Below are 141,917 nucleotides of genomic sequence, written 5' to 3'. Positions count from 1 at the left end.
TAGAGATGGGGTTTCATCATGTCGGCCAGACTGACCTCAAACTCCTGACCTCAGGTAATCCGCCTGCCTCGGCCTCCCAAAGTACTGGGATTACAGGCATGAGTCACCTCTCCTGGCTGTAAACTTCTTTTTAATACGTATTTTTAATACTCCACACCCCTCAATGCTTGGTGTCTTTCTGTCTGTGCACTCCAGTGTTATCCTTTCTAGATAATGAGCCTCTAGATTTGGCTGAGGTGGAGTGCAGATTGTTCCTCATCTGTGTGATGAGGTGAACAGATCTGGGGTTTACCTACTTCTTAGATTTTTTAGACTTTTGGGGACATAATATATTAAGTTTATTCCAAGGGGGAATTTTCACCTTCCCTCGGTGTTTTAATATTCTACAAGAATGACATCTAATGACTTTTCAGTTTATTTGTGGACTTAAGTTTTAAAATTAGAAGTAGGGATACTATATACATATGTATCTTACTCTAATTTCCAATAATCTATTTTCAAAAAATATAATGGAATTATTTTTATGTCATCCTAAGATAAAATTTACTAAAATTTTTTCTTTCTGGTCATCTGTTCATCCAGAGATCTAGGTTTATTACCCTCAATCTGTACTTACAAGGAATAAATTTGAGCACAACACTCGTACCAGGAATTTTTTTTTTTTGAGATGGAGTCTTGCTCTGTTGCCCAGGCTGCAGTGGAGTGGCATGAACTTGGCTCACTGCAACCTCTGCCTCCTAGGTTCAAGTGATTCTCCTGTCTCAGCCTCCTGAGTAGCTGGGACTACAGGCAGCCACCACCATGCCCAGCTAATTTTTGCATTTTTAGTAAAGACGGGGTTTCACCATGTTGGCCAGGCTGGTCTTGAACTCCTGAACTTGTGCTCCACCTGCCTTGGCCTCCCAAAGTGCTGGGATTACAGGCATGAGCCACTGCCCCTGGCCCAGAAAACACTTCTATATATTTTAGTGAAGTAGATTGTTCAGGGCATTCTGGGTTTTAGCTAGCATTATTTAGTATTTGTTGTTTCTATTGATTTTTTGAAAATAAACTTTTTATTTAGTAGTCATGTCTCCTTAGCCTCCTCTTGGCTGTGACAGTTTCCCACACCTTCCTTGCTTTTGATGACTTTGACTATTTTAAGGAGTGTTGGTTAGGTATTTTGTAGAATGTCCTTCAATTGGGATTTGTCTGATGTATTTCTTGCGGTTAGACCAGGCTTGTGTGTTCTTGAGAGAAAGACCATAGAGATGCATTATATCAAGCTTACATACTATCAACATGACTTATCACTGATGTGCAACTTTGCTCACCTGGCTGAGATCGTGTTTGTCAGGTTTATCCTCTGTAAAGTCATTCTTTCTACCCCCCACTCCACCGCTTTCCACACTGTATTCATCACAAGGAAGTCACTATGCGCAGCTCACGTTTAAGGACTGGGGAGCTATGTTCTACATCCTTGAGGGAAGAGTATTTCCACAAATTATTTGAGATTTTTCTGAACAGGAGATTTGACTTTTCTCTGCTGTTTATTTATTAAATCATTATTTATATCAGTATGAGCTCACAGGTATTTATTTTGTACTTTGGGTTATAATCCAATACTACTTTATTTAGTTGCTCAAATTGTTCCAGCTTTGGCTATTAGGAGTTCTTTCAGTATGGCAGTTTGACACATACCCATTATTGTGGGTGCATTGTGTGTGTGTGTGTGTGTGTGTGTGTGTATGTATGTATGTTGTTGTTGTTGTTGTTTAACTGAGCACTTATTTACTTTCTGGTACTACAAAGTCACAGAAACATAAAAGTTTCTATATGTAACCATTGACATGGTATCTGTATTAAGCTAAGCATGAGTTCATATGGTTCACTCCCACTCTAAACCATTAATAAATGGATCATTCTAGCCTCTTCCCCTTGCCGATCTGTAACCTCCCACTCCAGCAGTGAGAAACCAGGCTCCAGCCACTTACCTAATTGTTCAGTTCTGGTATACATACAGAGCAGTATCAAAATTGTTAGCCTGTGCTCCATGGGAAATAACTAGATTATAACTACAGTACGGTAATTATGTTCAGTTTTTTTCCTTTAGTGTACAGATTCCACTCATTTCCAAAATTACTTGGGTCAGCACCTTTTCCCCTCATCACCTTCAGTCAGCTTGGTTCCTGCATTTGTAACACAGTTAAATTGTTTTGTCACATTCTTCATTCCACTGTGGGATCTGCTGACCTCCTAAATAATTTTTTTCAATTTTGCATAAATTGAGGTTCATTCTTTGTGCTGTAAAGTCTTATAGATTTTGACAACTGCACCATTACAGTATCATACAAAATAGTTTCACAGCCCTAAAAATACCCTGTGCTTTACTCAACCCTTCCCCACTCACTGACAATCACTGATCTTTTTACTTTCTCTATAGTTTCATCTTTTCTAGAATATCCTATATTTGGGATCAAATAGTGTACAGTCTTTTCAAAATTGGTTCTTTCACTTAGCAATATACATTTAAGATTCACTCATGCGTGTTCAAACTTGATAGCTCATTTATTTCTGACAATGAATAATATTTGATTGTATGAGTATGCCACAGTTTATCCATTTACCTATTCAAGGACATCTTGGATGCATCCAGTTTGGAGTGATTAGGAATAAAGCAGCTGTAAACATTTGCATGCAGGTTTTTGTGAGGGCATATGTTTGCAAATCAGTTGGGTAATAAAACAGACTTTTGACCAATGATTTTATTTTTTTTGGATCCACCATCTTCAGCCCACTTCCAGAGGAAAGGGATACTGCCTGTTCCCAAGCTTTTTGGAGGTTCTGCAATATAAATGAACTTGCTGCATGGCTTTTCACCTGCCCAATTATGATTCAGCTTTCTTTGGTCTACTGAGTCAGTTACACTCTTTTGTCATCATTCCAGGCTGAAAAATTATGTTGCATAACTCCCTTTTCTAGTCTCACTGTTGTGTGGGTTTATACTTTTCTTGTCCCTTTTTCTGTCATTTTAGTGGGATGGAGTAAAAAGCTAATGCCAGTGCTCAATCCACCAATTTCAACTGGAGGTATCCCCCTTTCCTTTCATAGAGGTTCAGACTTGAGCTCCCTCAGGTTGAGGTTGGTAGAGCCCGCATCAGTAAAGTCACGGGAACTGTGACTCCAAATCTCTCTCCCTGCACCTGTCCCAGTAAAGCTAGGTTCCAACCCTCTGCCCTTAGGGCTTTGAAGGCCCTAACCTATTGAGAAAGGAGAGGAATTGGCTCAACATTCTGAAATGGAGGCCCCAGAGTATGGTGGTGTCTGGATATGGCTCAGCCTGGAGAAAAGACACTGATGGAGGGACACGGAAAAGGGGCAAAGTTGGCAGGAACCCCAAGAATACACTTGAAACTAAATACTTCTCCAGTCCCTGCTTGTCACCTCCACCCTCATTTCCTAACAAATAGTGCCTCGCAGCAGACCTTCTGGAGGAAACAACAGAGGTGATAAAGATTAGGGTTAGATAGAGTCCATAAAGAAATGACTCATCATTAAATGGAATCCTCTCCCTCTGCCCACCCCTCACAGCCTCGGCCTTTAACTTTTCTGTCTGTTCACTCTCCTAGGCACCTTCTCCCTGGGTGGTTTCATCCACTCGGCGCCCTCGCTTACAGCCTGTATCCTAAGGACACTCTAGGTGCTACCTGCAGCCGAGTGCCCTGCCTGAACTTTAGCTGAGTGGAGATGGCTTGCCCTGGCTGTACCACCTGCCTCCTGTGACACTCCTTCCCTCTTCAGATCACACCCCTTCTGACTGGGGCTTCTGAAAAAGTCCTCAAAGTTTCTGGCTCGCTTATGGATCTTTTTATTTCTGAAAACTGCTATGTATTTATATGGTAGCTTTTCAATATCTGCTGTAGCTTCGAAGGCCATGCTATGAAGATTGAACCTCTATGTCTCATTGCTATGGTAACAGCAGTAAAAGTGATAGTGCTTTGTGATCTCTTTATTTGGTTGTTACAGCACATCAGGAGCTAGTGTCAAAATAAAATCATGATTATTATAAAGGAAACCTCAAAATTATATCTGCTTTTGAAAATGTGTTAAGAGGTTTAGTTTATGAGATGTATGAAGGAATTAAGTTCAGACTTGAAAATTCATACCTTTATGATACTACAGTATAATTTAAAATTGCCAAGAAAAGAGTTATTTATTTTTCATAAACTGAACTCTAATTAATTAATTAATTTACTTATTGTTTTTTAAAAATAGGATCTCACTCTGTTGCCCAGGCTGGAGTGCAGTGGTGTAATCATAGCTCACTACAGCCTCAACCTCCCTGGCTCAAGCAACCCACCTGCCTCAGCCTCCCAAGTAGCTGGGACTACAGGAATGCACCACCACAGACAGCTAATTTTTAAAGTTTTTTTAGAGACAAGTTCTCACTATGTTGCCCAGGCTCTTCTCAAACTCCTAACTCCCAGTGATCTTCCCACCTTGACCCCTTCACAGTGCTGGGATTACAGGGCTGAGCCACCACATCTGGCCCCAGAACTCTTGTTAATGTCTTCTTTTTTTCCCCTTTTAAATTTAGGATTTAATTAAATTTATTCATTTATGACTTCCTCTTAAAATAAGACATGCCCCAATACCTTCTACTAGCTGGATATTTTTTCTATTTAAAGTCCTTTAATTATTTTCTTCAAAATTATTTCTAACCCCTTAGTCTCTCTCTCTCTCTCTCTCTCTCTCTCTTTTTTTTTTAAAGAGTCTCACTCTGTTGCCCAGGCTGAAGTGCAGTGCTGCGATCTTGGCTCACTGCAACCTCTGCCTCCTGGGTTCAAGCAATTCTCATGCCTCAGTCTCCCAAGTAGCTGGGATTACAGGCACGTGCCACCACACCCTGCTATTTTTTTATTTTTTAGTAGAGTCAGGGTTTCACCATGTTGGCAAGGCTGGTCTTGAACTCCTGGCCTCAAGTGATCCACCTGCCTCGGCTTCCCAGAGTGCTAGGATGTCAGGCATGAGCCACCGCACCGGGCCTAACCGCTTAGTCTCTTAAAACTACTTCATGATCTGGACCTTGGAGCTGGCTTCTGCTGCATTCCCTGCCCCGGTCTGGTGGCACTGCTTGTAGTTCCCTAGTTGTTCCATGCTTTAGTCTGGAATGTCCTGCCTCTCTTCTTTGCTAGGTTCACCCCCACACATAGTTGAGTGTCTCTTTGCAAGGCTTTGCCTGACCCTGACGGCCCACTGAGACCTTGACATCCTTCCTGTGAGCTCTTGCAGCAGCAGGACCCAGTGGTGGTGTCTGTTGTAATACTTGCTTCCTTATATTGTAAAAGTCTGTCTCTGTATGTCTCCCCTATGAATAACTCAAGAGATTGGAAAAAATAAAAAAATAACTATCTTTGCTGCAATTTTTTTAGCTTTTGTGGGGTAGACAAGAAGGCTGTGTGACTTGAAATTGGAAGAGCTGTAATTTCTTCCCCTTTTCTGCAGTTCATTTTTGAAGGGCCTCATGGTATTTTGTTAGCCCCTAAACCACCTTCAGATGAGTGAAAATCCCTTCTTTGGGGAAGGATGATTCCCAGTGCCTCACCAGAGCACGGTTTAGGGTCTTACAGCCCCTCGGAAGTTTCTCTTAGTGTTTATTTCAAACTTCGATCTTCCTCCTACATTGTTGGCTCTTCTCTCCCAGGGGTCAACAGCAGCCTCGCAACTCTCTGGTTTCCTCTTTGAAAAATACATTGGAGGATTTGTTCCCATGGGAACAATGGGGTAAAAACCTGGTTCCAAGGATGACTCCATAGTTATGTAACCAACTACCCGGGGATTATGCAATGTTCTCACTGTCCCCAGACCTGCACCAGTAAACTTTTACCACCTACAGGACAGAATCCAAATGTCTTGTCCTATAATTCACGTCATCCAGCATCTGTGACATTAACCTTGTCTCGGGCTCCAAAGAGTCAGCAGCTGTCAGGAGTGTGGGATCTGCAGCTGGACCACCTGGGTTCTCATCTGACTCTGCCATATACTTTCTGTGAGATCTTGGGCAAGTTACTTAACCTCTCTGTGCCTCAGTTTCCTTCTGTGTAAAGGGATAAATGATTGGTAATAGTATGTGCATCAAAGAGTCTTTAGGAAGACTAAAAGAATTATAAGTGGAAAAGACTCATAACAGTGCCTGGTGCTTGAAAAGTGCTCAGTAGATGTTAGCCACTAACCCTACCTCCCTCACAGCCCAAGACAGACCCTCCTTCCAGTCAGACCCGACCACTCCCGTCCCCAACTCTAAACTTCTGTTAGCTAAATAGATTGTCAAGGGGCTGGGTACAGTGGCTCACGCCTATAATCCCAGAACTTTGAGAGGCCGAGGCGGGTGGATCACGAGGTCAGCAGTTGGAAACCATTCTGATCAACATGGTGAAATCCTGTCTGTACTAAAAATACAAAAATTAGCCTGGCATGGTGGTGCGCGCCTGTAATCCCAGTTACTCAGGAGGCTGAGGCAGGAGAATTGCTTGAACCCGGGAGGTGGAAGTTGCAGTGAGCCGAGATCCTGCCACTACACTCCAGCCTGGGCGACAGAGTGAGACTCTGTCTTAAAAAAAAAAAAAATCGTCAAGTGCACAGATGAAATCTTCCTGTTACTGCTCCTTTCCCTCTTTCCTCCTTCTTTTCCTTTTTCTATTATCAAGAAGAGCTACCATTTATTGAACACTTGCTACGTGCTAGCTACTTTTCAAAAGTGATTTTCAAAATCTTCACAATAACCCTGAAAGGCTGGAAACATTGCTTCTGTTTTATAAATAAGACAGAAGTAATGTGTCAAATCACTTAACTGCTAAGTGGCAGAAGTGAGAGTTGAACTGTGTCCCTCCTGCCTGACTGTGCCTTCTTCAGCCAGCTGTCACTCCTTCTCTCTTGTTTTTTTTTTTCTTTTCTTGAGATAGGGTCTCACTCTGTTGCCCAGGCTGGAGTGCAATGGTACAATCACAGCTCGTTGCAGCCTTGACCTCCCGGGCTCAATTGCTCCTCCCACCTCAGCCTCCCTAGTAGCTGGGACTACAGGCATGCACCACCATGCCCAGCAAATTTTTGCATGTTTTATAGACATGGGGTTTCGCCATGTTGCCCAGGCTGGTCTCAAACACTTGTACTCAAGCAATCCTCCCATCTCGGCCTCTCAAAGTGCTGGGATTACAGGTGTGAGCCACCATGCCTGGCCTCTCCTTGTCTTATCATCAGACATTTACTGTTCACTACACCAGGCTGCAAGGTTATGGTTAGGCCACTCCGTGTTATGAATTATATCACTTACAATGCTTTTGTTTCCAAGTAATAGAAAACTCAACGCAACACAAGCTGGCTTAACTAGAAAGGAAATTCATTGTTCACAATAATGAAACAGCTAGAGCACAGGCAGACTTCAAGGAAGGGTGGGCCCAAGGGTTTCTCGATGTCCCAAGGAGCCACTTTTCATGTTCTTTCAGCTCTGCCTTCTTCCGTGGTCCTGATCCCATCCTAAGGCTGGCTCCTACTACAGCTTAGGGCAGCCGTCAGCACCAGTTCATGTGTCTCACATTAGAGTCTCCCCAGATCCTGAGACAAGGATATGAGGATAAGGAGTTTATTTGGAAACTAATTCCAAATAAACACCAGTTATTCAGAAACACCAGTAGGAACATGAGAAACTGAAACAGGGAAGGAAAACAGCCCATAAACGGCTATCTGGAAAATTACCTCTGGAAAACTAGAGTACAATCTTACTGAGGAATTTCAGGGACCAACATAAAACCATGTGTCAGAGCTGTCCCACTAAGTATGCATGGCACTTTGGGCCTGCCTTGGAGCAGGCGGAGTGGGCTCCAGCAGCCAGTGGGAAAAAAAAGCAAAAGCCAGGCCAGGTGCCTTGGCTCATCCTTGTAGTCCCAGCACTTTGGGAAGCTGAGGTGGGAGGGTCACTTGAGCTTAGGAGTTCAAGATCAGCCTGGGCAACATGGCAAAATCCCGTCTCCACAAAAAAAATACAAAAATTAGCCAGGCGTGGTGGTGCACACCTGTAGTCAGCTACTCAAGAGGCTGAGGTGAGAGGATGACCTGAGCCTGGGAGGTCAAGGCTGCAGTGAGCCATCATCACACCACTGCACTCCAGCCTGGGTGATAGAGACCCTGTCTCAAAAAAGAAAAAAAAAAGGCCGGGCGCAGTGGCTCATGCCTGTAATCCCAGCACTTTGGGAGGCCAAGGCAGGCAGATCACGAGGTCAGGAGATCGAGACCATCCTGGCTAATACGGTGAAATCCCGTCTCTACTAAAAATATAAAAAATTAGCCGGGCGAGGTGGCGGGCGCCTGTAGTCCCAGATACTCGGGAGGCTGAGGCAGGAGAATGGCGTGAACCCGGGGAGCAGAGCCTGCAGTGAGCCGAGATCGCGCCACTGCACTCCAGCCTGGGCAACAGAGCGAGACTCCATCTCAAAATAAAATAAAATAAAAAGCAAAAGCTGGTAATACGAGATAGGAGAATATGAGCAAGGGCACGAGCGCATCTGTCGCACCAGGGCATGTGCTTCCTCTGTCAGGCCAAAGACAGGGGACACTCCCTCCTACCATCATCACACACAAGTCCTGGGCCTTGCTCTGCTTCACCCTGCTGAGCTCCATGCCTCCACCGGAGCCAAAACCTCTGTCCCAGCGAATACTCTCTCTGGACTGCCTTGGTCTTCAGGTACTGCCCACCCAGCAGCCACTGCGGCAAGAGATGTGGCTATGCTGATTGATTGAGGCAAACCAGGGCCTCCTCTGGTGCTGGGGGCGGGACCAGCCCCCCACCCCTCCCCACCTAGAACTGCATGGCGGCAGTTCCTGAACATTGGGAGGGTAGGAAGGACACTGAGAAGCCAGAAGCCATGTTCATCACATAATTTGTTTCCCTAAACCAAAAGGTGATAGTGGAGTGGAAATAAAGCTTGCAAGAGGAAGAGTATAGAAACCTGAAAAATCAGGGCTGGAAAAGGACTTCATTTTCTTTTTATTTTATATTTTGGAGATAGAGTCTTGCTCTGTTGCCCAGGCTGGTGTGCAGTGACATGATCATAGCTCACAGCAGCCTCAACTTCCCTCGCTCAAGAGATCCTCCTACCTCAGCCTCCTGAGTAGCTGGGACTACAGACACACACCACCACACCCGGCTAATTTTTAATTATTTTGTAGAACATTTTAAAACTTTCTATGCTGCCCAGCTGGTATCGAACTCCTGAGCTCAAGCGATCCTCTGGCCTTTGCCTCCCAAAGTGCTGGGATTATAGGTGTGAGCCACTGGGCCCTGCCTGGGAGAGGACTTTGAAAGTCTCTTAGTTTAATTCACTTGTGTTGCTGTGATTCCTTCCTCATCATTCCTCCACGGTGACATTCAGTTTCAGCTTGTATACCTCAGACCAAGGGGAGCTCACTCCTCCAGAGTAACCCACATTCGTTCTAGAGACGTCTATAACCCCTGGAAGTCTCTCTTCATATTGAGTTGGAACATTCCTTCCTGTGTCTTCTCCCATGGGCCCAGCCCTCCCCTCTGGGATATCCAGGACACATCTGCTTCATCTGTCCTAAATCTGAGTCCAACAGGAATGTGTAAACAGTGATTGCATTTCCCAAAGACTTCTCTGGAACAAACTGACCACTCACAGGCCTGTCACCTCAAAGATGGTGGTCACAGAAGGGCCCCAACATCTGGAGTGGGGAGCTGGGGAGGCCCTTGAGGAAGCCATCTTGAAGCTGGAGGGCATCCGATGAGCATCTTCCCTGGAAGCATTGGTCGGTCTCCAGGTCAGTCACAGTTTACTGCTTAGAAACAAATGGCCTCAGTCACAGGGAGGAGCCCCAGGCCCCTCACACATGTGTTTATTGGAAGGATATGATCTCCCACACATAGAAACGCTGCCTCCTCCCACCCCATCAGTTCCCACAGAGCTCTGCAGTGCCTAGGGAAGGCCACGTGCCCTGCAGCTTTAGTTCCTGAGGTCTAGGCTGCTCCCATCTGGCCACACACGTCCAGTCCCCCCCATTTATCCCAGGCCTGATCCCCCACCACCTAAGAGGTCTGCAAAGGGTGGGGCAGTACACCATGATAGAAGGGGTCTGGGCTGGAGTCTGAGCCCTCCAGGGATCCTGCTCTGCTCAGATAAGTATGCCTTTCAGAGCCTCAGTTTCCCTTATCTGAAAAACAGTGAAAGGAACTCATTTGAGGAGGTGCTCGGGGAATGGGAAGTACCGAGCACACGGTAGCTTCCTAACAGGTGTGTGTATTACGGTATCTTATTGATGAGGTCTTCCCTTCACCTTCCCTGATTTTCAGAATCCGTTGAGGGGGTTTCAAATCCCATGTTCTAGCAATCCTGCAATTTGATGGCAAATAGTAACGTTCCTACCATGGAAACACTCCGGAAATCCTGCCTTCCTCCAAGAAGGCCTCACATGTTGATCAGACAGGCTGGTGGTCCTATGCTCTCCTCACCCCCTCTCCCCAGCTTTTATAAACCTTGTAGTAGATGACTGTAGTTGTGCCTTCCCCTCCCCTTCTTGGGAACTGTTCCACCCCATGCACACGCCTATAGAGGGGGCCCTAGCAGTATTATCACCCTTCCCTTGGGGCTTCTTTGACCTCAGGACAAGCTGGATTAGGCAGAGTTCTTCCCTCGGATTCATTGGGTTGGAAGTGGAAGAATCCCAATCCTTCCTTCTCCAGGGTGTGCAGGTCTGGAGCTGCTGCCAGTGTGCAGTGTGGGGACAGAGCTGACAGGGAGGGAAACAGAGACAAGAGACGCAGCATATTTGAGTTCCTGGTTTCTGTGTTCTTCAGCCCTGTCTGTCTCCTGCTTAGTGACACAAACCATCCTTAGGATCCAAGAGGAGCAGACCATTTCCAGTCTCTTCTGAGGTCCAGCTGATCGGACTTTGAGTGGACGTTTGACCAGGGACAATTAATCCAGAAGCCAGGCAGGTCCACTGTCTCCTAGAGCTGGAACATAGAGTGCCAGGGTCGGGTGTTTCCAGGGCTCCACTAGTGAGCCAGCGATAAGCAGACAGAACCTTCAGACTGGTCATGAGGATTCTTACATAACAGAGAAAAACAGAAGTCCCTGGAGCCTGAGGAGGTTGGGGCAGAGAAAGGAAGGAGGCTGGGAGAGGGGCTGCCTGGGCTCCGGCCAGCTTCCTGCTTTGTGTCTTCACTGCCTTGAAAGTCCTGCCCTGGCTGCCCTCAGGTACCATCAGATATTTCTGCATCTATCTGGCAAACCTTCCCTTTTGCTCAAGCTACTTTGCCAGGGCTCTTGTTCCAGGTTCCTGGCTATCCTGTCCTTCAACATGGAAGCAACAGAGTCTGTGATCCCCCATAGGGGGCGTTGGAGAACAAGTTCTCACAATTGACCAGGGAGTTTACAGCCTTTTTTTTTTTGAAACAGAGTCTTGCTCTGTCGACTGGACTGGAGTGCAGTGGCTGCAACCTCCGCCTCCCGGTTCAAGCGATTCTCCTGCCTCAGCCTCCTGAGTAGCTGGGATTACAGGCGCTTGCCACCACGTCTGGCTATTTTTTGTATTTTTTAGTGGAAATGGGGTTTCACCATGTTGGCCAGGCTGGTCTCGAATTCCTAACCTCAAGCGATCTGCCTTCCTTGGCCTCCCAAGGTGCTGGGATTACAGGCGTGAGCCGCTGCTCCCAGCCCCAAACTGTTTTCTATAGTGGCTGCACCATTTTACATTTCTACCATCAATGTTTGAGGGTTCCAATTTCTCCACATCTTTGCCTATCCCAGTGGGTATGAAGTGGTATCTCACTGAGGTTTTGATTTGCGTTTCCCAAATGACTAATGATATTGAGCATTTTCTCATGCACCTATTGGCCATTTGTATGTCTTCTTTAAGGAAATATTTGTTTTCCCATTTTAAAAATTGGGTTATTTGATTTGTTTTCATTTGTTTTAATTTTTTAATTTAATTTTTATTTATTTATTTATTTATTTATTTATTTATTTATTTATTTTGAGACTGAGTATGAGATTGGCTAATTTTTGCATTTTTGGTAAAGATGGGGTTTCATCATGTTGCCCAGACTAGTCTCAAACTCCTGGGCTCAAGCCTTGGCCTCATAAAGTGGTGGGATTACAGGCATGAGCCACCGTGCCTGGCCTTCTTTGTTTTTGACAGAGGGTTTCCTCTGTCACCCAGGGTGAAATCCAATAGCCCGATCATGGCTCACTGCTGCCTTGACTTCCCAGGCTCAAGTGATCCTCCCAGCTCAGCCTCCCAAGTAGCTGAGACCACAGGTGCCCATCACCATGTCCAGATACTTAAAAAAAATTGTTTTTTGTAGAGAAAAGGTCTCCCTATGTTGTCCAGGCTCATCTAGAACCCCTGGGCTCAAGCAATCCTCTAGCCTTGGCCTCCCAAAAGTACTGGGATTACAGACATGAGCCACGACATCCAGCCTTTTTTTTTTTTTTTAATCAATGAGTTGTAATAGTTTTTTTTTTTAATGTATTGTGGCTACAGGTCCCTTATCAGATATATGATTTGCAAATATTTTCTCCCATTCTGTGGGTTGCCCTTTCACCTCTTTGATAGTATCCTTTGAAGCACAAATATTTTATTTTAATTATTCTATTTATCTACTTTGTTGTCGTTGCTTGAGTTTTTGGTGTCATATCTAAGATATATGTCTTTTTCCTTAGGTTCTTTCCATCTGTTGAGTTCTGGATTCTGCCTGATGTTTGCAAATGTCTTTTCTACCACTTGCATTTTGAACAAGCCTATCTGTCTCAGACTACAAATTTCCCCAGGGACAATGATCAACTCTGAAAAAAAAAAAACTAAGCCCACACTGTGCAATTAATCGGAACTTTTAATGATGAACACAATAATGACCCAGTGGTCACTAAGTCCTCCCTTGGGTGTAACCTCATATTGCAAAATAAATCCATTCTCTCTTCACAGGTTCTGAGGTGAACTTTGATGTGAAGGCCCCAGAGGATGGTAAGACCCTAGCACAATGGAGGGAGTCAAGAGTGGCTGCCCTGCTTGCAGCAAGACCACCAGTAGCAGGGCAGTCCACTAAGCCTGGCTTCCCACCAAGCAAGAGTGGCACTTTGTCCTAGGGCAATGGTGGTGGCTGGGAGCTGGCACTGCCTCTCTCACTCCCTGGGAGAAAATGTACAGTCCCTAGGCAGGATCAAGTCCCTGTCACTATCAGGTCAGGCTGAGATAGTAACACAGGCAGGGCAGGCAGAAAACAGAGAACTGGGGAAGGCGGCTGCTCTGCTGCTGGTCTCCAGGGACACTCTGTGGGCTGTAGTGCTTTCTGGTCAGCCGACTTGGAGCTGACCGCTGTGGGAAGCTTGTCTCTGGGGATCTTCCCAGGCCAAACCAGGGCAAGCCAACCCCGAACCAAGCACATCTTCTGCCAGGAGACAGGGACCACAGCTGACCAGCCTCAGATTCCAGGCTGCCCACACCCATGGGCTTTGGCTGAACCCACAGGCACATTCAGACGGGTCATAGCTGTGAGAGCTCCCGCTGTGAGCCTGTACCCTGCTCCACAATACCCTCTGCCCTGGACCTCAGCACCAGGCCTGGCACACTCTGGGTGTCTGGGTTGGTAACTCCACAGTCCAACGTCCCTGCTAACTTCCTAGGCCACGGAAAGACTGTGGGCTTTGCATGCTGGATTACCATTTCATCCAGGTGTGAATTGGGGCAAGTCACTTAACACCTGTGAATGTCTCTCTCACATCTGGCAAAATGAGGTGTCTGGTGTCATAGGGTGGCTGTGAGAACAAATGAGGTAAGGGATATGCATTAGTCAGAGAAATGGAGCCAATAGAATATACTGATGCAGATATGTAAGAGGGGATCTGTGATGAGAATTGGCTCACGTGATTATGAAAGCCAAGAAGCCCCATGCTGTGCCACTGCAAGCTGGAGAACCAGGGAAGCTGACAGTATAACTCTCAGTCTGAGGCTGGATGCCTGCAAATCTGCAGGAGGTACTGGTTTAAGTCCTGAGTCTGAAGGCCCCAGAACCTGGAGCTCCAATGTCTGAGGGAAGAGGAAGATAGGTGTCCCAGCTGCAGAAGAGAGAGTGAATTCCCCTTTACTCCACCTTTTTGTTCTATTGGGCTCTCAGTGGATTAGATGATGTTCACACGGGTGTGTACGATCTTCCTAACTCAGTCTACTGATTCCAATGCTAATCTCTTCCAGAAATACCCCCGAGGACACGCAGAAATAATGTTTTACCAGCTATCTGGGCATCCCTTAACCCAGCCAAGTTGATGCCTAAAATTAACCGTCACAGTGTATAAGGGTCTAATGTAATACAGAACTGACAAAATGGGCTGATAAATGGAAAATATTGTCATCCTTAACCACAGAACCAATTTTCAGTCCTGATCTTCCTTTACCTGATGTCTTTCTGAATCTCTTCTTTAATCTCCTAAATTGGCATCTGTCAGCCCAGATCTTTCTCCTGAAGATTTGACTACCCAAATGGTCCCATACACATGAACCAGAAGTCTCAAGACATCTCAAACTCAGCACACCCATACTGAACTCCTCATTTCCCCATGAAAACTTGCGTGTCTTCCCACGTTTGCAGTCTCAGTACAGCCCCATCATCCAGCCAATGACCCAAGCCAGAAAACTGGATGTCATCCTAGAGCTTTGCTCTCCTGAATTCCCCATATCCATTCAATCATCAGACCCTCTTAAACATCTCCTGATTCTGCCCTCCCCTCTCTGCTCCTGTGGCTCATCCACAGCACAGGCCCCCACCAGAGCTCCCTGTATCTCTTGTGCCAACTCCAGTCAGGGTTTTGCCTTCCTCACTCCCCCCAAACTGCTTTCTTCAAGGTCCCTTGTGATATCCATGATGCTGAATCCAAGAGTCTATTCCTGGTCCTCATCTTTCCTAACCCTTCAACAGCATTTGTCACAGTGGATGGCTCCCTCCTCCTGAGATACCTTCATCTCTTAGTCTCCAGGACACTTCCTTTGCCTGGTCTCTCTCGAAGTCCTCAAGCTGTTTCTTCTCAGGCTCTTTTGCTGGTTCACCCTTATCTCTCTAAGTCCTAAATACTGGCGTTCACTACTACTCAGTTCTTAACGTGTATTTTCTACCTATGCTCACTCCACGAGTAATCTCATCCTGTCCCAGGGATTTAAAGACCATCTATCTGTTAATGACTCCTAGCTCTAGTCCAGAACTCTCTCTTGAATTTTTGTATCTAATTGCCTACTTGATATCTCAGTTAGGATGTCTAACAGTATCTCAAAGGAGCCATATCCAAGACTGAGCGCCTAATCTTCCCTACAGACTTGCTCTCTGGCAGTCCATCTTCCCCACTTCAGTTAATGACAAGTCTATTCTTCCAGATGCTTAGCTTTAAAAAACATTGGTGTTATCTCTCATGCTCTATGAGAAATCTGTCAGGAAATCCTGTCAGCTCTACTTCTAGAACATATCCCGAATCTAACCATTTCTCACCACCTCATCAGCTACCTAGCTGTTTTCAGGCACTATCATCTCTTGCCTGGACTACCACAGTAGCTTCCAAAAGTATCCATACTTTCACACTCGCTTGCTTCTAGTGTAAGTCAGATCCTGTCACTCTACTCTGAATCCTCCAATGCCTCCCCCTCTCCCTCTCCCTCTCAATAAAAGCCATGATCTTTACAGTGACCCACAAGGCTCTACATGTGCCCCCATTTCCTCTCTAAATCTTGTCACCTTCTACTCTCCCACAGATCACACTTAACAGCATATATTTTGAACTCGGAAGCTGTTAATTATAGAAATGTGCATTATCGGTCTCAACATCATTCTTCCTTTCCTATTAGAATAAGAACCCTGGTTGTTAGACGGATATATTTGACCTGGAACAAAAGTCTACATCTCCCATATTCCCTTGCAATTAGGTATGGCCATGTGACTATGTTCTGGCCTCCAAGTTATCCTAGACATAATGGCTGGAGCTCCAGCGCCATCTTGGACCATGAAGTGACATTAAGGACAAAACTAGTGCATAGGATATGGAGCAGAAAGCTTGGAACTTAGGGCCGGGCATGGTGGCTCACACCTGTAATCCCCCAGCACTTTACATGGCTGAGGCAGGTGGATTTCTTGAGCCAGGAGTTTCAGACCAGCCTCAGCAACATGGCAAAACCCATCTCTATCAATAATACAAAAAATTAGTCAGACATAGCTGTCAGACACGTTAGTCAGACAAATGCCTATTGTCCCAGCTACTCAGGAGGCTGAGGTGGGAGAATCACCTGAGCCCAGGAAGTCCAGGCTGCAGTGAGCCATGATTATGCTACTGCAATCCAGCCTGGGTCACAGAGTGAGAAAGAGAGAGAGAGAGAAAGAAAGAGAGAGGAAGAAAGAAAGAGAGAGAAAAAGAAATAAGAGAAAGAAAGAAGAGAAAGAAGAGAAGCTTAGAAATAGGGCCCCTGATGACACATGGAACTTTCACACTGGCACTAGAAGCCTATTTCCAGGTTGTTTTTATATTAGAAAAAAACTTCTGTATTGTTTAAGATATAATTAGTTTGAGGTTTTCTCCTATATGCAAATGGACCTATTTATAATTGATAGGGGAGTTGTAGTAGGCCCCTTCAAAAGATATCCACATCAAATTCCTGGAACCTCTCTGTCTGTCCTCAAATCCCTGGAAAGCTTCTTTGCACATATAATTAAGTTAAGGCTCTTAAGGTGAGATCATCCTGGATTATCTGGGTGGGCCCTAAACCCAATGACAAATGTCCTTTTAAAAGATACACAGAAGAGAACAGACATACAGAGGAAGAGGTGACGTGGCCACAGAGGCAGACTGATGAGGTCACAAGCTTGCATGTCAAGGAATGTCAACAGCCACCAAGAAGCTAGAAGGGACAAGGAATGGATTCTCCTGTGGAGCTTCTGCTGGGCAGCCCTGCCGACACCTTGGTTTCCATTAGTTATAGCAGCTACAGAACACCAATACAGGATTCACCAACGCAAAGGTCATTGGAACAATGAAACTGGATAAGGTACCTCTGAGAGATTTCAGTATCCTGAAGAACCAACATTTAAGGCTTGGAAGAACAAGGCCTGCAAAGGATATTGCCAGGCAGTGGTCAGAGAGGAGGAACTGTGTTAGTCTGTTTGCTATAAAGTAACACTAGGGACTGGGTAATTTGTAAAGAAAAGAGGTTTATTTGACTTACAGTTCTGCAGGCTGTACGTGAAGCATAGGGCCAGCATCTGCTTCTGGTGGAGACTCAGGAAGCTCATAATTGTGGCAGAAGGCAAATGGGAGCCAGTGTGTCACACGGCTAGAGAGAGAACAAGAGGGAGCAAGAGATGGGGGAAGGTGCTAGGCTCTTTTAAAACATGAGATCTCACGTAGTGAGAACTCACTCATTACCACAAGGATGGGACACAGCCATTTATGAGGGATTCACTCCCATGATCCAAACACCTTCCACCAGGCCCTGCCTCCAACATTGGGGATTATATTTCAACATGCAATTTGGAGGGGACAAACATTCAAACTGTATCAGAGGCCAAGGCAGTTCCAGGCTGAGTGAACAGCAGTGTCAAATACTGCTCAGGTCAGAGCTGGTGTGGCCAGTGAACTGGGAAATTTAACATCAGAGGGGGCAATCTTGACTTTCCTCAAAGCATTCTCAGTGGAGTGGTAGGAGTAGGAGTGAGGTCCAGAAGATTTGGGGATGAGTGAGTGGCTGAGATGGGAAAACAGCAAGTGTAGAAAACTCATACAAGTTTGGCTGTGAAGTGACAGAAAGAGTAGCTAGAGAAGTGGAAGGATTTTCCTTAGCTGGTAGAGATCCAGGGATGCTCCATTGCTTATGAGGGGACAGGAAAGAGGGGAGGGTTGAAGATATGGGATGAATGACAGGGAAGAAAGCATTCCCAAACACAAAGGAGGTCCCCCAAAATGGATCCTGATACAGGTAAGTGGAAAGGTTTGTGGCAGAATGTTGAGAAACCATCCATTCAATGGCTTCTGTTTAGTCTCTGATATGAAAGACAAAGTCACCTGCCCAGATGGATGAAAAGATAGTGGGATAGAAAATTGTAAAAAAAACAAAAAAGGGAAAAAGTTTTGAAATAGCCTTTGAGAAGCATGAAGAGAGAGCTGGAGGCTTGCTGAACTCTGCTGAGAGCCAGTGGAAGCTGGAGACCGATAATGTAATGGCCCCAGCCTGTGTGATTGTGCAAGGTTCTCCAGCAGCCCTTGACAGCCGAGGCCAGTATGGAGAAGGCAGAGAACGGATGAATCTACACTGGACATTTTCCAGGCAATTGGGGTGGCTCCTCTAGGCCAGGCCAATGGGACTAATGGGATGCTGACAAAAGAAACTGACAAAATGTACCAAGATATGTAGGGTAAATAAGAAAAAAATTATTTTTAAATAGAAGTAAGAGGAGTTGGAAGGACTGGAGTTACGATCAAAGAGAGATGTTTGCATTTTTCAGTGTCAGAGGTGGGGCGGTTCTGCATGTGGCCAGGAGTACTTTGAGGACTGGAGTACAGTGGAAGTAACAGTCCCTAGAGATGATGTAGTTAAGGAACTAAGAGGGCAAAATGGTGATAAGTCATCATATAATTTATTGTCCACTTTTGAAAGTGAAAGGAAGCGTTATTAATTGATCATTCACCCCAGAATAACAGGCATGAGTCTGGACTGTCCTGAGGAAACCAAGACATATGGTAATCCTAATGCTTAGCCATTCGGGCTGATTGCAAGCCTCAAGGTGGAGAAAATGACAGCGCCCTTGTGTAAAACTATAAGGGACTGACGGGGCTTGCAGGCAGTTGAGCGCAGAGTGTGGGAAGTGGCGTGGCCAATGGCAAGAGGCTGGCCAAGCAGGGATTCTACAAGAGGGTGGGGGAGCTTTGGTGGGAAGCTTTGCTGGGGCAGGTGGAGGACATAGGTCCCATCTCCACATCTCCTGGAGGTTGTTAATCTGCAGAATGAGAGTTGCTCAACCTCATGCATGCGTCACACTTTTTCCTACTTTCCCAAGCACTTTTATTTTTCCTAGCCTCCTAACTTTCTTGAGCGTTATCTACTGTGCTTCCCATTTTCAGAAACTGAAACCAAGGCGGAGGATGGTTTAGGTGATGACCCAAGGCAAACTGAGGAAACTCCAGAAGTAGAGCTGCCAGACAAAATACAGGACACCCAGTTAAAATGTAATTTCAGATAAACAACAAATAACATTTTTTTGTATAAGAATCTCCCAAATATTGCATGGGACACATTTCTACCAAAAATAGTTATCCGTTGTTTATCTGAAATTCAAATTTAGCTGGGCATCCTTGTTTTTGATTTGTTGTTGTTGTTTTGCTAAATCTGCCAATCCAAAAAGAAAGGGGGCAGGCCAGAGTGGCTGAATAAATCAGAGAGCCTTCTTAGTAGACTCGGAGGCTGGGAGGGCAGGGACAGGCTCAGGTGCTCTCAGCTATGCTCAGGCGTAGCTGAGAGAAGACTTGAATGGCTTTCTTTATTTTTTTTTAATGTTTTATTTTTATGAGTTCGTAATTGGTGTTTACATTTGTCAGGTACATGAGATATTTTGATACAGGCATATAATGCATAATTATCACATCAGGGTAAAAAGGGTATTTATCTCCTCAAGTGTTTATCATTTCTTCGTGTTACAAACCTTCCAATTATGTTCTTTTAGTTATTTTTAAATGTACAATAAATGATTGTTGACTGTCATCACTCTGTTGTTCTGTCAAATACTAGATTTTATTCATTCTAACTATATTTTTATACCAATTAACCATCTCCATTCCCCGTAGAATGGCTTTCTGCTCATGGCCATGTCACTTGCAGGTGAACAGATAGAGCTTCAGAGCCAATAATGAAAGTCCACATCCTCTATTTTAATTAGATCCTCATCCAGCTCTGGGAAGTAGGCACAGCATAGACTCCTATACTCAAAGGTTCCAGGAGAGATTTGCTGAGCTTCTAGAGTCAAAGCCCACCAAGGAAGGGGCCTTAGGGAAGGACGCCTGTTCATGCATGGTGGGTGAAGGTGCAAACCCTGGAGCCCACCCAGCAGGCCCCATGGAGCATGATGCCAAGACTGTGCCCTGGCACGGGATCAGCAAGATTGGCCTTCTCACTAATAAAGCGGTAGGCAGGGTGCAAGGAGAGGGGAGTCATCACTGTGGAAGAAGGGAGAGGCAGGGAGAAGAGAAATAACCAAAGCTTAGGTCAGCTAGTAAATCATTAGCCTTCACCAGAACGCAGAAGCTTGGTAGATCATTGCTATAGGATAATTAAATGAAATAAAAAACAGCAGAAACAGACCAGGCGTGGTGGCTCACGCCTGTAATCCCAGCACTTTGGGGGGCCGAGGTGGGCAGATCACTTGAGGTCAGGAGTTCAAGACCAGCCTGGCCAATATGGTAAAATCCCGTCTCTACTAAAAACACAGAAATTAGCCAGGTGTGGTGGCATGCACCTGTAGTCCCAGCTACTCAGGAGGCTGAGGCAGGAGAATCGCTTGAACTCGGGAGATGGAGGTTGCAGTGAGCTGAGATCACACCACTGCACTTCAGCCTGGGCTACAGAACAAGACTCCATCTAGGAAAAAAAAAAATTAAAAAAAAAACAGCAAAAATAAAATACAACAAAGTAAAATAAAATAACAAAACAAAAGCAGCCCCCAACCTTTTTGGCACCAAGGACCGATTTCATGGAAGACAGTTTTTCCAGGGACAGCACAGGTGATGGGTTTTGGATGGTTTGGGGATGATTCAAGCACATTATTACATTTATTGTATACTTTATTTCTATTACTATTACATTGTAAAATATAATGAAATAATTATAGAACTCACCATAATGATGTAGAATCAGCGGGAGTCCTGAGCTTGTTTTTTTTTTTTTTTTTTGCTATTAGACGGTCCCATCTGGGTGTGGGATATGATGAGGTTTTTCTTCAAATAATCTGATCAATCTTTTATTTTTTAATTCATATATTCCTAACATGGGGGTGATAGGAGACAGTGACAGATCATCAGGCATTAGATTCTCGTAAGAAGACTGCAACCTAGATCCCTTGCATGTGCAGTTCACAAGACGGTTTGTGCTACTATGAGAATCTAATGCTGCCACTGATATGACAGGAGGCAGAGCTCAGCAGTAATGAGAGTGATGGGGAGCCGCTGTAAATACAGATGAAGCTTTGCTTGCTCTCCTGCCACTCACTTCTTGCTGTGCAGCCCGGTTGCTAACAAGCTATGGATCAGTACTGGTCTGTGGCCTAGGGGCTGGGGCCTCTGGCTTAAGAAATATATCGTATATCATGATCAGACATACTAAATATGTATACAGTGAATGTCTTTTTTTAAATGACACAAAAGTATCACAAACAATACTTGTGTGATGTATTCTGATAGACTCAATTCTTCCATTTAATTCAAATAAAAATCTGATCATGACCCATTAAGTTGATTTCACAACCCACTAATCAGTCAAACCTACAGATTGCACTGCTTTAAAGATACTATTCTCGCTGTTGGGTATAAAATACATTGTGGGGGTCGTGGGGGTAGGCAAGAGAAGAGGCAAGAAGCTCAATGAGGAGGATATTGCACAAACTCAGGCACAAGCAGATAGCAGATTGGAGCAGGATGTTGGTGGTGTGGGCAAAGGCCGGTGGGCACTCTGTGTTTTAGAAGCAGAATGTACAGGACTTATTAATGAATTAGATGAACAAGAAGGAGGAATTAGTGATGACTTCGTTTTTGGTTTGGGTCGCTGGGGGAACAGCGGTGTTGATTACTGACATGGATTAGCCCGGGGAAAGGAGCGGATTTGCAGGTAATTGAGAGTTCTGTTTGGGCTGTGTCCATTTCAGTGCAATCTCACCCATTTTAATTGTTCCTGCTCTAGTCTTAGAGTCAGCTGGAGATAAGTACATAGCAGGTAGAGAAAAAACCCATAGTGAAATGTTAAGGAAAATAGAAAACTTAGTTAACATCTACTCAGGGCTTACTCTGTACCAGGCAGTGTTAAAAGCATTACACGTATTCATTTAATTCTCAGGATAATGCTATGAAATAGGTGCTATCGTTGTCTATGTTTTACAGAAGAAGCACAGAAAGGTTACTTTCCTTGTCTTCAGTCGCATAGCAAATACATGAGCTGAGATGTGAACCAAGTCTGCCTGATGACGAAATGATATCGGTCTGTCAGGGAAAGAGGTACTCAATCTCTTGGAGTAGAATGAATCTTTTTTTATGAATTTTGACTTGGAAAGATGTTCACATTATATTGCAGAGTTGAAACACAAAAGTAGGATTCAAATCAGAAAAAGCAGCTTCTGATCCATTTTTACAGTAAAAGTTAAAAACATGTCTATGCATAGATAAAAGACAAGAATTATGTATATTACAAAATTAACACAGGTTCTCACTCACTGATGGGACTAGATAGCTTAAATGTTTGACAGTGATCATATACAGCCATTGTAAAATAATATATTTTAAAATAGAGAAAGAAATGGAAACAGTGTTCGGCATATCTAGCCTGTCTGTGACACAGACTCATGGCAGCAAAGTGCCTCAGAGGACAAGTGCGCATTGTGGTGGAGGCCACTGAAGATGTGGGCAGTCATCCTGGTACTCCCTATCTGCGGATCACCGTGTGGCCTTGGGACCACAGGGTCCTCAGAGTGGTATCTCAGGGAAAGTACCTGCAGCAGTGGTGTCTTGGTAAATCTTTAACCACCAACTCTCTAAAAAATAAAACATCCTTGATTTGCAGTGTTCGCTGATTTCTATGGCATAAAAACTACCAGTTTCAAGTGCAAATTGAGAAAAGATGAACAATAGTACACAAGTATATGGTATTTCCACCATGTAAATACAATATGTAAATTACCTCCAGAGGATAGTTAACAGTAAAATGCAATAAAGTAAATAGGACATGATGAGTTAGGAGTGTTTATTACTTTTGAAAAAGTATAAATTATTTAGTTGCAATCTCATATCATCTAATTTTTAATAATGACTGTGCTTAACAATTGGCTTACAAGATTCCCCGAAATTTAGCAATTGGCTCTAATGAGTCAGTATGAGCCTGCCCCAGCACACCACTGCCTCAGAGCCTTTTGGGCTTTGTCCAAGATTAGAAGGAGCTATGTGCCTGCTGAAGCAACTGAAGGAGGGAACCTCACCGCCGGCTCCTTTGCCCCACAAGGCATCTTGGCTTGAATCTCAGTCCGGAAGGAGAGAGAGGAAGGAGCATAGGAGAGGACTCCAACCAGGAAAGCCAGTGGCAGGAAGGGCTGGCAGCATCAATGTTATCATGGGAGCTGTTTTTCTCTGTCTTATCAATGGCAGAGACAAGGGAAAACAATACCTCTGACTTGATATCACTTTGCGAGCCAACAGGAAAACCCCAGAACCATGGGTCTGCAATGGCTTTGCCAATCTGGGTGGGCCAGGATTCCTTTCCCAGCTCTGAGTTCTTGCCTTCTGCCTGTCTCTGCTCTCTATGCTCCAGTATGCTGATTACATAGCTCCGAGTCTCAGTTTCTCCTCTCTGAAATGGCCCAACTTGGCAGGTCCTGGAGAATTCTGGGGCATAGCTGCCTGTCTCTCACTGTGAAGACCATGGCAGAAGCAGGGCAAGCATTTCTGCTCCTTGGCTCTGTGTGACCGTCCTCGACACCACCCAGTTTCCATATCATCTTCACTTTGGGAGCTGTGTAGGCACTGAAAACATCATCCTCCATCAGCAGATTTGGAAACTGAGGTCCAGGGAGGTCAGGGAGCCTGTTAAAATGGCAAAAGAACCAACTGAACACACATTTCATAAAATAAAAAAGTGGGAGATCAAGTGTTGCAGAGGGTGTGAACCTATAGGAGTTCTTATGCATTACTAGAGAACATTAGTAGTATCTTGGAAAGGTGAACATGCATATATTCTACAATGTAGCACATACACTGAACAGATACTGTTGCAAATGTAGGTCAGGAAGACTCATAGCAGCAGTGTTCACAGTTGCAAGAACCATCAACAGGAGAACAGTTGAATAAACTGTGGTTGAGTCACACAACGGATGGAATACAGGAATCTAAATCTAAATGAACCAATGAATGAATTACAGCGGCATGCCTCAATATGACTAAAATTTAGTAGTATGGCCAGGTATGGAGGTACATACCTATAGTCCAGCTACTCAGGAAACAGGTGGGATTGCTTGAGGCCAGGAGTCCAAGACGGTAGTGCACTATGATTGCACTTGTGAATAGCCACTGCACTTCAGCCTGGGCAAGATCCAGTCTCTAATTAAAAAAAAAATAGCAGTACAAAATTAAGTGAAATAAGTAAGTCATAAAGATTCTATACAGCATGATACTCTTTTAAGAAAGTTAAAGAACAAATTAAAGATATCTATTTTTAGAATGCATACAGATTAGATACAATTAAATAAATATGAAAGCAAGGGAGTGATTCCAGATGGTGATTATGTCAGGTTGGGGGAACCTAGGAGATGGGCTAGGGATAGATCTCATATGTAGATATAAGTTATTGTCAGGGTTCTCATTTTTATGGTGGCTGATTTGTACAGGGACTATAAGCAAACAATTAAATAAAACATAATATTATGAAGAAGGATTATGGTTAACTCCTTTCTGTGCCCCTGGGCTGGGGGGAAGAAGAAGGCTGGCATTGAGAATCAGACTTGGCTGGTGCCACTATCTGGTTTTCAGGGGGACAATTGAAAATCACAGAACCAGAAGTCATGTGCTTCCTCCTTTCAGGCCTCAGTTTTCACATCAGTAAAATTAGGTTTTGGGATCAGGTCATCTTTGAACTCCTTTATTAGCTGAGATAGAGCAGGCCCTGCTGCAGTAACAGATAAGCCTCCCCATCTCAGGGGCTGTACACATCACAGTCTGGGAGACCACCCTGGTCAGCTCACCTACAACACTGATTTAGAGATCCGGCCTCTTCTGTCTTAGAGTCTTTCACCTCATGGATGGGAGAGAGAAAGCGTGGAGAACCCACACCCACTCTTGCCAACTCCCAAGAGTCACGCTGCTCCTACTCACCTTCTTGCTGAGAATGCACAGCCCCCACCCCACTGCAAGGGAAGCTGAGTGAGAAGGGAAGAGGACTTGCCTGCTCAGGGAACACCAACCCTCCCTGCCCGAGCTCCCTGCATGTCTGTAATCCTCACAGTCTCCGGGATGTTCCAGCCCAGATTCGACAATCTCCTGTTTCTGAGTCTACAAACCACAAAGGCTTTCTGAGTTTATTCATTCATTCCTTAAGTAAACAGAGGGCCTGCTCTGATCCAGCACTGGGTTAGGCCAAGGAGCTTATCACTCCTTAAAAAGCTCATAGTCCGGGGGTGAGTGCTGGTGGGAATGGAGGAGAAGGGAGGACTGACCATTTTACAAATGTCATCATATCGTGTGAACGCCCCACAGTCAAAGATAAAAGAGAGAATATCTAATGGGTGTGTGTGATGGGGGAGGAGGTTGTGATCACAAAAGGCTTCTTTCAGAAAGTCAGTTTTTCAGCTGGGTCTCTAAGTGTGAGAGGAGACTGCCAGGAAGACTAAAAGAGGGGGCTCTTCCCAGTAGGGGAACAGCAAGTGCAAAGGCATGGAGGCAAGGAAGGCCTTGCACCCGTGGGAAAGGCCAGTTATTTCATTTTGCCAAAGGTGGGGTACACATGGTGTAAGGGTTATGGGGGTAGGTTGTACCTGCCATTAGGGTAGAAGGGTGATCAGGAGTCAGATGCTGAAAGGCCATGAATGTTTTGCCTAGTAGGTGTTCGGATTTCATCCAGTGGGCCACCATGGAAAGGTTCCAAGTAGGCAAGGAAGGCTAAGGGATGACTGGAGTGGCAGTTTCAGCCCCTACCAAAGTCTCCATTAGCCAACTTTCCTTCTATTCTTTGATGTAAGCAAGGCTTTTCTCAGAATAATGTAGAGAACTTTGCCCATTCAACTTACAGCGAGTATCTTAATCCCATCTCCCAAACAGATATCCCACTAACCTAAATACATAGAAATTCCAGAGCCATTCTCCTCATCACCCACAAGAGGACAAGCTCACATTTTGATCACTGGCTGTGACCCACTAGGCATCATGTGGAGTGACCAGTTACCCCTGGAGGCCTGGGGTCTCTCCGCAGGTTGAGGTTTGCTAAGAGGCTACTGATAAAATGTACAGTAGTTCCCCCTTATCTGTAGTTTTGCTTTCCATGGTTTCAGTTCTCTGCAGTCAACTGCAGTCCAAAAATATTAAATGGAAAATTCCAGAAATATACAATTCAGGAATTTGAAACTGCGCGCCATTCTGAGTAGCGTGATGAAATTTTGTACCGTTCCACCTGGGACGTGAATCATCCCTTTGTCCAGTGATCCACGCTGTGGACGCTGCCTGCTTATAAACATTGTCCACTCCTGACATCCAGTCATTGACCTCGATAGGGCTCGATGGTCTAGTATCACCAGAAGCAGATGAGCCTCCTTCTGACATGTTGTCAGAAGGTCAAGAGCGGCCTAATGCAACATCATAATGCCCATATCACTCACCTCACTTCACCTCATCAAGCAGGCACTTTAACATCTCACATCATCATCATAAGAAGGGTGATACAGTACAAAAAAACCTTTAGAGAGAGAGAACACGTTCACATAACTTTTATTACAGTATATTATTATAATTGTTCTATTTTATTATTGTTAATCTCTGCCACTACTTTTTTTTAGATGGAGTCTCGTTGTGTCACCCAGGCTGGAGCACAGTGGGGCAATCTCAACTCACTGCAACCTCCTCCTCCTAGGCTCAAGCGATCCTCCCACCTCAGCCTTCTGAGTAGCTGAGACTATAGATGCACAATACCATGCCTGGCTACTTTTTTGTACTTTTTGTAGAGAGGGTGGTTTCACCATGTTGCCAGGCTGGTCTTGAACTGCTGGCCTCAAGTGATCTTCCTGCCTCAGCCTCCCAAAGTGCTGGGATTACAGGCATGAGCCACCACACCCAACCTATTAATCTCTCAATGTACCTAATTTATAATTTCAATTTTATCGTGGGTATGTATGTATGTATAGGACAAAACATTGTGCACGTGTGTGTGCACACGTGTGTGTGTGTGTGTGTGTGTATGTGTTTCAGAACTACCTGCGATTTCAGGCATCCACTGGGAGTCTTGGAATGTATTCCCCATGGATAAGAGGGGGCTACTATGTGATTGCTGCCCGTAGCTCCTATATGACATTAGACACCACTTTTCTGAGGATGGTTCCTCAGGGAGCAGGAAGCCCACTAGGCCTGCTCCAGTGACTTCTAGGTCCAGGGTGTTCTGCCAATTTTCCCAGACCACACACAAACCCTAGGCTCCTCACACCCAGGCTGGGACCCCTCATGCCCATGTCATACTGTCCAGCCATGAAACCAAGCAAGCATTCTCTTAGGGCTTCCAGAGGCCAGGGCCCTCAAGGTGTCTCCTGCCTCCCCGTGTCATCTGGGATTCCAACAGCAGTGGGAAGATTTTATACACTAGGAAATGGTCCAGGGGAGGAGACTCAACTTGTCAGTGTCACACAGCCCAGGAAGTGACAGTCTCCAAAGCTCCAGGCACTTTCCACACCTCGGAACCTGCAAGGAGCGGTAGGCTGAGTTTAAGGTTCAAGGACCTACCCACCCTTTGCTGCTCAAGATAAACTTAAAGGCTACTCAAGAGCCTGTGAGTGGGGCCTGGAGTGGTCAGACTGCCCTCATGGTTTTGCCATCCGTGCACTGCACAAAGAAGTTGGGGGCTAGTTGGGGCTGAAATCTGGTTAGTGTAAACAGCGGGGCTGCATCCATGGAAGGAGGAGGTACTCTGTGTGTGTGTGTGTGTGTGTGTGTGTGTATGTAAAGGTGCCTTGAGAGAGAGAGTGTGTGTGTGTGTGTGTGTGTATGTGTGTGTGTAAAGGTGCCTTGAAACCTGGATTTCAGCCCACTGGGTTGGTTCTATGGCAAAAAGAGCAATTACTTTTGCACCAACCTAATAATTCTGCACAGTCACCATAGGGTTTAGAGAGCAGCCTGGGAAGGTGGATATAAAGTCAACATGGCAAATAATTTGCGTCTTCAGGGCCAATTCCAGCATCTCATTAGTGGTGACGTGGGGTGCTGTATTGAGCAGGAACCTGAAGTCTTGCCTGGGAAGGGGATCCGCACTCAGAGAGGTCTGTCCTGGGTGGGGGATGGGGCAGTGGTGCCTGTAAGGAGAGTATTTGCCTTTTTGCCATCTCTGCTGTAAACTGACACCTTCTGTGTCAACACACAGTCCAAAGGAACCCAATGCCCAGCCCTGGCCTAAAGGAGAGGCAAATCTTAGCTTTGTCAGTGTGTGCTTTGCTATTTATTCCTGACACATGGAGTGTGGGTGGTTTGAAGAGGGTTAGGGGTTCCTTCACATGATAAATCACCATGGGGCGTTTTTTACAGAAATGAGAAGCATCAATTTGCACAGGATTGTGAAGCCCTATCTTCTGCCCCTGCTCATCTCTGCTTGCCTCCTGGGCTGAATTTGAAGGCTGACTCCCTCATAAAGACCAACTGCTTCCTCTTCTTGCCCAGGTTTCTCCTGCTTCTCTGAGCTCAAAGCTCTTGGTTTGACACTCCACCAAACACTTATCAGACCTGTTACCTGGGCAACTTTAGGAGCAGACTTTTTCCTACTTGTCCCCTCCTGCCCACATTTCTCCAGATAAATCGAATATTACTGTTACTGAAAGTATCAATATCACCCTCCCGTCACGCATGACTGCCTACTCACTCAGGGAACAGCAAAGCTCCTTCCTCTTTGCATCCTCCTTGGATCCTGTCAGTCACTGTAGAAGTTGGTAAGGATGGGATCAACATTCCCATTTGATACCTGGAAAAACTGACGTTTACAGAGAGGGCAGGCCTACCCAAGGTCACTGGGCCAGGTTTCTTTCCTCCAAATCTTGTGTTCATTCCACTGACCCATTCTGGAGACTGTGGGATGGCTGGAGCCACTGGACAGGGAAGGGGACAGGGACGTGAGCCTCACCTGGGTGCTCCCTCCTGCCTTCCAGTCTGAGGACAGTATATGGGGCCAGAGCTGCCACACCTGAATGCTGCCACACTGGGATCAATGAAGAGAGAGCTGGGAGGTAGTAGTGGGTTAGGAGCAGGTGGCTTAGTTATCAGGTTTACTGAGAGACCCTGGGATGGTTCTTTTCCTTCTCTGGGCCATGGTACCTCCTCCTCTGTAAAGTGAGGGCTTGGAACCTCTGACATTTTAAACGCAGAGTTCCTTAGTGTGCACATGATAGGGCAAGAAGGTGCAGAGTTTGGGCGCAGCCCGGTCTTCTGGCCTGGTACCTAGGCCTCTGATATCTATCTGGTCACTCTCACCTATTACCCTCTCCCACCGTACACGTTGTTTCAGGGGATCCTGGAGCATGCATTCGCAGAAGCTGGCTGAGGGCTGACCTTAGGTCAATCAGTTGCCATCCAGGCAAACTGCCTATAGGATGCTCATATTTATTAGTCACCTACTGGGTACAGAGCCCACATGTTGAGCAGCTCTCCTGTGGGCAAGGAGAGGGAGAAAAGTACAAAACCAAAGAAGCCACTCAGGCTTCGAAGAGGAGCAAAATCTGGGCATCCATCCATCTCTCCACCTATTCATTCAATCATCAACCCAGCAACTATTTCCTGATTATTTACTATCTATGCTCCAGGCTCTGGGTAGAAACTATGCTGGGGAGAAAGAGGCAGAGGCCATCAGTGTGGTCACCAGGTATGATAAACACCTTCTTGGCATCAAATCACTCCGAAGGACACAGGGAAGGATCAGAGGTTTCTCTAAGCAGGTGTCAGATTCCTAGTTATGTCCCCTCCCTGAACAGCAGTTTTCTCTATAAAATCTAGGGAAGGTCTTTATCAGTGGTTCCAAATCCTACCTCCATCCTTGGAAGCTCAAAGACAGCAGCAGAGTTCCAGAGATAATCCCAACTATTTCTTTTGGTATGGGGGCGGGGGGTACAAAGTTTCACTCTGTTGCCCAGGCTGGAGTGCAGTGGCATGATCTCGACTCACTGCAGCTTCCACCTCCTGGGCTCAAGTGATCCTCCCACCTCAGCCTCCTGAGTAACTGGGACCACAGGCATGCGCCACTACGCCTGGCTAATTTTTGCATTTTTTTTGTAGAGATGAGGTTTTGCCATGTTTCCAGGGCTTGTCTGGAACTCCTGGGCTCAAGCAGTCTGTCTGCCTTGGCCTCCCAAAGTGCTGGGATTACAGGTGAGCCATTTGCAACAACCGTGTACCTACTCTTTAAACAAATAGGTTTAATACTGTTTAAAAATATAAAGGGTACTGTATAGATGTGTTCTTGATGAATGAAAATATTAAGACATGATTGATACATATGCTGTCGTTTGTATTAATAACTGCAAATTGATAGACAAGATGGAGATCTGAGATCCAAGGGCCTCTTGGTTGGTGAAAAAGGGTGGCATTTGGTCATCACTGAAGGCCTTCGTGGTGCGAGCGACCACAGATGTGGTTAGGTGCCCTGCAGGTGATGTGAGTAACTCATGGAGTGGGTGGCGGGGAAGAGCTGTCCTTTACGGAATATCTTCCGCTTGCCAAGCCCAAGCTGGGAAGCACACAAACGTCCCCGGCGGCGGGAGGATGACTGCTCCCATTTTACAGAGGAGAAAACAGGCTTGCTCGCAGAGGTTAGGCGTCATGCAGAGGTTATTCCGCTGGACGGTGGCCAAGCTGGCACTCCAACGCTGGGCGGAATGGCTCCAGAGCCAGACTGAAAGTGGAAGAGGTGACTCGGTCCCAGCCAGGCGGTGAGTTCCTCTGGGCTAGGTCCCCGGTGCTGGCGCAGCAAAGACCACCCGGAGAAAGAGACGGTGAAGGCCCCGGGGCTTCCTGGGGCGTCAGGCGGAGGCGGAGGCGGGGCTCCCTCCAGGCAGTCTTGGACTAGCTGAGTTGTCCCAGCGAGATGGGTGACAGCCGCTTTCCCGAGCTCCCCCGGCCCAGGCTGGTGTCCTGGCGACTCGCCAAGGCACCGGGGCGGGCTAGGGCTGGAGCCGGGGTGGACGAGAGGGGCGAGAAGCGAGGCGGGCCCAGAGCAGAAATAGGAGAAGGGAGGGGGGGAGGGGGCGGGGAGTCTTTCCTGGGGCAGGAACCCGGGCCCCCCTTGGCGCAGCCGGCCCGCAAAGTGATTCTGCAGATGGAAGGAATTAAGTAGGAGGGGGAGGGTCCGATGGTGATAGCGAGAGGAGGGAGTTAGAAGTGTGTGCGTCTGTGTACGCGCGTCTGAGAGAGGAGCGGCAGAGACAGGGAGAAACATCAGACTAGACAGAAATAGAAGAAAGGAGACAAGAAAGAGTGAGAGAAAGAGAAGGACATACACACACACACACACACACACACACACACGGAGCGCGCCACATAGAAGGACGACGGACACAGAAGACTAGTACTAGTCTAAGAGAGAGAGAAAGAAGGAGTATAAGAAAGGAGGGAAAATAGGAAAGGAAAAGTGAGTGAAAAACAATTGCAGAGGATTTGGAAAGAACGAGACAAGAGCGCTGACGACAGAGGGAGACGAGATTGATTAGGCCGGGGCTGCACTGAGCTCCCGGCAGCTCGGGACGAGGTGGGGCTTGGGCGGGGCCTCGCATGGGCGGGCCCGCGCCGTGCTGCATATGCAGATGAGCCTCACTCCCCTCTCTCCCCACCCCTGACGGTTCATATTCAACGAGACAGCCAATGCAGGGCGAGGACAGTGCCAGGCGGGGCAGGGAGTGGGCGGCGGGGCATCGTGGACCCCACCCCCGGAGCCGCCGCTGGAGGGGTCAGCCGCGAGGCAGATAGCGGATCGCCGGGCGGGGCGGGACGCAGTGGGCGGGGAGGAGGGGCGGGGCCAAAAGTTTCCTGCCCAACTTTCGCTGCCTCCTTCCACCGCCCGCGCGCGCCGGGGCCGCAGTCGGGGGGAGGCGGCGGCAGCGGCAGCGGCTGCGGGCAACGCGCGGGGCGCAGGGCGCGGGGCGATCACCGTCGGGGCTCGGGAGGCGGGCAGTGGGCACAGGCTCCCCGGTGCCCGCCCCTCCGCTGCGGAGGGGGGCCGCGAGCGGGCGGCCGGGGAGGGGCCGGCACCGCCGCCGCAAAATGAGCCTGCTGTCGGCCATCGACACGAGCGCCGCCTCGGTGTACCAGCCCGCCCAGCTGCTCAACTGGGTCTACCTGTCGCTGCAGGACACGCACCAGGCTAGCGCCTTCGATGCCTTCCGGCCCGAGCCGACCGCCGGCGCCGCACCCCCGGAGCTGGCCTTCGGCAAGGGCCGCCCCGAGCAGCTGGGCTCGCCCCTGCACTCCAGCTATCTCAACAGCTTCTTCCAGCTGCAGCGCGGAGAGGTGGGTGCCCCCGCGCGCCCCCGCCCACCGCCCCACCGCCCCACCGTGGCGGGCCGTTCCCTGTCTGACCCGCTCTTCCTGGCCTGGCGCGGCCCGGCTCCGCATTGCCCGGCCCGGCTTGGCTTGGCTTCGTTCAACTCTGCCAAACTCGCCGCCCGAAGTCCCCGGGGTGCCGGGTGCGCGTCACCTCCCGGCTGAGCCCGGGCTGGAGAAATGCAGGCCGGGGCGGAGCTCTCCCGCCCCCTCTCCCTACCAGGGCAGCCCTGCTCCAAAGGGGTTGGGGGAGGGAGTTGAGGAGGGGTTGTCTCCGGATTTTCTTCAGACAGCTGGGGTGCGGCCTGGGCGGGGAGCCCCTTCGAAGTGTCCTTCTCACGCCCAACCCTATCCTCGTCCTGGCCACCGCGGGCTGGGACCGAGAGTGCAGATTCTGCTCGGAGCTCCTCTGGAAGGGCCTAAAATCTTTTCTCCGACCTCTGCGGTTCCCGACCCGAAAGGCACCCTGGAGAGCAGTGACTGCCCAGAGGGCTTCTCCTGCTGTTCTCACTCGGGGACCCCAGATACGTCCTCCAGCTGCTCGCCCTCCCCCAGCCACATAGGAAGTGGTTTCTGAGGGCTTGACCCCACAGACTGCGCTGTCCCCAGCCCTCCCAGCCTGGAAGGAAATGAAAGGGAAATCCTCTTGAGCTCTTGGGAGGGGGGCTAGAAAGGGGGAGAGGTTCCAGCTGCCCAGCGCCTTCTGCAGAAACCTGGGCCGGCTGTGTTGCAGTCTGCCTGTTTGGTAGATTCAGTTACAAAGTTGACTGGGCAGCGCCTCTTTGCCAGCAAGATAAATACACAGATCGCCACCACCTCCCAGCCCTTTTTGAAGAGTCTCCAGGGCCTGCCCAGATACCACTCCTTTCCGTGGGCTGGACTCCTCCCCTCCCTCCATTTACTCCTGCCTCATTTGGGAATTTCAGACACCCATCTGTGGCCTTCACTTCCTCCCCTTGTGGGGGCTTTCTCTGCAAAGATGCAAGAGGTGTGTTCGGGGGAGGACACACATGGGGGTCACTTTCCTTCCAGACCTGGGCACACCGGTGAGTTTTAGGAGAGTCAGAGTCCTGAATGGGTTGGGGAGGAAAGCCTGTGTATGCAAGGGTGTGCTGGGGATAAGAGAGGGAGGCAGAGGGTCGCCCTTGAGTTCAACTCTGCCATTATTTACTAGGGAAGGCATGGACATATAAAATGCTGGCCCAAGGCCAACACTACCCAGGCTGACCTGTTGACCTGGGTGGGTAGAACAGGCGTGGGAGGGGGCTGGGTGCAGAGGAGGAAGATGAGTCTGAAAGTGCACCCTTTGGTGTCAGGCAAAAGCATTTCTATGCCAAAGCTCTTTGTAAACTGTAAAGCATTCTCTCCATGTGAGGAATGGTTCTTGGCTGGGGATCTTTCTTTCTTGTAAGAGACTTTTCTGCCTCTTCGGGGAACTGGCTTCAGGTGACCAGTGACTTTGGAGGACCGTTTGTGGGGTGTTTCTTTGGTGCATGCGTCTTTTCAGTTGTTTGTTCTCTTACCAAACATTTGTTGAGCTCTGGGCAGGCCCCGGGGATTCACAGCCCCAGGCTAGTGGGGGCCACGGATGAGTAAACAGACAAGGTGATATAGGGTATGAATGGTGGGTGATTTGATGGGGGTGCTTGTGGGAGCCCCACGGGAGTTTCTCACCCTGGGAGAAGGGTGAACATGACCCACGGGTCAAGTGTGGACCCCTAATCAACCTCTTCTAGCCTCCCTCTGCTCCCCCTACCATGGTGGCATTGTTCCCCACCTGTGGGTCTCCCCTGAGAGGACCTGGGAGTTTGGAACCATCAAGAGTACCCTATAAGAATAGGATGTTGTGCTGCTTTTTGAAAATTTCTGGCATCCAGGATCCCAACCGGAGCTGAGTGAGAACTGCCCTCTGTCACTTCATTTCTGCGTACCTCAGTTTCCCCATAAAGTCACACAGTGTGAAAGGAGCAGGAAAAGGTTATACTGTATAGTGCAGTGGTGGGGAAATGTCTTTCACAACCTGACTTCAGGGAACCCCGTCTCTCTCTGGGCCTTCGCTTACCTGTCTGTTAAATTTAGTCTCTGCTACACCCCAGGATGGTATATCTATAGTATTTGAGACCTGTTCAAACAAGAGAGGGCTGGGGGAGGCAAGAGGGGCTTCTCTGATGCTCACAGGCCAGTGGCTTCCTTGGAGGTGATGGAGGGCTGTGCCTGCTGACTTCCGTAAGGCTCTCTTGGCTTCAGGCTCACTCATCCTCACCCCCCACCCACTTTGCCTCCTAAACCCTCTCAAAGCCTCAGCTGTGTTCCTGCGGACAGGCCTTTCCTGTGCCCAGGGCTGAGCTGGTGACCTAATATGGCTCCAAAATAGCAACTGGCTGAGAAGGCAAGAAAAAATACCCCCCACCTCAATGCCACCAAGGGGCTGGTCGGAGAGGAAGCAAGTCGTGTGTGGGCCGGAGGGGACTCTACGGAGGGACCCAGGGGGCCCAGGAGCATCACCATTCTGTGCGAGGCCTGGCAGGCCCAGTGGCAGTGCCTGCGGATGTGACTTGCATGCTGACCACTGACCACGGCCTGTCTGCGCCAACCCCTGTGCCAAGAGCCCACCCCCTCCCGCACCACCCCCAGGCTGCTCCCACCACAATAGCAAAACACCATGAATGCAGCTGGGATTTGAGGGGGGGTGAGGACATGGGGGCACAGAAGCCCATTGTGCCCCTGGAACCTCAGCTCTGGAAGCTGATGATAAGCCAACGGTTCTGAGTGGCACACTGGCCCTGAGAGCAGAGAGAGAGATGGCAGAGTTCACACCAGAGTTCCTGGTGCAGGAGCAAGCACCAGGAGGTGACTTGGATTCTTGTGGGGACTTCCCAGCTTGTGGTGAGGGTGCCAGGCCAAAGCGGACACAAGCACCTTGCACAGTTTCTTAAAAGGCTTCTGGGTCTACAAACTAGGCCCCGTGAAACCCAGTTTCAAAAACCTGATCTACGGCAACAACGATACATTTTTGGAAAGGGATTCCTAAGGCCCTTGGCTGAGCCCCTTCTCTCTCTCCAGGTACCCAAGGAAGGCAGTTCTTAGATGGAGTGGGGGCTGGGCTGCATGGGGTCTTCCCTGCCAAGTCTTGTTTGGAACTTAAATTCACAACCGTAAAGGGGCTATGGGAGTCATTTCTGGAAAAGCTGAGTTACCTCCTTGTGAAGATGGCCTCTTGGGCCCCTTGAAGGGCTGCCCAGAGCCCCTGCCAGGTAGTCCCTGTACCCTCCAGCCTCCAGGGAGATGTGGCTGTCTCACTCCATTCAGGTAGAATTCTTAGGGCAGCTGTTCTCTTTCCCTCTTTCTCCAGGGACAGAGGTAGCTGGAAGGTGTGGCCCTACTGTCAAGAGACCCCCACTTTGTGAATGTTGGGGGAAGGACTTTGTGGTCAAATACATTTGGAAGACACAGTGTCCTTCCTTTCCCTTGGAAACACACAGTGCCCACTAGCACAGTAAAGGCCCTGAGAACTCCTGCAGTGCAAAACCTGTTAACCTTTCTTCAGCTTGACAGTTCCCACACCTATCTGAGCAGAGAACATTTTTGGCTCAGGACACCTGTCAGTGTCCTTCCTGGAAGACCTCTCCATTGTTGGATAGTTCCAACCTTTAGGAAGCTCTTCCTAGAGCATCAGCCTCTGCAGCAATGAACCTCCTCTTTGCTGCTCAGGTCTACCCATTGGAGGTTTGAGAACAGTAGCAAGGGTGTCACAAGGCTTAACAAATGGCCTTTCCCTGGGCCCAGCCCTTCTGTATGGACATGGCCATTAAAACTCTTAGAGGAGTACGTACAGTGTCCTGCTTTAAAAGGCCCCAGTCTTGACAGTTTTCCGAGGGTTTGGATGTGCCCTCAACAGACGGAGATAAGCCCACGGGCTGCCTGACCAGTGTGGATGTGTGGAACAAAGCCACATTTCTGCCCAAGGATATGAGGTGCCTGTGTTCGAGAGTGGGCTTAAGGAGCTCAGGTGGGTTCCCAGCAGCCTTTGTGGTGTGTGTGTGTGTGTGTGTGTGTTTAGGGGGCAGCCCCAGGGCCTGAGAGCAATGGCCATTCTATCCCAGCCCAGAGTTCGGGAGGATGCTCCCAGCTCTCTTGGCCACCCTTGGGAAGCTGAAGTGTGACTCAGGCAAGGAGGACCGTCATTTGAGAAGCTGTTGGCTGAGGCAACCTGACCCTCCCTCTGTCAGATTACGTTGACTGGACAGACATGGGCTCAGAGGGAAGACCACACCTCGTGGACCTTCTGAGTCAGGTGGGAGGGAGGAAAGCAGACGGCATTAGTAATCAGTAAGTAGCAGCGGCAGGGAGCCAGATGCCGTCAGTACCCAGAGGAGGGCTCCAGGAGGAGATGGCCCTAGTGGAACAGTCCTCTGCTCTTGGGTGGTGCTCTATTCATGGCCTCTCTTTCCTCATAGCTCCCATTTTTTGCAGAAGAGGACACAGAGGCCTGGCAAGTCACCTAGCCAGTCAGTGGGAGAGCTAGATCTAGAATTCTTCTGTGTTCCAGCTACGGGTTGCATCTGCGACCTGTCCTGCAATTGGTCCCCAGATTTGCTCTCCCCTGGATCAGCCTCCGGGTCCCAGTGAGGGCAGGCAGCAATCCGTCTGGACGGGGGCACCCTATCAAGCCTCAGTGCCTCCGACATTTTGTCCCTGATCCCCAAACTTTCTGGAATTGCTGAGTACTGGTCATGAGTACTGGGTTTCCTACCATGTCCCTGTTCCAGCCACTCCCCATCAACCCAGCATGGGGGCATGAGTCCAGGGCTGGCCTGCTTTAGGAGAAGGAGAGAAGATGGGCACTGAGCACTTCCTACTGCTTCTGCACCCATATCCTAGCCTGTGTGCAGCATCCACATTGTCTGGATGGGGAAACTAAGGCTCTTCTAAAGAAAGACAATGCATTCAGGGAATCAGAGGCAGAACCAGGACTCCAGCCTAGGTCTCAGGTCCTAGATCTGGTGTGTGTGTGTGTGTGTGTGTGTGTGTGTGTGTGTCGTGGTGGTGGTGGTGGCATGTGATTCTTTATTCAGCCCTCCTCTGGCCATACTGGTCTACTTGGGATTTTTGAAAACATCAAGCACTCCCCCTCCTCTAAGCCCCTGCACTTGCTATTGCAGCTACCTAAAATGCCATTCCCTGCCCTTGTACATGGACACATTCCAACTGGCTTCTTTATGACACAAATGGATGTCCTTTCTCTGAGGGGTTTTACTTGGCTGCCACTGGGAGCAGACCTCCTTCCAGCTGCTGTGAGCCTGTGAAAGATGAGTTGTAGGTGCTCTGGTAAAGCATGTCTTGTTTTTTTTTTTGATGGAGTCTGGCTCTGTCACCTAGGCTGGAGTGCAGTGGCACAATCTCTGCTCACTGCAACCTCCACCTCCCCCCAGGTTCAAGAGATTCTCCTGCCTCAGCCTCCCTAGTAGCTGGGATTACAGGCGCCTGCCACCACACCTGGCTAATTTTTTGTAAAGCATGTCTGAATGATTGGTCTTGTCCTGTAATAGCAATACGTGTGTCTGTCTCAGTAGTTAGATTGTCAGCACCCTGAGAGTAGGAATCTTGTCTTTTCTACTTAGTAGTCCTGGCATCTGGTTCTTAGCGTGCAGGACATGCTAGCTGCTTAGTTAATGTTTTCTACGTGGGTGGGTGTCTTGAATTGTAACCTCCCCTCCTCCCTTCCACCTCCTGACTTGTGAGCACGTAAGTACTCTCCTGAGCCTCTTCACCTTTTGTTTTGTCTCACAGAAAAAAATATTTATGATTTCTTGATTCATTGGAATGAGCTGACTTGGGAGATAGTGAAACCTTGTCCCCTACAAGTGTTTCAGCAGAGGCTTGGGTATGCTGATGAATGGTCCTTGACCTTCTTTGGTTAGGGACCTCTTTGAGAATCTGAAGACAACTAGAGTTTCTGCTGCCAGCACAAGGCACAGAACATAAGCATGCGTGCACATGCATATACATATGTTTGCATGTGATTTCAGTGGGATCATGCACACCTTCATGCCCACAGTGGATCACAGATCAAGGATCCCTGCGATGGAGGCTGGAAGCCTCAGTGGTACTCCAGACAGAGTAGTCTAGCTAAATATGCGGGTCCTTTCCAGTCCTGGGATTCTTATATTCTTGCTCTGTGCTTTCATTCAACAAATATGCTCTAGCAGTAAGAGGCAGCCCGGTCCCCAGTGCTTACACACTAGCTGGGCAGAGGGCTTATAGCTGTGAAACGTGAGCACCTGTCAGGTGAGTGGTGACGCTGGGCTGGAGCTGTTGGAACCAAGGAGGAAAGGGATCTCCCCAGGTCTCCTCTGCTTTGTCCTGCTGCCACTGTCTGCTCCCCCTTTCCTGGGTCCTTTCCCTATTTCTCTTTGCCCACTCCCCCACCAAAAATAACCTAGACTTGTGATTTAAATAAGAATCTTTTGCTAAGCACTGACTGTGTCCAGGGAACTGTGTTTTACATTTGCTGGGTGAATGGGCCTCCAGGAGGCAGTGGTGCCCTCTGGAGTCCTGGGTGAAGGGTTGCTGTGCCTGTCGTGGCCAGCCCAGCACTGTCCTGGCCCATGGGCCAGCTTTAGACCTGGGAAACAAACAGAGCCAGGGGCTGAGCACAGCTGAAAACTCTCAGTCAAGGTGTGGCCATGTTTTCCCATTGGCTCGCTTCCCGCCTTGCCCACGGGCTATCTCCTTGTCTCCCTGAGACCGGCTGGTGTCCACCTCTGTATATATCGGACACGTATGTGTTTGACCAGCCGCAGATAGATGCCTGGGGTGGAGGAAGTACAGATCCCCTTGGGAGCAGGGTGGATTCATTTGCAAGATGAATGGTCTCTTGTCCCTAACAGAGGAGTGTGGGTGCGTGTGTGTGTGCGCGTGTCTGTGGGGTGGAGTAGGGGTGGCTTTGGGATAAGAAAGCGGTTGTTCAGCTGATGAAAGGAACCCCTACAGAGCTAGGGACTCGAATCAGAGTTCCTCCTCTGGGGCCTTCTCAGGCCTGGGGAGCAGGACTCAGCCCTTGCTTCTGCCGTGCCTGGTAGCCTGGCCCAGACGCTGCCTTTTCCATGGTCTCACTGTGGCCATGTCCTTCCCAGCACATGCTGCTCCCCATCCTGCCTGCTGTCACTGCCTCTACTATCTGTCTCTTGTCCTGTTTCTGTGCCCTCTCTTCTCCCTCTGGGCCGCCCTCTGCAGCTTCTACCCTCCTGCCCTAACTCCTGCTACCCCTCACCTACTGTGCCTACCTACTGTCCTGCAGGGAAGGAAGAAAAGAGAAGAAGTCCCTCTTGTCAGGCTTGCTCCGGGGAGAACTGGAGTCAGCCTTGGAAATCTCTGCCTCTGCACCCCGTATTCTGCAGCAGAACCACCATGCCCAGGGCCTGCACCCCTCATGCAGCCCAGAGACACCGGTCCTTCATCTTGCCAGGGCCGAGGGGCCTAGCATATGATGTCACAGGGCCTCTGTGCCAAGTAGAGTGGTCCGCACCTGGCATTTTCCTCTGACTCCCCTTCCTATAGGGGAGGTCAAGCCTTGGAGGCCATGTAGAGGCTGAAATATAACAGGGCAACACGTGCTGGCTGAGTTACCTTGGGCAAATCGCTCAGCCTCTCTGAGCCTCAGTTTCTAGCTCTATAAAATGGGGCCAATAATGCCCATTTGAATAGTATTCTTGCCAGGTACGAGGGGACTAAGAAAGGTAAAGGATTTAGTCAAATATGTGACACACCGCATGATCAGAGTAAACCACAGGCCGAGCACGGTGACTCATGCCTGTAATCCCAGCATTTTGGGAGGCCGAGGCAGGCAGATCCCTTGAGCCCAGGAGTTTGAGGCCTGCCTGGGCAACATGGTGAAACCTCATCTCTACAAATAATAAATACAAAAAATCAGCCAGCCGTGGTGCCACGCACCTGTTGTCTTAGCTACTTGAGAGGCTGAGGTGGGAGAATCACCTGAGCCCAGGAAGTCTAGGCTGCAGTGAGCTGTGATTGTGCCACTGCACTCCAGCCTGGGTGACAGAGTAAGAACAGTGAGACCCTGTCTCAAAAAAAAAGTAAACTATAATGTCTTCCCAACTTCCTTTCCCCAACAGCCAAGCAAAAGCCTTGGAGAAGTTCCAGCACTGGGCAGGAGTGTGATGCATGGTCCCTCAGATGTGGTGTGAGGGTCACATGCTTCCTGCTACCTGCTGGGGTCACTGACCTAGGGAGGAAAGAGAGGTGGCCCCTTCCCTAAGCCTGGTGATCTGGGCCTAGATGGCCCAGGGGCTTCCACTTACCCCATAAGTGGCTTTGCCCTGCACCAGTGCCCAGAGCAGCCTAATCTAAGGTGGGAGTGCCCCTCCACTTGGCCCATGGAAATGAGGAGACCGCTAGGGCATCTGTTACCCTATCTGTCAATTGGGCAGGCCTTCCCTGCTGGTGACCATCGCACCCAGGGCAGGCTGTGGGGCAATGGAGGGTTGCAGAACCTTTGTCTTCAGGGATGTCCAGCCTTGTGGGAGAGGTGAGGAGGCCTCACACACGGGGAGAGATTAGAGAGCGACTTCAGAGCTCCATTGGTCACTCAGGCGGAGCTGCGCCATGATACCTGCGCCCCCTCCTGCCAACCGCAGTGCTGACTGGGCTACGCTGGGGTGGGAGGGGTCAGCAAGGCCTCTGGTGGGAGTCAGGGCCTCTATGGCCGGGGGTGCTTCAGGAACACCTGGATCTGTGCTTTTCATGCTTTTCCTTGGAGCCTGAGGCCTGAGTAAGGGGAAGGGATGGGGTCAAGGCCACAACCCTGGAGTTAGAGCCCGATCTGGAGCCAGGCCCTGGAGGGGTTCTGGATGGACATAGAGAAGGGCATTCCCAGGCTGAGGCAGCAAGTGTGGGCTGGAGGGAGAAAGGCAGAGCTGCGCGGTGGGCATGGTGAGAGGAGCAGGGTTAGGGCTGACAGATGAAGGCTTTTAGGGCCACCTTGCACTCCAGCCACAGAAGGAAGGCCACAGAACAGATGGTGCCTGTGTCGGCCTCTGCATGCCAGGCTCCAGGGGCGTCTCTCAGGACCCGGGTGTCTGGACCCTAGGAAAGCAGGACCACAGGGATCAGCAAGGTCACCCTTCTTCCCCCTTCCCCGCTCCATTTTACGCTGTAGAGATGGGAAACCCAAGAGGCCGAGCCCCAGCTCCGAGCAGGAGGGGATAGAGCTCTGTGTCCTGGCCTCTGTTCCATCCAGTCCCCACAGGCTGTGGAAACAACCAGGAGACTGATTTGCCTTTCACCTCCCTGGCCTGAGCTCAAACGGGGCCTCAGAGAGGAAGCAGCTCACTGCCTCACCCACCCTTCACACTGGCCAGCCAAGCAGGACTTCTGGCCCTGGGGCCTGGCTGGGTGCCCTGGTCTGCGTCCCTGTGCCCCTGTGGGCCTCAGTTTCCCCATCTTTCATGTGGGAATGAGGTGGGGTCAGCTGACGGTCTCTACCCTTTCGGCTCTAAGGTAGCGTTCGTCTGGAATTAGGGCTGGGGGAAGGGCCCTAATTCCCTGGAGACAGGCTGGAGGGCACTAGAGGTGGGAAGGCCATGAGGAGGGGAAGCTCTGGCCTCACTTCTCTCACTGTGGAGCTGCCTGGGGCAGGGGCAAGGCTGCGGCCCCCCAGAGGGTGGGGTGTCGAGCTGCCAAGGAGAGGGCACCCGCTTAGAGGCCTCTGGCTGCCCAGGGATGCCTGTGGAGCCGTCCGTGGGCAGGGGACTGTGGCCGCAAGATGGGGGAGAGGTTTTTCAGGGTGTAATTAGTGCACTTTCTGGCACCCACCAAACTTCCCCTTCCTCTTGACAATTTGCTGCCAAACAGCCTGATTCCTGTGGACTTGCTTAAATCTTATCCAGGGGAAAAAAAAATAAAAATAAAAATAAAAAAAACGAAAGAAAGGAAGAAAAAGAAAAAATATTAAGAGGGTTGTTATTTGTGAAATTGTGTTTCCTAGCCATGAGGGTGAGTCACACCATTTGGGGCTTCAAGTTTCTTGTTTGGATGAACTTTTCTCTGGGAGGCTGGGGCGGATTTGGAGGGGGAGGGGGCCTTCTGGTGTGGGGAAAGTCTTCGAGTCAAGATAAGGGGAGACCCTGATGGTTGGGAAGTCCAGGTGCTCCAAGGCTGGGTGGGGCCGGGCTGGTCGTACCTGAATTGCCTGGGGGAGCTTGAAAAATACAGATTGGGCTGCAGTAGGCGGGGGCGTTGTTGTTTCATGGGGATGGAGTTTCAGTTTGAGAAGATGAAAAAGTTCTGGAGCTGGACGGTGGCGATGGCTGCACAACAGCATGAATGCTCTTAATGCCACTCAACTGTACACTTAAAAATCATTGAAATGGTCAATTTTGTTGTGTATATTTTGCCGCACACCTAAAAATACAGATTTTGGGCCCTCGATTCCAGGTGGCTGCTTTGGTAGGTCTGAGGTGGGGCCCAGAAAACTATTTGTTACAAGCTTCCCAGGTCATTCAGTACAGGTTGGGGCACACTCTTGTAATCTGTAAAATGGGATAGTGACTCATAGAGTTGTGGGCAGAATCAGCTATCTGAATACGTGTAAAATTTCCAGTGCTGGGGTCACAGTAAGAGCTTGGTCTGTGTCACTGTTATCCTGTGATCTGGTTTTTATCGGAACTCTCCCCCATGCCGTGGAAGGTTGGCCCCCATTGGCTCCCACAGCTTCAGGGACGGGGGACCCTCTGCTTCTCAAGGTGGACTGCTCCATCTTGGATTCATCTGAGAGCTGGAGTCCCCATCAGGCTGAACGCAGGTCAATGTGGAATCTTCCACCGGTCCTGGATTTGGTGGTCGGGCCGGGCAGTGATAAAGAAGATAGTCAGTAGGACCCATTGAAATCCTTCCCAGTCACTATAGGTGACTGTGTGCTGGGCTGGCCTGCCCCGAATGTGGTGTCTGTGTCTTTCCTTCCACATCCCAGGCTCTGATCCAGATGCACACGAGAGGGAACAGAGTCCCAGAAGGAAAGGGCTGTGGTCACACAGCCGTGTGTCCTGAGGCACCAAGAACATCAGTGGCACCCAGATGATGAGGACCATGTTGCTAGGAGGGGAGTGGCAGATGCCTGCAGATGGATACAGTTGGGTGGCTGGGACACATACTTGTGCGAAGTAGGATCTGCTTCAGTTGGAGGAGGCAAGGCTGTGCCCTGTGCCCTGGGGCCAGCTTGCAGCTCACCTCCCTCCCCTGCCTATGCTAAGGAAACACAGAAAGGACTGTCCCCAACCTGGGCTTCTGTCTGCCCCATCTTTGTAAGGGAGCCTGAGGCCCTTCCTTTCAGAGGCCCTGCTTCCCCTTCAGCCTGGAACTCCCCAAAACAAATCCTTGTCTCCCCATCAGACACAAGGCCCCCCAAGGTCCGTAGCTTATTCCTGCAGTTCTTGGGCACCTGTGCTGGGGCCAGGAGATACTCAAGCCCCAAGCCCAGATTTGTTGTTGACCCTCCTGGGGAGGCCGCCTCTTTCAGCCTTGGCCTTGCTCCAGGAAAGGGGGACCCCTGGCTGCTCCCTGCCAGCCCCACCTTCGCTAAATTCCAGTATGCAAGGCAGCCCGGAGCCCGTGACTCCTATAAATAGAGGCTGTATATACCAGGAGGGGGCCTGGGCCACGTCTACTTTGAAGCTAAGCAAAATGTCTGGTTCCTGTCATCTAGAGGTGAGAGAAATGGACCACTTCCCTCCTTGGGCTTCCAGAGAGGTGGTTTGGGGCCAGGCTGAGGGCTCCCCACACACAGACTACACAAGCCTCGGGCTGCAGGAAACCTGGCAAAGGGCTGGGCTTCAGTCTTGTCTAGTGTGAAGCGGGAGCAATGCCGCAAGCTGACATTCCCTTTCCTTACAAGGTGGGGAAACTGAGTCAGCAGTGACTTTCCTAAAGTCACCCCACCAGTTAGTGGCAGAGCCCCAAATCTGACAGGTTGCTTTCTACTATATGTTCTTACCTCATGGCAGTATGTTAAGAACTAATGGTAATAATAATAATAGCCATCATCAACATCATTGCCATTTACTGAGTGGTTCTGAAGTGCCAGGCATGAGATAAACTACTTTCCATTCATGACCTCATTTTAGCCTCATAGAAACCCTAGGAGGAGCTGTTACTAGGACCATTTTGCAGATAGGGCCACTGAGGCCCAGAGTAGTTAACTGGCTTGTCCATGGAGACACACTAGTTAGGATTTGAACTCAGGCTTCTGGAGCCCAGAGCCCTCGGGTAGCTGAAGACTCAGTGTGAATCCATGCGTGTGTTTGGGCGGGGGGTTATGGAACTTCTCCCAGGGCAGAGGCTGTAGTATGTGTGCCTCTGTCTCCCACAGGCGCTGAGCAACAGTGTGTACAAGGGCGCCTCACCCTATGGCTCCCTCAACAACATCGCCGATGGCCTCAGCTCCCTCACCGAGCACTTCTCAGACCTGACCCTCACCTCCGAGGCTCGCAAGCCCAGCAAGCGGCCCCCACCCAACTACCTGTGCCACCTGTGCTTCAACAAAGGACACTACATCAAGGACTGCCCCCAGGTAAGGCAGCCCTGGCGCAGGGGGTGCCCTTGGGCTCCCCTACTGACCTGCGGACAGGCTCCTGTGGGTAGGGCAGGTGAAGCGGTGTCCCCAGGGCCCCTTCCACCAATGAGTGGCCCCATGGTCCTCTGGCCTCTACCCTTTTGTCCCTGCTGGGATTTCTGAGGCAAGGCTGGCTGGTGTGGTCAGGACAGAGGCCCATCTTGGGCCCACGCTGGTTGGTCAGCAATCTGGGTGGGGGATTTTTGGACCCGAACTGGGCCCCCAAAGGAGGTTCTGTGCCTTTGGGTCTCCACCAGTCTTTTTTGCTAGGTGGGGCCTGTTCTGAGGGGGCAGTCTCCTCACAGCTCCCTGGAGGCCCCATCTCATCACATTCACGGGGAAGGAATGCAGGCTCTGGGCCAGGAATCCAGATGTGCACCCCCTCCCCTGAACCCCACCTCTGCCTCCTCAGCCTGTGAGGGAAGAGGGCAGGGGCCCTGCCCCACACTCTGTGCTCCCAGGATAGGGCTGGGGGAAGGCTTCAGGCACTGCAGGGCAGAGCATCTCTTTCTTGGAGTGAGAAGGGAGGGGCGGGCAGATCCAGGCCCCCACCTGATCCAATGCTTCAGTATGACAGAGTGGGCCTACCGTGCCAGCCCACCTACAGGATGGTCCCTGACCCACTGATAGACATGGTTTTGGGATCCTGGGAAAAGAGGGTAGTAGTCATTTTAAGTACAGCATGAGATTATCAGTGATTTTTTTTCCTATTAGTTTTTCCTATTTTCCAACTTTTTTATAATGTGGCATTTCTTTTATTTTACGTTTGTAATGGAAATGGAATCCTGGAAACTCTGGAAATGCATGTAGTGTTCCCCTCCAGATGCTGGAAACTGACGTGTGGTTGGGTGGGGCTGGGTCCCTGCAGGACCAGTGGGAGGCCAAAATGTGCTGTCATTCATTACATTCCCAAACTCTGCTCAGAAACGGCCACACCACGCTTCAGGTTCTTGCCGCTTAGAGTACGGCCCTGGCAGAGATGCATCAGTGCCTCCAGGGAGCTATTACAATTGCAGGCTCTCAGAGCAGCATCTTAGCAAGGTCCCCAGGTGATCTGTGTGCCCCCATCCCAGACTCTGCATACATAGTGGGAGCTGACCCACTGACGACTTTCCTGCAGACCCCACATCTCCAGTGGGTCCTGTCCTCCCCCTCAATATACACAGTAAGCAGGAGGCTATTGGCTCCCAGCAGAGAGTGAGTACCCTCAGCCCCCCTGGGGTTCTCTGGATAGAATGAGGGGCAAACAGGCAACTGAGGATCTAGTTGGTCCTTAAGGGCATGCTCATGGCCTGTGCAGTCCATAGCCTGTTGCACTTTGTCCAGCTGAGCCCCAGCACAGGGGACCCCAGCTCATGTGCACACAGCCATCCATAGCAGCCCTCCCTCATCCCCTGCCTACAGCCTGGGAAGTGGGCAGAGCCAGACTGAGCTCCGTTAAGGAGACAGGCATTGTGCTGAGTGCTCTCCAAGCAGTATTTCATTTAATGAAACTACTCTATGTGTTAAGTGCTCTATTTGCCTCATTTTCCATGGGGAAACAGATGCTTCGAGGGAGGAAGGGACTCACACAGGATTATTGAGCTATCAGTGGAAGAGCTGGGATTTTAATCCAGGCAGGCAGGTGACACTCAGACATCAACAGGGGCTCTGGGGCCCCGAGGAGGTATGCTGACTCTGGGCTGGCAGCCTGGGAATGCCACCAGGAGAAGGGCTTTGGAGAAGGGTGGCAGGGCCTCCCCCAGGGTGACCAATATCCAAAGGCAATGGATGTGAGCCAGAGGCCCGGGGTAGCAGAGGGTGTGTGTGTGTGTGTGTGTGTGCGTGTGTGTGGTGTGTGTGTGTGAGTGTATGTGCACGTGCATGCACCATCCTCTCTCCTGACAGGGCCAGCGCTCTTCTAAATGCTGGGCAGAAGGTCCCTGGCACCTTCCAGCACAGTGCTAACGTGGGATCTTCCTTCATAGAGATCATCATCTCATATTGGACTCTTAACTCTATGGCAGAAGGAGGAGCAGAGGCCTCATTTTACAGTCTTGGGGAGGTGGAGAGGGCAGAATGTATACGAGATCCCCAGTCTCAGGATTTCTGTATTCTTTGCCTCCTTGAGCTCCATGTCACTCCAAGCTAAGACCTGCATGGTCTGTGGGGCCTCAGTTTCTCACTCGAGCTTATTGAGGCCTTCTCCTGGCTCCATCCCAAACTTGATTCTGTCCTGGACTCCTGAAGGCCCAAGCACCTTCCTCCTCCCTTCATGAGTGGTGGGAGGACAGACAGAGGCTCGCAGCATCAGTTTCGTCGCCTGTCCCATGAGGCTAAGGAGAGCACTGACACCCAGGGTGTTGTGAGGACATAGTGAAACTATGCATGGAAGGTGCTTAGCACAGTGCCTGGCACACAGGAAGTGCTTAGTAAATGTTGGCTAGCATTTTTTTCTCCTTTGGGTCACTATGAAGAGTGCACCCATCTGGCAAGGCACTAGGTATTTGGGCAGGCTAGAACCTGATCGGATGCTGTCTACCCCTCACCTGGCCATAGCTCCAGGGGCAGGTGCTGGGCTGGATTCATCTCTGTGCTCCTCACCATCTGACCACGCCAGCTCAAGGGACCTCACACGCAGCGGTGCTCAGTGCAAGGCTCCCTGAAGGGAGGAACGGGTTGACAGGGCTTTTATAAACCACAGAAGGAAACCTGTGTCGCAAATGAAATAGTGTGTTAGAACCCAACTTCTATAATATTTAAAAGTAGAAGGATTTTCTTGGGAACAGCTTTATGAGATACAATTCACTTCCCATATAATTCCCGTTTGAAGTGTACAATTCAGTGATTTTCGTATATGCCTGGAGTTGTGCAGCTGTCACCTCAATCAGAGAACATTGTCATCACCTTGAAAAGGAATTTCATACTCCTTAGGTATCACCTCTTTTTTTTTTTTATTTTTTGAGACAGAGTCTAGCTCTGTTGCCCAGGCTGGAGTGCAATGGCATCATCTTGGCTCACTGCAACCTCCACCTCCTGTGCTCAAGTGATTCTCATGCCTCAGCCTCCCGAGTAGCTGAGAATCCAGGTGCTGCCATCATGCCTGGCTAATTTTTCTGTTTTTAATACAGATGGGGTTTCACCATGTTGGCCAGGCTGGTCTCAAACTCCTGGTCTCAAGTGATCCACCTGCCTCAGCCTCCCAAAGTGCTGGGATTATAGGCGTGAGCCACCTCGCCTGGCCCAGATGTCACCTCTTGATCATCCATCCCCTCGCATCCATAACCACTCATCTATTTCTCTCTCTGTAGATCTGTCTATTCTGGACATTTCATATAACTAGAATCATGTAACATGTGGTCTTTTATGACTGGCTTCTTTCACTTAGCATAATATTTTCATGGTTCATCCATGTTATAGTGTGTTAGGAAGTGTTCCTTCCTGTTGTATTTTCTGGAAGAGTTTGTAAAGTATCAGCAGTAATTATTTTCCAGATGTTTGATAGAATTCACCTGTGATGCCGTCTGCGCCCGGGCTTTCTTTTGTGGGTAGATTTTTGATGACTGCTCTGAACTCTTTACTCATTATAGACCTATTCTGATTTTTTTAAATTTCTTTTTGACTCAGTTGCTACAGTTTGCATCTTCCTAGGCATTTTTCCATTTTATCTAATTTGTCTAATTTGTTGGCATACAGTTATCCATAGTATTCTTTTATAATCCTTTTTATTTCTGTAAGGTCGTTAATAATGTTACTTCTTTCATTTCCGATTCTTGCAATTTGAGTCCTCTCTTTCTTCTTGTTTAATCTACCTAAAGTTTTGTCAATTATTTTGGACTTTTCAAAGAACAAACTTTTGGTTTAGCTGATTTTCTCTATTTTTTTCTATTATTTATCTCATTAATTTCCACTTTCATCTTTACTTTTAAATTATATTTAAAATACATATGGCATAAAATTTACCATCTTAACCACTTTTAGCTTACGGTTCAGTGGCATTAAATACATTCACATCGTTGTATGACCATCACCACCTTCCAGCCACAGAACTCTTTTTATCTTGCAAAACTGAAATTTATCTTGCAAAACTGAAATACTGTATCCATTACATAATAATTCTCCCTCCCTGCCCCCAGCAACCACCATTCTACTTTCTGTCTCTATGAATTTGACTACTCTAAATACCTCATATAAGTGGAATCACATGGCGTTTGTCTTTTGGTGACTGGCTTAGTTCACTTAGCATAATTTCCTCAAGTTTCATCCACATTGTAGCATGTATCCGTTTCATTCCTTTTTAAGGCTGAGTAATATTCCATTGTATGTATATACCACATTTTTTAATCAGTTCACCCATCAATGGACAACTGGATTGCTTCCACCTTTTGGTTATTGTGAATACTGCTGCTGTGATCGAGGGTTTATAAGTATCTTTGCTCGCTTTCAATTCTCCACTTCAATATTTATTATTTCCTTCCATCAGCTTGCTTTAGATTTAGTTTGCTCTTCTTTTTCTAGTTTCTTAAGGTGGAAGGTTAAGTTACTGATTTTATATCCTTCTTTTCTTTTCCTTCCTTCCTTCTATCCTTTCATCCTTCCTCTTTTTATGGAGACAGGATTCCACTCTGTCACCGAGGCTGGAGTGCGGTGGTGTGATCATAACTCATTGCAGACTCAAACTCCTGGGCTCAAGCAATCCTCCCATCTCAGCCTCCAAAAGTGCTGGGATTACAGGCATGATCCATTGTGTCTGGCCCCTTCTTTTCTTAATGTAGATAATTACAGCTATGAATTTTCCTCTGAGCCCCATCCCATAAGTTTTGGTATATTTTATCTTATTTTCATTTATCACAGGGCATTTTTTTTAATTTCCCTTGTGATTTCCTCTTTGACTCACTGGTTATTTAGGAGTGTGTTGTTTAATATCCACATATTTGCGTGTTTCCCAAACATCTTTTAGTGATTTCTAACCTTATTCCATTGTGGTCATAGAAGATATTTTATATTATATTAACACTTCTAAATTTATTGTGGTTTGTTTCAGAACCTAACATTATGAGTTATTCTGGAGAATGTTTTGTGTGCACTTGAGAGAAATGTATTCTGCTGTTGTTTGGTGGAGTGTTTTATAGATGTCTGTTAGGTCTGGTTGGTTCATAGTGATGTCTGTGTCTTCTCCTGCTTTGTTGATATTCTGCCTAGTTCTTTTATTATTATTTTAAGTGGGGATATTTAAGCCTCCAGAAATTATTGTTTGTCTATTTCTTTCTTCAATTCTGTCAGTTTTTGCTTCATGCATTTGAGTGTTCTATTATTAGGTGCACCTATGTTTATAGTTGTTGTATCTTCTTGATGGATTAATCATTTTATCCTTATAAAATGTCCTTCTTTATCTCTAATAACTGTTTTTTTTTGTTTTAAAGTATATTTTGTCTGATATTAGTATACCTAGCTTTCTAATAGTTGCAGATTACATGACAGATATTTTCCCATCCTTTTATTTTCAACCTATTCATATATTTGAATTTAAAGTGCATCTCCTGTAGATAGCACATAGTTGATCTTGTTTTTTGTTGTCTAATCTGAAAATCCTTGCCTTTTGATTGGATTGTTTAATCCACTCACATTTAATGCTCTTTTTGACGTAGATTTAGGTCTGCCATTTTACTGCCATTTGCTTTCTAAATTACTCATGTCTTTTTTATTTCTCTATTGCTTCTAAAGAATAACACAATAAATTGCTTTCTTTTGCATTGATTTTCTAACTAACATTTTAATTTCTTTAATGATTTTTTTTCACTATGTTTTGTGAGTTATTTTTTTAGGGTTGCTCTAGGGCTTATCTTATACATTGTGTCTTACCAGAATGCCTCAGATTTATAACTTGATTCCAGTGAGATAGAGAAATGTTACTCCTATGTAGCTCTATTCGCTCCTTGTTTTGGCTTTCAGCAGTTTTACTATACTGTGTCTGTTTGTGGATCTCTTTATGTTTATCCTGCTTAAAGTCTGTTGAAGTGCTTGGACGTATTGTTTAAATTTTTTCATCAGATTTGGAAAGTTTTCAGCCATGATTTCTTCAAATATTCTTTCTGCTCCTTTATCTCCTCTCCTTCTGTGAGATGATTTTTAAATGATCTAAATGCTTTAAAAACCTTTAATGGTCTAACTGGGAGTAAAATGTGCAGAACACTAGGCCCACCCTGCCTAGGTCCTGAAGCTGCCCATGGAGCCCCCGGGGTCTGAGGAGGGCAACAGTGAAAGCAAGCTTAAAGCATTCACTGCCACGGGAGCCAGGGGTTGGTCACTTATTACTTGGTCCTTTCTCACCTTAAGAGTAGGATAGAGGTGTCCAGAGCTCAGCTCATCAGACTGATGGGGCCTCTCACATATCCCCAGGGCAGTGGGAGGGGGATTGGACACTGGCAGGAAGACTGGGAGTCTCCCTCCCAAAACAGAGGGAGAAGGTGCTAGAAGCCAATTCTGAATGTCACCAAAGGGCAGTCCATCCTTGTGGGGTGAGGCTGTGCCTAGGCCACGGTCTAGCCATGGTCTAGCCATGGTCCAGCCAATGTCAGCACTGAACCAAGAAGGATTAGGACTCAAGAGTGTCTATCATTTGCTTCTTGAAAAAACAGCTGCTATTGTCCTCATGCAGTGCACCAGCCATCCGGCCCCAAGGTAATAATAATATCATACACTATACAATAGTAATAGCCTCTAAGCACTGAGTTTACCACTGGGTTTAGCATGTTCTATGTATTAGCTCATTTAATGCTGTCAAAAATTGTCTCGGTAGGTACTATAGTGGTCTTCAGTTGCCAGTTGATAAAACTGAGACCCAGAGAAGTGGAGTGACTTGCCCAAGGCCACACAGCTAGTGAATATCAAAGCTGGAATTGGAACTCAGGTGCTCCTGATTCCAGAGCGCATGCTTTTTCAATATCATCCTGCATCACCCTTGGCGTCCAGACTTTGATCTCCACTATCATTCTCAGAAAGTCAGGGTTCTTTTAAAAGATAGACGACTGGAAGTAGAGAGGGTCAAGGACAATGTGGGCAGAGGCCATCCCAAGCCTGGTCTGGCCAAGTTGGTGTGCCTGGTAGTTTCACCACCCAGCCTCAAGGTGTCTGCTGCCCCAGTTTAGTCAGGCAGGTCAGGAGTGGGTTGGGATTGCCAGCTCTGGTGGCAACAGAAAACCCACTGACTGCAGGGCGGCATGGTTGATATCTGCTGGGCCTGCCTGCAGGGTCGCCTGGTATCTCGTTTTGGCCTCTGCACACTGATGGGTCAGGACTCTGAAGGCATGAGCAGCAATGTGTTGCTCTGAGCCAGCTGCACTTGCCTGTAGGGGTCTGTGGTGGGGGCCTGGCGCAGTGCCACATCTGTGCCCAGGACACACAGTCTGTCCAGAACAGAGCAGGGCTCCAGACGTGTTCCCATCACCCAACCATTCCTGAGAGTTTCTTGTGCACCAGGCCTGTGCTGGATAAGGCCCTTCCCCTGTCCTTGGTGGGACAGATAGAAAGAGTATTGGCCACTCTGGGGGACCAGGGCTGTGGTGAGGTTTACTGTGCAGGCCCAGCTCAGCCTGGAGCTTCGTGGGAGGCCTCAGAGAGGAGGAGCTTGGATTTGGAGTGGGGAAGGCTTCCAAGCAAGCGTGTAAATAACAGGAATATGCTTTCCGGGCACTGTGAGCCCTGGGCCACAGCAGGCGCTCCTGGGGGAGGAGTGGGGGTGTGGCTGGAACAGGTGATGAAGGGCTTGTGTGACAGGCTGTGCAAACTTGGACTTTATCTGGAGGCCAGGGAGAAGGGTTTTAGGTGACATGCTCAGATTGGCATTTTGAAAGATCCTGCTAGTGGCAGGTTGGAGGCTGGGCTGAAGGAGGCAAGAATGCTAAGGAAGCCAGCCCCTGAACATGGATAGGGACTGATAAGACTGGACACAAGACAGCGGTGAGCAGAGGCTGAAGGGGAGGGAATGGATTCTGGCATGGAAAAGTACCATCTATGGGCCGTGGTGCCCAGTGAGAGGGAAGAGGGAGCAGGCAGCAAGGAGGGCTACCAGATCTTTACGGTGGCTGCCTGGGCAAATCAGCTGCCAACTGGGATACAAATACACGTGCATAAACAGGTAGGCTCGCCTTCCACTCTGCAGTTACTTATTGAACATCTACTGTGTGTCAGACACATAGCAAGCATTAGAGGACACCACAATGAGCAAAACAGGAAAGGCTCCCTCTGTCTAGGAGCTTGTGTTGCAGTTGGTGAAGTCAGGCAGTAAGTACAAATCAGTGGGAACATAGGGAACTATCAGATCAGATGAAGAACACAGAAGAGTGCTTTCATAGTGTGCACTGGGCTGCCTTCTCCTGGAGCAGCAGGAGTTAGTAGTTAGTAGCATGCATGCTTAGGCCCATGATACTTTTAGGGTCCACAGATATGTTTCTTTTTTTTTTTTTTTTCAGACGGAGTCTCGTTCTGTTGCCCAGGCTGGAGTGCAGTGGCGCGATCTCAGCTCACTGCAACCTCCACTTTTCGGGTTCAAGCGATTCTCCTGCCTCAGCCTCCCGAGTAGCTGGGATTACAGGTGCCTGCCACCACGCCTGACTGATTTTTGTATTTTTAGTAGAGACGGAGTTTTACCATGTTGGCCAGGCTGGTTTCAAACTCTTGACCTCAAGTGATCCGCCTGCCTTGGCCTCCCAAAATGCTGGAATTACAGGCGGGAGCAACTGCACCCGGCCACAGATATGTTTCTATTTGCCTATTTGTATTTATTTTATAACCAGACGAGAAAATGGGTATAATAGTGAATATATAATTATGAACTCAGCCTGGAGATTTGTGTTTACACCAATGCAGTCAGAAAATATATATATATATAATATATATATTTTGTTTGTTTTTGTTTTTTTGAGATGGAGTCTCACTCTGTCACCCAGGCTGGAGTCCAGTGGCGCCATTTCATCTCACTGCAAGCTCTATCTCCCAGGTTCAAGCTATTCTCCTCCCTCAGCCTCCCGAGTAGCTGGGATTACAGGCGCCCGCCACTACGCCTGGCTAATTTTTGAATTTTTAGTAGAGACAGGGTTTCACCATGTTGGCTAGGCTGGTCTCAAACTCCTGACCTCAAGAGATCTGCCTGCCTCGGCCTCCCAAAGTGCTGGGATTACAGGCGTGAGCCTCCATGCCCAGCCAGAAAATAAAATTTTTAATAAGGTTTTATGCAAAAAGGGCCCACAAAGGCAAAAGTGCTTAGGGTCCACAGAAGTCATAATGAAGCCCTGAAGGGTGTCTGGGGCAGCTTTCGATTGGGTGGCCACTGTGGGTCTCTCCTATGATAGGACATGAAAACTTCACATACTACCACTCCACTAAAGCTCAGGCAGGGGGAGGGTCCACATGCCCACAGTAAGGATCCTGATGTTGACATGGATGATATCTTGTTGAGGTCAAAGGATACAGCCTTGAATTTTTAACCCAAAGGCAACTTTTCCTAAGCTCTCTCTTTGCCCTTCACGGCTGTCAGGCCCAGCCATGCCCAGCCTGACAGCCACCCTTCAGGCGCTGACCTGGGAGCAGAAGCTCTCTAGAACCCGTTTCCATCACTTCTGAGACATTGTTAGTGGTACTCGTTACTCCTTTGAGGGAGGTCTGAGGGGTGTTGTCACCTGTGCCTCTTGTGTCCAGCTAAGAACCGGGCGCCGCAAGAGGTCTGGGAGGGCCTGAGCCCAGGGGAACTGCCATTCCTGAGTCAGCATGCCCAGGGCTGCTAATGAAATCCAGATGTTAGACAGAAAACAATCATCGCCCCCACCCATCTGGCAGCTCGGGTTTCTGGGAGATTGCAAAAGAAGAAAAATAGAGCCAAGAGAGAATGGAATCCTAGAACAGCTGAGATCTTAGAGGCAGGATGTAAATAGTCTCAGTGTCTTGCTGGGGAAAGGGCAGGAGACAAGGGAAAGAGGGGGCTGGCCCAGTCCCCCTTCTTCCTCACCCAGGTCTCTGCAGCCCTCGGACCCCAGCCCCTGCACCCCTCCCCAGGCCAGAGCAGGCTGGTCCTTGAAGGGAGTAGGCTGTTGGAGGCAGCAGGCAGGGCCGAGGCCCCCAGCCCATGTCTGACCCTTGCCTACAGTTTCCAACCCCTCATTCCAACCCTGACCTCACTGCAGGTCTGGGTGTCCTCTGGGACCAGAGTGGCTAGAGCCCAGGGAGGGGACAGGCCAAAAAGGACTGAGGCTAGGCAGAATTGTGGGCTGACTAGAAGCTTCTCCTCAGAACCCCAGAGCTGAGTGGCATAGGGATAGAGGATGAGGGGTATGGTGGGCCAGCTGGGGGACCTAGCTAGCCTCTTCTTCCCACCAGGGTAGCCTCACACATATCCACCTCACATGTTAGGGAGCATGCGAAGGGAAGGCTCTCAGGCTTATAAAGTTTAACACCATTGATTAGTTCAGACCCATCAACATACTGGTGGGGAAACTGAGGTTTTCTCACAACACTGGGGCTAAGGACTGCCTGTCATAAAAAAATGCATAGAAGGCTGGGTGCGGTGGCTCATGCCTGTAATCCCAGCACTTTGGGAGGCCGAGGTGAGCAGATCGCCTGAGGTCAGGAGTTTGAGACCAGCCCGGCCAACATGATGAAACCTCATCTCTGCTAAAAATACAAAAAAATTAGCCAGGTGTGGTGGCGCACACCTATAATCCCAGTTACTTGGGAGGCTGAGGCAGGAGAATTGCTTGAACTCAGGATGTGGAGGTTGCAGTGAGCCGAGATCGCACCACTGCACTCCAGCCTGGGCAACAAGAGCGAAACTCCATTTCTGAAATAAATGAATAAATAAATATAAAAAATGCATACAGGGAGGGGCAGAAAGATAACACCACAGACAAAAAGCCCTTTGAATGTTAGACAGTGGAATTAGCAAAGAAAGTGTTATACTGCCACCCATTACTCATTAGCAAACATCCAGAAGGAAGGAAGGAAGGAAGAAAGGAAAGAAGGGAGGGAGGGAGGAAGGGAGGGAGGGGGAAGGGAGAGGGAGAAGAGGGAGGACAGACAGCATCATTCTGTGTTCCCACTGAGGAAGGACTGGGCCTAGGGCAGATGGCATAGCAGGGGAAGGGTGCTGAAGGTAGCATTGCAGGGGGTTCTTCTGGAGCCTGGGCTGGCTGGCCAAGGGGCCTCAGCTGAGGTTCTTCCAGCACTTGGCACAGAACCTGGAATGTCGTGAGCACTCAGAGAATGTCAGCTGGGATGGGTGTTGCTGGGGGTGTCGTGCCTGCCGTTTGGCAGGTGGTGGCTTTGGCATAGATGCTGACGTTAGGGTAGTGCCCCAAACCCAGTGTCCGGGCCTCGAGGCTCTCCTCCTTGCCCTGCCGAAGCCCTCTCCTTTCAGTGAGGTGCCTTCGAGCACAGCCCTGAAGCCAGCCTGCCTGCGTTCCACCCCTGGCGCCGCCTTGTAGCAGCAGTGCTATGTGCCTTTGGGAAAAATTCATTCAGTCTTTCTAGGCCTCAGTTTCCTCCTCTGTAAAATGAAGATATTAAAACATCCTACTTCATGGGATGTTGTGAGCTTAACCGAGTTATTTTATCTGAAGTGTTTATAAGAGTGCCTGGCACCTTGCTTGCACTGCAAGTAGTAACTCTTAGGACCGTTAATTACTGTCATTATTATTATTATTACTATTATTATTATTTTGAGATAGAGTCTTGCTCTGTTGCCCAGGCTGCAGTGCAGTGGCATGATCTCAGCTCACTGCAGCCTCCGCTTCCCGAGTTCAAGCGACTCTCCTGCCTCCTGAGTAGCTGGAACTATAGACATGAACCACCACACTAGGCTAATTTTTGTATTTTTAGTAGAGACAGGGTTTCTCCATGTTGGCCAGGCTGGTCTCAAACTCCTGGCCTCATGAGATCTGCCCGCCTCGGCCTCCCAAAGTGCTGGGATTACAGGCGTGAGCCACCATGCCCAGCCTACTGTCGTTATTATTATGCCTCAACTCCGCTGTTTCAAACTGGCTTGAGAAGTCCCAGGGTTCTAAGAGACTGCTTCAGCACTGTGGGGATCCACAGAGGTGGCTGGAGCCCTCCCTTCCCACCCTCATTCCCTAAGGGAGGGGCTGCCTCTGGGAGGGGCTGCAGAGAGGCCAGGTGACAAGGCTGTGCTTTCTCAGGGGTCTTGGGGAGGGGACAGGGGAAGGCCCAGATGACTTTGAGTCCCCCAGATTGTGCTGGGGGGACTCTGCTGTGCCCAGGATGGGTGCTGTGGGAGGAGGGGCGATGCACAGCTGGAAGGTGCCCAGTGCCGCCTGTGGGCTGTCAGTTCCCCTATGGCCCAGGGAAGAGGAATCTCTCTCCAAGTGCTCGCCTAGGAGCAGCTGCGAGGGGTGGAGCAGGGGTGGGGGATTGGAGGGGTGGGGCATGGAGTGTGAGGGCTCATGGGAAGCCACTTTTATATCCTTCCTTCTGCCTCTTGCCTGGCAGGAAAGAGCCTAGGAGGGCCACTTTCACATCCTCAGCTGCCAGTTCTGCTTTTAGAAGAATTGCAGATGATAATTAGGAGTCCCCAGGAATCTCGATGGGTCAATGGCCTCACCTTCCCAGCCCTCTGCTTCTGAGCCTTAGGGACGGAGATGTTGGCAGAGCCTAGGAGCCAGGACCAGTCCTGGTCTTGAACTACCTGCAAGGCCTAGTGAATGGAACTCTGGAGCACAGCAAGTGCATCCTTAAGCTGAATAGCTCCAAGTGTCACCTCCTTTGGGAAGCCCTCTCTGATTTCTCCTTTCCTCCAAGCTCAGAGGGACTGGCCTCCTCTGAATGCCAGAAAGACTCACTCACTCACTCATTTATTCCTCACCTGCCAAGGGCCTCCAGTGTGCCAGGCCCTTGGCCTGCCCCTCTCACATGGCTTTCCTTTGTCTTGGAGTAACTCAAGTGCCCTTTGCTGTGAAGACTCCGGGGAAGGTTCTGGCTGGGACATCCCTTGGTCCCTCAACCTCAGTAAGAACAGGAGAGCCCCAGGCAGCGGAGTCTCACTGAGCTGGACTCAGAGTTCACTTTTGCTCTTTCCCAGCTGTGTGTCCTTCGCCGTGTTGCCCACCTTCTCCCAGGCATCTGTAAAATGGGTTCACCATCCTTGCAGAGTGTGTGTGGGGAAAGCGTCTAATGCAGGGCTTGGCATCCCACAAACACTCAGTAAGTAAGTGGCAGCCCTCACTGTTGGTATCACTTGTTAGGCCGTGGGGCTTCCTGAGCCAGATCTGTCCTCATTTGTAAAGTGAGGCTCATGTACCTGATGGGAGGGTTGGTGTGAGGGAGATGAGAAGCAGCCCGGATACCTGGGAAGCAACACACACCGGAGCCCCTCTCCTTCTCCCTGACCCACCCCTGCAGCTGCTTAATTTCATGCATGCACGCACAGACACATATGTGCACACATGCAAACGTGCGTGCATGCACACACCCCTTGGGCTCTTCAGCCTCAAGGCCTTGCTCACACTGTCCCCGAGTCTGCAGTGCCTTTCCCGAATCTCTTCTCTCCTATCCCCCTTTCAGAGCCCAGCTTGAGCCCATCTCTCTCAGGGGGTCTTCCCCAACCATCCAGGGCCTCAGAGCTCTCCTCTCTGAACCCTAACTTGTCAGGACAGCACCCCTACCCCAGAACCTGGTTTTAAGGCCCTCAAGAGGTAAGAAATCTCAACCAGGTTTCTCATCTTTCCCCCATCCCCATCTGGCCCCTAGGGGACAGAGAACGCCCCTCTTTGGGTGGGCTTCACTCTGCCCTGCCCCAGTCCTGGAAGGTAGCCCAGCCTGGGCCATTTGACCTCTGCTCAGCCTTCTCATCCCCACTCCACCTGTGCTATGGCCTCAGCCAGTGACTCTCTCATCTCCCCCAGGTTCAGCCCAAACACGTCCTCTTCCATGGTGCAGCCCCTATGCCCTTCTGTGCCCCATGTGCTCCTGCCTTGGTGAGCCGTGCCTAGCCCAGGGCCAGTCCTAGCACAAGCCTGTCTCCTACTTCCTGAGGTCACTTCCCAGGTGAGGTCTGTGTCTGCCTGGCAGGCAGAGGGAGCATGGCCTTGGGGTCAGAAGGCCCGAGCTCTCATCCCAGGGCTGTCTCTCTAGCTGTTCAACATTGGCCAAGTTGACCTTACCCTTGGGCCCCCACACCCCAATGCATGAAGTGGCATCAGCAATGAAGCCTGTCTCTCAGGGCTTCTGTGAGATCCAGAGGCGATCAGACAGGTGAACGCGCTTTGAGAACTGTGAAGTTATACCATTTGCTCCACTGCCCAGCGAGCAGTCACATTTGCTGAGATGATCAGAGGTGTGCGAGCGAGGGTGTTTAGGCCTTGGTGGCTGCTGTGAGCCACCCCTGCCTCAACTGCCATGGGGTCTTGGAGGCATATTTGTGAGGGCAGCATTTTCCATTTCCACCATGTCTGGGGTAGCTGCCCAGGGTGGAGCCTGTGTTGGGTGCCTCCTGCTCCCAGTGGCTTTGTGTGGAGTGGGAGGTGGCCCGGCTGGGGCAAGGTGGCCAGATCCCAGCCTGTGGGTTAGAGGACTTGGCACCACTGACCTGGCCTGACTTGGAGACATGGCTCCTCAACACACCGCCCCCACTCCCTCCCATTCCAAGGCTCAGGGCTCAGAGAAACGGGGCAGCAGGTGCAGGGAAGAAATGTGCATGGAATGGGGGTGAGGAGCCCGAGGACATCAGGCCTCCCTCATGCCTGGCTCATGGAGCACCTTCGTCTCATTTGCTGGCTGGGTTCTTACACTCACCTGGATGTCATCTGTGGCCCATGTGCCCACTCTTCTTCTTTCTTCATCTCTGTCTCTCATCCTTTCTTCCTCTTTTCTTTTGTAACAGATTACATAACTTGCCCCTGGTCCCACAGCTGGTTAGGATCAGGCCAAGTCTGTCTGACCTTAAGCTGTGCCTTTCCCACTGCTCCCTCTGCCCACAACAACGGATGGGGGTCCGTCCTCTAGGACATGCTGTAGACCTGCTGATCTCCGGCTCTGGCAGAAATCAGGCTGCAGGAGGCACTGTGAACCCAGGCCTTCCTCCCTGCCTGGCTTCCTCCAAGTTCCCTGGCTGTGTGGGAGCCACGGGTCTCTCCCCGACAGGTTGGGGTGATGGTGAGGTGGAGGGGTGCCCCCAAAGCAGTAGGCATGATGACAAGGGGTAAAACCCAACAGGGGCCCATGCTCCTCCGCTCCTTCCTGGGGACTGTGAAGCTCAAACAGAGCCTTGTGTCCCTCCCTTCCGCAGGCCCTCTGAGCCTTCCCCATGCATCAGTCCTCCCTCTGTGTTGCCAAAACACCCTGCACAAACGGCTTAGTATTTTGTATTCTCTTTTGATTGTGATCCCGGGGAGGGGGAAGGCTGGCAGAAAATCACTTAGCGCAGCACCTGGCGCATAGTGAGTGCTCAGCAAGTGTGAGCCATTGCGTTGCTGTGGCTTCAGTGCGCCATCCACAGTGTCTGCCGTGGTGCCCACTCTGAGCAGGGCCCCGTCATAAGGAAAACATATTAACAGCACAGCAGCTACACGCACAGGGAGCGCTGACTGTGTTCCGGGCACTGCTCTGAGCACTTTTCACCCATTGACTCCTCTAATCTTCTCATGGCCCTTGTGCTGGACACTCTTCTTATCCCCATTGCACAGAGGAGGAAATTGAGGCACAGAGAGGCTAAGTGACTTGCCCAGGGTCACACAGCTTGGACATGTTCCCCAGCAGTCTTGCTTCAGAGGCTGTGCTGTCATAAATATGTGCAAAAGAAAGGAAGAAATGAACAAGACTCAGGATATGGAGGAGGAAAGAAAGGCAGGGAGCTAATGTTGACTGAGCATCCTCCACGTACCAGCACATCACTGATGTCTTCAGAGACGTCAAGGGATTCACCCAGGGTCACACAGGAGCCAAGGGCATGGCTGGGATTTGAGCCCTGGGTGATTTCTAATCCCCTCCTCCCCACCTTATCCCACCAGCTCAGGCCTCAGAGAGCCAGCACAGTTCATCAAGGGCCCCCTGGACACCCCCAGCAGCCTTGGACCACATAGTCGAGTTGGAGGCAAGACAAGGAGTTACTCAGTGAGGCCACTCATTACCAACGCGTTTGGTTCTAACCAGCCATAGGTGAGGAGTTTAGAGGAAGGAGCAGAGCCAAGTGGGCGACCTTGAATAAGCCCATTGCCCTTGCCACACCTCAATTTCCCCTTCTGTGCAGTGGACCCAGCAATATGCATCCTGTCCCTCTAGGCTGCCGTGTAGGTCTCATGAGCTAACAAAGCTGGAAATGACGAAAGCCAAGCTGAACAAAAGTTAAGAGCTTTGTAGGAATAAAAATACTTTTATTTATGAACATCTAAAGGCTTTGCCTAAAAGTGTGGTCAGTGGACCGGCAGCAGTGGCAGTACCTGGAGCTTATCAAAAATGCACAGCCCGGGGCCTCAGGCTCCACCCCAGTCCTGCTGGGTCAGAGTCTGCATTTTCACAAGCTTCCCCCATCACCCATGGGAAACACTGGTCTAGGAATTTCTTGCTTCTCAGTTCCCCATTCCCGGAGGCTGCCTCTTGGGCCTTCTTTCCATAGCCTACAAGGGGTTCTTGGCAGGAAATTCCCATCTCGTTGGAGAAAATGCTGTGGCCCAGCCAGACCCCTGCCCTGCTCAACTGCCTAGGAGATATGAGTGCATCAGAATTAAGCTGAAGTTGGGCAGAGGCTCTAACAGCCTCTGTCACTCCAACAACCTCTGATGAGACCATTTGTTGGGAGTGCAGCTGCCACCAGAATCAACAAGGCCTTTCAGACCTGGGACAGGGTGCAGGGAGGAGTGAGGGGGTACCCTCAGCCTGGGCTCAGGAGGGCTAGGGGTTTCTTCTGAACAAAGGGCATTTGTACCAGATATTCTCCACCTTCACCCAGGAAGGCAAAAGGTTGAAACCGCAGTTGGAATGTTCCAGGTTAGAAATAAGAAGCAACGTCCCAACTGATCAGGAGCAAGCCAGCCAAGGACACTGAAGACTCCATCCCCTTAAATGTGTGGCCAGTGTGTGTGAGGTCAAGAGGCAGAGCTGGAACGGATTCCCAGAGGCCCTCTGCCCACCATCCTGCCCTGAGACCATTTTGACCTCAAGGGCCAAGGGACTCACCTAAGGTCACATAGCAAGGAGCCCTGGGTTCTGATTCCCTGTGCCTGGGGCCCCTTTTCATTGCAGGCCTTCCTGGAGGCTGGGGAGTGACCTTGATGACCTTAGCAACCTCCCTTGAAGCAGCCTGGAGGTTTTGAGCATGTCAATGGGAGGACGGGAGGGGCTGGCTTTGTGAGCCTAGCAACTCTGTGTGTCTCACTCTGTCTTAGCCTTCGTGGTACCCAAGATCATTAGGAATACCCCAGGGGCAGAAGTCCTCTGAGACAGATGCAGTGAGTCAGGGACAGGAACCCTGGACCCAAGGGGTCCAGGTAGAGGAAGCAAGTAGAGGCTTGGGAGGCCTGACATTGATGAAAAGCCTGGGGACCAGTGCTGTGTATCCTTAGGCCAGTTACTTGCAGTCTCTGTTTCCCTATGTGTAATATGGAGGAGAGGTTAGACAAGATCAGTGATTCCACCTCGGGCTTCACATTAGAACCACCTGGGCTTTTTTTTGTTTTTGGTTTGGTTTTTGGTGCTAGAAATTTGAATTCAGTAGATCCAGGGTGGGCCTGGCCAAGGGCATATCCCTAGCTCCCCAGGTGATTCTGACGTGCAGCTGGGCAAAAGCACCATTGCCAGGTCTGAGATGGTGGGGTGCTCTGGCAGCTGTGGTGGCTGCAGGTGATCATAACCACAATTATCCTTCTGAGGTCCTGGGAATGCAAGATTACAAGGTTCCGGGAGACTCCCAAATGAACATTCCAGAGGTTCTAGATATCCAGAGGTTCCAGATGTTCAACCTCAGATTCCCTAGGTCATGTGACTGCAGCTTTATTATTCTGGGAAGTGAAGCTTCCCACAATGGAGGATTCTGACACTTGAGTGTTCTGGTTTTGTGACTTTAAGAGTGTGAGGCTCTATAATCATTCTGTATACCTGAGGTACGTGCTTCTGAAACCTTCCATGTGTTTCTGTGTTCCAACTGCAGTTATTATTCTTCTCTAAAATGAAGATCCTCCATGTCTGTAATTCCAACACATTCATTATCCCAAATTCTAGAGACTCCAAGAACTTAAGCTATTGTGGCACTAATATTTTTTAAAATTCTAAATTCAGCAACTCTGTGACCTGTCATTCCATCTGGGCAGTTGGCCGCCAAGGCTTGGGCCCAGACTTTGTCTCCTTGAGACAAGGTGGTGATTGTATAAGCTGGGACGCGTGCCCCCTCACCTCCTTGGCCTGGAGAGCCTGTCTTGGTGGAAGGGGCGAGGGTGGGGAGAACAGAGACCCCACGGAGCTCTTACTTCTTTGGCTCTTCCTCCAACACTGGCTGTAGAGGACTGGAAGGTGGAGCAAGTGTGAGGGGCACATGTGACCATGTGGCAAGGAGGGCAGCAGGTGGACATACAGCCACATCCCCGAATTGCTGCTTGTATCCACCCATCTCACAGCAAAGCTGTGAATTCTCTGTGCCAGACTGGCTTAGACATTAGAGGCTATCACATCCGAAGCACCTCCCTAAACTAACTCTCTCTCTCTCTCTCTCACACACACACACACACACACACACATGCGCACGCACATATACCCTTTTTCCAGATAGGAAAACTAAGGCCCAGAAGGAGGAGGTGACATGCCTGATAGAGCTGGCATCCAAACCCAGGGCCCTGAACTCCCGGTTGTCATTGCATGGTCCTTTCCAGCTAGTCGGGCCCAGGTCTGGCTTTCTGCACAGAACCATCAGCTTTCTATAGCTGACTTTCGGGTCCCTCCAAGGGGACAGGGACCAGCCCGGTGACTCAGGATTACACATTTAAAGCCTGTAGCCTGGCGGATTTCACTAGGCCCAGGAGAGCCTCCCCCTGCCCCCGCATGACCTCCTGGCCGTTTCCTGCCTGCCTGACCACAGTCTTCCGTTCCACTCCCCCAGGATGGGTGCCCGCCTTGTGCCAGTGCACATCAGGCTCAGAGGCCAGGAGGCAGAGGCTGGGCTGGAGTCAGGCATGGGGAGGGGTCCCACCACTCACTCACTGTGTGACCTTGAAGAAGTCTCTCCACCTCTCTGGGCCTCTCCATGCTGTGGGCCGGTGGATGGTAATTGACAGAGTTACTGTGAGGATTAAATGAGACCCCAGGGGAAAACCCAGCATGCTGGGAGGGGAGCGGCAGAGGCTGGTCACATCCACCGCCCACTGGTCCCCTCAGCACTGAACCCATTTTGGACGAGTGGCTTGTGCTTGTTGAAGGTGTCTGGGTAGACTTCCTTATAATCCTTCAGAGATAAAATGATGGATTGCAGACTCTCCTGGGCTTTCAGAAGGTTGGCTGGTAGAGGAGATAGAGTCCAAAGGCTTGGACACCTGAGATTTAGGCAGGTGTCCATAAAATGGTGATGATGATGGTGATGGTGGCTATTGTTTACTGAATTCCAGCCATGTGCTTGGTACTCATGAGCTCCTTAAAGCTTCTCGACTGCCTGCCTGATCGATCTTATTATCCCTGCTTACATGGGGAAAACCAAGGCTCAGAGCATTTCAGAAACTTGTCGAAGCTCTTGCTGCCAGTAATGGCTAAGTTGGGATTCAAACCCAGGTCTCCAGGACCGCACAGCCAGAGCTCTGTTTCACTTCGTAGAAGAGGGGACGCAGGGCCACATGATGGATGGTGGCCATCTCTCTACGTGGCTGCAGGCAGTCCACGGCCAGGGAAATAGAAAGACATTTTCTAGAAGAGATGCTAGTGGTTGCCTGTTTTCCTCCCTCGGTGGGATTCTCCCAATTTTTCATGTGGCTATTTTTATCACTTTTAGAAATCTGGAGCTGCCTGTGGCTGCCCAGCCCCTGGAGATGGGTGGAACACACAGGGCTCTGCACGGCCACCCACACCATGTACGTACGCGGGGCTGCCAAGGGGCGAGGGTGTACACGGGCATGTCCGCCCCTCACCAATGCGCCTGTGCACACTTGCACAGAGGCTCATGCCGCTGCAGGCTGCTGCCAAGTCCAGGGGACCCAAGAGCTTAGGAGGAAGCTCCTGAGCTACCTCCCTTGGGGTTCTGGAGCCGTGGGTCTGCCTTGGCCACTCACTTCCTTGTCAGTTGACTTAAAACGGAGTTGGCAGGTCATGCCACGGTGCGTTCCGCTCACTCCCTGTGTGCATGCATGTGTGTGTGCATGTGCAGCTGCAGACCTGTGCGCACCCAGGCCCAGTTCAGGGCACAGGCTCAATGCCCCCTGTGGAGGCGTAGCAGGAAGTCCTTGCTCCAGGGCTTCTAAAAGCCAAGACTCCCCACGTGGTTCCTCCCACTCGTGAGATTCTGGCCTTCTGGGCTTCTGGGAGCCAGGGAAGGGCAGGAGAGACAGCCAGGGCTCTGTAAGGGGCACATGTGGGGTGCCCCAGGGACTGGGGACGGTGGACTTGCTGGGGGTCCTGCCCTGGCAGAGCAGGCCTCTGGGGCTGAGAAACCTTCTCAGAGTGGGATGGCAGGGTCCTGGGGCTGAGCATGGCAGCTCCAGGAGGGGCCGAGGCCTCCTGGAGGTCTCCTGACCCTTCTTCTGTCCTCACAGTTGCTTCAGACTCTCCCTAGCACTGGCCTGGGATCCCAGGAGGCCTGAGCTTGGCCCTGCCTCTCACAGGCTGTGTGGGCTGGAGTCCCCTGGCCTTGGCCTCCTCCTCTGGAAAGTGGGGCGCCCGTGGGCAGTGGAATGAGACCTTGGCAGTCCTGCTCTGTGCATATACTGGGCACACTGAGCCCTGGGAGGCTGGGGCCGCTTTTCCCTCTAGAATCTGGTTCCATCCTCTCCCTCCTGGGTTTTCTTCCGCTGTAGACTCAACACCCCTTCCGTTGAGTCCTCCTTCATGGCTCTGAAGAATTGTTTTGGGGCCCAGCAGGCAACTTGGAACAGTGGGGAAAGCCCTGGCCTGCCACCGTGGCCTGTGTTCACGTGGTTCCTGCTCTGAGCCTATTTGCTCACCTGCAGGGGAGTGTGTGTGTTTAATTATAGCACCATGCCAGGATGCCTGGCCACATTAGACTGTAAATCTAAAGACAGAGGTCAAGGCCTCTTTTTACCAGCCCCGAGGTGATTTTCAAATCAGCTTTAGGGTGGATCATACCCCCAAGGGCACCTTGAGCAGGCTCACATGACAGGTTTATAGGCGATTCCTGAGGACAGGAGCCAGGGCAAACAGTTATCATGAGGCTGCCATCCATCACTGTTGCCTGCTGTCCAGTGACGGCCAGTCCTCCTTCCATCCATCACTGCCGGCACAAGACACCGTCATCACCTTCCCTTGCTCCACCCTGGCCTTGTCCCCCAGTCAGAGCCAGGGCAACCATGGGCCAAGAGGGGAGCTCCTGCCTCAGCCCCCACAGCCCCACAGCTGATTGAGGCCACACACCTGGGAGTTGCTCTTGAGCCCTTGCTCTCCTCCCCCAAGGCTAGCCCAAGTGCTGCTGACTCAACCTCCTGCCATCTCAGGGGTCTCTCACTCTTCTCCCCTCTGCCACCCATCCCCAGACCACACCCCCACCACCTCTCCCCAGCAATGTGGCAGCACCCCCCTAACTGGTCCCCCCATGTCCAACCCCTCTGTCCACTCAGCAGCCAAAGAGATCTCACAATGCCAGGCAGACTTTCGCATTTTCAGCGCTTCCCTGGCTTCCCATACTCCTGGGCTGACATTCAACTCTAAGATATGGTCCAGGACCTGGACTGGCCTGGCCTCCAAGCCTCAAGCCCTCCATGCTTCCCGTGGTCCAGCCCTTTGCACAGGCTGCTCCAGCCCCACAGGGCCCTTTCCACTGTGACGTCACTCCTCCCCAGCCACGCTGGCCAGATGCTCCCAGAACATGGGGCTCTGCTCATCCTGAGCACATCCCAGAAGGCCAGATCAGTGTTCAAGCATGCCACTTTTGTCTGACTGGTCATCGTGTATTTATTGAGTACCTACTGTGTGCCAGGTGCTGCTCCAGGCATGGGACATTCCATAGTGAACAAGAAAGATGAGGAAAGAATGTAGTTCCCAATCTTGCAGGATGACAAATAGTAAAGAAATTGACACCAATGGATATGCTATGGTGGCAGGTCATATTCAAAGACAGTTGTCAGGGATGGTGTCTCTGAGGACATGACAACTTGAGTAGAGACAAATGAAGCAGGAGCAAATGGTATGGGCATCTGGGGAAGGGTATTCCTGGCAGAGGGAACAGCAAGTGCAGAGGCTCTGAGTGAGGCACAGATGTGCTTGGCTTGTTTGAGGAAGAGCAAGAGGGCCAGAATGGGCCTCCTGACAGCTCCAGCTCAGAGGAAGAGTTGGCTGGGAGGGGAGGGGCGGAGGCACAGGGTTGAACGCATCCCCTGCCTTGCTCTCCCTTCTCCCGCCTCCTCCCCCAGCTGGGCAGCTCTTCTCTGGGGGACACAGATGGGTGCTTGTCTTGAGAGCCCCCGTCCTCCCCCTGCTCCTCCAAACACTCGCAGTGGGGACAGGAAGTGTCGGCCCTCGCCTTCCAGCTGCCCGGGTGGGACACCACTGAGCTCGGCTGGCCTGCTCAGGGAGGGACAGAGGCCCTATTGAGCCTGTTCCCTGGACCATCAGGGACAATAGCCACACTGAGGACCAGGAACAGCGACCAGCATGCTTGCCCAGGAAGTTGCCAGGCCGCTGCCTGCCCCATCCCCACACCTCCCCTACCCCTCTGGCTTTCTCCTCCAGATACTTCTCTCAGGCTGATAGTCATGTCCAAATGGTCACTTGTCCTTCACCTGCTCCCCAGAGCCCCCTGTCCTGTGCCAGACCCACGCTGGGCCCAGGGAATCAGAGGGGACCCCTACAGGGTCTCTGTCCCTGAGGAGAGGGCAGGGAAGGAGGTGACAGACACACGAGCTGAGAGGGGTGTATCCTAAGTGCTTCCTACAGAGATCCACAAGGTACAGGGGGTCCCTGGAGGGCAGGGGAGATGTCTGCTAGGAGTGCTGGTAGGGAAGGCTCCCTGGAGGAAGAGTCACAGTTCTAAAGAGCTTCCGCAGCCAGAGTTCTGCTTTGAAAGCCCAGCACCCAAGTGGCCCAAGCCTGGCAAAAACTAGCCTCTGTTACAGGCCCAGAGGTGCGCAGAAGCAGTGGCCAGGACTTGGACTCTGTCCACTTCTCAAGCCTGTGTGCTGTCTACTCATGGAACTATTTGCATTGGAAGGATCTTTAGGGATCATCTAGGTCAGGAATGCCAACACAAGTCATGTGTGCCTGCTGCCCCCGGCCATGGCAGGGCAGGCACCACGAAAATCACACCATTCTTGCCTGTCGAGCTTGGATATAGCTGCAGAATCCTTCACACCACAGTACTTTTGTGGCAAGTTACGAGTGGACACACAGGGAGAAGTATTTGCCTTTCCTGATTTTACTTTATCCCCCCATCATGGACAGATGGGGAAACTGAGACCCAGGCAGGGAAGGGGCTTATCCCAGGTCACAGAGCTTGCTGGTGGCAGTGTGTAGGGGCTGGGTCAGGGACAGGAAGGAGGTCAGAAACACCCACCTTTTGCAGTTTAGGCTGTGAACCGTCAGAGACCGGGAATGGGAATGGTTGACTGCCCTGAACAGACCTTCTGTATGGCTTCTCACTCTGAAGAGGGGATCGCCATTCTTCTCTGCCACGGCACCCCATTCCTTCATATCTCTCATCACAGCTTTAATGATCTGAATGGGATACTTACTTTTCTTCTGCACCTGGCTGTAAGTTCATGGGGGCCGGGGTTGCATCTGTCTTGTTAACCACCCTCCTCCAGTGCCTCGTGGGTGCCTAATTCATAGTTGTCGAGGGCACATGTGGAAAGGAAGTAAATGCACGTGGTGATTGGTGCTCCAAAGCCTTCCCTGCTCCCTGGCTGGTTGTTTGGCCTGCAGACAACAAGCGGGATCCCTGGGGGCACCTGGGATCCAGGCATCAAGCTGGTCAGACACATGCCAGTATATAGTAAGCAGCTGGCCTAACCTGGGTAGTCCCTGAGCTCCCTGCTGGGAAACTGAGGCCCAGAGTGCTATAATCATAAGCCAGGAGTCGTGCAGGCAGAGCAGGGAGCTAAGCTGGGGTCAGCTGGCTTCCGTCCAGGCTTCTGGGCACCCAATCTTGCCACCAGCCTCCACATCTGTAGCTCAGGGGCTGACTTTTCCCGACAGCTGGGCCCACTGGGAGCTGTGTGTGTTGGTGCCAAGGCAAACATCGGTGGTGGAGGTGGGGGCAGGAGGTGCCTGCAGGCTCTGTGTTCATTTGCCTTCCTGAACAGACAGGGCTGGAGCCCCTGAGCAGCCCGGCCTCCTGCTCCATGATCATTGTTCCCGGTGATGGTTTCCAGATGCTGAGGAATCACAGGTTTGGGGCTGGGCCAGGAGAGCCAGGCCAGCCCTCCCCAGTACCCCGCCGCCACTGACACCACCGCCGGTCTTGCTTTTAAAGAAATGGGCCTTTCTCCCCCAATCCAGGCTTTCCCCTCTCAAGCCCAGCAGCCTCACTGTCCTGCAACCAGCCCAGCTCCTGGGGTGAGGAGCCCTGCGCTCCACTCCCAGCTCTGACCCTAACTTCCTGTACGGCTTGAGCAAGTCACTTGCCTTCTCTGTGCCTCAGTTTCCTGGGCTGTAGAATGGGCAGATGGGGACAGCGTGGAGGTGACAGTATCTGACTGGACTTTAACAGACTGTGACCAGGATCGCTGGGGCGGTGGCTCCCCAGGTGGGTCCCCAGAGCAGCAGCAGCTGCACCGCCCAGGCATTGAGACTCCGGTTCTCAGGCCCTCCCCAGACCTATTGATTCTGAGACTCTGGGGCCAGGGCAGCAGCGTGCAGTGTACCAATGCCCCGATGGTCCTGTGCGTGCTCTCATGAGCGAAGAAGAGCGTGTGCTCTAGAAGCAGGGGCTTAGGAATCTGGAATCAGAAAGACGAGCACAGCCGTGTGGCTTCAGAATGAGCCTTCACTTCCTGCTGGGGAATGTGGACTGGCGCTCCCAGCCCTGTGTGTGGTATGGTTACTGTGCAACAGTCAGCCTGGCTCCCACACCACCGAGTGCTCCTCTGGGACAGGCGCTCCCTGGGGGCAGGTCTGCACCTGGCTGGCGCTCCACCCCATCAGCACTTTAAAGGCACTGTCTCAGACCCTAGCAAAGAGGCCATATGTGCACACAGGTTGCAGGGCGTGTGTCCAGCTTGCCTTCAGCAGGTGTAGAGGGGGCCCTAGGGTGGCGCTGTGGCACAGAGAGTGACAAGATGAGCCCTGGGGCAAGGGGACAGAGACCAGAAGGGTCAAGGAGGCTTCCAGGAGGAAGTGCAGCTTCCACTGGATTTGGTTGGGAGGCAGGGTGTGCCAGGTAGTGAGACTGGGGTGTGTAAAGGTGGGTATGAAAACAAGTACCACCAGCCAGCCCCTTCTCCTTCTCCCTTTTCAGGGCACCAGCGGGATTATTGTCCTGTGGGGCTGTCCACAGACAAGGGCAAGGAGGTCAGAGCTCAAGGCCATGTAGGAGGCATGTGGCGTTGCAGCAGTCAGTCAGGCCTGGGTTCAGATCCCAGCTCTGCTGTTTCCTGCCTGTGTGACCTCAGGCAAATCTCTTAACCTCTCTGTGACTTGGATTCCTCATCTGTAGGGGTTACAGGGAGGATGAAATGGCTGGTGGAGGTAAACCCCACACATAGCAGGAGCTGTGAGGGTTTTAGAGCCAGGGAACCTGGGGCCCAGGCAGGGGAAGTGACCATTTGGGGACACTCCATCATCCTGCTTCCTGCAGAGCTTCCTGCACAGAACACCCTCGCCTTTGGGGACAGTGGAGAAAGGTCAGTTTGGGAATGTCTTTCCAGCCCCTTGGTGAAGAAGCAGGGTCAGCAGGGGTGAGAAATGTGAGGCTTCCTTCCTCCCTGCGACCCCCCTGTAAAAGTCACATAAGAGCAGCTCTTCCTCTGCAGAGCTCCCCTCCACCCAATTGAAGAACAGGTGCCACAGGTGTCCTTTGTACCTGTCCATGGCCTTCTGGACCTCCGATATCTCACTCAGCAATGAGGGAATTGGGCAACAGTGAGAAAGGCCATGGTTCGAAGCCTTCTGCTTATTTGCTCTGTGACCTTGGACAGGTGACTTAACCTCTGTGAGCCTCTATTTCCTCACCTGGAAATGGGATCACAATGAAGCTACCTACAGGTTGTGTGTGTGGCCAGCCCCAGCACGCAGGGGAGACTCAGCACTCTCCACCCCGGTCTGTGGTTGTCACAGTCTCCTAAGTGCTGTGAGCTCCAGCGCTCACCCAGAGATGGAAAGTTTGCTTCTCTTTCTACCCAGATGAGGAGATCGAACCCCAGAGAGAGGAGGTGATTTATGTGAGGGTTTTGCGAGGCTGGAAGTCAGGCCCACAGCCTCTTGCCAGGCAGCAGTGGGGGCCTCAGCCCCCAGGCCTCTGCCAGAGTGGCCCCAAACTGCTGACTTCAGCATTTCACTGGCCAGGGCAGATCAGATTTCTTTTCTGGCACTTGGCCACCCTGCACACCCTTCCCCCATCACTATTTTGAGCTGAGCTCCCCTGTCCCCTCCTCCCAGGGCTGTGGCCCTCACACCCAAAGCCTCACTCTAGGCTGAGGCCTTTCAACTTCTTGACCCACCACCTTCCCTCCAGCCAGGGAAGGCTGGGCTGGTCACGGCCATGTCTAGCCAGGCCTTGCCAGGGACGCCTTCATACACAGAGCCAGGGGCCAGCTGCCCTGTGCAAATGGCGCTGCTAGCTCAAGACAGCCGTCCAGGGTGCTCAGCGCTGCCCAAGGAGGCGTCCTGGGACTGGACAGAGCCCATGCCACGATCAGCCCTGGCATTGCCACCTCCTACCTGTGCGACCTCCACCCTGCCCTAACTTCTGCTGTCCACCTCACACCTCACCCTTTGCAGGCACTGCCACTCCTGGTGTCCCTTCCAGCTGCCAAAGGATTCTGAGCCCCAGCCTGAGCCTAGTGCTACCATAGAAGTGAGAGGTGTGGAGGGCGCACCTGACCGCAGCACACAGAGAGGCTTGTGGGAAACAAGATGGCAGTAGGGGAATTTCTTTTAAATTTCGGATGAAATCTCTGAGTTTGGCAAGCTGGAGGTTGGGTCAGGGCAGGACATGACCTAGGGCAGATCATGTCTCTCGCCTTTCCTGGAGCTAAGCGTGTGGTGCAAACCACAGAGTCCCCTGGAAGTTCAGGGAGAGGGTCTTCTCCAGGGCAAGGCGGCGGGTGGGTTCTTGTCTCCACACCAGCCAGCCTGGGACTCAGCAGTGGAGTGAGCTCCTGAGCAGGGCATTAGCCCTCTCTGGGCCAGGGAGACCAGGGTGCCCTTGGAGCTTGCTCTTGAAGGGTACATGGCTGTTCACTGGTGAAGTGTTGGGTACAGGGAACAGCAAGAAAAAGGCACAGATGGGCAGCATGTCACTTGCAGGGAGTGACTTTTCTTTATTTGAGTGTAAGTGCTGTGGGTGGAAGGTCAGCTGGGGCCAGAAGGGGAAGGGGCCCGAATGCCTTGCATGTTTCATCTCAGCTCTGCAGTGAGGCCCAAACCTGAAGTGGGCCTTCATTTAAGTATTTGGGGAGACTGCCTGGCCCAACTCAGGCGGTGACTGCAGCAGGAGAGAGACGTGCAGTCAGAAGAAAGGTCTTGCTGAGCAAACGGGACCCAAAGAGGGATGTGCAAGATCTGGAAACAACAAATGGTTTTCAAACTCAATAGTCCCCTCCAGCAATCAGCAAACAGCCGGGTGGCTGCAGATCTTCCATCCACCCACTAAGGCAGCCAGCAATCCCTGTCTCTGCAGTGGCGGAGGAAACCTCTGTCTTTTGCAATCCCTGTGATTCGGAAGCTTTCCACCCCTCTGGACCGGCCCCTCTTCCCCTCCCACCCCTCCGCTCTGATCCGTGTGGTTTGCTAAGGGAGGAAAGCCAGAGCAGGAAACAGATAACTTAGGGAGTGGCTGTTCATGTGATTAAAATGTCTTTGCTTTCCAAAAAGTTTTGCCTGAGATTACTTCAAATCGCCTGACTGGGGTGGGATTTGGAGAGGGGGCTTCTTGCTGCCTTCTGGGCAGCAGCGCCTCAGGGCTGGGCACAGGGCTGGAGGCATGGGGTGTTGGGGGGCTTGGCACTTCTCTGGGTCCTGGAGGGGCTCCTTGGCCTCTGTGGGCCCCGTTCCCCCGAATGTCTCTGTCTCCCAGCCCTTTTGGTTTGTTTCTGCATCATGTCTCGCCTCTCCTGGGCACCCTGTCCCCCCTTCTCCTCTTATCTGCTCTGACAGGCACTCTCTCACCCCCTGCCCCTCATTCCCAACATCGTGTCCTCACTCCCTGTCTCTCCAGGATCTCTCCCTCATCTCTCTGTCCCCTGCTTGTTTTCTCCTCTCTATCTCCCTTCCCTCCTCTCCACACCCCCACTCCATGTCCCCCTCCCCAGGGTTTTCCTGAGGCCTTTTCCTGTCCCTGTGAAAGCTCCCATTGTTCCTTGCACTTTGACAAACCCTAGTGTTGTGGAATCAGGATGGCATTTTTGTGGTGGCTTTGGGCTGGGAACGGGGGTGGGAGGGGTGACAAGAGGCCAGGCCTTCTGGGCCCATGCTGGGCTGCAGCAGGAACCCAGAAGAGGGGAGGGGGCCCTGGGCAAGGAGGCGAGGACGGCTGTGCGCAGACAAGGAGGCCCTTGAGGCTCCAGAGGAAGCCCCGGGTGGCCTCTTGCCGCGTCCTTCCTCCCTCCCAGCATCCTGCAGGCCGCGGCCCAGCCCACCTGTCCCTCTGACCGCCTGCTTCCTCCGGGGCCTCCATGGAGCCTGCAGCTGCCCAGACCAGGCTGCAGGGATGCAGCCCTTCCACCTGCCTCCCCCGGCCGTGCATGTGGACATGTGAGTGTGGAGGTCTTTGGTTGGTCCCTAAAGCAGTACCACAGAGCGCAGAGGGGAAGGAAAAGCCAGGGGCTCGGCACTTAGCAGACTTGCTGCCCCTGTCTCGAGCCTCAGTTTCCTCATCCGTCATTAGGGTTAAGAGTGCTGATTCAATGAGGCCGTGGCAGTGATCAGAGCTAATTTCATGTGGTATGCATAGGTCCCATGCCTGTCACTTGGGAGGTCTGTCTGGCCTCTGCCTGAGGGTGTGAATCCAAGTGTGTTTTCACAGGTGTGAGTCCGACTTGGGCTTGAGCCCAGGAGTGTGTGGCTAGGGGAGTTCGCGACTGGTGTGGGTCACGGTTGGGGAAAGGGTCACAGGGCTGACTTCTTTGGAAGGCCTTGGACTGAGAGCTCCATGAAGACAGGGCTTTCTTCATCTGTCTTGTTTCCATATTTCTGGAATTTTCCACACAGCCTGGTGCAGAGTGGGTGCTCAGTGTAAATTAGGTGAACAAATGAATACTGAGGTGGTGGCCAGGGACGGAGGTAAGAGGTGCGGCTGTGTTCCTAGGAGCAGGCTTTTTCTTTAATTTTCTCTCAACCGTCTCACGGAGAGGCCGCACATTCAGTGGAAAGTGTCGTTTTGGAGTCAGCAAATTGGGTTTAAGTTCTGGCTCCATGGCTGTGTGGCCTTGAGCAGGTTGCTTGGCCTCTCTGTACCTCAGTTTGCTCTCCTGTTAAATGAAAGAGCTCTGGAGAGCCAGGTCAGAAAGCGTGTGGCACATTGTAGATGCTCATTGAATGCTAGTGTCTCCAGCTCCACCAGAGCAGCCCCCTCACATGGAAGATAGAAAAACCAAGGCTTTGGCCGGGCACAGTGGCTCACGCCTATAATCCCCGCACTTTGGGAGGCCGAGGCGGGCGTATCACGAGGTCAGGAGATTGAAACCATCCTGGCTAACACAGTGAAACCCCGTCTCTACTAAAAATACAAAAAATTAGCCAGGCGTGGTGGCGGGCACCTATAGTCCCAGCTACTTGGGAGGCCAAGGCAGGAGAATGGCATGGAACTGGGAGGTGGAGCTTGCAGTGAGCGGAGATCACGCCACTGCACTCCAGCCTGGGTGACAGAGCGAGACTCTGTCTCAAAAAAAAGAAAAAAGAAAAAAAAAGAAAAACCGAGTATCTAAGACAGGCGTGGGAGAGCCAGGGCTCAACCTGGACCTCTGACCTCTATCCCCTGTTTACTCCGCACTGCCCCAGGCTCAAGGAGAGACACTAGGGAGAATGACCAGGGACCTTCTGCCTCCTCTGGTAAAGGCCTCCAGAAAGGGCCAGCAAGGCCACACAGAGGATCCTGGGCTGGGGTCGTGAGTCCATGGTCAGCCCTGCGTCCCCTCTGTGGACTAGTTGCCCCACCCCTGTGGCCTCTGTTTCTACATCAGTGGAAAGTCTTTCTCGAACTCCTGAGACCGGGGCTCTTCCTCTCTGGGAAGGTAGACTGGAGCCCAGGGCCACCTCAGCGGCCGGGCTGCAGGAAAGCACGCAGACTGGGCAGACCGGGCAGGACAGGGGCCAGCAGGCAGCCCATCTGTTCTTTATTTCCTCCCCCTGCTCCTCTTGGCTCCAGCCAGAGCCTCTCAGCTGGACGCACGGTGGGGTCGGCCTTGTGCTCCATGGGAGGGCGGAGCATGAGTGGGCTGCCAGGCACATGCTGAGTTATGGGCCTCCTGGGAGGCCAGTGACCCTGCCCAGCGGTCAGTCCAACCTCTCATTCTGGAGATGGGAAAACTGAGGCCCAGAGATGGGGAGGGATGCCCCCAGCATGCCAGGACCCATGAGAACAGCGGCCCCTTCCCGTTTCTCACCATCCCGGCTTGGTGGGTCTCTTCTTTGTGCAATCCTGGCATGTTGTGTAGCAATTTAGAAAGTGAGCCCACGTTAGGTGGCTTGGGCTCGAATCTGGACTGCCCCATTTCCTGGCAGCGTAGCTTGGGCAAGCCATGTAACCTCTACATGCGTCAGCGTTCCCATCTGAAGCCTGGGACTAACCGTACTTAGCTCATGGATGGTTGTCAGGACACAAAGAGTGGCTGGCCCTGACCAAAAATACCCAATGTTGGAGCAACAGTGATTTCTCCATCCCAGGGTTTGGCAGGGCACAGGCCTGCGCCCCTGTGCAGATGGGAGTGGCAAGGCCAGGTCTGGGGGTGAGGCACATACCTCAGGCTGGGAGGTATCGAGGCCTATAGCTGGAACCCATATCCAGAGAGCAGAGGCCGTGCATCCTGGGGCACAGTGCAGCCTGGAGTCATGGCGTGCAGGGCACAGCCTCCGGCTCTCAGTGCCCACCCTGCTCCCCTCCTGGTCCCTATGATTCTCTGCCTCAACAACCAAAGGCCACAATGTCACCTCTGTGCAAAAGGGACTCATTGTCTAAAAGGGATGGGGAGATCAAGCTTCACCCTAAAGGATCACTCACTCGTGGTGGGACTTCAAGCACCTGGAGGGGAGTGACCAGTCAGGCTGTGGTGTCATGTGACAGTGTGTGGACATGTCTGGCTTCCCTTAAAATGGAAGGAGCAGAAGGGACCCAGGGGTGGGGAGTGCATTCCACGGTTGGGGGGCTAGCTCTATGGACATAAGTATGATCCAACAGAACCAGCAGCCTGAAGCCAGCCAGTGCCCAGGACCCAGGGTCTACACCTGCAGGGGCAGGAGTGTGGCCACAGCCACCATCTCTGTGGGGTTTCTGTCACCTTGGGAAAGCACAGTGCGCCCCCTAGGGGGCAGGAGGGGCCTGCAGGCCAGGGAGTGGGCTGGCTACCATCTTCTTCCAAGCCATACCCACTCATTAAAGGCAATTCATTCATTAAGACAGAGCATAAGCTGCAGAAGTAAGAGCATCAACAGTCCTGTCTCTCAGCCCTTGTGGCTGCTTTCCTGCCAGTCCTGTTCTTGTGCAGCGGTTATCTTCGGTTGCTTATCCTGCTCTCTTTATAAGTATTTTCCCAAACCCTGAACAAAAATCACCATAACTATTTTAATGGCTTTATTGTCATTCATCCAAAGGGTATAACGTAATTTAGGGAACCCGGGCATTGTCGGTGAATGTTTCGCTCATTCCAGATTTACATTGTCCTAACTCATGCTGTAATGGACATTTTTGAACACCCCTTTTGTCCGCATGTCTGATAATTTCCTTGGGATAGTCGCCCAGAGATGGATTTGCTTAGGATAAGGAATGCACATTTTTTTAAAGTTTGGAGGCTTACAGAAGTTTGAAGTTGTCCTATAGAAATATAGTAGGAAAATATACCTGTTCAGCCCCCACCCCAGCAGCATCTCAGAGTGCCTGTCTCCACACCTGCCTGGTTGGCCTTTACCAGCTGCAGGGGTTGGGAGGACTGTAGAGTTGGAAGTGCCTCCAGAGTCACCAGATCCACCTGCCTGACCAGGGCAAAGGCCCCCTCAGCAGCCTCCCTGATACTTGTTCTCTCAGCCTCTGCTTGCATACCCCCAGTAAAAGGCAGCTCACCACCTCCCAGCCAACCTCAAGAGATTTCACGTGGGGATGGGAAGAAAACACTGAACCGTTCTGAAGAAGTGCCCAGAGAGTGTGAGCCTCCTCCACAGCTCTTCCGCAGCCGCTGGCTTGCCTGGGGGGCCCCTCCCACTTCCCCGCCCTGCAGCGCTGCCTTCTCTGCTCCTTGGCTTGGCTCCTCCTTCCCACCCCCACGCTGGCCACAGCTTCCCACTTCCCAGGCTGCCCTCGTGTGACGATCCCAGCCTCAGTCTGGAAGTCAGAGGATCCTTCCCTCCCCCGAGCTCAGTCAGATTTACTGAGTGTGTCCTTGAGTGAGTCCCCTTGCCTCTCTGGTCCCCAAAGGGCCTGTCTGTGCTACAAGGAGTGGTTTCTGAGCTCCAGTGAGCTTTGCCCAGGCTCCTGGCAGATGTGATCCCCCAGAGGGGTACGTGGCAGGGGCCTGGGTCAGGAGAGCCTGGTCAGGCCTGGCATCCTTCCCAGCTGGGCGGGTGGTGGCCCCTGCAGTGCTGTCAGCAGTTACCGTCTGTTTCATGCTGAAGTTTATGAGAAGAGGCCGTGCCTTTCTGGGAGGAGGCAGGGGGGGTGTGTGGTGAGTAGAGAAGCCTTTGTTCTGTTAGAAATTCCTTCTCCCCTTGGCCCTGCCCTCATTTGTAAGCATAAACAACATCGGGACTGAACCCTTCCAGGAAATGGCTCCTTGCTGCTAAGAGCTGCCCACAGTCCTTCTTCTCCTCCATCCACTGCCTTTACCCCTGCCCTGTAGGCCACCTCTACCGAGGTCACCGCCAAGGCCTGACACTGGACTGGGCTGAGGGGAGGCCCTAGGAATTTTCTTATAAAATTCCTGCTAGGGGGTCTCTCCCCACCAACACAAGCCTCCATCATGGTGGGGACAATTTTGGGGGTGGCAGACAGAAGAGGTGAGTCAAGTGTGGCCTTGTGGAAGAGCCTGCTGAGCCTAGCCTGCTGCCCTTCACGCACTGGAAGCACTTTGGCAAGTCCTACCCCCTCCCTGTGCCTCAGTTTCACCATCTGTTAATAGGTTGATAATGTCCCCTGCCCCACAGGATTCTAGGAGAGTTGGCTGGGGGCCTGACGGGCTGTGGAGTCCTAAGCATAAAGCCCAGCACACAGGTGGTGCCACACAAATGCCAGTTCTCTTTCCTCTTTCCTCAACCTCTGCCAGCAGTGTCCCCAGAGCTTCTGCAGCGTGGTCCTTCCACGAGAATTCTAGAAAGCGAAGACACCTAATGCTGTTTCTTCTTTTGCTTGCCAGTCCATTCCTACTCAGGGATAGAGAGCTACCCAGATATCCCTCCCAGGTTTCCCTCCCATCTCTGGAACCATCCTCCTGGGACTAATGCCTGTGGACCTCAGCCCTAGCCTCTGCAATACCTCAGACACCTCTGCTCTCTCTCCTAGTGTAGGCAAGGAAGAAGAGAATCACCCTGAAATAGCTAATGGTGACCGAGCACTTGCAGTTTGCCAACCACTGAGCTGAGACCTTTACACGCATGAATGTGTCAAATCCCAACAGCCCCGGGAGGCAGGTCCTTTATCATCATCCTGGTTTCCAGATGAGGAAACCAAGGCACAGAGAGTTTGAATAACTTGGCGAGGAACTCCCTGGATAGTCACAGGCAGAGCCAGATGTCATTGCAGGCATCTGGCCCTGGAGACCACAATTGGAGCCACATCCCATGCAATGGCGTGTTGGAGCCGGGCCCTCCCAGTGCCTGGCCTGACAGCAGCCGTGGGAATGGTGCGCTGAGGACGTCTGGTCCTGCAGGAGGCTGGGGCCCCATCCCTTGCCTGCCAAGCAGCCCACACGCCCTGACGGACGGCTCCAGACGGCTGCTTTTCTAATTACATGGTGCGTCCGTGCTTCCTGGCTCACCCCTCGCTCTTCTCTTTCATCTTCCTGTTCCCTTCGGTTCTCACTCAGTGTCTTCTTTATCTGTGTGGGTTTTCTTCCCATTCATTTCTGAAGCAGGGGCTCTGGGAACAAATTCCCAGAGTCCACCTCCAGTCTGGCCCCAGTCCCCACGCTTCACTCTGCCCAGTGTCCTGGAATGACTTGACCCCTCCTTCTGGTACCTTGACCCCTGTCCTTTGCCCCAACTGTGTGAGGCCAGGCACCAGGTCCTGTGAGCTCTCTGAGCTCAGAGGCCTGCAGAACCAGATCCAGAGTGGGCCTGGCTGGTGAGAGTCCCCAAGTTCCCACCTTCAATTAAGGAGTCTCAGACCTCAGCATCAGGGAGGCACCCATGCCTGCCCCCTCATCCCTTCTGAAGACGTAGATGCTTCTGGGGAGACATGGGGGAGTGAGTTCATCCAGTGCTTTATTTCAGATAATGGAAGATGAGGGGTTGTGATAGAGGGGGTGGCTTAGAAGTCACAGGTTCCAGACCCCAGGTGAAGGAGAAGGTAGCACCAGAAACAGTCAGAGGGACATGCACTAACTTGAGATCAACAGAGCTCAGTGTGCCTTCAGAGGCACACGTTGACCCCTCTATTACAAACTGACTGGCCCCAGGCCCTAGCTGCCCACTGAGCACTCCCCTGGGTGTGACTGACCCCTTTCTCAGATCTGACCAGTGCTGAGGGCAGCCCTGCCCTGGAGCTCAGGCTGAACCTTCTCCCAAGAATGTTACAGCTGCCAGGAAGGCCACTGAGGATCCAAAGACGTTAGGCAGTGGGCCCAGGAGATCAGGGTGGTGTTGGTGTCACTTTCTAACTTTAGATTTGCGCACTCAGCACGTACGTCCCCTCTTAGTGTTTTGCCTGAAATTCTAGCAGGCTATCACCAAGTGGTAGTAATGGCGCCTGGGACAAAGAGGCATGATTACTAAAGGAAGAAACTATGTACCAATTTTATATACCACTTTTTGTTCTACATTAATAAATAACAATGGCACTAACATTCCTGTTTTGTCTTCTGTGTGCCAGGCACTGTTCTAAATGTTTTGCATTTACTCCTCAGCTCATTTAATCCTCAGAACAGTCTTATATGGTAGTTACTATCCTTATCCTTGTGAAGTAACTCGCCCAAGATCACAGAGCTGGGATCTGGATCCAGAGCGTGTGCCCTTAACCATTACGCAACACTTCATAAATGGGCAGCTCCCCAAGGAAAGTTACTATGGCAACATCATCTCATAGCCCAGCACTTCTTTAACGTAATGGCATATGAATTCCCTGGGGCTCTTGTTAAAATGCAGTTCTGATTCTGCAGATCCAAGGTGGGGCTCCAGACTCTACATTTCTAACAAGCTGGTGGTGCTGCCGCTGTTGGTCCAGGGACCACACTTTGAATAGCCACTGTGGAGAGCCTGCATTGAAGCCTCTCCAACTCAAAGCCTGCGAGGGCCTAGTAGAGAACGTAAATTCAGCTCTAGCTGGTGGGAGCAGAGGTGATGTGGAGGAAGCACGTGCATGCAAGCTGATGGGGCAGCCACTCTTTAACCTCAACCGGCAAGGATTCTAGACCAGTGTGGTCGCATTTCTGTGTGAAATCTCCCATTTGCAAACATTAGGGTAACTCATTCAACTTTTAAAAACACTTGCAGCTTGCACGTGAATGTTCATAATAGCATTATTCATAATAGTCAAACATTAGAAACAGCCCCAGTGTCTATCATCTAATAAATGGGGTAGTAAAACATGGCATATCCATACAGTGGAATATTATTTGGCAACAGAAAGGACTGAAGTGCTGACGTATGCTGTAGCATGAACAAACCTTGAAAACATGACAGTAAGTGAAGCCAGACACAAAAGGACAAATGTTGTATGTTTCTACTTATATTAAATACCTAGAATGGGGAAATCCAGACAGACAGAAAGTACATTAGTGGCTGCCTAGGGCTGTGTGGGATAAGGAAGTGGGAGTAGGATGGGGAAGGACTATTACTGGGTATAGGGCTACTTTTGGGGGGGCAATAAAAATATTCTAAAATTAGATTGTGGTGATGACTGTATACTCTGTGAATATACTTAAAACCAATTGATTTGTCCACTTTAAATGGGTAAACTGTAAGATACATGAATTATATCAGCAAAGCTGTTAAAATAACACTGTGTGGGAGACAGCTAGTTTCTTTCATATATAAAATGCAGTTACAAATCAATAAGAAAAATTAGGCTATTCCTGCATGAAAAAAGAATCATAAAAAGTACGAACAATTAGTTCACAAAGGAAACACAAGTGATTCTTAAATGCACGGCAAATTCACTCTTGCTCATAATAAAAGACATACAAGTCAAAGCTCCTCTGAGAAGATTTTCTACCTTTTAGATTGGTGATAATGAAAACTCTGTTGATGCTGATATGGAATGTTAAGTTGGGATACCTGCAGTATGTGGGAAGGGGCAGTGGCAATTTGCTCTTTAAAAATTAGTGGTGCTCATACCCATTGACCCAACAATTTCACTTCTATATTCACAAATACACTCACACATGTGCAAAATGATACATATATGAAGTTATTCATTATAGCATTGTTTGTAATAATGGAAGAACAGAAACAAGCTAGATGTTCTAAAATAGTAACTGGTCAATGCACTGCGGAGCTTGCATGGACTTATACTGTGTGCACCTGTTAAACAGAATGCAGTAGCTCTATTTGTAGTCATGTAGGGAAAACTCTAAGATGTATTATTCAGTAAAAAAACAGTAGCCAGGCACAGCTGTATGCACCTACGTAGCCCCAGCTACTCAAGTGGCTGAGGCAGGAGGATCCCTTGAGCCCAGGAGTTTGAGTCCAGCCTGGCCAATATATCGAGACCCTGTCTCGAAAAAATAAAATAAGATAAATTTTTAGAATGGAAGATGCAGAACCAGGAAGATGCAGAACCAGATGGATAATCTGTTTCCATTTTCATGAGGGAAAAGAATGTATGTACAAATGTGCATGTCATATGCATCTGTAAATGCAGGGCCCGCCTTTGGAGTGGTGTGAGGGAATTTAGATTGCCTCCTAGTAGGGGAGCTGACTGGGTGCAGGGAGGAGGAAGACTCATTGGCACTGCCACCAGTTTCCGTGCTTGTATTGCCTCTTCAATGACCCTTTAAAGCACACTGCTGGGTAGGCCAAAGAGTGCCTGTGTGCAGGCCCATGAGACCAGCTGCCCTTGATGACGTGTGAGTTAAGGAAGTAATTTCCAGCCACCATGGAGTACTTTACTCCTTAAATCTAGAAGAGACGTGTGCCATCTCCTCTGTTTTTTCACCATCTCCTCTGTTTTCTGTTCCCTATGTGCCTCCCAGCCTTCGGATTCCCGTCTGTGCTCTGGGGATGACCCTGGTATTATCTAGACTGGGGACAAAAGGTGCCTGCACACATGGACACAGGACATGAAGACTGAGGTGGAGGCCAGGGGAACCCTGTGGGGCATCATCTTGGCCTTTGGACTCCAATCCCCTGTGTTTGCTTCCTGCCCTGTAGGCACGCCCCAAAGGCGAGGGCCTGACTCCATACCAGGGCAAAAAGCGCTGCTTCGGCGAGTACAAGTGTCCCAAGTGCAAGAGAAAATGGATGAGCGGGAACTCCTGGGCCAACATGGGGCAGGAGTGCATCAAGTGCCACATCAACGTGTACCCACACAAGCAGGTGAGCCGGGCAGGCTGGGGCCTCCCACACAAGCAGGTGAGCCGGGCGGGCTGGGGCCTTCTCAGAAGGACCGCGGGAGGGCAACTTTTCCCTTACCGGACCTCAGTTTACTCCCTCCTATGAGGGAGATCTCTCTAAGTTGACCCTTTCTTTCCTTGTCTCATCTGAAATGGGAGGGAGGGGAAGGGAAGGGAAGGAGGATGATGGGGCAACTGCACCAAGATCTTGAGACCAGAGAACCCCGGGGAATTGTAAAACTAGTGAACAGGGTGTGCTGTTGTGAGACAGAGATGTGCGGACAGCAGGAAGCAGCAGAAAACTCAGATTTCCTTCCTTGATCCATCCAGTCGGCCAGTGTCAACAGGGTGGCTGTGTGCACCAAGCCCGGGCATGTGGGAGGGGTAGGGCCAGCTCCTCCTAGGAAGGTCTTACCTCAGGCAGCTGCACAGGGAAAGCCACTCAGAGGAGCTGATGCTGACTTGGGGAACTGGAGGATGGGGGGAAGCTAGGCCTATCACAAGTGGGGGGCTGGCCATCCTAGGAAGGGGGCACAGCAGGTGCAAATGCCCTGAGGCTGTAAGGACTTGGGGTGCTTCAGGCCCACGGTTCAGTGAAAGCGCAGGAGAGGGCAGCAAGAGGCTTGGGGTAGAGGGCTAGATGGGGCAGTCACAGAGCCCTGGGGGAACTCGAGGGACCCAAGAGCAGCAGGGCTTTCAGATTCATTTTAAGTCAGTTACTCTGGTTGTGTGCAGAGATTGAGTGTGGAAACCAGCGGGAAAGCCAATAGCATAGCCTCATGCGAGCTGGGAGGGGACTGAACTCTGGAGGTGGCTCTGGAGCTGGATGTGACACCAAGCATCACCAGATTGGTGGTGGAATGTGGGGGAAAAACAGGAGCCCAGGAGAACAGTCCCACCCCAGGCAGGCTGGAGCACCTGAATGGATAGAGGAGGTCGTTCCTGAACTGGGCAGCCTGGGCAGGACACAGGTGTTGGAAATGAAACCAGGGGTCCTCTGATACAGGTTACATTTGAGATGTTTGCAAAAATCCAGTTAGAGATGTCAAGAAGGCAGTTAGATCAGTAATTCTGAAGCTCATGTGAGAAGTCAAGATGGCCCAAACGTAAGTGGGTGTCATCAACCTAAACGTAGTAGGGAATGGATTTGAGTTCCTGCAGAAAGAATGTAGACAGAGTAGAGAAGGGATTCCCTAGACCAAGTGATGCTGAATCCCAGTGTTTGATGGTCAGATAGAGGAGGAAGACCCAGTAAGGAGAAGGAGAACCAGGGGGTGTGGAGTCCTAGAAGCCTGGCGTGGGGTCGGGAGAGTGCTGTTGGAGGCTTGGCTGGTGGTTGGTGCTCAAATGTCAGGTATGGAGACCACAGAGGAGTGCCTTGGAAATTTGGCAATAAGGCGATGGTCCTCAAATTTTACAAAGCAAAACAAAAGCATTACTTTTACATGGGGAACTTGAACTACAACCAAGGTTTGAGAAGCACAGAAGCCCGGCCAGTCAGGCATGAGGGTGAGAGTGGAGGTGCTGATTTGTAGCTGGCCTGAAAGTCAAGGCAGTGTCCATGGAGCAGTGTTAGGGGAGGCTGGTGTGGATCTGGCTGCAGAGGGAATGCCTCATTGTCCACTCTCTTGAGGAGAGTTTGATTGTTGAGAGAATCACAGCAGTGGCCGCAACTGGGAAGGAGCCCTTGGGCTGGGTGTTGTGGAGATAGTAGAGCTTTGAGCCCAGTGCAGTCTGGTGAGAATGATCTAGAAGATAGCAAAAGGCTGATGGTGCAGGGGCAAAACGGGGGATGCTTCACCCATCGGCACAGGAGGGAGGGAGAAGAGGGGGTAATTAGGAAGGTTCATGGGTTGGATGGTGCAAAGAAGAACCTCACATCCAAGGCTTCTGTTTCCTCAGTAAATGGGAGACAAGCGGGCTGGGGCGGGCTTGAGGAAGGATGAGCAAGGAAGCAGCCTGCTAGGGAAAGCTGGCTGGACCACCCAGCCGCATCCCAGGCCCAGGGAGGTGTGCAATCCTAATGCAGTGGCAGGCATCAGCCTAGTTCCGTGACTTGCTCCAGCACAGCTCGCCTAGCAGGTGCAGGCCAGGCCTGGTGTACAGAGGGTCAACGGGGCAAAGGTTGGCTGGGCAAGCACTCCAGAGGGCAGATGGTTGGGGGGTGGGCCTATTTGTAAAAGTATGATGACCGTGCTTCATTGTGGGGCATCAGCAGGGAAGGGAAGCTAGATGGGACCGGTGGAGAGGGAGGCCGGGTGGGCCTGTGGACTGGGTGGAGTCTGGGAGCCAGTGGAATGGAAGGAGAGAATGAGGGGGCAGAGACGGGTGGTTTCTGAAGAAGCCCAAGTCTAGGGTGTGGCTGAGGGGTGGTAGGAGGGAAAGGTCACTGTCGATGAGGTAGTGGGGGATGGAGGAGCCAGGGGTGGGGTGGGCCTTCCATGTGTGCTGAGTCACCGCAAAGGACAAGCAGACAGAGGAGGCAGGAGGGGAGAGGGCTCCGGGAGCTACTGCGGGAAGGCTCCCCTGAGGGAGAGATGTAAGACAGAGCTCTGATGGGGTAGAAAGTCAGTAGACCGGGGGCCCGGAGGATAGCTTGGAGCCTGGAAGGGCAGATAAGTGGCCTGGGAGGGAGCAGGGGAGGAGGGAAGGCAGATAATGGTGGCTGGCTGGGGGCAGGAGTCAGGAACAGCCCAGTTTCTGCAGGGCCTCAGATGTATGGGGGCTGCTGGGATCTGTGCTGACAGTCCTGGGGGCTGGGTCCTTACGACCCCCACTGTGACTTAAGCAGAGAGACAGGGCCCAGCCTGTGCACCAAAGCCCCACAGGAACCCAGTCTCCGCAGTGGCTCCAGCCCTCAGCCCCTGCCCCGATACTGCCCCAGCATCTGGCTGGGCAGGGCTCCTCACCATGCCCCTTCCACAATGCCAGGCCCATTCCTGGCTTGTGTCACCATCCCCAAGCTGGCAACGGCCCCACCTGCCTTGCCATCTCCATCCTGCCAAGCTCAGTCCCAGCACAGCTCCCGACCACCTGTCCCCCATCTCCACATTCAGGATCAGCTCTCCCCGGACCCAATCTAAAGGATCCCCCAAGAGTGTGTGGCTGGGCCCTTCCCCTCTTCCAGTCATTAGGCCACTGTTGAGCACCTACTGTGTGCACTGGGGACACTGAGGCCCCAAAAGGAGACAGGACTTGAGTAGTCAAGTGACCAGTGACCAGTCAGCTGGTGTCAAGGGGCCCTGGAACTCAGGTCTCCCACTGCCCAGGGCTCTATCTCCTCTCCTGAGCTCCCAAGCTGGGAGGGGGTGTGAGAGTGGTGCCTCTCTATCCCCCAGCTGTCGGGAGCCTTTGAAGAGCCCAGCGGCGGTGCTCCCCATGTTGCCCCGCGGTGGAGAGGGCTGGTTTATTTCTCCTGCCCCACAGAGCCCTGACCTGTGTGGCCTCCGTCTCTGGAGAACCCCCCACTTCCCCACTCTCCTGGCCGCCACATCTGCTTCCTGTCGGCCTCCAGCTGCAGCTCCCCCTACCGGCTCCGGTCCCCTCAAGAAGAAAACACCACTGGGCCTTGCCTTGCTGCAGGGAGTTGGGGAGGCCCTCCACCACGGTCAGCCCCAGCTGCAGAGTGTTTTCCATCCGCCGAGGGGAGTGTCTTGACAGCTTCCCCAGGCTCCTCGCCCAGTGGCAGGCCAAGCGGGGCTGAGCAGTCGGGCCAGAGCCCGGGCCCACAGAGGGAACCCCCACCATGGGGTCATGGCCAAGGAGGGGGCACAGCTCAGATGAGCCCAGGAGGGTGCTGGCAAGGATGTTTCAAGATCATTTCACCCAGGACTTCGCTGTTTCCCCTGCCCCCATGCTGCCCCTAACCCTATATGACACATGATACCAATACTGGCCAACATTTTGAGTGCTCTCTAGGTGCCAGGCACTATTCTAATCCTTTTGCATAGACTAATTTACTCTTCACAGCAACCCTATCATGTCGAGTTAGCCTACAGACTTAGCCCCCATTTTATGGAGGAGAAAATTGAGTCCCAGAGAAGTTAAGTGATTTGCTAAAGGTCACACGGCAATCACTAAGTCTTCTGGAGCTTTTTATGGTTATAAAATACTTTAACACAATCATCTCAGCTGGGCACAGCGGCTCATACCTGTAGTCCCAGCACTTTGGGAGGCCAAGGTGGGAGGATTGCTTGAGCCCAGGAGTTCAAGATGAGCCTGGTCAATATAGTGAGACCTCGTCTCTATAAAAAAAATTTTTTTAAACAATTAGCCAGGTATGGTGGTGCATGCCTGTGGTCCCAGCTACTTGGAAGGCTAAGGTGGGAGGATTCACTGCACTCCACCCTATGTGACAGTGACCCTGTCTCTAAAAGAGACAGTCAGCCAGGCGCAGTGGCTGATGCCTGTAATCCCAATACTTTGGGAGGCCAAAGTGGGCAGATCACTTGAGGTCAGGAGCTCAAGACCAGCCTGGCCAACACAGCGAAACCCCGTCTCTACTAAAAATACAAAAATTAGCTGGATGGTGGTGTGTGCACCTGTAATCCCAGCTACCTGGGAGGCTGAGGCAGGAGAATCACTTGAACCCAGGAGACAGAGGGTGCTGTGAGCCGAGATAGCGTCACTGCACTCCAGCCTAGGCAACAGAAATGAGACTCTGTCTGAAAAAATAAAAATAAATAAAAAATAAAAATAAGTCATCTTATTTACTTCTCTATCACAGAGACACACAGACACACACACACACACACACACACAAGGAAAAAGTCAGTGAATGTTGTTAACCTCTCACCCAGATCCCAAAAGGGCAAGTTGAGGTTGTGGAGGAGAAAGATCCTTCCCAACAGCCCTTAGCTGATAGGCAGCAGAGCTGGCATGCAAAGCTCTGTCTATCTGACTTTGGTGATATCATGTCATATGGAGACGTTGCAGAAGACACCAGACACAGAGTTTTCCAGAACAGTCTTCAAAACAAGCCGGCAATGACCCCTTCAGTCTCCATGGAGGTTCTGCCCTCAGTCCTGGGCCTGCAAAACCTCTGTCAGCCCCAGAGATGAAGACTCAGAAGGCAGATGCCAGTCAGGGTGGGTGCAGCTGGCAGGTGCCAGTGAATTCCCAGGGGAGAGTGCTGTGCCTGTGAAGACATGTTCCCCTCCATCAAACACAGGAGGGTGCTGCCCTGGGAACAGAAAGCCAGGGACTCAGACGGGCTGGGAGGGAGTGCTGCAGTCTGGGGTGGGCACTGGTCACAAGCTGGCCCTGAGCCCCAATACAGTGTAGCCAGTGGGGCCAGCTGCAGGCAGTAGGCAGTATGTCCCTGCAGTGCAGGGCCTGGAAAGAGCATGTGTGGCTTTCCAGCCACCCTACCTACCACCTCCTCACTGCAGGCCCCAGGGATGTCCCTAACGTCTTGGAGCCTCAGTTGCCTCATCTGTGGAAACTCCCTTCCCCATACATCTGTGACCTGTTTCCTCCCTGTGCCACTCACAGGGAGGTGGTGACATTAGGTGGCCTGACTTAGGTGGCAGTACTTTGCCACATAATGTGTAAGCCATGGGGAGTGAGGGTTGTGTGGGGCCTGCTGAGTCTGGCCTTTCTGGCCTGTCCTGGAAGACTGGGTCCAGGAAGAGGCCCTGGCCAGTCAAGGGGGTGGGGGCTGCAAACCAGCTTTGTTTTGGTGTGCTGGAAGGGACACTTCACGACTGTACTGATCGGACTGTCCTTTGGGAGCCAAGCAGAGTCTGTGTGGCTGGGATCTCCAGGATGAGGTGACAGGGACCCAGATTCTAACTCAAGGTGGGAAGTCTTCTTACAGTGCAGGCAGTAAACTGAGCGGTGGGCTCTGCCAGCAGGCAGCTCTCCAGCCCTGAGGGCACCCAAGCCCCAGATGGAGGAGCTGTTGGAGGTCTCCCTGGGACGTCCAGGAAAGCAGGGAACGTGTCCTTCCTAGGTCCTTTCACCTTGGGATCCTGGCTCAATTTTGATAGCCCTCCACCAGCTGGTGTCCCCCTCCCACAAATAAGACAAACCACAGACAGCTTCTGCATGCCGGGCTGTTTGTATTCATTATTTCCATTGAGTTGTCTGGTGAGAACAAGCCCATGAGAAAGCTGTTATCAGCATGCATCCCTGTTCACAGATGGGAGCATGGAGACCAGAGGGGCAGGTGGCCTGCCCAAGGTCACACAGCTCTTAGGTAGCAGAGCCGGCATTCGAGCCCAGGTCTGACAGGAAGTCCAACTCCTCTCTTCCCTGGCCAGGACGAAAGCTGGACAGGGAAGCCAGTCACCTGAAAGCCTCTTGTGATGTGGTTAACGTGCCTGTCTTTCCCTCCAGGCCTTGGCTTTGTGACTTTAAGCCTGGGAGCACAGGGATGGGTTTTATGACCCCTGGGCCAGGGGCAGAAGGGTGGTCCCTGGATCAGAACCCTCCCACCACAGTCTCCCCACCTGCCTTCTAGAAACTTCTGACTCTTCCATTCCCAGACCGCTCTGAGTGTCCTCTTGGGGCCAAGACTATGGATTGGGTGGAGAAGCCAGTATACTACTTTTGAGCCATTCACAGCCTTGCCAGGGGGACAGAGCACACCCTCTGCTGCCCTCCCCTGTCATCCCGGGCCATGGTCTGCAGTCCAGGTTCTCCTGCCCCCTCTCCTGGGCATGTGGCCCCCGGCTGGCCCTGACCAGCTTCCTGTGAGCCCCCCATGTCCATGCAGGGGACCCTTCTGCAGGCAGGGGCTCCAGCTGAACAGAAGGCAGCATCCCCGTGAGCTGGCCAAGAAAGCATCCACTCAGGAGCTGTTCCTCATGGCCTCCATAAATTCTCCAGGGAAACAAGTCTTTGCCAGCTTTGGAGAGTCAGGAGGGGAGGAAAAGAGCGAGCAGGGAAGCTCCCTCTCTAATAGAAATGTGCTCGTCTGTGCCTTCCGCTGTCCAGTTCACACACTCCCAGACGTCTCTCTGGATCCTCCCAGTCCCCTGCAAATGAGGCACTGTGAATGGCCCACTTCACAGATATGGAAACAGAAGCTCCCTGCGATCACCCAGTGCGTGCGTGGCAGGACAGGCCCGGCAAGTCACCTCCCTTCTCTGGGCCTCAGATTCCTTGTTAGAAAACTGAGGTTTCATTCATGCAGCCTCAACAAATAGGGCACTGGGCCGGCCCTGAGATGTGGGGGTCAATCAACACTCATGGAGCTCACTCACCACAAGCCCGAAGCACTGTGACTGTGTCCAGGTTAGGCTTCCCTTGAGTTCTGAGGCCACACAAGCAGGGCTGCGAGTGGAGAGTGGCCAGGGAAGAGGCGCCGGATACTGGGGTCGGGAGATGTGGGTCCAGGCCTCCGTTGCTGTGGGCCTGGGTTTCCTCATCTGACAGGCTGCACCCGTGTCCTGCCTCTAACCTGGACTCACCTGAACTTCAGGTGCTGGCTCCTCAGGCAGCACTCAGGGCAGAGCAGAGCAGTGCACATGGCCAGGGTGCCAGGTACAAGGCCCCTCCACAGCCCTGGCCCAGCCTAGGGCCCCACCTGTGTGCCCCAGGACTCAGACGCCTGCATGCGGGCTCAGCAGGAGGGCCCCGGCACCGTGGCTGAAACCACCTGTGACCACAGGCGCCCTCTCCCCACCCCTCATCGGGTGTGTGTCTCTCCCTCACTGTGTCTGTCAGTCTCTGTCTCTGTAGAGGTGTGCCTCTCTGTTTGGTCCCCTCCCTGTGTACCTGTCTCACCTGACTGTCTCTGTGTGTCTCTCCCTGTCTGTCTCTGTGTTTCTGTCTTTCTCTCCCCTCACTCCCCTGGGCCCCTTCCTCCTTCTCTCTGCAGAGACCCCTGGAGAAGCCCGATGGCCTGGATGTGTCCGACCAAAGCAAGGAGCACCCGCAGCACCTCTGCGAGAAGTGCAAGGTCCTGGGCTACTACTGCCGTCGCGTGCAGTGACGGGCTGCCCGCCCGCACCCAGAGCCACCCCCTGCCAGCCCGAGGAGACGCTGCTTCCCTGTGCTACTCCGAGGGGCTGCGTGTCGCCCTGTGCATGGGGTGTCCTCGCAGGCCTGCGGGGCTGGGCCGGGGGCTCTTAGCGTCCTTGTCTTGTGTGTGTTGACAAACAGTGTTACTGACATTGCTGCCCCCCACAGGCCAGGGAAAGCAGGGAGTCTGGGGCTTTTTGCAGGCGGGCCTGGGGTCTCAGTGGAGGGGACAAAGGCAAGCAAAAGCCCATGTCCAGGAGCCCTGGGTGTCCCCACAGGCTCTCCTCTGAGAGCCTCTTTGGGGTGAGCAGCCTTGTATTGGCCACAGGTGCACTAAATTTACTGTGAATCCCAAACCTCCCCAGACCAGCCAGGCCGCCTGCCCCCACCCAGAACCTTCCGGTTTGCCCTGTATGGAAAGCCACTCTCGGAAATCCCTCTTTCCTGAGTCAGCAATCGTGGCAAGGGGACATGTGTTCCAACAGCTGCTGGGGAGTGGACCTCTCTGTCCCTTGCCCACCTTAAGCCCCAAATCCGGACCCCCTCTGACATCACTGGCATTGCACCTAGGTGTGCCCCCCTCCCCACCCTATGGACCCAGATAGGAGGGGTTAGGCATAGGGGAGGCACAGAATGCTGGACAGATGCGTCCTGGGGAACGTGGGGCAGCCCCTCCAACGACCCCTTCTGACATCACTGGCATTGCACCTGGGTGTGCCCCCCTCCCCACCCTATGGACCCAGATAGGAGGGGTTAGGCATAGGGGAGGCACAGAATGCTGGACAGATGCGTCTTGGGGAACGTGGGGTAGCCCCTCCCACGACCCCCACCAGACTGCCTTAGGTTTTGTCAGCCCCACTCCCTGTCCTTCCCCTCTGCCTCCCACCCACTCTGGGGGTCCACATCAAGATAGCTGGGCCCAGTGTGGAAGCCCAGCGTGTCTGTTCTAGCAGAAAGGACACAAGCCTGGTGTTCTGGAGACCTCGGCTCAAGTCTTTGCCCTGCTGCCGATGCATTGTGTCACCTTGGGCAAGGACTTCGCATCTCCAGGCCTCAGTTCCCCCATTAGTTAAATGACAGCATAACACTAGAGAGCAGAGGGCCCATTTCAGCTCTGTTGTTCCGGGATTCAGGCTGGCCGGTGCTGTGTCCTGGAGCTTTATTTGGGGAGTTTCACCCAGAATGGTGGGAGAAACCTCCCAGGTGCCAGGTACCCCGCATCGTGACCCTTCACTTGGTGTCTGAGGAAGTCAAGCTGAGGGATGCTGAGTCCTCCCCTGCTGGCCCCTGCAGCCCCAGCCCTGCTTTTCATCCCCCACCCCTGCAAACATGGAGGAGCCCCCTCCTTCTCACCTCGGTCTCCTAGCCCCTGACATGGAGAACCCTGAGACAAGCCACAGAACCCCTCTTTTCTAAAATGGAGACAATAATTTCCTACCTCCCAAAGGAGCAGAGAGGCCTCGTGGCACGTCCCTGGCCAGGGAGCCCACTGTCCTGGCTGGCGGCGGGATCGTGCGCTCCTCTGTCTCCCGGATGAGAAGCCCCGTTTCCATGGTCTTGACCCTTCCTTTCTCCCGGCTGTCAGAACTGGGTCTCTTGATTTTGCCCCTACATTATGCCTCTGTGGGAAAAAAAAAAAAATCAGACCAAGAAATGGGCCTGAAATTCAGTGTTTACCATGGCTCAAGGATGCCCATCTGGTGTCCAGTTGCCTTTTGTATTCAAATGAAAATGCTTTGTACAACTGAGGAGTTACGGTGAAGTGTTAACCAGGGGTCCAGGGAGCGAGTTGAAAAGATGGAGTGAGTGTATTTGCAGCCAGGGAGCTGCAGGGTGGATTTGAGGGGCCATACCCTCCGAGCACTTAAAAAAGGTATTTGCTCCAGGCCAGGCAGCAGGCTGTGGACACCCTTGCCACCACTGGGGACTGCCACTGAGGACTCCCCGAGCATGTTGTTCCCCGTCTTCTCCAAGGTGTTGAGGTGAGCTGGGGTTGGTCCCGGCCCAGGCTTCTGTCCCCAAGGAGAAGCTGCCACTGACAGTCATCCTACCGCACTGCTAAAGAGAATGTTCGCAGTGGTGGGCAGCGTGCCTGTGCCAACCCTTCCAGGGACCCGGCCATGGGGGACCTTGGCCCAAGGATGCCTGGGGCCTGCCATCTGTGCTGCAAAGGTGGGGGTGCCCAAACCCTAAAACTAACCCAGGCCCCAGACCACTGGAGGCCAGGGCTTCCCTGCACGGGCTAAGGGGAGTTGGGATATCACCCCAAAGTGACCTTGCCAGTGAGCTGTTCAGCAGGTAGTCACTGCCCTGCCATCTGTGCAGAGCCAGCCACCTTGGGGGCTGGGGTTCCCGCTTTGAGGCCCACCCTCCATACTCCCCTTGACTTGGCTCTGGCTGAACTGGGGAACTCTCTTGTGGTCAGCAAAGCCCCTGCCATGCAGGCCAGGTGCCATTGAGAATTAAGTGCTCAGAGGGCCAGGAGCCCAGGGGACAGGAAAGTGTGTGGTTTTAGTACGTTCAAAAGGGACAATCGCTTGCAGTTGGTAGATCTAGCGATCTAGTTGGGAGATAATGGTGTTTACCCCATATGAAGTATTCAATAGTTCTACTTGTGAATTTGTATTTATTTTGAGTTATACTTGACACAGAATTCCTTTTTTAAAAAAAATATGTGTGTATTTTGGAAAAAAAAATTCATAGATGTTAAAATTTCTGCATGGTTACCAGTTTTTCTCACAACACTGAATTTGGTAGCTTTTCCCGAAAAAATCTTCACAGTAATTTTTTGTCTGTATATATTTGAGGGCCTTTTTTTAAAAAAAAAAGAAAAGAAAAGAAAAATATAATTGTTTGATTTTTGAGATTAAAACAAACAAAAAGAGAGGCATTTTCAAAACTTCAGAACTTTCAGGAGGGCAAGAGAATATCAAACAAAGATTTCTGGAAGTATTTTGCCAACCTTCTGGTTGAGCTGCAAGAAAATATTTATGGTGAGAACTTTTCTGTTTCCCGTTATTGGGTTTTTGGTTGGTTTTTGTTTGTTTTTTACTATGCTTTGGTCTGTAAAAATATGCAACTGAACTACATTCAGAAGGAAATATTGTCTACATAGAATATTATATGAAGTTGGTACATAATTCTGATGAGGAAAAAAAATCTTTGCAATTCTTTAAGCCATATTGTTGTTTTTCTGTGTTGTTTTTCCTGGATGAAAATATCAGTATTAAGTAGACAGCATATTATTCAAGTGTTTAGACTTATTAATATGTTCTTGTCCTGTATTTATACATATGTGTATTTTGGAAAGTATTGCCTTTTTTAAGGGAAGCTATAATTCGATACATAGTGAAAAAGGGAATGGTGACCCCTTTGTGCCTCTTCCACTGAGGATAACAAACAGCATTGTAATCCATTCTCTTGCACCTTCTTCTTCTTATCTTGTTATTACGGTTTTATTAATTTTGTAGAGGGGCAGGGAGTGGGCAAGGGGAAGAAGCAGCTTATTTGACTAACCAGCCCCTCTGTGGTCCACCAGCGCCTTGGCTTGGTGGGAGGGCTCTCAATCAGCAGGGCCCCAGGAGGGAAGAAGAAGTGGGGCAAAGCCTGGCCTCGCCGCTCGGGAGCTCTGCCATCTGAGCCACGCCTCCTCCAGGCCATGCTCCTTGAACTTGGAAATGTCAACCGGAGCCCTTATACCAGCCCTCCAGCATCTAATAGACTTGAATCTACTCTAAACGAATATTTAATCCAACCTCACTACATTGTAGCTCAGTCCAACGACTAACCCTGAAATGGGGGTGTTCCAGCCTTCAGCGAGATGGCCAAGCGGTCCCCTGGGGGCTGTGGCAGCGGGCTTATCCTTCTCTGTTGCCAACCTTGCCGTCCGGTCTCCTCCGCCCCCATGCGGTGACCCCGTCCGTGTCTGTGTCTGTCCATACGTGTGAGTCCAGCTAAAAAGACAAAACAGAACCCGTGGGCCCAGCTCGGAAGGTGCGTGGAGAAGGCTCCGACGTCTCCGAAGTGCAGCCCTTGGGATGGCATTCCGTTGTGTGCCTTATTCCTGGAGAATCTGTATACGGCTCGCCTATAGAAATATAGCCTCTTCATGCTGTATTAAAAGGACTTTTAAAAGCAAAAGAGGCTCACAGGTTTCCTTGTTCACGCAAGCATGTAGGGAGGCTGGACTCTTTCAGAGGCAGGAGACGGGGCAGGCATCAGAGAGGCTTGGGGCTGGCCTCAGCTCCCCTGGGTCTGGGTCATCTTGTCATTGCCCTGCCTCCATGCCATTGATTTGCCTCCTCCCAGCCTCTCTGCCCCCAACTGTACACTCTCCAGGGCGACGGCCCTCCCCAAGTTGGCCCCAGACTGGGTGAGATTGTCGGCAGATGAGGTCACGCGTTCACTCAGCGGGGGGACTCCCGGGTGACCATATATAGGAGTGAATCTGCCTCAGAGACGGCAGCCCTGGGCCGCTCCCACTTGGCACACTCGGCCAAGATCAGGATATGGGCCCAGACACGGAGCATCACACAGTGAGCAAACAGATCAGTCCAGGGGAGACGGGGCAGGGGCCCCTCTTCTGACCAAAGCCTGGGCTGTCATGAGGTGGAGCTCCTGCTGAGGGTCATGGGGAACCACAACGAAGCAAGACTATCAGCAGCCACCCACCTGCAAAGCCCAGCATCGGCTCTTGCTGTTCTCAACCTTGCTGCTCACTTGAGTCACCTGTGGGGCTTTAAGAACATCATGCCTTGGTCCCACCCCAGGGAGGCCAAGGAAGTGGTCCAGGGTGTCTGAGTTTGTAAAGCCCCCCAGCTCAGTCCATTGTGCATCCAAAGTTGAGCAGCACTGGGCTTCAGATGGTCCCTAGTGTTCCTGTGGGACCCACGGTGATGGGGAGGAGGCAGGGGGCAGAGAGTCCTGTCAATGAGGGGGCGCCCGGTCCTCAGCTCCAGCCAACTGTTGCTATCTATGAATGTTGTTGCCTGGGGAGGGAGGGAGGGGCAGCAGGAGAAAAACTGGAAATCCCAGTTGTTATGTGAAATTTTCCATGTTTTAAATTTTGGCGAGTTAAAGAGTTAACTGGATTTTTGAATAGTGTAGAAGTCAAAGCACATCCCTATGGGCCAGCCCACGCCCCCTGACTGTGGCCTCTGAGATGGAGCAGAGAAAACAAAATGCCAGTCCTTGGGGTTAGGGACCATGGATGTGAAGGGGGAGGGACAGGCAGGAACAGAGGCCACCAAGGCCAGACCTCTTGTCTTATTTGGGGTACAGAGCAAATCCCAGAACAAAGCCCCTTCCTGCTGATTGGCATCTAGAGAATTCCCTGCACGGTGCCTGCCCTCAGTGTGTGGAATGGCCAGAGTCCCTGGCCTGAAAGCAGGTGGCTGCCAGTCGGGCCCAGCAAGGGAGTGGAGAGGGGACCCATCTCCGCCAGGGTGAGAGGAGAATGGACCCCCTCCTCCACACCGTGCCCTCTGCCAGCTCAAGTCCTCCAGCAGCCTGGGTGGGGCTATTGCTCTTCTTGGGCAGATCTGAGGAAACAGAGCCGGTGTCTGTCTCAGGGTCCTCCTGTCCCCTTCAGCACTGCCGCCAGGCCAGCCCTGCCACCCCAGCTGTGTGACACTGGGTGGCTCTCCCCCTCTCCAAGCCCCAGCTCTCCCTGGGGTGTTGTGTGGATAAGACAACCCACTGAACACAAGACAAGGCGCACTGCTTGCACCCAGGAGGGGCCCGGGGAGTGTGGGTCTCCAGTTCCCACTGTCAGTGGCTCAGGCAGAAGCACCCGACCAGTGATCACACCAGGGATTCCGCAGGGAGCCAGGCCTCGAACCCAGGGCCCCAGGTGCTTTTGCACACCCAGTAAGCATTGACTGGGCACCCATGCATCTTGAGGCTGGGGCTTCAGGGCTGTTATTTGATGATATGCCCTTGTCTTTGAGTGTGTGGCAGTGTGCATGCGCCTGTGTGTTTGTTTTGTTTTGTTTTCTGTGGAAAGAACACAAACCCAAGGCAAACACAGCCTGCATTTCAACATCGCCTGGAGCCGTGGAAACCAGTAACTCCCTGGACAGGAAGGATTTCCGGTCGGACTCAGTGCCCGTATCCAGAGGCAGCTGGCTGCTGAGGACCCAGGAGAGAGCAGAGTCCACCAAAGAAATGGCCGGCAAGGGATCCAGAGAGGGTGGCCCTGCTCTGGGCTAAAGCTGAGGCCCCACCGGGAAAGGTCTCACCTAGCACACTCACCCAGCAGGCAGGTGGCAGAGCCAGGATTTGATTGAACTTGGAGTTCTCACCTCCCAGTGCAGCGTATCAGGGCAGAGATGGGACAGAGACAGAGTTGCAAAGGTCAGACCAGGAGTGAGGGTCCAGGGCTGGGTGGTCTCAAAGGGCAAGAGACCAGGCAGGAGGAAGGGAGGTGGGGCAGGTCGGTGCCAAGTGGTGATGGTTGCCAGGTTGTGAGGAGCCCCCTTGACATCTGCTCCAGACACAGAGAGGGGAGACCTGGCCTGGGGAGAGACAGCGGGAGCTCAACCGCCTGAGCACCAGAGCCCATCGGGAGCCCAGGGCCCCCCTGGCAGGACCCTGACAAGGCTCTACTTGGAATGTGTGACACAGAGCCTCAGGTCCTTATCTGTAAGCTGGGGGCAATCAGGACACACTGAGTGGCAGGAGACACCTGGGCAGCTCCCGCATACAGCCCTGGGGTGGCCACCTCTCTCCCACCAGCCCCCACTGTGGTGCTGAAGCTCCCAGGCTCAGGCCACCAGCCGGCTTCTGCGCTGGACTCCGGCCATAGGCTGGAGTTCCTCCCGGTTTTCTGGCCTCATGCATCCTCCTAACAGTCCTGGCAGAAGCCAGGGCAGAGAACAACATGTCAGTATGTCGGGTGGATAAACTGAGGCCTGGGGAAGCCCTGCTGCCCCAGATTGACAAGCAGGGACCTCCACCACACCCTCCAACCTCCACTGTCTGCGCTGTTTCCGATCCTGACCAGGGCCGCTGAGCGGATTCCCACCAGCCTGTCCAGTCCTTCCTTCAGCAAACAGCTGTCAGTGTGTCCTGGGACCTGGCCCAGAGCTCTGAGCTAGGCCTGGGACCCATAGTCTGCTGGGGGGTCAAGCCCCCACCTGCCCTCCTCAGAGACCCTGGTCCTCCTCCCTACAGCCTGGTAAACCCAGGGCTAGGCATCTGAATGCCACCCTTCCAGGGGCTGCCTCCTGTGCAGCCTGTGCCCGGCTCCTGCCCAGGTGTTTGGAAGTGGGGAGAAGGGGCAGGGAATACCCCAGATGAAGGGAATGAGGGCCGAGGTGGGCTTGCCATCTCTCCAAAGTCAGGTGTCCTTGCTACTCCCCCAGAGCACTGGAGCGAGCCAAGAACGGGCTGCGCTTGGGTACAAAGGCCACTCTCGACACTTTCCCTGCCGTTTGTTCTGAGGCTGGATCCCAACTGAGATGTCAGGGCCACTTGCTCCCCCCTGCCTACACACACACGCATCCTCACACATCTCACACGCGCACCTTCGCACATCTCTCACACACACACACACACACCTCACACCCACACCCTCACACATCTCACACACACACACATCTCACACGGGCACCCTCACACATCTCACACGCACACACACATGTCACACGCACCCACACACATTTCATGTGCACACTCATACATCCACACGTACATTCACACACATCTCACACGTGCACCCATACATCTCACATGCTCACTCACATCTCATACACATCACACATGCACCCACACACATCTCACACACCCTCACACATCTCACACGTGCACTCACACATCTCATATGTGCACACCCACACACCTCATGCACACCCACATCTCACAGTGCACTCACATCTCACATGCTCACACACATCTCACATGCATCCTTGCACATCTCACACACACACCCACACACATCTCACACACGCACCCACACATCTCACACGTGCACTCACATCTCACTCTTACACACATCTCACACACCCACACATCTCGCACATGCACTCACACATCTCACATGCGCTCCCTCACACATCTTACACATGCATTAACATCTCACACTCTCACACACATCTCACACACCCACACATCTCACACGTGCACTCACACATCTCACACGTGCACCCACAAATCTCACACGTGCACTCACACATCTCACACGTGCACCCACAAATCTCACACATGCACCCACAAATCTCGCACGTGCACTCACACATCTCACACACGCACCCACACCTCACACGTGCACCCTCACACATCTCACACACCCACACATCTCACACATGCACCCTCACATCTCACACGTGAATCCTCACACATCTCACATGTGCACCCTCACATCTCACATGCGCACTCACATCTCACATGCACACTCACATATCACACGTGTACCCACAAATCTCACACGCACACCCACAAATCTCACACGTGCACTCACATCTCACACACGCACCCTCACACATCTCACACGTGCACCCTCACACATCTCACACACGGACCCTCACATCTCACACGTGCACCCTCACACATCTCACACGCGCACTCACACCTCACACGCGCACTCACACACCTCACATGCGCATTCACACACATCTCACATGCGCACTCATACATATCTCACATGTGCACCCTCACACAGCTCACACACACACCCTCTTACATCTCACACGTGCACCCACACATCACACACGCACCCTCACATCTCACACATGCATGCAAACATCTCACACGCACCCTCACACAACTCACATGCGCACTCACATCTCACATGCGCACCCACACACATCTCACACGTGCACCCTCACACATCTCACATGTGCACTCACTTCTCACACGCGCACTCATCTCACATGCACACCCACACCTCACACGCACACCCTCACACATCTCACACACGCATCCTCACACATCTCATATGCATACCCACACACCTCACACGTGCACTCACACACATCTCACATGCACACCCTCACACATCTCATGTGCACACACATCTCACACACGCACATCTCCCACATGCACACACATCTCGCAGTGCACTCACACACATCTCACATGCACACCCTCACACATCTCACGTGCACACACATCTCACACGTGCACTCACACATCTCACACACACACGTGCACAATCTCACACATGCACTCACACATCTCACGCATGCACACACGTCTCACACATGCACTCACAAATCTCACACATGCACTTACATCTCACACGTACACTCACACATCTCACACACACACCTCACACAGGCACTCACATCTCACGTGCACTCACACATCTCACATGCACACACAATCTCACACCCACACACATCTCACACACGCACATGCATCTCACACATGCACTCATACACATCTCACACGCTGTTGACACCCTCACATACACACCCATTTGCACACTCAAGCCTGCACATATTCACACATGCACAGCCCACAAACACACACAGCCACAGACCATCAAGAGTCCCATGGGGGCAGCAGGCCTGGGGCCCCTTTCCAGCTGGAAGGGCACTGCAGTAGGGTGGGGATCCTCCTGCCCAGCAGGGTAACGAATGTCATGTGGATCTGCTCATCTCCTTCCCCACAGGCCCTGAGGCCTTCCCATGGGCTGAGGACCCCAGGTAGGCAGGCAATGTCACACCCAGGCCTTGCACACAGTGAGCAAAAGTCCATTCTCATAGTTGACGCAGTTGAGAGAATCCGCATTTTGTTCGGTGTCATAATGGCATTGGGATCATGTAAAAAATGTTCTGTCTTAAATTTTGGAGAATTTACGGGTGAAATGAGGCAGTGTCTGGGCTTTGCTCTTAAACAATCTGGAATAGGGTCCGGAGGAGAACCTGGGATCTGCTGTACTGCTCTCTCTGCTTTGTGTCTGCTTTTGCTCCTGGCCAGGAGGTGAGCTTAAAGGTGAGCCAGGCCGAGGAGATGCCCCAAGGCAGAGTGGGAGCCGGGTCCCTCCACATCCTCACCCCACGCAGCATGCTCCACAGTCCTGACTACCTCCTCTAGAGGGGCTACTTGGGCTTGCTTCACTGCCGACCTCCAGTGCTCACTGTGGCCTGGCACACAGTCAGGTTCAATGTGGAGTAAACGAGTGTGTAAGAGTCGCTGCCAACATCCAGCCAGGAGCTGGTGTGGCAGCCATGGTGCTAGTGATTCACACACATCAGTTTTGGTCCTTGCAACAGCCCTGGGAGGTGGGTACTATAAGGATTCCCATTTTACAGATGGGGAAGCCGAGGTTCAGAGAGGTCAAGTGACTTGTCCAAGATCATAGAGGTAGTAAGTAGCAAAGTCCCCCCCCCCGACCCCTCCCAGAACCTCTCCCCCTCCACTCCCTAACCCCAGGGGCATTTCAGGCCCAGGCCTAACCCCTGCCTCCTGCTGCTTCCTGCTGTTATACTGCCCTCCCAGACAGCCAGGCAGCCACCGGCCTTCCCTTAGCCCTCTCTGTCTGTCCTGGGCCTCTCCTCACTGCCCAACCTGGCCTGCCTACCTCCCTGTAGTAGCTGAGTCATGATCCATCTAGGGCCAGCCCCATGGTTGTTGAAGGCCTATGTGGAAGCCAGAACCCATGGGAGCCCCAGCCCTCCCTCCACCTCCTTCCTAAGTTCTCAGGAGCTCCTGGGGGTGGGGGAAGCTCTGCTCCTGTTCCCACTGTGTCCAGCATGATCGAGCCAGGCCAGGCCCCTGTGCCGTCTCTCCCTGGACACTTGCTCCTCCTTCCCTTCCATGCCTGGCCCTACAGCCTCCTGGAGCCCTGTACTGAGGCCAGTTACCCTCCCCATGCCCCATCCCAGAAGCACTCAAAGCCGGGAGCTGAGATTCCCCTCTACCATCTTCTCAACAACCCCCATCCTCTCCCTGGTCACTAGCGGGGGCCCCACAACCCTCCACACTCAGCTCCTGCAGATGGTGGGGCAACCCGGGGTCCAAGACCTGCCTTGTAAGTCCAGGACCATGGTGCCTGCCTGGAACTCCATCTCCCTCTGCACTCTTATCTTGGGCAAGAACTCTGGGGCCAGAGGGGCTGGACCCTGAGTGACAACATCACTACTTATCAGCCGCCATCTTAAGCAAGCCACCTTCCCTCTCTGAGTCTCAGTTTCCTCCCTTGTAAAATGGAGATACTAATACCCTTCTACCTACCTGAGGTCACCGTTGAGATTAGTTGAGATACAATGGCTAAGCCCTTGGCACATGAGGTGTGCTCAGGAATTGTTAGCTACTGCTCTGGTCATGGAGGGGTATGGCCACTTCAGCCTGTGCCGCCTCTAAATGGGCCCCATGATCCCCTCTGTCTCTGCCTCCACTTGTTAGCCCTTGAGCCATGCTTTCTGGAACCTTCACCCTGACAGGATGACAAAGAGAAGCCCCAGGGAGGGACTTGGGTCTCTTGACTCTCTCTGGCCTGTGGGACATTTATCTCCCCTCCCCAGGCAGCCACAGCCTATTAGTCCAGTTCCAACTGGCCTTCTGCCTCAGTTTCCCCATTGTGCTGAGGCAAAGGACCCTTGCCCAGCATGTAAATTGGTCATCCTCTCCCTGGGAACCTGACCACAGCCCCGCACAATGGTGGAGGCTGCTTCAAACTGGGTCTCCCTGCCCCACCCCGACAAACTTGCCAGCTCAGAATTCTCCAGCGTTCCAGCCTCTCGCAGCAATCAGCTGGTTCCCTGCTGCCCTCTGGTGGCCGAAGCTGAAAACTGCAACTTCCAGATGGCAGGGAACCAGTGCAGAGGACAAAAGGGGATTTTTTTTTTTTCTCCCAAGTCCCAGGTAAACCCTGACCTCCCCAGTACAGGGATACCTGGGCCTCATGCACCTGCCAAGTGGCAAGATTGTGTTTTTCGCCCTTGGTTATAAAAACAATGCCTGCACAATGTGAAATGGAAACAAAGACAGTAAGCAGAGTGTGAGCATTCCCAGTAGCCCAACATCCCCCAGACCAGCACTGTCCAGAGTTTGGCCATATCCTTCCATAGTCTTTTGCTTATAGAAATCTGTGTGTGTGTGTGTGTATGTGTGTGTTAATGGATTATACTTGACAGGCTGTTCCATATCTTGCTTCAACTCATCATCATCATCTTTCCCTGTTAACAGAGAAAGCTTTCTCATTTGTCTAATAGCTGTATTCCTTTGTTGGTTAACATACTTATCAATTCCCTGTTGAAGGGTCTGAAGCATTCTTGGTTTTACAAGTCAATCTTTTTTCTTTTCTTCTTTATGAGACAGAGTCTCACTCTGTTGCCCAGGCTGGGGTGCACACGTGGCACAATCTTTACCACAGCTCATGGCAGCCTCAACCTCCTGAGCTCAAGCAATCCTCCCTCCTCAGCCTCTGGAATAGCTGGGACTACAGGCACACACTACTATGCTGAGCTAATTTCTGTATTTTTTGTACAGGCAGGGTTTCACTGTGTTGCCCAGGCTAGTCCTGAACTCCTGGAATTAAGCAATCCTCTTGCCTGGGCCTCCCAAAGTGCTGGGATTACAGGCATGAGCCACTGTGCCTGACCAATCTTTTTTCTTAATCACCTTTCTGTTTGGTACAGTGGGAAGATCTGGAGTCAGGAGAGCCAGGGTTTGACTCAGATCTCAGGCCACTGGGTTTAAAATTTTTTTTATTTTTAAATGACTCTTAACGGTGCATATTTATGGGACACAGTATGATGTTCTGATACATGCGTACATTGTGTAATGATCAAATCAGGGTGATAAGCTTATTCATCACCTCAAACATTTATCATTTCTTTGTAGTGAGAACACTGAAAACCCTTTCTTCCAGTTATTTTGAAATATACAATACAATGTCCTTAGCTACAGTCACGCTACTGTGCAAGAAAAGACCAGAACTGATTCCTCCTATCTAACTGTAATTTGGGACCTGTTGGCCAATCTCCCCCATCCCGCCTTCCTTCCCCAGCACATAGTAACTACTATTATACTCTCTACTTCTATGACATCAGCTTTTTAAAGTCTGCAAATGAGTGAGATCATGTGGTATTTGTCTTTCTATTTTTTTCTATTTGTCTTCCTATTCTTGTTATCTTTGATCACATCCTTGTGATCTTCCAGGCCTCAGTCCCAATGTATCAAACTCAGGCATTGGGCTCCATCTCGAATCCTTCACTCTGACAATCTCCCAAGTCGATTATTCCATGTTGAGTTGATAGAGCCTACAAGCTGCCCTGGGGTCATCAATACAATTTATTAGGCTAGTACTAGAAAGGGGCATGGGGGACCACACAGCTCTCTTGGGCATGGGGTCCAGTAAGCACCTGCACAATTGTGGAGAGGAACAGTCTGAGATTCTCCTGCTTAGACCTGGGAGGGCCTGGTGGGGGAGACTGAAACTGAGAAGGCTGAGGCCAGACCCGCCTTCCTCCTCTGGCGCTCTCTGAGGGCACCTGGCCTGGCTGCTTCCTCTTAGGAGGGGAATGTGGGTATCCCACCACACTTCAGGCTGGAGTTCTTAGAGCCTTTTCTGGTTCCAAAAACTGTCTGATCCATGAATCACTCTTTGCTCAATTAAACTGTTAAATTTAACTTGTCTAAGGTTATTCCTTTTAATAGATTCAACTTGAAACAAAGATACAAATAACTTAAAAGTAAAAAAGTGAAGAGTTCCACTTCTCGGAGGCAATGTGAAGAGTTCCATGAGCCCACTTGCCTGTGAAACAAGCAATGTTGGTGAAAACTGCTTTTTAAAAATTAACCTTTAAAGTCTCTGGAAGTTGTCCTAAGGATATAGAGCAAATGAAGAAAGTCAGGCTCCCACTCTGCCTTGGGGCATCTCCTCGGCCTGGCTCACCTTTGAGCTCATCTCCCGGCCAGGAGCAAAAGCAGCCCTTGACCATGACAGTAATCATGACTATAAAGATAGTATGTGGGGAAGTCACTAAAACTAACTCAATAAGAACAGCAGGTCTATGGCATTTGACACATAACTATTCCCTTTTCCTTCACCTTCAGCTCAGCTTAATGGAATCTTCTCATAAGGTGAGGGTGGCCAAAAAGACAAGGCTCCCTCTCCCCTCACTTCCCAATCAAGTATTTTCACATATTAGTGGGAGAGGCAGACCAATAACATTTTGCCCATCTCTCCCAACTCCAAGTTAAAGAAGCTAAATTCTGGATGAGTGCAGCTGAGAAGTGGGGGGTTTCTTTCTACAACCAGCCCTAACCCATAGAATAGTGGCTCCATCCCAGATTCAGAAGGCCAAAAACACTGGGACCCCAAATCTTGCTCCAGCTCACTCATAGAGCACAGGTTAGATCTATGCTAGGAGAGGAAAGCCAAGAATATCAGAGGCTACCACCCTGCCCAGCCCCCAGAATACTGGCTCATCAGAAAGAGAAACAATCCATAAGAGAAAGATATCCAAATCTCTCCACAAAGGAACTTTTATTTTATTTTATTTTTGAAATAGTGTGTGGAAGCCTAAAGTGCTTTTGAAAACAAAAATAAATTGGACTTCATCCAAATTTAAAATTTTTGTGCTTCAAGGGACACCATCAAGACAGTGAAGAAACACCCTACATAATGAGAGAATGTATATGAAAATCATATACCTGATAAGGAACTTGTATTTAGAATATGTAAAGAGTTCTGGCAACTCAAAAGTACAAACACAAATAGCCCAGTTAAAAAAGTCAAAGGATCTGAACAGACTCATCTCCAAGGAAAATATACAACTGACCAATAAGTACATGAGAAGATGCTCAACCTCATTAATCATCAGAGAAATGCAAGTCAGAAATAAATGAAGTAGCACTTCACACTCACTAGGATGGCAAGAATAAAAAAAGATAGATAATATCAAGTGTTGATGAGGACGTGGAGAAACTGGAACCCTCATACATTGTTGGTGGAAATGTAAAGTGTCACAGCCATTTTGGAAAACATTTTGGCAATTCCTAAAAAAGTTAAACCTAATCATTTGATTCAGCAACATATATATAATACGTAAGGTGGTATAATACTATCTGCAGTTAGTCTTTGATAAGTTAAACAATATATAGTAAATCCTAGGGAAACCATTAAAAATATAGACTGAATAATTAGGCTGAGCATGGTGGCTCACATTTGTAATTCCAACACTTTGAGAGGCTAAGGCAAGAGGATTTCTTCAGGCTAGAAGTTCAAGATGGCAGTGAACTATGATTGTGCTACTGCCTGGGTTACAGAGTGAGACCCCAGCTCTTAAATATATATTTATATATATATTACATATATTTTTATATATAAATGTATATTATATATATGTATATATAGCTGTGACATTTTACATTTCCACCAACAATGTATGAGGGTTCCAGTTTCTCCACATCCTAATCAACACTTGTCATTTTATACATATATATAAACAAATAGCCAATAATGGTGATAAAAATGAAATCAATTTGGAGAAAAACCTCAATCCAAAAAAAGGCAAGAAGAGAACAAAAGGCAGATGGGACAAACAAAATAAATAGCAAGATGGTTGGTTTAAATTTAACTATATTGAGAATTACATTAAATATAAGTGATAAACATTTAATTGAATGGCAGAGATTGTCTGATTTGATAAGAAAGCAATGCTCAATGCACCATTATCAGTCCATTGTCTCTTAGTTCTAAGTCCTCCCTACATTGTCCTGTTTGTAATACTGTAACTGTTCTCCCTTGCCATCTGGAATTATATGAAGCTTTATCAGTACAGGGCACTGGAGAAATACTTTAGTCTTTTTTTTTTTTTAAATAGTATGTATTGATCATTCTTGGGTGTTTCTCGGAGAGGGGGATGTGGCAGGGTCATAGTACTTTAGTCTTCAGTGTTCTCTTTTTCCTTTAGTTGGTAAACTCCTGTTATAATTAATAATTTTTTTACATATTCCCTGTTAAAACTACTGTGTTGTTTCTGTCTCCTGTTTGGACTCTGACTATATGGAATTGATACCAGAAGTGGTCCCAGAAGATAACCCCACCAAGATAAGATTTGGAGATGTATTTTGCTGTGCTTTTGGACTCCAACATATCTACCAGTGGGAAATGGTATGTTAGTAATCCATGGCATGTAGTGACATCACAATTAATTATGCTGTCACCTGTAATTAAGTGACAAGAGAAGCATGTGCCTTGGGAAACCAGGTGACAGCAGCACTTGACCATTACAGTAGTAATCATGACCACAAAGACTGGGATGTGGGGAAAATTCTTTTGAGGATGCTTGATTGCTTACCAAAAGAAAATTTAGAACTTGTGTTCTTTAATTCTTGGCATAAACCAGAGAACCAGAAAGTTTCTGGTTATATTACAGCCTGAGAACCAGAAAGCTTCCATGATAACTCTAAAAGATTATCTTATTTCTTGTAGGCACTAGGCTAATAGCACTTAAAATCAAACAAAAATTTTACCACATAGGTTGCTAAATTACAACATCATTTCAATTCACAGTTTCACCAAGTTTTTCACAAAGTTTTTCATGTGAAAGGACATTGATGAAAAACAATGAGATCCCAGGCTGGGCGCAGTGGCTCATGCCTGTAATCCCAGCACTTTGGAAGGCCGAGGCGGGTGGATTACCTGAGGTCAGGAGTTTGAGACCAGCCTGGCCAACATGGTGAAACCCCTGTCTCTACTATAAATACAAAATTAGCCAGGCATGCTGATGTGTGCCTGTAATCCCAGCTACTCAGGAGGCTGAGGCAGGAGAATTACTTGAGCCTGGGAGGCAGAGGTTGTTGCAGTGAGCTGAGATCACACCATTGCACTCCAGCCTGAGCAAAAAGAGTGAAACTCCATCTGAAAAAATGAACAAACAAACAAACAAACAGAAAATACAAAAAGAATGAGATCCCAGCCTGGACAACATAGTGAGACCTCTTCCCTACTAAACAAAAATAAAATATAAAATAAAATTTATTTAGCCAGGCATGGTGGTGCATACCTGTAGTCCCAGGTACTCAAGAGGCTGAGGCAGGAGGATCACTTGAGCCCAGGAAGTCAAGGTTGCAGTGACTTGACTTGATTATGCCACCACCCTCCAGCCTGAGCAAGAGAGTGAGACCTTGTCTCAAATGAGATCCTGAAATTTGGAATGGAGTCGCCTGATTGGATCAAAATGAAACCAACAACTTGAACCCTCAAGCTACTCTGTTTCTTCCTTACCAATGGAATTAGCTTGCTCTCCTGTGTCTGAGGAAAAGACACTTCTTTGCTTAAAAACACTGTGATAACCTCATAAGGTTTGAAAGGGGATGCTCAAGGCCTGCTACAATCACTCCCCAGACCCATAATAGGTGTCGAATCTCAGCATTTTCCAGAGGAACAGCAGGATTCCAGAGGAAACAGCTTACACACCCAAAGAATTGTGAGACTTTGCTAATATAGATGCTCCTCAACTTGTGATGGGGTTACATCCTGATAAGCCCAATGTAAATTGAAAATGTCATAAGTTGAGAATGCATTTAATACCCCTAACCTACCAAACATCAGAGTTTAGCCTGGCCTACCTTAAATGTGCTCAGAACATTTACATTAGCCCACAGTTGGGCAAAATCATCTAACACAAATCCTATCTTATAAGAAAGTGCTGAATATTTCACGTGATTTATGGAATACTGTACCAAAAGTAAAAACAGAATAGTCCTATGGGTACTCAAAGTACAGTTTCTACTGAATGCATATTGTAAAGCTGAAAAAACTGTAAGTTGAACCATCATAAGTCAGGGACTCTCTATACATATTTTTAAACAGATTTACTGAGATATAGTTCACACACTATACAATTTACCCATGAAAATGTTGATAGTATATTCACAGATATATGCAACAATCACAAAAGTCAATTTTAGAACATTTTTATCATCCCATAAAGAACCCTTGTAACTTCAGCCAACATGCATTGATACCCTGCCCCATCTACTCTCTTCAACCCTAAACAACCACTAGTCTATTTTCCATCTCTATGGATTTATCTATTCTGGACACGTCATATGGAATCATATACTATGTTGTCTTTTGTGACTGACTTCTTTCACATAGTATAATGTTTTCAAGGTTCATCCAGGTTGTAGCAGGTATCAGTGCTTCATTTCTTTTTATAACCAAATACTATTTCATTGTATGGCTATGCCACATTTTCTTTATCCATTTGCCCATGGATGGACATTTGGGTTGTTTCTACCTTTTGACCATTATGAATAACGCTGCTATAAACATTTGTGTACAGGTTTTTCTATGGACGCGTTTTCATTTCTCTTGGGTGCATACCTAGGAATGGTATTGCTGGGTCATAGGATAACTCTATCTTTAATCATCTCAGAAACTGCCAGGCAGTTTTCCAAAGCAGTTGGACCATTTTGTATCCCACAGCAATGCTCGAGAGTTTCAAATTCTCCACATCTTTGCAAACATTTATTATTATCTGACTTTTTAATCTAACCACCCTAGCGGGTATAAAGCAGTATCTCATTGTGGGTTTGATTTGTGTTTCCCTGGTGACTAATGATGTTGAGCATCTTCTCATGTGCTTATTGGCCAATCGTACATCTTCTTTGGAGAAATGTCTGTTCAAATCTTTTGCATGTTTTAAAATTGGGATATTTGTCTTTTTATCATGGAGTTGTCAGAGCTCTTCATATATTCTAAAAACAAGTCCCTTACCTGATATATGATTTGCAAATATTTTCTTCCATTGTGTGGGAGAACCACAAAAGTTTTAAATTTTGATGAAGTCTTAATCTATCTTTTTCTATTTTTGTTCCCTTCTGTTGCTCATGCTTTGGTTTCATATCTATGAATCATTTGGCAAATCTGAGAGACTGGATGCTTTCCTCTTAAGATCAGGAATAAGACACAATGTTTGCACATGTCACAAAAATTTATCCCTATACTTTCTTTAAAAAGTTATCTAGTTATGCCCTTATGCTTAGGTCTTTCATCCATTTTTGTTGTTGTTGTTTTTGTTATTTTAGAGAGGGTCTCACTCTGTGGCCCAAGCTGAGTGCAGTGGTGCCATCATGGCTCAGTACAGCCTCAAAATGCTGGGCTCAAGTGATCCTCCCGCCTCAGTCTCCTGAGTAGCTGGTACTATAGGTGTGCCACTACAACTGGCTACGTTTTAATTTGTTTGTAGAGATGGGGTCTTGCTTTATTTTGGGGGTATAGGCTTCTTTGATCATTTTGAGTTAATTTTTGTTTATGATGTGAGGTAAGGGTTGAGATTTATACTTTTCTGTGTGATTATCCAGTTGTCCCAGCACCACTTGTTAAGATTATTCTTTTCCCACTGAATGCTCTTGGCATCTTTGTTGAAAATCAGTTGACCATAGACGTATGAGTTTATTTCTGTAATCTCAATTCTACTCATATCTATCCTTCTGCCAATACCACACTGTCTTTATTATCATTGCTTTCATAAGTTTTGAAATCAGGAAGTGTGAGTACTCCTATTTTATTATTGTTTTTGGGGATTGTTTAAGTCAGTCTGGACCCCTTATAATTTTGTATGAATTTTAGAATCAGCTTGTCAATTTGTATAAGGAAGTCATCTGAGACTCTGATAAGGGTTACATTGAATCTGTAGATAAATTTGAGGAGTACTGCCATCTTAACTATATTAAGTTTTCCAATCCATGAATATGGAATGTTTTTTCATTTGTTTAGATCTTCTTTATTTTTTTCAACCATGTTTTGTAGTTTTCAGAATATGTTTTGCACTTTTGTTGTTAAATTTATCCCTAAGTATTCTATTGTGGATAGAATTATCTTAATTCCATTTTTGGATTTATCATTGCAAGTGTATAAAAATACAACTGATTTTTTTGTATGTTGAGCTTATATCCTGCAATTGTGATACACTTTTTTACGAGTTGTAATAATTTGTAGTGGATTCCTTAAGCTTTTCTATGTAAAATATTATGTAATCTGACAGTAGAGACAGTTTTATTTCTTCCTTTATAAACCAGATGCTTGTTTTTCCTAATTGCCCCAACTACAGACTCCAGTACAATTCTGAACAGAAGTTCCAAAAGCAAGCTGGGTGCAGTGGCTCACAGCTATAATCCCAACACTCTGAGAAGCCAAGGGGATAGACCGCTTGAGTCCGGGAGTTTCAGACCAGCCTGGGCAACATGGCGAAACCCCATCTCTATCAAAAACAAAAACAAAAAACTAGCCAGGTGTGGTGGTGTGTGCTTGTGGTCCCAGCTACTCAGGAGGCTGAGGTGGGATGATCACCTTAGCCTGGAAGGTCAAGCTTCAGGGAGCCGTGATTGCAGCACTGCACTCCAGCTCTGCACTCACTCCAGCCTGAGCAACACAGTAAGACCCTGTGTCAAAAAAAAAAAAAAAAGTTCCGAAAGCAAAAGCAAATATCATGTCTTACTTCTGATCTTAAGGGGAAAGCATTCAGTCTTTCACCATTAAATATGATGTTAGCTCTAGGTTTGTCATGGATGTCCTTTACATATTGAGAAAGATTCCTTCTATTACTAGCTCATTCAGTGGTTTTTTTTTTTAATAATGAAAGGGTTTTGGATTTTGTTGAATGCTTCTTCTGCATCTATTAAGATAATCATGTAATTTTTGTTTTTATTCTATTAAAATATCTTATATGTTATTATATATTATGTAATTATAATATATATTATATTAATAGATTTTCAGATGTTAAACCAACCTTACATCCTTGGGATAAATCACACTTGGTCAAGATGTATAATTCATTTTATATGTTGCTGTATTCATTTGCTAGTATTTTGTTGGGGATTTTTGTGGCCATATTCATAAGCGATATTGGTCCATAGTTTTCTTCTCTTGTGATGTCTTTGGTTTTGACATCAGGGTAATACTGGCCTCATAGAATAACAGGGAAACTGTTCCCTTCTCTTCTATTTTTTGGAAGAGTTTGTAAAAAATTGGTATTAATTCTTCTTTGAGTGTTAGGTAGAATGCAGCCCAGAGGCCATCTGGACCTAGGCTTTTCTTTGCAGGTAGATTTTGATTACTGCTTTAGTCTCTTCACTTACTAGCGGTCTATTCAGCTTATTTATTTTTGAAGTCTGTGTCTTTCTAGGAATTTGTGCATTTCATGTAAGTTACCTAATTCGTTGCAATATAATTGTTCATACTAGTCCTCTTTAATCCTTTTTCTTTCTCAAAGGCTGGTAATAATATTCCCTCTTTAATTTATAATTCAACTAAGTTGAGTCTTCTCTCTTTTTTCTTCATCAAACTGACTAAAGGTTTGTCAATTTTGTTGATCTTTCTATGAAAAGCTGGCTTTTGGATCATTGATTTTTCTCTACAGCTTTTCTCATCTCTATTTTATTAATTTCTGCCTTAATATTTATTTCTTTCCTTTTTCTTGCTCTGGGTTTATTTTGTCTTCTTTTCCCAGTGTTTTAAGATGAAAGATTAGGTTACTCATTCGAAACCTTTATTCTTCATTAATGTAGGCATTTACAGTTATAAGTTTTCCTCTAATCACTGCTTTAGCTGCATCCCAGAAGATCTGTGTTGTTTAATTGTTAATGTCTACTTATTTATGAGTTCCCTCAAATTTTCCCTGCAATTGACTTTTAATTTCATTCCATTGTGCTTGGAAAACATGCGTCACATTATTCCTGTCCTTTAAATGTACAGAGGTTTGTTTATAGTATAGCCAGATGGCCTGCCCTAGAGAAGGTTCTATGTGTGCTTGAGAAGAAGGTACCCTTTGTTGTTGTTAGGCGGAGGGTTCTATTGATGTCTGCTAGTTCTGGTTCATGTACAGTTTTGTTCTAGTCCTCTTTCCCTGTTAATCTTCTGTGTAGTTGTTCTATTCATTATTGAAGTCTCTATTATTGTTAAATTGTTATTTCTCCCTTTATTTCTGTCAGGTTGTGCTTCTGGTACTTTGGTATTCTTTTATGGGGCACATATATGTATCTAATTGTTATATCTCTCCAATGAATTCACCATTATAAAATGTCCCTCTTTATCTCCAGTAACATTTGTTTGGTTTTGTTTTTAAATAGAGACAAGTTCTCACTATGTTGTCTAGGCTGGTCTTGAACTCCTGGTTTCAAGTGATTCTCCCACCTCAGCCTCCCAAAGTGCTGGGATTACAAGTGTGAGCCACCATGCCTCCAGTAACATTTGTTGTTTTAAATTATATTTTGTTTGATATTATTGTAGCCACTTTAGCTTTCATGTGGTTGCTGTTATATAAGCTAATGTGTCTTTCTCCATCCTTTTACTTTCAGTCTATTTATGTACGTATTTAAAAGCTTGTCTCCTATAGACACCATATAGTTGGATCTGGTTTTTTTAATGCGGTCTAGCTCAGTCTTTCGATCAGATTGCTTAATCAATTTACATTTCATGTCGTCATTAGCATATTTGGATTTGCATCTGCCAACTTACCTTTTGTTTTTCTTGTGTCTCATGTCATTTTTGTTCCTCTACTTCTTCTTTAATATTGTCTTTTGCATCAAGTGAATATTTTCCAATATAGTATTGAAATTTTCATTAATTAAATGTGATTTTTTTCATTATATTTTTTGAGGGTTTTTTTTAGTAGTTTCTCTAGGGTTTACCATATATGTCTTAATAGAATAAGCTTTAATTGCAATATTTAGACTATTTACATGTAATGTTATTATAATATGTTTGAATTTTAAATTGTCATCCAAATACTATCCATTTGTGTTTTGTTCCTTTCATCTCTTTCTACCTATGAATGTGTTAACTTACATAGCAAAAGGAACTTTGCAGATGTAATTAAGAATTTTAATATGGGAAGATTATCTGGATTACCCAATGGGTCCAATGTAATCACAAGGGTACTGAAAAGTGCAGGAGGAATGCAGGAGAGTGAGAGTCAGAGAAGAAGATGATACGGAAGCAGAGATTCAGGTGATGATGCTATGTTGGCTTTGAAGATGGAGGAAGAAGCCACAAGCCGAGGAATACAGGCAACCTCTAGAGAAGTTAGAAAAGGCAAGGAATGTTCTCTCCCCTAGAGCCTCCAAAATAATGCAACCTACCAGCATCTTGACTTTAGCCCAGTGAAACCCATTTCAGACTTAAATTTGTGGGTTTTTTGTTGTTCTTGTTGTTTGTTTGTTTGTTTTTGAGACAGAGTCTCACTCTGTCGCCCAGGCTGGAGTGCAGTGGTGTAATCTCGGCTCACTGCAACCTCCACCTCCTGGGTTCAAGCAATTCTCTGCCTCAGCTTCTCAGGTAGCTGGGATTACAAGCGCCCGCCACTACTCCCGGCTAATTGTTGTATTTTTAGTAGAGACGGGGTTTCACCATCTTGGCCAGGCAGGTCTTGAACTCCTGACCTCGTGTTCCACCGGCCTCGGCCTCCCAAAGTGCTGGGATTACAGGCATGAGCCACCACGCCCAGCCAATTTGTATTGTTTTAAGCAAGTATGTTTATGGTAATTTGTGACAGCAGCCATGGGAAACTAATGTAAATAGATCTCTTTTAAGAAGTGAGTGGTTGTTTTCATGTTTACAACATATGTCATTAATTTATCACAGTCTACATTCAAATAATATACAACTTCAACTATAGCATAAGAATCTTACAACAGTTTACTTCTGATTTCTTCCTCTCATTCCTTGTGCAATTTTAGCGTGCATTTTACTTTTACACATACTAAAATTCTGTGATAGACTGAAACAAAGATTAAAGTATGATTTTTTTGTTTTAATTTTACTCTAAGTTCTGGGATACATGTGCAGAACTTGCAGGTTTGTTACATAGGTATACATATGCCATGGTGGTTTGCTGCACCCATCAACCCGTCACCTAGGTTTTAAGCCCCATTTGCATTAGGTATTTGTCCTAATTAAAGCAGGATTATTTTTAAAGATTATCTTTTTAAGTCAAATTGCATTTAAAATAATGAAAGAAAGTGCTTTTATATACTTAATTTTTTTTACCATTTCCAGAATTCTTCATTTCTTTGTGTAGATCCAAGTTGCTGTTTGGTATCATACTTCTTCCTGAAGAACTTCTTCTAACCTTGCTTGTATCATGGGCCTGCTGACAGTGAATTTGTTCTGCCTTTGTTGTCAGAAAGGATTTTTGCTTTTGTTTTCTGCTTTTATTTTTGAAGGGTATTTTCCCTGGCCGTAGAATTGTGAATAGATGGGTTATTTTTTCTCCCACTCAGTACTTTAAAGTCTCAATCCATGATGTGCTTATTTCCCTTTCACATGGCATGCCTGAATCAAAACATCTTATGTACCTCATAAGTATACACCTACTAAGTACCCACAAAAATTAAAAATAAAAATTAGCTTGTCAATTCATTGTTTTTAACTTGCATAATTTCTGATGAGAAGTCTGCTATCATTTTTATCTTTGTTCCTCTGTAATTCACGGTTTTGGTGTGTGTGTGTTGTGGGAGATTGCCTTAGAGATTTTCTTGTTATCTTTGGTTTTCATAGTTTGATGCTAAGCCACTCTGGTGTGTGTGTGTGCGTGTATGTGTGTGTGGTCTTTCCTGCTTGAGGTTCTCAGAATTTCTTGTATCTGTGGTTTGATATGTCTCAATAATTCTGGAAAAATGTTACCACTTATTTCTTTAAATACTTATTCTTCTGCATTCATTTCTTTTCTCATTCTGGGGCTAAAATGACACCTCTGCTAGGCATTTTGATATTATCCCATAGTTCTTTGATGCTCTGTTCTCTTTCACTCTGGTTTCTCTTTGTGTTTCCATCTGGATTAATTTCTTTTGACCTCTTTAAGGTCACTGATACATTCCTCAGCTGTGCTAAGTTTACTAATAAGCTCATCAAAGGAATTCTTCATTTTAATATATTTTTTCACTTCTAGCATCTCCATTAGGCTCTTTCTTGTAGTTTTTCTCTACTGAATGTATCCTTTCCCACTAGATCTTCCAACATATTAATCAGAGTTATTTTAATGTTCATATCTGACAATGTTATATCTGAGTCTGATTCTGTTGTTTTATTTCTTGACAATGTTTTTCTTCTTTGCATTTTGTGTGTCTTCTAATTTTTTGTTGAAAATCAATAGAATTCCAACAATAGAACAGACAGTAGTCAACAGTATGTGTCATTATTAATTTTATGTGTCAACTTGGCTAGGCCAGGGTACTCAGATATTTGGTCACACACCAGTCTAGATGTTGCTGTGAAGGTATTTTTGAGATGAGATTAAAATTTAAATCAGTGACTTTGAGTAAAGCATACTGCCCTCCATAATGTGGTGGGCCTCATCCAATCAGTTGAAGACTTTAAGAGAAAAAGACTAAGGTCCACCAAAGAAGGTGGCATTTTGCTTCTTGAACCCAAGCTCCAAAATCAACTCTTCCCTGAGTCACCAGCCTGCTGGCCTGTCCTGCAGAATTTGGACTTGCCCAGGTCCCACAACTGCATGAGCCAATTAATTAAAATCTCTCAATCTCTCTCTCTCTCCCTCTGCCTATATATATATACACATCCAATTGGTTCTAGTTCTCTGAAGAACCCTGACTAATACAGTATGTACACTGGAAACAGGCATGCCACTGATTCTTTCAGGCCATTATTGTGGGAAATTGAGTTAGTCGCCTCAGGGGTTGAGCTGGATTTGGGGTTTGTGTTGCTATTCTTGCTTTCAGAGCTCCATAGGCTTCAAATTCCTTAAGTGGTGGATTACTGTTGACTTGTGCTTACAGTGGAGCTGGGGTGCCAAAGGATTGTTTAGACTCCACACTCAGCTTTCTGCAATACGGAGGGTGTCTCTCTCCATGCCCCGCCCTCCCCCACTGGTAGACCAGGCTCATAGTAAGGCAGGAGGCTTTTCTGCTGTCCTCATCCCGCCTTAGTCTTAGGCATGTCTTGGCTGTTTCTTGCTCCCTCTTCCACCAGAGGTAGTCAATTTCTGGTTGGTATCGCTAAAGGATCCTGGGCCCTGGATGGCTTCTTACCCCTCCCACAGGGATAAAAGGATGTGTGTTCTACTTCCCCCAGCCACAGTGCACTTTTACATGTTCCTGGGGATGGATGGTGTAATGCCCAACCTCCCAGTGGATTCTCAAATTTACTTCATAGGAGAGAAGAACCTGAGGAAGTGGACGAGGCTCCGTGCCTTTCTCCAGCAGCTGAAGGTCCCTTCCTGCAGACCTGAACCACCAAGTTGGGCTCCCTCTTAGGTCTTCTGTGCATCTGGTGGGAGCCTGGAGAAAGATGTTGAACTCCCTTTGCATCTGGGGTCCCCAGCTACTCCAGACAGACACATTAGCCCCCTCTTGGCCTTTAGCAATTCATTAAAAGGTTACCTAATTTTATTTTATTTTACACAGTTGTTTCATGGTCATATCTTCCTACAGTGCTCTGCCACAGGTGAAACTGTGTGTCCTCTCTCTCCTTGCAGGGCCTCGTTCCTCTTTTTTTTTTTTTTTGAGATGGAGTCTCACTCTGTTGCCCAGGCTAGAGTGCAGTGGTGCAATCTCGGCTCATTGCAACCTCCGCCACCCGGTTCAAGTGATTCTCCTGCCTCAGTCTCCAGAGTAGCTGAGATTACGGGCATGCACCACCATGCCCAGCTATTTTTTTTTTATTTTTAGTAGAGACAGGGTTTCGCCACGTTGGCCAGGCTGGTCTCCAACTCCTGACCTCAGGTGATCCGCCCACCTTGGCCTCCCAAAGTGCTGGGATTACAGGCGTAAGCCATGGCGACTGGCCGCTTTGTTCCTCTTTGAAACTCAGGTTATTTGGTTGCCTTTCTGGTGAGCTCAAGAAAAGTTACGATTTTGTAGTTTATTCAGCTTCTTCTCATTGTTAGGAAAGGAGTGGTGGTCTTTGCAGCTAAGCAAACGCAGAAACCTATACCAACTATTACTGTAATAGGATTGTAGGCAATGCTAATTCTCTATATTATATAATGATGTAACATTTGAATTTTTACATGTGCATTTTGGTGTTATAAATAGAAAAAAGACAATATGTGTAAGAGAAACAGAATCAGTAGAATATATATGTGTGTGCGTGTGTGTATATATTTATACCATATACATAAAATATATATGATACAAAAATATAAGGAATTGGCTCATGTGATCATGGGGGCTGAGAAGACCCACCACCTGTAGTTGGCGGGCTGGAGACCCAGGAGAGCCAATGGTGTAGGTCCAGTCCGAGTCTGAAGGCCTGAGAACCAGAAGAGCCAATGTAGGTTCCAGTCTGAAGGCTGGCAGGCTCAAGACCCTGAGACAGCCAGGGTCCAAAGGCAGTTTGAGTCCAAAGACAGAAAATACCAATGTTCCAGCTGAGGGCCGTCAGGCAGGAGGCGTTCCCTCTTAGCCTTTTGTTCTATTCAGGTCTTCAGTTGACTGGACGAAGTTGACTGGACGAAGTCCACCCACACGAGGGAGAACCACCTGCTTTACTCGGTCTAGCTATGCAAATATTAATCTTAGACAGAAACACCCTCACAGACACACCCAGAATAGTGTCTGACCCAATGTGTAACTCTGTGACCCAGTTAGGTTGACACATAAGGCTGGGTGTGGTGCCTCACACCTATAATCCCAACATTTTGGGAATTTGAAGTGGGAGGACCACTTGGGGCCAGGAGTTTGAGACTGGCCTGGGAAATACAGCAAGACCTGCATCTTTTAAAAAATAAAAAATAAATAGCCAAGCATGGTGGCACGTGCCTGTAGTCCTGGCTACTCAGGGTGCTGAGGTGGGAGGATTGCTTGAGCCTAGGAGTTTGAGATTACAGCAAGCTATAACTGTGCCACTGCACTCCGGCATGGGTGACAGAGTGAGACCCCATCTCAAAAAAAAAAAAAAATTGACCCATAAAATTAACGATCACAATACGATAGAATAGCAATAATGTTATCAGCATAATTCTGGACAGCCTCTACAGGCTGGGTGATCTGGGAGGCAGAATGGACCCAAGACTTTCTCTACCTGCCATATTCTGAAGAATCTTGGACATAGAGCTGACTTCTGGCCTCTGCAATCCACTCACTGAGAAATGCGCTCCATCCAAGGCCCACCCAAGGCAGCCCCTCCTCCTAGATGGCAAAACAAGAGCTAGGGCCTCCACCCCTCTAGGAGCTTCTTCCTTCACAGACTCCTGCATAGGCAAAGACAGGGGGAGCCACTTTTTCTTTCTTTTTTTGAGACAGCGTGTTGCTCTGTCACCCAGACTGCAGTCCCGCTGCATGATCATGGCTCACTGCAGCCTCCACCTCCTGGGCTCAGGTGATCCTCTTACCTCAGCCTCCCGAGTAGCTGGGACCACAGGCACATGTCACCAAGCCCAGCTAAGTTTTAATTTTTTTTTTTGGTAGAGATGAGATCTCACTATGTTGACCAGGCTGGTCTCAAACCTCTGGGCTCAAGCAATCCGTTCACCTCTGCTTCCCAAAGTGCTGGGATTACACGCATGAGCCACCATGCCTGGCTGGCCACTTTGACCAGCGCTATCGAGGAGCACCCCTGCCCACTGGCCCCCACAGAGCTTGAGTGGAATAGGATGTGCCCCACCCAGTCATCTGAGACTTGTCAGACTCCTTAAGTGAGGCTTCTTTTAAAAGTGGAGAGTGTCACACTAGAGTCCCAGAAAGTCCAGTAAAAAATGTTTCCAGAAGTACATGATGACTCTAGTGTTGAGCCATGTGACCTTCCCTTTCACTCTTACCCACTGTGGCTACACTCAACTTCTTAAGCTTTATCAGAATTGTCTCCGGAATTGCTTCCTGCCAGAGGGTTCATGGTCTCGTTGACTTCAAGAATGGAGCCACGGCCCTTCCCGGTGAGTGTTGCAGCTCTTAAAGATGGCACAAGTGAGCGGTAGCAAGGTTTATTGTGAAGACGGAAAGGACAAAGTTTCCACAACACGGAAAGAGATCCGAGCCGGTTGCTGCTGCTGGTTGGGATGGCCAACTTTTATTCCCTTATTTGTCCCCGCCCATGTTCCATTTCTGTCCTATCAGAGTGCCCTTTTTTCAGTCCTCCCCACGAATGGCTACTTTCAGAATCCTGCTGATTGGTCCGTATTACAGAGCGCTGATTGGTGCATTTTACAGAGCACTGATTGGTGCATTTTACAATCCTCTTGTAAGACAGGAAAGTTCCCCAAGGGAAGTCCAGCTGGCTTCACCTCTCAGAATTATTATTTTAAAATTCTGATTCCTAGATGCAAATATTCAAAAGGTGTCTCAGGTATGGCCAGAAATCTGCATGATTTACTGGCACTCTGTGATTCCTAGAAGCATTGCTTTAGGCCTTCCCAGACCTAGGAAACCTTTAAGAAATTCCTTTTCATGGAGCAAGATTCTTTAGAACCCAGAAGCATATTAGAGTCTCACACATTCTCACACATGCCATGCTGGAGAAGCCAGACATGAAAAAGTGAACCCTGCTCGATACCATTTCTACAAAGTTCTAGAACACGCAAAATTACAGGGATAAGATCCAGTGGCTGCCTGGGAAGGGGCACAGAGAGAACTTTCTGGAAAGATGGAAACATTCTGTATCTTAATTTGGTGATAGATATTACTAGTATATGCTTTTGTCAAAAGTCATTGATGTGTACACTTGAAGTGACTTTTCTTGTACGTAAATATACCTCAATGAAATCATTTTGAAAAGCTATCACATCACAGAAAATAAAATTGATGTTTCAGATTTTTTTTAAAAAATCATGTGTACATGGCACCACTTATGATTACATCTATGAGTGCATGTGTAAGACTCACTGCCTCATTTATGCATGAGGTATTGAGTGCTCACTGGCCAGAAACAAGCCAGTATTTTATTTGTATATTACTTATGTTCTTGCTTTATGCAAGAAATATGACTAGGCTCAGGCCTTTGTGCAGGGAGCTCAGGGAATGAGCAGCACAGGGATCGGCCCTGCTTTCAGGGAACTCGGTTTTTAGGAGATTCCTGCATGTTTGGTGCACCCTCACCTCACCTTAGACTTCTCTGGGTGGAGATACACACACACATACACATACCCGCGCACACACACACACACTCTCCTCAGCAAGAAGGAAACACAATGACTAAACATAAGCCCCAAAAGAGGAAACTCCAGAGGGAGTGAAGCTGTGGGCTTTGACCTCAGAGATCAGTTGTGCTCTGAATGTGTGTGGCCTGAGAACCTTTGGCAATATGTCCCCCAAGGCACCTGTGCATTCTCGAAGGCCCCCAACAGAAATCCCTGCAGACTGCCAAAAACCCTGGATTCTAGCCCGTTTTGCCAATTGATTCACAAGGTCACATGGGACAATCATAATCCCTCTTGGGGTCTCAGTTTACCCATCTGTAAAGTGTTAGACTGGATGAGAAATTACTAATTATGATTTGGCTCAAGATCCTATTCTTCAAATGAAATCCCTTGCAGAACCCCAATATATAAATGGAGGGCATCTATGACTGCAAATGGGGTTCAGGGGCCCATGCTCCTTGTGTCCTCCTTGTCTGCTTTGAGGACCCTTAACGCTCTTGATAATTGTTTTAAGACTACTTGTCCTACTGAAACTGACTTCATGGGAACTCTCCATGACTCCAAATGACCCGACCCCAGTCACCATGACCTCAGAGTGACTCCATTAACCTAAGACTACACATAACCTCACTCAGGGAACCCCAGTGAAAAATAATTCTGTTAGATGCCCTCAAAAGAGCCCAAATTTCCTCTGAGAACTACCTGCCTGACCACTCAACTGCCTGACCATGCCACAGCCCTGTCTACCTAGGGAAGCTCTTACCTCCAATCCTGCCTTCCCTGTGAATTCGGAAACACCTAGAAGTCAATTCCAAATGGGACTGGCTTATCCTAGGAAGTCCACTCCTAACCTCAGATGATGGAGGCTCCTTTGCTCTGGCATCCCTCCTCCTTCCTAAGACCCTGACAGGGGAAAGGTCATCATCCTTGTCACTCCAGAGTGCTTAGGAAGGTGCGCCAGACACTGCGTTATGCACTTCACGTGGATCACCACCCTACGAGGTGGGCCTTATTGTTACCCCGTGTTAGGATTCTTGTATTGCTATAAAAAAATACTTGAGACTGGGTAATTTATTATTAAAGAGGTTTAATTGGCTTATGGTTCTGCAGGATGTACAGGAAGCATGGTGCTGGCATCTGCTCAGCTTCCAGGGAGGCCTCAGGAAGCTTATGACCATGGCAAAAGGTGAAGGGGGATCAGGCATGTCACATGGTGAAAGCAGGAGCAAGAAGGGGGCAGGGGGAGGTGCCACACAATTTTAAATGACCATATCTTGCAATAATTCACTATCAAGAAAACAGCACCAAGCCATGAAATACCCGTCCCCATGATCCAAACACCTCGTACCAGGCCCCACCTCCAGCACTGGGGATTACAGTTCAACATGAGATCTGGCTGGGGACAAATATTCAAACTATATCGCCTCCTTATGCAGCTGAGGGAAACAGACTTGGGGTCACTAAGGGGAGGAGCTGGGATTCAGGGTGGAGCCAGTGCTCATGGCATAGGCTATGGGTGCTAAGGTCGTTTGTCTGAGCCTCATCTCTAAGGCAGGGAGGACAAGATGCCAGCACGATGACATGAAACCATCCACATGAACATCCTGAGCATGGCATCTGCCATGGCGAGCTCAGTAAAGATCAGCTCCAAGTTACAGACCCCTCTTCCAGAAACCAGGTACCAGTCTTCCATAGAAAATAGGATTTATTTTCACATTTAAGGTGAACACAAATCCATGTTCTAGAAATGTTTTATGCATAATACATCATCAGTAGATTGAATTTCTTTAACACACAGAAAAATCAAAGCCTACCAGGAAATGCTTCCCTCCGGAGCACAGGAGCTTACAGGCCACTTCTGTTAGCAACACAGGAATTCACATTGTCTAGGCACAGCTCAAGTGAGGTTTGTTCCCAGGTTCAACTGCTCCTACCCCCATGGGCCCTCCTCAACAACGACAGCAGCAAACCAACAGGCTTCACAGTAACCAGGAGGAAAGATCTCAGTGGGGGGAAGCTTCACAAAAGCCCTGAGTTGTGTTTCAAAAGCCAAGCTCTGGGGTCTGTGGCCTGTGTCACCAACTCAGGTCACACCACAGCATGGGGAAGTTAGTGTTGCAGTTTCACTTCTAGTCAATCTTGTTAATTAAATTATCCCAATTAGGAAGACAATATTAAACAGGTATTAGAGTCCTTTTGCAAAACTGACTGTCCCCCTTGGTCAAGGAAAAGACCTTCACTTGGATGGCAACCCATCACCATCACCATGTCCAAGGCACAGATGAATCTGGGCTGGGCAATCACAGGCAATGCTTGACAAGGGGTGGGTGACATCACGTCCACAAAGATGCCCAGAAATGAGGTCGTGAGGAAGGGTGGGTATTAGGAAGCAATGTGGTGGGTCCTGGCCGAGGTCTAACATCCCTAGCAGCCTTCCTCAGGCACACCGTGACGGTGGAGTGGGCACACGTATCGTTTCAGGCACCTTGGCTGACAGCCCAACGCGGCCACCTGGGTGCATGGACATTTGCAGCTGCCACCGTGCCAGCACCCTGGCCACAGATTAGCTCAACTGGCCACAGTCTGTGATGACAATCTTCTTGGATGTCCTCCCACTCTTAGAGCCGAAAGATTCTATTTTCTTCATGACGTCCATGCCCTCTTTGACGTGACCGAACACAACATGCTTGCCATCCAACCTGTGAGGACGGGTGACCCGGGTGAGCAACAGTGTAGCGCAATGTCATCCAATGCCATGGACCTGGTCATGGAATTAGTTACCGAAAACAGCAATTCTGAAAAGAATCCCCATGGAATAGCTAGATCTACCCCCAAAGCTCGATCAAGCCTTGTTGAGCGCCCCAAATACATCCCAGAGGATGCCTGGCTTCCAGGACACATTCTGTCACTCATGTTGTGACCTTGCCTCAGGCCACGTAGCCTGAATCCTGGTAACCCCATCTATCAAAAGTGGAGTATTCTTTGTTCCGCACAGGGAGGTAACAGGATACTGAAATGCTCTGAAGAAAGAAGAAGTCCATACAAATGGAACCACGTTAACGGTCATGAATGATGAGTCAAGAGCCAAAGGAACAAGGGTGGTGAAACTGCAGGAGTCCTGGGCAGCTCTCAACCTGAGAGAGTCCAATAATGTAAAAGGCGGCTCAGTCTAGCTCCAGTGAAGCTGGCGTGGTTCCAGCCAAGAGCAGAACTGCAGGATCCACTGGGGTCCCATGAAGGAGCAAAGAGCAGGCTGAGCCAGCAAGGACCTGCCCAGCCCTGCCGGCCACATCTCTTGGGCTTGGAGGCTGGACACTTCTAGTGTCTGCCCCACCTAGGTCTCCCTAAAATCCTCGGAAATGGGCTTTACCAAGTCAGCTCCCAGCCAGTTCATCCCCAGGTGCCCCAGGGCTAGGACATTTGGGACTCTGGCCAGAGAAATTTATCCCTTAGAGGAAAATGTACCAGGAAAGAGACATCCCTAAAATCCATGGGCATTGAAAACAGGGCCCTTACAGGCCTGTGGCTATCTGCAGGCTTATGATAATACAGGGGCTTCATTTGGAAATTTGCTGATATCCAAATGTCTGCTGCAGCATTGCCAAGGCTCAGCCCATGGTCAAGACAAGCCTGGGAAACTCCAGGTTAAAACCACACAAGTGGGCTTCTACTCAGCCCCTCCTGAGGCCTCATAATATGTTTTGCAACATTTCCCAAATGTATCTGGTAGAGAAACCCTTTCGTGTGTGCGTGTGAGCAGAACACACTCAGAAAATTCCAGGTGACAGCAACAATGGGAACCCGAACCATGACAGAGTTGCAGGAACAACCCCAATTCTCCCTTGATCCTTCCACTAACTTTCTCTTTCTCATACAAACACACAGCCTGGGAGAGGGCCACTGTCCCAGAGCAGAAGGCCTGGCTGTAAACTGCCTGCCCCTAAAAGTGCACGAATCCTCCTCCAGCTGCAAGGCTGCCCGCATTCCCAGAGGGCCTGGGGCAGGGAACTCACCAGTCTGCCTTTATGGTGCAGATGAAGAACTGGGAGCCGTTGGTGTTAGGACCAGCATTAGCCATGGACAGGACACCTGCAAAAACCAGCAGGGCTGAGCCACGCTGCCCCTGGAGGCACCTGCCTGGGAGGGCATTTGAAAGGGCAGACAGTGCAAACCACACCAGGGACATTCGAGTCTGCAGATCCTGGGACCCAGAAGAGGAGAACCAGGGCCCGATACCAGCCCCCAGGGTGTGCCTGCCTTTGCTGCCTGCTAGTTCTCAGTGGGGTGGCCTGAGAGGACAGGGCCTTGTGGAAGCTCTCAGTGGTAGAGCTGGGGCGGGACCTGGGGCAGGACCCCAGGCCCTGACCTCCAGATTTCTCCACATTCTACCTTGGTTCTTATAGGTGACACGATGCTGCCACAATAACCACTCTGGCTTCCAAACCATTTGCTTTTGGTCTAAGCAAGATTTTAAATAATCCTCAAAGGACCTAAGGACCATTCTGCAACAATTCTAAGTGTCCTAGAATTTCCAACCCGAAACTCAGAGGACAAACAGGGAGGTGGCCAGGGCCTCCATTCTGCTTAAAGGTTCTTCCACAAAGTTCCCAACGGAAACCCTGCTTTTTAAACTGAGAGATGAGAAAACTCTAGGGAAACTCAACAAGCCAGAAATGCTGAGACAGCCTACAGTGTCGCAGGGAGGAAGGAGACTAATCAGATACTGGACGGTGACTGCATGTGGCCTCTCAGGGCCTGCTGGGGCTTCCAGGCCAGGTCAGAGCTGTGTGGACACTCACCCTAGAGGAGGCCCCCACTCACCTGGCCCCACGTGCTTCAGTGTAAAGTTCTCGTCAGGAAAGCGGCTTCCGTAGATGGACTTCCCGCCTGTGCCGTTGTGGTTGGTGAAGTCGCCCGCCTGTGAGCACAAAGCACCTTCTGAGTGGCTACCATGGAACAGGCAGGGGCCACGGCCCTAGCGCTGGCAGCAGCCTCAGCCCACCCAAGCCCACCCAGTTGGCGCCCCTCAGGTAAAGGGGTCAATAAACATCCAATAAAATAAGAGCTAATAAAAAGAATAATAAGCAAAAAAAAAAAAAAAAAAGACAAAACTTAAATATCTTTTGTCACAGTAACTACCTTTGTTTCCAAATGACTTACTTTTTGTCTGAGCAAATTTTTAAGTAATCTTCAAAAGACCTAATGGCCATTCTGAGATGATACTTAGTGACCCAGAATTTAACCCACTCCTCCTGGAGGGCAACAAGGAAGAGGCCAGAGGCCCCCCAGTTCCCGAGTCTAGTCTGTGGGAGTACCAGCAGCTGGTCCAGACCAGCTCCCCATGCCGAGTCCCCTCACTGTCCGTGCACTGCCCCTTACCCAGCCCAGCAGTTTTCCCAACCCTTGCAGACCCAGGACAGAGTCTGCCCAAGGCTGACATCTTTCCTCAGGCCTCAGCTAAGGCCCAGGCAGCCGTGGCCAAACCTGCATGGGGCACCCATGGCCAGAAGAGCCTGGTAGCAGCCCCTATGCCTAGCGCTGCCCAGCCCAGGCCATGGCTGGCTGCTGTTTTCCTGAGATGGGATCCGTGGGTAAGACAGGGGAACTAACCAGCCCAGCTGAAGCATCCACAGGTGTCAATTAGGTGCTCCCTAATTGATATCCCTCCCAACGGATGACTCAGGACTCTGGTCTGGACTCCCGGTGCCACCGCCTTGTGCCAGGGAGCCCTCCCGCGCTGGAGTCCCCAGCCTGGCTCAGGACTTCCACCTCAGCTCCTGCTTTACCATCAGCCTTAGGGCTGGGCCAGGCCTGCCGTCCCTGTGTTCACCCCGTATCCAGGCTTCGCCGCACATAGACGTCCAGTCCCAACCTGCTGCCACTTACCACGGTACGATGACGGCCACTGTGTCAGGGTGGAGGGAATGGGGAGAGAATTCCAGGCAGAAAGGTCTTCAAAGAGGTCACGACAGCCATGCCCCTGCCTCCAGGCTCTGCCTGCCCAGGACACCCAATCCCTGATCTTGAAGGTCTGTGCTAATAGAAGACCAGCCCCAACACCACCTGGGTCCTGACCCACAGGAAGCTCCTGCTACAACACCTACCCCCAAACCTCTGACACAGCAATACCAATGCTTGTGAAAACTGAGCATGACACATGACCGAAAAACATTCATTTCACCGAGAATAATGCCTTTCTCTGGGAAGGGAAGCCCCAAGTCCTGGCGTGTGTGTTCCTGCCCTGGACATGTCTTCCTCCTCCGCCTCCTCCACTTCTCTCTCTCCCTCTCTTATCTCCCACGCCAGTGCTCAGGGGCACACAGGGGACAAGGTCAGAGACCACTGGGATATGCTGGCTCTTCAAAGTCTTCAAGGCCACCCCCAGCACATCCATCTCCCAACCCAGCTCTCTCTTGATAGACTCCACCTCCCAGTCCCCCGGGCAGGGCCTGCCACTGGCCTGGAGTGGCAGCGGGTTGGGGCTGGGCTTCCATGTGCAGTGAAGCCTGGATACACGGCTAATACAGGGAGGGCAGCCTGGCTGACAGAGCAACTGCAGCTGCTCTGCTCAGCACCTTCCTCATACCAGGCATCTTCACACACCCACAAGGCAGCTCCTGCTCTCATCCCCCCTTACAGAAGAGGAAACTACATTACCTAGCACATGAAGGAAGGGATCACCCTGTGGAAGGTGGAGCCTTTGTAGCCGAAGCCCTTCTCACCAGTGCACAGGTCTCTGAAGTTCTCTGAGGGTCGAAGAGAAACACAGGTCAACAGGGCCAGGCCCCAATTCCAGGGTCATACCCGTTCCAGCCAAAATCCCTGCTATGTACATCCCCAGCAGTGAACAGGGGGATAAAGATCCTGGCCCACCTCTTGGGTCTGCTCTGCCCAACTCGCTATGTAACTGGACAAGTCACTCCCCTTCCCTGTCCTCAGTACCTGAGCACTGTGACAAGAGTACAGGCTCACGGCTGTGCTGGCCAGCAGGGCACGGACTCAAGGGCTGTGTGCCCATCACCCTGCCTCATTGGGCACCAGGAGTGGGGAAGTCTCCGGGAAATTTACATGTGCCTTCCACTGGCTCTGAGGCTCCCAGCTACTATGAGAGAGGAGGGCAGAGCCAACGTTGAGGCCCAGAGAGGGACGGCAGGGCTGCCCCAGGGCACCCAGTGGCTGAGCCACACATGGAGCACCCATCTGTCAGGGGTCTCTGAGACCCGACTCTTCTCATCACGCCACCCATCTTGCCCTGCCTGGCCCCCTTCCCTCTAGACCCATCTCAGAAGGCCCCAGGCCCTGTCTTACCAGCTGTCTTTGGGACGACATCTGCCTTCAGCTGTTGGGGGAGAAGAAGGACAAAAGAGGATGGTCATTGGAGAGGCAGGTGAAGGTAGGTGTCTCTCAGCACCCACCCACCCCCACAGCGGCCAAGGAGGCTGAGGAAGAAGCACGTGGACATTCCATTCCCATTATTGCCAACCCCCATGGGAGGCAGCTCTATCATTTCTGGGAGCCGTTTCCTGAACCCAAGGCTGGAGGAGGTGGCCTTGGTTTCCTAATCTGTCAGAAGAGATGACAATGCTATCTTGGCCTACTTCTGTGGACACAGCTGGCAGTGCTCCCACAGCTGGGCCCAAAGCATCAGAAATTCAGGGACAAGAGAGTGTGTCTAAGGTAGAAGCCAGGCCAGCTCCTCGATTCGGGGTTGGGAAACTGAGGCCCAGGGAGAGGCATGAGGGTGTGGGGAGGGAAGGCTGAAGCCCCATCCCAGCCAGCCTCTACCCTCGAAGCTGCAAGACCCACCCTTGAACCAAATGGAAGCAGGAAGGGTGTCCCTATTTTCCAGAAGAAACTGAGAATGAAGAAGAAATACCAAGGGCTCCCTGGGAAACGGGCCAGTCAACACAAACTGACCCCTGCTGTCAATGTGTGGCCGACCTGAAGGCTCCACTAGGGCTTTCCCTCTAAAGTTACCCTGGTGACTGTTTCTTACTTTGCTTTAGAAAAGACCCAAAAAAAGAGTTAGGGGAGGTGCTGAGTGTGGCCCCCAAGGACGGTGGCAGGGGTTGAGGCGCCGGGCACACTGTCTCTGAGTGTGTCCCGACTCGCAGGAGGGGCATTCTGGGGTCCACCGGGTGGCCGGGGCCTGAGGCCTACTGGGCCCGCACTACTGCTGGAAACCACCTCTCGCTCCATTTCCCAGCACCCCCAGTGGGAGCCCGACCGCAGGGGCGGGGCCGGAGCCAGGAAGCGCTCCGTGTTGTGCAAGGGCCGTCACGTGAGCACCCGCTGGGCCACGACGCTCACCCCAAGACCCCCGACACCCACCTCGGAGCTCCGGATCTAGGCTCAGCCCCAGAAGGCTCCTGGAGCCCCTCCCTCGTGCCCGGGCCGGCCCAGAGGTGCTGGGCCCTCCCTCTCTGCCATCTGACCTTGAGCTTTCTCCTCCACACGTGCCCTCCCTCCCGTCTCCCCCGCTCCAGTGCTCCGAGGGAGGCCGGAAGAAATCATTCTGACGCCCATTCTCAGAAATGGGAAAACTGAGGCCCAGAGCCCGGCATGGGGAGGCCCAAGGTCACCCAGCGCGCCCGGCACCGCGCCGCCCGGGGCCCAGGGCTCTCCCCGGGCCCGTGTCCCGCGCCCAGGCCGGCCCTGCGAGCGGTCTCACCTCCAGCACCACGCGGCCGAGCGGCTTTCCGTTGGCGTCCACGTCCAGGTACACGAGCGGGTTCCCGGAGGAAGAGGAAGAGGACGGGTCGCCGGCGCCCTTGCTGCAGGCGCGGGCCGCGGGGAGGCGCAGCGGCACGGAGCGCGGGACGGAGAGCAGGCCGAGCTAGCGGGAGCCGCAGCGCAGCGCCAGCATCGCGGGTGCGGGTCGGGCGGGACACGGGCGGGGAGAACACAGAACTCAAACTGACGTCGCGCGCGCCCAGAAGGCCGAGTCCCGCGCAGCCGCGCGCCGCAGCCTTTATTGGCCTGCCCAGGTTCCCGGCCCCGCCCCCGTCTCGCCTCCTCCAGGCCTGTCCGTGGACGACCCCTGCCGGCCGCAGCGGGCAGCGCAGCCAGCCGGTGGGGCCGCGGAGCGTGAAGTGCTTTGAAACACTCCCGCCTCCAGGCCCAGAGACCCGGAGGACAGACATCCGGCAAAAGGTTGCTGGTTCCATGTTTATTAAGGTACCAGCAGATTTTTTTTAAAAAAGAAAAACTGCTAAAATGTAATTAATTCCAAAATATGAGCATCTATACGTTGCAATTTGAATGTAATAGCAAAAGTCTACCTTTGAGCCCTTTGTAGGTAAGGCTCAGGCCAAATGAGCTTCCCTGCTGCCCTAGGTCCTGCAGTCTGAGAGGGTTAGAGAAAGGTGAGATGAGAGGCGGGATTAGTGAGCTAGAGGCGCAAGAGGGAGGAGATAAGCTGAGACACCTCCCATGATGCCCCCTAGCCTGTTTGTCCTGGCCTGGGCCTGTCTCTAGTTGTTTCTAGGGACCAGACCTGCTTCTAGAAAGACTGAAAACGCAGCCTGGGCTCATCATGCTCCTTTCAGGCCCCCAGCCCTCCCCAGGACTGAGTCTGATCCCTCCTCCTAGGACCCACACTGACAGCCCCGGGGCAGACTGCCAGCTGCCCCCTCCCATCAGCATGCACCCTGGGAGGGGACTCAGTGGGGAGACCCACAGCAGGAGCATTTAAACCCCACGTGCTGAAAGTGGGCTTCCCAGCAGCCAGAGCCACCCTCACTGCAAGGTGGTCGGAGGTCTGCAGTAAATGGACACCAGGCAGAGACCTGAGAGAGCATCTGGCCCAACACTTGTACTGTCCCCAGGGGAAGCTGAGGCCTGGACACAGGAAGGCACTGGCTAGGGCTAGGGAGCCCTGGAGTCCTGCTGCCAGCTTGCACCAGTGCTCCAGGCCTCTCTGGGCCTCAGTTTCCCATCTGGAGGGTAAGGGTACGATCATGCTCCTCATCCTGCTTTTTTCTCGTGTCTGTTCTTAGGATAAGATGAACTAGAGAGAGATGGATTTGTCAACTAACTACTGTGCCTGTGGGCATCTGTGATGGACAGAGTCTGGACTGTCTTTCTCACAGTTTGGGATTCAGAGAGCTGCGGTCTCAGTTAGAGGCCTGAGGGGTCAGAGAAAGGGGTGGGGCTGAGCCTTGGAGGCAGGTGGGCAGGAGCAGGGACCAGCTCTGGACTGACCTGCCCCAGATCCTGAATGGGCTCATGGGAACAGGTCAGGCAGCAAAATGCCAGCCAAGCAAATTCATGAGGACAGAGCAGTGCCCTAGCTTCATGAGAATGCTAGCTTGGCCTCTGGAAGTTTGGCTAGCTTGGCTTCTGGAAGTTCATAGCCCCCTTCTCCGATTCCTGGCCTAGGAGGGGCCTAGGCACCCAGTGAAGCCCAGGTGGGATGCATTCTAGGTCCCAGCCCAGAATGGGGCCTCACTCTGCCCTGGGGAGCAGCCCCTCCTTTCTTACGATTGTGCCCTGAGGTGAGCAGGCCTGAGTGGGGAGCCCACTTGAGCCCTCAGTACATGTCCCAGACCTTCCTCTACCAGTTCATCCTGTGGATTTGAGAGTGGAGGAATCACTCCACAAGGCCATGTGCCTTGTCATGAAGCTTCCTTAAGGCCCCAGGCTTCCCTGCGGCCAGTTCCAGGCCCTGAGCTCACAGGACCTTCAGCCACAACAGGACCTTCAGCCACAGCAGGTAGCTCAGCGTACCCTGTTGTTTCTCAAGCCTGCTCCTGGGGTGACTCAGTTTATGCCCCATACTGATGAAGCATGAGCATCCCCACCCCGGGGGAGTGCTGCCTTCATTCACTTGACCACTTCAGTTCTCAGAACCCTTTCCCAGCTGTGAACTCTGCCTGACAGACAGCTCTGTTTTGCAGATGGGGAAGCCAGGCCCCAGGGGCTGGGGAGTGAATTGCCCAAGGGCAGGCTGTTGGAACTGGGACCAGTCTGTCTGACTTCACAATCAGGGTTATTGCGTGTCAAACCCTTGTCACTCTCACCACGAAGCTGGTCCTTGGGACAGGGTGGGGAGGCAAGAGAGATAAGCCTGGGCAGACAACACAGTAAGATAGAAACGGTGGAGTTGGCCAGGGGGCTATGGAGCTCAGGGACTAGGGAGATGGTGAGCATGAGCTGAAAGGCCTGTGGGGACCCAATCACAGAGGGCTCTGAAGGCCTGGATGAGGTCTGACATTGTTGGATAGCACTGGGAAGCCATGAATAGTGCAAAGACTCCATGCTGAGGACTCTGGACTGGGAACCAGCTTCTTTCATTCATGTTACTCCTTCCACTCTCTTTGGAAAATCAAACGTCATCACTACCTCCTGAGCCAGAGAAAAGCCTACCTTCCCCAAAGGCTTAGCTATGATGTCATCCCTTCCTGTGCTGTTCTCAGTGGTATCAGGAAGAAGGATAGTCTATAGGCTAAGCCATGAGCTGAACACATGCCCAGCCCTTGAGGGCTCCGGGCCCAGGTGACATCAGGCAGGTGTTAGCACTCACCTGGCTCTGAGGCTATTTATAGACTGTGTTATCCTCAGAAACAGCAGTGTTTCTCTCCACTCAGCTCACATGGTTTTTTATCCAGGGTGCTGATGGGTTTTGTCACCTACGGATCCTGTAACACCACCTCTAGGCCTCACAAAGCCAAAGAACAATCAGTTTGTGCTAAGCTCAGAATCTCATTCAGGGGTTGCAAACTCAGATGCCTGCGGGGGCCAGGCAGGTGATACACATGAGTGGTGCAAGCTGGTAAGTATGTAGGGAGTGAGGGGAGGTGGCACTGTATCCAGATAGCTAATGGATGTCCCAGGTAAAGAGGTAGCTGCTGCCCAGGCCAGCCAATTATTGTATATGGGACTATGGGTCCACACAGGCCACCCAGGTTTTCTCATCTTTCAATAAAAGCTGAAGACTTTAAGTTTTATAGAAATCTAGTTTTCAAATTTTTGAAATGAATTTCAAAATAAAATTAAACACTGAATGAACTGTAAACACCATATCCAAACTAGATGAGGACTCTGGGCTGATAGTTTGTAAGCTCTGATTTCCACTGTACAGGTGAGAGGACTGAAGCTCAGAGAAGGATGGGGAGTGGCCCGAGGCCATACAGCTGGGCAGTACCAGGACTGTGGTCAGACCCTCTCTTCACTCTCCCCAGGGCCCTTTCTGCAAAGTTCACTCAGCAGACATGTTTTCAGAGCACCTACTGTGTTCTGAGCCCTGAGCTTCACCCTGGGGATTCAGAAGGACAAAGACAGGGACAGGAGGTTATGGTGTCCTGAGATGGTGGAACTGCTGAACGAACCTCTCCCAGGTAGCCCTGTGTGTGGCAGGAGTGAACGCTGTGGTTGTCGTGGGGTACAAAGTTACAGTTGTTCTGGAGAGACCCTCCAGGAGGGGCTGGGGGTGAAGGTAGCCCCGGTGTGGGCATGAGGTGGGGTTCTATAATATTAAATATCATGAAGGCTGAGATCATTACCAGTGCCAGTCACTGGGTCATACAACCTGTGCTGCCAGCCTAGACAATGGTCCTTAGGATGAGGCCATGGACTTCATCTGTCTGGTTATGCTTGAGGGGTTTGGGGTCCAGGATAGCATCTGTCATGGGAAGGGAAACTGAGAGAGAGGTTCCCCGCGACTCAGAAAGCCACCAGACCCTGCTACTGGGCTGCTGTGGGACTCTCTGGGGATGGAGTGTCCCCCGTGGCCTTTGTAAAGTCAGTACATTCATCATCCTCTCTCTGCTGGCTTCTAAGAACCAGACCATGATGGGGAGGCAGAGGCAGAGAAGGGAGGTTCCACTAAGGCCCAGGGAGGTGATGGGCACAGTGATCAGAGAGAGACCCACAAGGGGAAGATGGGGCGAAGCTCTCCTCTGGAGTCCAGCTGGTCTTTTACTCGTGTGATCTGGGTCACTGTGGGCCACTGAGAGCGGAGCCAGCGTGGTAGGGTGGAGCTCAGCAGGGTGTGGCTCACCCTCAGCTGCTGGGCTCTCACACAACCTGCCTGGCCACAGCCCCCTGCAACTCACAACTCAGCAGAGCTTGCCTTCTGGGAGTATCTGCAAGATAATCCATGTTTGTTGTTTGAAGCCACTAAGTGTTGGGTCATTTGCCATGTGCAGTAGATAACTCATACCCATAGTACCCCGCCCCGGCCAGGACTCCTGGAAGATCCCATTGCTCCGTGCACAGCCAGTCCTGGATCTGCTGTCTCAGCAAGCTTGGTCACCAGCTCTTGGCAAGGACCTCACGGGCATGGTCAGGGAGAACTGGTCCAAGAGACAGGACTTCCTTGTCTTTGTAAAGACATGGAATGGGCTGGCTATTTCTGTCTCATGCCTCTGAGGGAGACTGATTGAAGCTTGGGAGAGTGGAGGAGCTGGGAGAGAGTCCTCAGCGGGAGGGCCTGAGGGTCTGGCCATGGCATCCTGTTGGCCTCTGGGAAGGGGACGGAGCCTCACTTAATACCTCCGTGCTGGGCTCTGCACTTTGTAGATGTCATTCTGAGCCTCAGGGTGACCCTGCAAAGTGGAGCTTGTTGTCCCTGTCTTACAAATAAAGGAATGGAGGCCAAGAGAGATTAATGATGTGCCCAAGGTCACACTAGGGCCAAGTGGAGAGTGGAATTCTTCCTGACTCACCTGGCTCTGTGTCTCCAGGGGCAGGTGGGCTCTGAGTGGTGCCTCTGAGCTGGCTTGTGCCAGACATCATCCCCTCCACGCAGCCTTTTCTTCCAGCTAGCCTGACACTGTGCTTAGTGATTGAGATCTATGATCCTATGTAGTCCTCATGATAACTCTGCAAGGGAGGGTCTGTTGTCCCCACCTGATGGACACCACATAGCTGAGCTGGATTTCAACCCAGGCCTGGCTGAATCCATATCTGCACTCTCTCCCACTGACTGGGTCTTCTCACCCTAGAGAATCTACCATTGGCTCAGCCCTGCAGGGCGACACCCAACAGTACAGCTGGGTAACATAGAAACACACACTGACTTCATTTACACAGTCCCTGCCCAGAGTCAATAGAAAAGTACCTGGTCAGCAGGACCCGCAAGGTTGCCAAGTCCAGTCCAGATTTGTCCTTGGTCCATGCCCCATTGCCACCTTTATTTACTGTGTACTGATTTGCAGTGGCTTTTCTCAATGCATCATTATCCTCAGGAGAGGATCCCACTGCCAGTTGTCTAGGAGTGGGGCCCAAGACTTTGCCAAGCCTAAAATGCTGCTCAGTCAGACTTCACCTGAGCTCTGGGCTCTCTGCCTTGTGGGTGCAAGGAAGCAAGCAGCCTCCAATTCTGCAGTTTCCCTTTTTGGTCTGTTGTTTTGGTCTGTGCAATTTTCATGAATCTATTGACTTGACCCTCTTAACCTCCACTGACTAACTCACATTGATACCTTTCCTTGCTCCATTAGAATAAATCTCCTTCTGGTCAACAATGCTTACCTTGTGATCCATATTGTCCACCTTCTGATCAATATGGTCCACCCTTGATGACAAGTATTTGTCTTTTCTTCAAATGAAGGTAAGCACCATGGTGAAACCCCGTCTCTACTAAAAAATACAAAAATTAGGCTGGGCGCAGTGGCTCATGCCTGTAATCCCAGCACTTTGGGAGGCCGAGGAGGGCAGATCACCTGAGGTCGGGAGTTCGAGACCAGCCTGACCAACATGAAGAAACCCCATCTCTACTAAAAATACAAAATTCGCCGGGCATGGTGGTGCATGCCTGTAATCCCAGCTACTCGGGAGGCTGAGGCAAGAGAATCGCTTGAACCCGGGAGGTGGAGGTTGCAGTGAGCCAAGATCACGCCACTGCACTGCAGCCTAGGAGACAGAGCGAGACTCTGTCTCAAAAAAAAAAAAAAAAAAAATTAACTGGGCGTCATGGTGGGTGCCTGTAATCCCAGCTACTCGGGAGGCTGAGGCAGGAAGAATTGCTTGAACCCAGGAGGCAGAGGTTGCAGTGAGCTGAGATCGAGCTACTGCACTCCAGCCTGGGTGACAGAGCGAGACTCTGTCTCAAAAAAAAAAAAAAAAAAAAAAAAAGGAAGAAGAAGAAGATAAGCACTGTGGTAATAAGAATAGCTACCTTTTGCTGCACTTAATACACTGCACATGGTAAGGATTTATAACATTATTTCTTAATCCCCACATGGCCCTTGAGAACAAGTACTAGTATTAACTACTTTTTATAAATAGGGCCTCCAAAGTGGGCAGAAGTCATAAGTCATCCAAGGTTACCTGGGTCTTCCCTTATGTTAAGTGAGTAGTGGAACAGCCTGTATTTGGCCTTGCTCTGCTTAATCCCAGAACTTGGCTCCTGCCTCTAATGCTATCTTTGCTACTGTTGAATTTTAGTACAAAAGATCAGCAGGTCAGGCTGAGAGAGGCCTCAATTTATGTGACAAAGATCTCAGATTGTAGATGAGCAGAAAGGCTCAAACAGTTGACCAACTAGCAGCCTATGTTCCTAGGACAGAGGGTCCGTATCACAGGCCCTGGGGCTGGGTGAGTCCAGGCACATCTGGGGATCACAGCGGAAGCTTCAGCTCCATGGGGACAGGCCCAGCCCATTCAGCAGAGAATCAAGGAGCAGGGGACCCTACGAATCAAGGGTGTTCGGAGAAGATCTAACTAAGGCTGGTCACAATAGAAGTGTGGTGGGGTGGACACAATGCCATCTCTAGAGAGATGAGGGCTGCACTGGGGCAGAGGCCACGGTGGGGCTTCATAGGCCTGACCAGGATGAGCAGGAGCCAGATTTGGGTTCATTTAGACAGAAAGCTTCCTACCAGTCAGCGATATTGCAGAATGATACTTTGAAGTAAGAAGCTCCTCATGGCTGAAGCTGTGCGAGAGATACCAAGCAGGGATGCCACAGAAGATGGCTGCTTGGGCTAAGTGGTGGGGCCAGGTGACCTGTCTGGGTCCTTCTGGTTCTCTGCGATTTAGACCCCCTAAGTTGAGGCTGCCTGGGGGAACAGAAAGTGCAGGGTGCAACCTCAGAGTTTTGTTTTTTGGGGTTTTTTTGTTGGGTTTATTTTTTTTTTCTTATTTTTTATTTTTTGGAGACAGGGCCTCGCTCTGTCACCCAGACTGGAGTTCAGTGGCGCTATCTTGGCTCACTGCAAACTCCACCTCCCGGGTTCAAGTGATTCTCAGAGCTCAGCCTCCCGAGTAGCTGGATTACAGGTGTGTGCCACCACACCTGGCTAATTTTTGTATTTTTAATAGAGATGAGGTTTTGCCATGTTGGCCAGGCTGGTCTTGAACTCCTGAACTCAGGTGATCCAACTGCCTCAGCCTCCAGAGTTATTTATTGGCATATCGGTGAGTAAAATGTAACATGAAACCATAAAGGCCGGAAGAGAATACTGACATATGGTTACTGGTTTCAAAGTGGTCAAAGTTTTCCAAGCACAGAAGCAAATGCAAGGAAGTATAAGGAAAAATAGGCAAGGATCTGGTGGCATACCTGGCTTAAAACTCTGCACTTCAAAGTCGCCACTGGCACAGTTGGGAAGAGTAACTTGTGTTTCTTTATTTCTCCCAGCCCTTTCCTTCCATGCTTTGGGGCAAGCAGACTTCAGAAATAAGGACAAAGATGTCAATACTCGGCTTTAAGGTTTCAAAAAAAAAAGTTAGGATACTTGCCAGTTGGTTTAGAAAATATGCGTGAACACTCAGCCAGCCTTCCCTTTCAGATGCGACCTTCATTCACCCCCAACCTGCAAGAGACCCTCATGGTTGGAGGAAGAAGGGAGTGGAGGGGAAGCAAGGGAGTAAGACCCATCAGGGGATGTGAGAAACCCCAGATGAACTCCAGGAATCCAAAAGCAGAGGCATCCTGAGCCGTGTTTCTGAGTAGAGTCGAAGAAAGGAGCAAGAACCCAGAGCCAGGCCCTTCCCTGGTGGGGAATGCAACCTGGTTGCCTGGTGTGTCCAGACAGGTAGGGCTCCCAGCAGCCATGAACAGATTTCCTGGAGGCCCAAGAAGGCACAGAGTGACCCAGGAGCCTGAAGACCTGGAGGCCATGTGGCTGGACAAGGAAATGACAATAGGGACTGTGTCAGTGGACCAGAGCCAGATGAAAATAAGGATCTTAGTAGACACCAGAGGAATCAACAAGTAACCAGATGGATCCCAAAGTAATCTCAGCACTTTGTGAGGCTGAGGCAGGAGGATTGCTTAAGCCCAGAGGTTTGAGACCAGCCTGGGCAACATAGTGAGACCCTATCTCTACACATATTAAAATTTTTTTAAAATTAGGCAGGCATGGTGGTACAGACCTGTCACTCTCCCTTACTCGTGAAGTCTTTACTGGTGGCCTGTAGGCAGGCAGTGGTCGTCCATATAGCGTTTCCAACAGTAGGACCCCAAGCCTGGGACAGAGGACAGGGTCAAATTCTGGAAAAAGCAAGACAGGTCTCCATCCTAGACCCTGAATGGGCAGAGTCCGGACACAGAAGGCTGAGGGGACCAGGCAAAGTCCAAGTTTGAGAGCTGGACTCCGTCCAGGCCCTGGTCACTCTCCCTTACTCATGAATTCACTCACACTTCTTCATGGAGCAGCTACTATTAAGACTCAACTATGGCTAGACATGGTGGTTCACACCTGTAATCCCAGCACTGTGGAATGCTGAGGCGGGAGGATTACTTGAGACCAGGAATTCAAGACCAGCCTGGGCAACACAGCAAGACCTCATCTCTACAAAAAAATGAAAAACTTAGTTGGGGGTGGTTCACGCCTCCAGTCCCAGCTACTTGGGAGGTTGAGGTGGGAGGATCGCTTGAGCCCATGAGATGGAGGCTGCAGTGAGCTGTTTACACCACTGTACTCCAGCCTGGATGACAGAATGCGACCTTGTCTCAAGGGAACAAAAAAGGACTCAAATTAAAAATTTTTAAAAATTAGTGTGCCACAGATGCCGAGGTCTTCGGCCATGCCAATTGTCACTTGAGCTTCTAAACTGTCCCCATTAGAATCAGGGCTCATCCTCTGAAGGGGCCGTGCTTCCAATCTTCCCTGGTGCAGTGATTTTAAAACATGCAATTTCTTTTCCACCCCTGGCATTAAGAGGTGGAGTCTTATTCCTCTTCCCTTGAATATGGGCTGGCCTCTGTGACTAACTTCTAACCAGCAGCATATGGCAGAAGTAAGGCCATGTGTCTCCCGGTAGTAGGTCGTGAAAGCAACACAGCTACTGCCCAGGTCTTGCTCCTGGGCTCTAGTTCTTGATACCCAGCTCCCACACCATGAGGAAGCCCAGGCCACATGGAGAGGACACAGCCTGCGTTCCTGCCGACTGCCCGGCCGAGGTCTCAGCTGCCAGACACATGAGTGAGGAGGCCTTGAGAGGACTCCAGACCCAACTACCATCAGACTGCAGCCACCCGAGAGCCCTGAGTGAGAACCGCCCAGCTGAGCCCAATCAGTGCTAAGAACCACGAGAAAGGATGATAGAGTGAGGTTGTTTCACACCACTAGGTCTGGGGTGTTACACAGCTAGAGATAACCAGAACTCCTGTTGAGGGCATGCAGTGGATTCCTGATGGCGTTTGACAGGAGCCCTGGTCATTCACCTCCTTCAGCCTGGGCTCTGTTCATGTGGTAGGTCTACAGAAGCCCCCAAACACCATAGCCCTGTGGGAAGTCATTATCCATCCCCACCCCACCTCACCTCTCCTTCTAGACACCCATGTCAGATAACGGCATGACCACCCACCCAGGCATCCCAGTACAAACTGGGTGTCATCTTGTCATATTTGGCTGGTGCATCCCTATGTAATTTTTTTTTTTTTTTTTGAGATGAGGTCTCCTTATGTTGCTCAGGTCGGTCTTGGACTCCTGGCCTTAAGCAGTCCTCCTGCCTCAGTCTCCCGAAGTGCTGGGATTACAGGCGTGAGCCACTGTGCACAACCCCCCATCTAATTTACTCCTATCCATTCATTCCTCTAGCAAACCTTTATGGAGCACCCACTGGTGTCAAGCTTTGTGCTAAATGGACCTGCCTGGTCCCTGTCCTCAAGGAGCTTACAGTAAAGCAAAGAGAAACCTGTCAAGCTATTCATTACAAGTGCAGCCAAAAGTCTCAATAACTGTGTACATTAAGTAACCTAAGTACTGTGCTGAGCTCTTCACATTCATTCAATCATTGAGTCCCCATAGTAATTCCATGAGGAGGAGATTATTATCCAGAGATAATTAACTTTATTTTACAAGGAAACTGAGGCACCCAGAGGTTGAGTGAGGTTATGCCATTAGTGGGCGGTAGCACAGAGGTGAAGTGTCCTTCCCATCCCTCCCTTCTGCCGCTGCAGTAGCTGAAGTTCTGTCCTGGGTCCTGCAGGAAGCACGGGCTGAGACATAGCTGAGAGCCCACGTGGTTTTACAGGGGCGTCTTGCCTGTGGAAGACCAGTGGGGAAGCAGGGCTGGGCAGGAACAGCCTCAGACAGCGACACAGATATTCCCAGTCCTGGGCCAACCGAGCAGGAGTTCTTGAGCACAGGTGGCCATAAAAGGCATCCCCACTGAGCTCAAATGGCCAGGCCTGCTGAGCTCAGTATTTACTGGGGCTGCCCAGAAGAGCATGATCTCTTCTTGATGGCTGAGGCCACTCCTGCAGGGTCTGCACTCTTTGCAGCTGAGCAGCAAATTCTTTCCTAAAGGGAGACCCCTGTGCTGCCCCCGTGGCTGCTACCCAGACTGTCACACAGCCTTCTCTCTCATCTCTCCACCTCTGGGCACAGCCCTCTGCCCAAATTCTGTGTCTAGAGTCATGGCTCTAAAATGCACACCCCCCTGTGAGATCCACCAGCCATTCCCCATCTCTGTCAGGAGGAAGAACAGGTTCCCTCTTCCCCCAACACCTCCCCATGCTGTGTGAACTATCCAGGGATCAGACAGTCTGGGCTCACACCTGGGCTCCCCACTGATTTATGCTGCTAATATCGGTACCTCCTCCAGAGATTGCTGTGTGGTCCAATGAGATGCCACAGGGAAAACACTTAGTGTTAGGCTGCCACAGAGCAAGGCCAGAAATGACCTCCTTTAGGCCCAGACCTGCCTCTGGTCAGCTCAGGCACTGAGCCCAGGAAGGGCTGACTTCCAGCCAGGGTGTCTTTGTTACCCCTAAGTTCAGAGGAAAGAGGTAGGAGAGAGGCCACTCTGAGGTTCTCTGTCTGGTGGAGGGACAAGAAAGGTGGGTCCAGTCACCCCTGGCAGGTGTGGGTGTGGTTCCCCTGGGCTGGAGCTGGCAGGGTCACCATAGGGAGAGGGGCTAAGCTCAGGGGAGAGAGGTGGGAGGGAGAGAGGAAGGACTCTGCATGTCCAGTGTAGAGGCCCTGCTCACCCTCCCTGGTCCTGACCCCGGCTCCAGCCCCATCAGACTCTGCGGTTGGACTGTTGCTCAGGGCCCGGTCTTGCCCCAGCTAGGCCACTGTAGAGGAGGCCTTGTGTGCTGAGGCTCCTGGTCTCGCCTGGCGCCAGCCTGACCCGCTCAGCTCAGCCCCTCCTCAAGGCTGTCCCCACAAGCCATCTCCTCCAACAAAGGGTCAGTGTCCTCGAGAGGGCAGGTGCTGCC

At 50.2% G+C, this 141,917-nt stretch overlaps 2 protein-coding genes and 1 long non-coding RNA gene across 18 annotated transcripts; 1 reads left to right on the top strand and 2 right to left on the bottom strand.

The window, feature by feature from the left end:
- Window positions 1-23,000: 23,000 nt before the first annotated feature.
- LOC129524931 (uncharacterized) lies at window positions 23,001-26,703 on the bottom strand. Its single transcript, XR_010135252.1, has 3 exons — window positions 26,627-26,703; window positions 24,239-24,359; window positions 23,001-23,846 (listed from the first exon to the last, which is right to left on the bottom strand). It is a non-coding gene; the product is annotated as an uncharacterized lncRNA (long non-coding RNA).
- Window positions 26,704-32,068: 5,365 nt separating this feature from the next.
- ZCCHC24 (zinc finger CCHC-type containing 24) lies at window positions 32,069-95,447 on the top strand. 5 transcript variants are annotated; one of them, XM_004049642.5, is made up of 4 exons: window positions 32,069-32,492; window positions 44,911-45,111; window positions 83,158-83,322; window positions 91,165-95,447. In XM_004049642.5, the coding sequence occupies exons 1-4, from the start codon at window positions 32,247-32,249 to the stop codon at window positions 91,276-91,278; spliced, it is 726 nt and encodes a 241-aa protein (XP_004049690.1). In that variant the 5' UTR covers window positions 32,069-32,246; the 3' UTR covers window positions 91,279-95,447. The 5 variants fall into 5 exon arrangements, with proteins under 5 accessions (XP_004049690.1, XP_063566351.1, XP_063566350.1 ...); XM_063710279.1 differs by lacking the exon at window positions 91,165-95,447 and adding an exon at window positions 86,766-88,038 and having other exon boundaries at window positions 32,101-32,492; XM_063710282.1 differs by lacking the exons at window positions 32,069-32,492; window positions 91,165-95,447 and adding exons at window positions 33,207-33,571; window positions 86,766-88,038.
- LOC115932634 (uncharacterized) lies at window positions 88,680-130,461 on the bottom strand. Of its 12 annotated transcripts, XR_010135247.1 has the most exons (8): window positions 129,975-130,316; window positions 128,612-128,642; window positions 127,961-128,049; window positions 126,125-126,221; window positions 125,317-125,392; window positions 95,096-95,260; window positions 92,746-92,928; window positions 88,680-90,319 (listed from the first exon to the last, which is right to left on the bottom strand). XR_010135247.1 is itself a non-coding variant. In XM_063710283.1 (3 exons), coding segments are annotated over exons 1-3 (504 nt in total). In that variant the 5' UTR covers window positions 130,447-130,461; the 3' UTR covers window positions 122,374-128,048. The 12 variants fall into 12 exon arrangements, 1 of the variants encoding a protein (XP_063566353.1); XR_008668911.2 differs by lacking the exons at window positions 88,680-90,319; window positions 92,746-92,928; window positions 95,096-95,260 and adding exons at window positions 122,374-124,002; window positions 126,914-127,208 and having other exon boundaries at window positions 129,975-130,324; XR_010135249.1 differs by lacking the exons at window positions 88,680-90,319; window positions 92,746-92,928; window positions 95,096-95,260; window positions 129,975-130,316 and adding exons at window positions 122,374-124,002; window positions 126,914-127,208; window positions 129,635-129,960.
- Between the last annotated feature and the right edge of the window lie 11,456 nt (window positions 130,462-141,917).

This window comes from Gorilla gorilla, chromosome 8, assembly GCF_029281585.2.
Source record: "Gorilla gorilla gorilla isolate KB3781 chromosome 8, NHGRI_mGorGor1-v2.1_pri, whole genome shotgun sequence".
NCBI lineage: Eukaryota > Metazoa > Chordata > Mammalia > Primates > Hominidae > Gorilla > Gorilla gorilla.
This window is presented reverse-complemented; position numbering and strand designations above follow the sequence as displayed.

What these genes read in the sequence shown, in the direction of transcription:
- ZCCHC24 (XM_063710279.1), top strand. Translation starts at nt 32,247, where the DNA reads ATGAGCCTGCTGTCGGCCATCGACACGAGCGCCGCCTCGGTGTACCAG. An exon ending in TCCAGCTGCAGCGCGGAGAG is followed by an intron (nt 32,493 to 44,910) that starts GTGGGTGCCCCC and finishes TGTCTCCCACAG; the next exon opens with GCGCTGAGCAACAGTGTGTA. An exon ending in ACATCAAGGACTGCCCCCAG is followed by an intron (nt 45,112 to 83,157) that starts GTAAGGCAGCCC and finishes CCTGCCCTGTAG; the next exon opens with GCACGCCCCAAAGGCGAGGG.
- LOC115932634 (XM_063710283.1), bottom strand. Translation starts at nt 130,446, where the DNA reads ATGTCTGTCCTCCGGGTCTCTGGGCCTGGAGGCGGGAGTGTTTCAAAG. An exon ending in TCGGCCGCGTGGTGCTGGAG is followed by an intron (nt 128,643 to 129,974) that starts GTGAGACCGCTC and finishes CTCCCCCAACAG; the next exon opens with CTGAAGGCAGATGTCGTCCC.